This window comes from Melanerpes formicivorus, unplaced genomic scaffold, assembly GCF_026170545.1.
Source record: "Melanerpes formicivorus ecotype bairdi unplaced genomic scaffold, bMelFor1.0.p_v2 SCAF_94, whole genome shotgun sequence".
NCBI classification, from domain to species: domain Eukaryota; kingdom Metazoa; phylum Chordata; class Aves; order Piciformes; family Picidae; genus Melanerpes; species Melanerpes formicivorus.
The window spans coordinates 1001601-1125009 of record NW_027142446.1 but is presented as its reverse complement, the minus strand read 5'-3'; the positions used below and the strand labels follow the sequence as shown (position 1 = coordinate 1125009).

The 123409-nt window shown below is 51.4% G+C and overlaps 1 protein-coding gene across 2 annotated transcripts; it reads left to right on the top strand.

Moving 5' to 3' along the window:
- Positions 1 to 24574: 24574 nt before the first annotated feature.
- Positions 24575 to 111409, top strand: JPH1 (junctophilin 1). Of its 2 annotated transcripts, none has more exons than XM_068165864.1 (6): positions 24575 to 25054; positions 35443 to 36199; positions 85933 to 86051; positions 97678 to 98339; positions 108377 to 108472; positions 108723 to 111409. In XM_068165864.1, the coding sequence occupies exons 1-5, from the start codon at positions 24676 to 24678 to the stop codon at positions 108455 to 108457; spliced, it is 1998 nt and encodes a 665-aa protein (XP_068021965.1). In that variant the 5' UTR covers positions 24575 to 24675; the 3' UTR covers positions 108458 to 108472; positions 108723 to 111409. The 2 variants fall into 2 exon arrangements, with proteins under 2 accessions (XP_068021965.1, XP_068021967.1); XM_068165866.1 differs by having other exon boundaries at positions 108580 to 111409.
- The last annotated feature ends 12000 nt before the right edge of the window (positions 111410 to 123409 follow it).

Below are 123409 nucleotides of genomic sequence, written 5' to 3'. Positions count from 1 at the left end.
AAAAGGGGAGATATCCCAGGAAGAGTTTAAAGATGTTGCTAGGTCATGCAGGAAAAAACTTAGAGAGGCAAGAGCCCATTTGGATCTTTGGCCTCTGCTGTGAAGGAGAATAAAAATGTTTCTGTAAATATATTAATGGCAAAGGAAGAGGCAAGGAGAACCTCCACTCTTCATTGGGTGCAGAGGGGAATATGTAGTAACAAAAGATGAGGAAAAGGCAGAGGTACTTAATACCTTCTTTGTCTCAAGCTTCAATAGTGGGACAGGTTGTCTTCAGAAGTGGCCTCCTGAACTGGCAGATGGAGCCAGGGAGCAGTATAGTCCCCCTGTAATCCAGGAGGAAGCAGTAAGACACCTGCGGAGACCTGCTGACTCCATGGGACCAGATGGGATCCATCCTAGGGTGCTGAGAGAGCTGGCAGATGAGCTCCAAGCTGCTCTCCATCACTTTTCACCAGTCCTGGCTCACTGGAGAGGTCCCAGAGGACTGGAAGCTGCCAAGGTGATGCCCATCCACAAGCAGGGCAGGTTGGATGAGCCAGGGAATTCCAGACCTGTCAGCCTGACCTCAGTGCCAGGCAAGGTTATGGAGCAGATCATCCTGAGTGCAATCACACAGCACTCACAGGATGGCCAAGGGATCAGGCCCAGCCAGCATGGATTTAGGAAGGGCAGGTCCTGCCTGACCAACCTGATCTCCTTCTATGCCCAGGGCATTGCCTGGTGGATGTGGGGCAGGCTGTGGATGGAGTCTGCCTGGACTTCAGCAAGGCCTTTGACACCATCCCCCACAGCAAACTCCTGGCCAAGCTGTCAGCCCCTGGCTTGGACAGCAGCACTCTGAACTGGGTTAGGAACTGGCTGGAGGCTGAGCCCAGAGAGTGGTGGTGAATGGTGCCACATCCAGCTGGCAGCCAGGCACCAGTGGTGTGCCCCAGGGATCAGTGCTGGGCCCCATCCTGTTCAATATCTTCATTGATGATCTGGATGAGGGCATTGAGTCCATTATCTGTAAATTTGCAGATGACAGCAAGCTGGGGGCAGGAATTGATCTGTTAGAGGGTAGGAGAGCTCTGCAGAGGGACCTTGCCAGGCTGGGCAGATGGGCAGAGTCCAAGGGCAGGAGACTGAACACATCCAAGTGCCAGGTTCTGCACATTGGACACAACAACCCCAGGCAGTGCTACAGGCTGGGGTCAGAGTGGCTGAGAGCAGCCAGGCAGAGAGGGACCTGGGGGTGCTGGTCGATGGTAGGCTGAACATGAGCCAGCAGTGTGCCCAGGTGGCCAAGAAGGCCAATGGCATCCTGGCCTGCATCAGGAACAGTGTGGCCAGCAGGAGCAGGGAGGTCATTCTGCCCCTGTACTCTGCTTTGGTTAGGCCACAGCTTGAGTCCTGTGTCCAGTTCTGGGCTCCTCAATTTAAAGAAGGACATCGAGATACTTGAAGGTGTCCGGAGAAGGGCAATGAGGCTGGGGAGAGGCCTTGAGCACAGCCCTGTGAGGAGAGGCTGAGGGAGCTGGGGTTGCTTAGCCCGGAGAGGAGGAGGCTCAGGTGAGACCTTCTTGCTGTCTACAATAAGGTCTCTCCCTCCCTGAAGGGAGGTTGTAGCCAGGTGGGGGTTGGTCTCTTCTGCCAGGCAAGCAGCACCAGAACAAGAGGACACAGTCTCAAGCTGCACCAGGGGAGGTTCAGGCTGGAGGTGAGGAAGAAATTCTTCACAGAGATTTGCCATTAGAATGTGCTGCCCAGGGAGGTGGTGGAGTCGCTGTCCCTGGAGATCTTCAAGCAAAGCCTGGATGAGGCACTCAGTGCCATGGTCTGGTTGATTGGATAGGGCTGGCTGATAGGTTGGACTGGATGATCTTGGAGGTCTCTTCCAACCTGGTTGATTCTATGATTCTAAACCTCCCCTGGTGCAACTTGGAGCCATTTCCTCTCATCCTATCATTTATTCCTAGGGAGAAGAGACCAACACCCTCCTGGCTCCAGCTTCCCTTCTGGCAGTTGTAGAGAGCAATGAGGTCTCCCTCAGCCTCCTCTTCTCCAGGCTGAACACCCCCAGGTCCCTCAGCTGCTCCTTCCCAGCCCTGTTCTCCAGACCCCTCACCAGCTTTGTTGCTCTGCTCTGGACATGCTCCAGGACCTCAATGTCCTTGGAATGAGTGGCCCAGAAATGAATTCAGGGTTTGAGGTGCAGCCTCTCCAGTGCTGAGTACAGTAGGACTATCCCTGCCCTGTTCCTGCTGGCCACACCGTTGCTGATCCAGGCCAGGATGCTGGTGGTCTGCTTGGCCACCTGGCCACACACTGTCTCATCTTCGGCTGGTGTTAACAGCACCCCCAGGTCCTTTTCCCCCAGGCTGCTCTCAGTCACTGTGCCCCATTCCTGTAATGCTGCACGGGGTTGTTGTGACCCAAGGGCAGGACCTGGCCCAGGATCCTTGTTGAACCTATCTATCCTCTTCATCTTGACTGCTCAGTCAGTCACAATAAAGGCAACTGACAGCTCACTCCTGCATGCAATTCCGAGGCACCAGATGAGTCCCACTGCTAGTATCCTGGAGAAAGGAATCTGCTCTGTCTAGAGCTGCTCCCCAGTAACAAGCACACTCGGCTTCAAGGGTTCTCTGGCTAATGTTGCACAGAGGAATGGATTTAGGTCACTGGAAGGGACAAGGTGATGGACAAACGCCCCAAAGTGAAAGGGAAGGAACAAAGAGCCGGCTTCCAGCCCCTGCTCTTCAGGTGAGTGGGCAGAAGGGCATCCCCTTGCCTGCCCCAGGGACTGCTCCCTGCTAGGGACACAAACAAATAAGCTCTTCAGAAGGGTGTGCACTGTGAGATGCTTCTCACAAGTCCCACTTACTGACAGGAAATGCCTCATTTGGGGGAACTTCATTTCATCCCAGCTCCTCAGAGCTGGAGAATGTGCTTGGAGTTGGTGCTGGTTTGGTAATTGGCATGCTCTAGACCCTCTCTGGTATGATATTTTTTTCCCCTTAATTTTTGCCTTTGAATCCAGATGTTGTCACTTGGTCAGTTACCAGGCAGACCACTGCTCCATTTCCATTCCCTTGTTCAACTAATTAGTTCAATATCAAACATAGGCTTCTGAGTTGGAGTTGTTTGCTTGCCCAGTTCAGATGCCTAGAAAGGCAGTGAAAGTGGTGTCCACATCTAGCCCTTATCTGGGGCTAAACTCCAGCACTTCTTCTATCACCCAATGACCCCTCCCCAGCAGAGAAGGGGAATCAGGCAGAGGAGAGAAGGGTTGAAACAAAAGTGGATTTAAGAGAACAGACAGAGGGATTCCCAATGTCAGTATGAAGTACATAAAGCTAAACTCAGCCCAGCAGAGGTCCAGCAGGCACACCAAACAGGGAGGGAGGAGGAGGGTCAGGAGGAAGCAGAAATTGCCAAGCAGGAATCTCCTCTCCCCTGGCAAAGCTATCCCTCCACACTGAGTGTGCTGCTGATCTTCTGGGATACACCTGTAGGCAGCTGCAGTCAGCTGCTGATGGCCTGCAGCCCACGGTAGCCTCACCTTCTGCCCCAGCAGCACCTGGACAGCTACAAACCTGCCAACAGACCGAGAGAAACAGGGTCACTGAGAGCAGGGTCTGCTCCTCCAGCCCTGATCAATAGCAGAGCAGCTGCAGCCACACTCGGGTGTTTGACCTTCCTCTCCTCTAGCCAAGGGCATTGCTGGGACACAGAGAGCTCTGCCCAGGCTGCCCACCCGACCTCCATGGAGAGAGGAGCCTGCCCAGCAGAGAGGAAGAGCAGAGGCTGCTCCATGGGAAGGAGCCTGCCCAGCAGAGAGGAAGAGCAGAGGCTGCTCCATGGGAAGGAGCCTGCCCAGCAGAGAGGGAGAGCAGAGGCTGCTCCATGGGAAGGAGCCTGCCCAGCAGAGAGGGTGAGCAGAGGCTGCTCCATGGGAAGGAGCCTGCCCTGCAGAGAGGGAGAGCAGAGGCTGCTCCATGGGAAGGAGCCTGCCCAGCAGAGAGGGTGAGCAGAGGCTGCTCCATGGGAAGGAGCCTGCCCAGCAGAGAGGGAGAGCAGAGGCTGCTCCATGGGAAGGAGCCTGCCCAGCAGAGAGGGAGAGCAGAGGCTGCTCCATGGGAAGAAGCCTGCCCAGCAGAGAGGGTGAGCAGAGGCTGCTCCATGGGAAGGAGCCTGCCCAGCAGAGAGGGAGAGCAGAGGCTGCTCCATGGGAAGGAGCCTGCCCAGCAGAGAGGGAGAGCAGAGGCTGCTCCATGGGAAGGAGCCTGCCCAGCAGAGAGAGAGAGCAGAGGCTGCTCCATGGAGAGAGGAGCCTGCCCAGCAGAGAGAGAGAGCAGAGGCTGCTCCATGGGAAGGAGCCTGCCCAGCAGAGAGGGAGAGCAGAGGCTGCTCCATGGGAAGGAGCCTGCCCAGCAGAGAGAGAGAGAGCAGAGGCTGCTCCATGGGAAGGAGCCTGCCCAGCAGAGAGGGAGAGCAGAGGCTGCTCCATGGGAAGGAGCCTGCCCGGCAGAGGGAGAGCAGAGGCTGCTCCATGGGAAGGAGCCTGCCCAGCAGAGAGGGTGAGCAGAGGCTGCTCCATGGGAAGGAGCCTGCCCGGCAGAGGGAGAGCAGAGGCTGCTCCATGGGAAGGAGCCTGCCCAGCAGAGAGGGTGAGCAGAGGCTGCTCCATGGGAAGGAGCCTGCCCAGCAGAGAGGGTGAGCAGAGGCTGCTCCATGGGAAGGAGCCTGCCCAGCAGAGAGGGTGAGCAGAGGCTGCTCCATGGGAAGGAGCCTGCCCAGCAGAGAGGGTGAGCAGAGGCTGCTCCATGGGAAGGAGCCTGCCCGGCAGAGGGAGAGCAGAGGCTGCTCCATGGGAAGGAGCCTGCCCGGCAGAGGGAGAGCAGAGGCTGCTCCATGGGAAGGAGCCTGCCCGGCAGAGGGAGAGCAGAGGCTGCTCCATGGGAAGGAGCCTGCCGGGCAGGCAGCAGCAGGAGGCAGCAGTGGCTGCCGGCCGCCCCAAGCCTGCAGCCAGCTCTTCTCCACGCTGACCACAGGAGGCCTCCCTTTGCCGCAAATGCGATCACAACGCCTTCCCGTCCAGCGATGCTGAGGAAGAAAAGTGGCTGATGCCTTTTTCCTCAGGGCAGCACCTACCCATCCACCTCTCTTTGCTGCCAAGCCCTTCTGCGTTCTCACACCCGGGGATAAAAAGCAAGGCAAAGGGCCGACAAGGACACAGCTCAAGAGCATTGCTCCAAATGCATTTACGTGAAGCTTTTCACAGCTGAAGGGAAGGAGTGGTCTCTGTAAATACGGTCATGACCACTGGGCCCCTCACCACAAGGACATTGAGGGCTGGAGCAGGTCCAGAGCAGAGCAATAAAACTGGGGAAGGGTCTGGAGAACGTGGCTGGGGAGGAGCAGCCGAGGGAGCCTAGTCTGGATTAGCAGAGGCCAAGGGGAGACCTTCTGGTCCCGGAGAGCTCCCTGAAAGGAGGCTGGAGTGAGGTGGGGGTTGGTCTCTGCTCCCTAGTGTCAGGTGATAGAACATTGGGAAACGGCCCAAAATTGTGCCTGGAGATTTACGTTGGAGATCAGGGAATATTTTTTTGCTTCAAGAGTGGTCAGGCACTGGAAGAGGTGGAGTCACCATCCCTGGAAGTGTGGAAGCGACATGTGGACGTGGCACCTAGTGGGCATGGTGGTGTTGAGTTGGACTTGACAGTCTTAGAGGTCTTTTCCAACCAAAACAATTGTATGATTCTGTGATCCTATCACAAGGCATAAAGCTGAGAACCCTTGCAGTCAAGAAGCTTCTTGTAATGTCCAAAGCAAACCTCTCCTGGGGCAGCTTGAGGCCATTTGCACTCATCCTGTCACTTGATACAAGGGAGGAGAGACCAATCCCCACCTCACAACCACCTTTCAGGGAGTTGTAGAAAGCCAGAAAGTCTCCCCTCAGCCTCCTTAATGAGTCTTCCTCCGTGGCAGCCTTTTTTCCCCTTGTGGAAATGTTTGGAAGATTGTAGAAGATCCCCCTCTACAACACTCTCCCCAGTTCCCTAAGGAATTGCCTGAAACTAATAAACCAATGTTTTCTGTCTCACCTTATGACATCCAGGTTTGATAGAGATCAAGAGGTCCAAGTTAGACAGAAAGAGGGCAAAGTGCTTTCATAAGCTCAGGTCTGCCTCTGTTTCAGAGCACAGCAACAGGAGGAGAGGCTGTCCTGCCCTGTGCCACCCATGGGCTCCCCACCACCACCGGGAAACCAACAGGGCCAGGTGGGCAACTCAGCTCAGGACTGCTCCTGGAGAGGTGGGGAGCAGAAGCACAGGTAGAGCTTTTTCTCTGGGTAGCATTTATATTCCGTGATCTAAAAGACATGTGTCTAAAAGACAGCAGCACTGTGATGGTTTTTCAAATCACAGGAGTGCAGAGACAGAAAGGGAACTGCAGTGGCTGCTCAGGACTGATCAGCTCCTTATGGTTACTGAATTCTGAAAGCTGGAGACATTTCCATGAAGTTCCTCTTGGCACTACATCTGCATCAGCCAACTGGGATTTTCATTCCTGTTGTGTCCCAGAGGGAGGCCTTCCTCACACCAGCTCCCTTTTCTGCCCTTGAAGGAGGGTGCCTCAGAGTTCCCTCACACAGCTTCCACTCTTTTGTTAGGCCCTCAGACAGAGTTAAATGTCTACTCCTGTCTGCTTTAACAAAACTGCTGCTCCACTTTTGAATGATCGTTGCTCTTGGGGTTTTTCAGCCTCTTGGCTGATGAAAAAGCACAAAAGAATTGGCCTGTTAGTGGATACCAATTAGTAACCCCCATCCCTGGAGGTGTTTAAGACCAGGGTGGACGAGGCTGTGGCCAGCCTGATCTAGTGTGGGGTGTCCCTGCCCGTCGCAGGGGGGCTGGAACTGGATGATCCTTGTGGTCCCTTCCAACCCTGACTGATACTATGATACTATACTATGATACTAAATCCCAAACTAGAGTTTTGACCCAAACTGATTTGACTTTAAGCTATTATTTTAGTCTGTAGATGAGGCTTGTTTCTTAAACACAGTCCAAGTGTTTAGGAATCTGAAACACAGTTTAAGAGTTTAGGAATTGATATGAGGCCTTGAGCAATTGGTCTAGTGGAAGGTGTCCCTGCCCATGGCAAGAGGGTTGGAACTAGAGGATCCTCAAGGTCCCTTCCAACCTAAACCATTCCATGAGTCTCTGAATTCATGTTTTAGGTGTACTGAAGAGCAAGAAGCAGTTAACTTTCTTGCTGTGTAGACAAAGGAGTTTTGTGGCAGGCAGGTGTTGCCAGTGAACTCCAGTGTGAGCCGTGATCACTTTACAAACTGGGATTCTCTGCCTCCTTACAAACCATCTCACTTCAAATCTTACCTTTCCAATGCTTTGCAGAGCAGGAGCACAGAAAACCCGCCGGGCAAATTCATGATTAGCTTTGATAGCACACACAGCATTCACCTCACTCCTCCTGTAAGCAAGCCCCTTGTTTGTGCAAGTATAAATAAGCCAAGAGAGAGTTTTGGGCAGCAATAGATCTGGGCAGTGACACTGAATCGCTGTCTGTGTTCTTTTGGCACCAACTGAAACACGCTGGCATGGTTTTTCCCCGCTGCATGACGTCACTCACGGGTAGAGAACAAATACCAGAGCTGCTGCTCCCAGAACACACATCCCTCTTCACGCTAAGCTCCGGGAGGTTTTCCTAGCAAAAAGAGCTGGAGTAAGTACAGCAGTGCCAGCTGCAGGCAGCAGTCCTGGGGGGTTAACATTTAACTGAGTTATCTGACAGGAGAAACCAAAAGCAACCAAACAAACCAACCCCCCCCCCCCAAAAAAAAAGCTGCCGAGAGAAAGGGATGAATTTAAATCCTGTGTAACTGATCCAAATGAAAGCACGAAGCTGCCTCCGTGCCCTGGGCAGGGGCAGGGGTGAGCGCGGCAGGCGATGGTATGTGGCTGAAATAACAAACCCTTCCCACTAACACCCTGCCTAATGCAGCGGGCTGCAGAGGCAAAGCCAGGCCAGGGAGGCTGCAGAAGCTGAAGCCAGCTTTGCAGATTTTACAGGGACACATCAACTGGCACAGGGCTGGAGGAAGACTCAATGCCCCAGCTTCGTTCCTGTCGTCTGCTGGTGAGAGCAGGGGCCAGAAGGCAGAGGAATGGTGTGCTCCAGCCTCAGGGCAAAATGCAAACAATATCCAGAAGAGTCAGCAAGTCTCCACTGTAGAAGAGTCAACATGAAGAGAGCTGAGGGACAAGGAAGTGAGAACATCCTTTGGGCCCTGAGGGGATAATCTGTCTTTTGAAGATGAAGAAATTAACAAGGGCTTTTTCTTGACCCTGAATGATTAGTATTTCCCCTCCAGCATGCTAGATAGGCCACTGCCACAGACCTTCAGGGATGGCTGCCTGGAAAAGAGAAGGCTCTGGGGAGAGCTTGTAGTGGCCTTCCAGTACCTGAAGTGGGCCTACAAAAAGCTGGTGAGGGAGGTTTTACATGGCTCGTAGTGACAGCACAAGGGGTGATGGCTTTGAGCTGGAACAGGGGAGATTTAGAAAAACTCTTGAAAGTGAGACACTGGCACAGGCTGCCCAGGGAGGCTGTGAATGTCCCTTCCTTAGAGGTGTTCAAGGCCAGGCTGGATGAGACCTTGAGCAACCTGGGCTGGTGGGAGGTGCCCCTGCCCATGGCTGGGGGTTGGAAATAGATGAGCTTTAAGGACCCTTCCAATCCAAACCATTCTGTGAGTCTGTCTTCATTTCAACATGCTGCACAAAGTGAGAAACAACTGGCACTGGATACACACTTTTTAAGGGCACTCTGTGGCTTCCCTTTAGAATGGATTTTAGTTCCAGGTTTGCCATTGTACATGACCTAAGCTGAACAAAGAGCTATTTTTCTGTCTACCTTTCGTCCTCTACAAAAGCTTCGTGCCTTAGTGGTTCTAAGTGACTGGGACACATAACCAAGTGACCATGGAAAGGGAGTCTAACAAGAGCACAGTTTGTAGCTCAGAGCATGTTTTAATACTGTGATGAAATTTATATTCCCCCCTAAACTGTGTTTTACTTGAACTCTCTGACTTGTGACCTTGTTTCCTCTCTTTTTCTTGACATGAGCTTCTCCAGTGCCCGCAGAAGGTCCCTCCAAGTTGCAGCTGCATTTGTCAGTGTTTCCTCCAAGGCCCTGATCCTCTGGTAAGCAGCAGAGCCAGTGGGTGCCACGAAAGTGATCTGGGTCTGTATCTGGGCAGAGCAGCATGACCATATTTACTGCTGCTGCTATTCTGGGGGCTGTGACTTGCCTCTCCCCTCCAGCTGAGCAACGCTTGCCCGGTTGTCTTGTAACACTCCGAGCGTGACAGAGTGAAATAACCCCAAATTTACTGGCAGCAAGCTCACTTGCCTGGGGAAGCCTTCCCTTTTAACAATGCCATCACACACATAAATGCTTATTTAAACCATTGTGTTAAACATTTTGTACTACAAATGGTTTAGGTACTTTGGTTACACGATAAAAAAGAAACCAAACAACAACATAACAAAATAAACCGAAGCAAAACCCAAAGCAACAACAACCTAACCACCAACAACCAAACAGCACAAAACCAAACCAAACCAAACAACCCAAACAACACACCCAAATCCACTCTAAGAAGATAAAGCATTACTATAAAAAGTACTTAAAATGAGTGTGGGGGCACAAGCCTATTTATTCCCCTAAATTAGATCTTCAATCAGGTTGGGGGCAACCCACGTTGCCAGCTCCATAGATCCAGCTCCACACAGATCCAGCTCCATACACCTCCAAATATGGACAGCAGCTGTGTCTCCTAAAACCTGGGAAAACAGAAAGAAAAAAGTACTGCATTTCTTGAGGCAATCAGGTGAGTAGCATGGGTATACAAACCAAAACTCACTCAGTAGCCAGCAGAATAAATGAGGCACTTCCACTGACTGATTAAACTCAACCCAGCATAGGATCATCTTCATCCCTGGAGGGGCTTCAAAGAGGCAGAGATGTGGTGCTGGGGGACATGGTTTAGCACCAGCCTTGGAAGAGTTGGAGAATGGTTGGCCTTGATGATCTTACCAGTCTTTTCCAACCAAAATGATCCCATGGTTCTTCCCACAGTCCTCCATCTCTCTTAGGTTTTCTGTTTTCATGGCAGAAGCTCACAGGATCCGAACCACCACAGTGACCCATGGGTGAATTAACAATGATTTTGCAGTACTGTCACATGAAACTAATTAAATGGAAAAAATGATTTACTTCTTAAGTCAACTTTGTACCTGATGTGCAGGTTAAGGTCATTGCCAACTTAATAACCTCAATAAACTAAACCATGAATCAAGGTGATCTCTACCATGGACTTCACAGCAGAGCTGCTTTTAGGCAGTGAAAGATTTTGTGATAAATACAGGCCTGACTGGATACAGTTGGCTGTTCCACCAGTGTCAAGGTCCGGAGACATTAGATGTCTCGGTCCGGAGACACAGTTCTTTTAAATATTCCCGTGTTGTGAAATTAATGGCACAAACGAGGCCAAAGTATCAACAGCTAGACTATTTATTACATAAATAAAGTGGACATAAGAAAGGAAGAGGGAGAAAATAGAGAAAGTGGACATAAGAAAGGGAGAGGGAGAAAATAAAGAGAGAGAGAGAGGGACGAGAGATAGAAGAGGAAAGGAATTATATTACCACACCCCTCATCCCCCCCAGGACAGTTAAAGTCTGTGGAGGAAAGGTGCTGCAGGAGATGTTTGGTTTGTAGAGAAACCGTGGTGAGGCTTTTGCTGGAGAACAGCTGTGGTCCTCTGGGGAGATGTTGGGTTGATACAGGAACAGTGCTGAGGCTCCTCTGGGCAGCCTGGGTCTGTAGAGAAAGGATGCTGAGGCTTGGCTGGAGCTGTGGTCCTCCGGGCAGCTTCTTTTCTCCGGAGCAGCATTGTCCCGGCTTCTCAGCGGCCTGGCCCGTCTCCTGTGTTTTCCGTCATCTCCATTTTTCTCCCCGTTTTTCTCCTCTGTTTCTCTCCTGTGTTTCTCTCTACAAACCAGCAGTTGCTCAAGTCTTTTATACAGTTTTTTAGTCCTTAGGTATGTAGTCAAATATTGTCCCTCAGGAATTCCAGTGGCAGGAAATCTGTGTGTTTGGGCAAGACCCTGGCTGGAGGAGGGGGGAATCTCCGTCTACCCTGTCTCCATCCAGACAAAACTCAGGAAACAGGTGGTGATTATCTTGCCCTAAAGGTGTGATGGCTGGGTCCTTGGGTCCATTGTTGTAGTCCCGTGTTATCACGATGCAATCACAAGCTGATTTGCATCCAGGATTGGTGGACAGGATTCTTTCCACCTTCTTTCCAGTGGCTCTGCTATCACTTTTATCTTTGTTGACTCACATAGAGAGAGACAAACTTATTAGACTGTCACACCACCCCGTCAATCAAAGATAAAAGGAAGAAAGAAAGAAAAGAAAGGAAAGAAGTGGAAAAGAAAGGAAAGAAGTTTTAAACAATTTTTGCAATAGACATAAGTTTTGATTGGCTAACAGCACAAATCTGTTGTACACCATCATTAGACACAAACTGCATATTGGACACTACATGTTGAATCACTGTATGCAACAGGGATTTATACAAGATTGACAATTATAACAAAATTAAACCAGGTAATTACACAAGGTGAAAGCATCCTTGTTCCTCCTGGAAGGCAGGAGAACAAACAAACCCATACCCCCCCACCCCGTCAGTCCTTCAGTTTGGAATTGAAGTGAGAGCTTCAGTCCAGATCTGAATGTCTGCGGGGTTATGGAAAGTACAGTCCTTGAAGAGATGTCTTCTGTGATGCAAAACTTGAGAAGTCTTCCATATTGTAGCAAGACAAGTCCTTCTGACAATACATCAGGTAGTCTTCAGCATTAGAACTTAAATTTAGCATTAGAACTTAAATAAGAAACACAAATAAGAAACACAACCTTGAAACATACAAAACTGGTATTTCCAGGTTACCATTCAGAGCCACCCTCTCAGGTGATAATTACTTTGAATGGGCCTGTAAGTATCGTTGATTGTTTCAGGTTCTCTCAAAGCCAAGCTAAACACAAACAAAGGCCTTTTTCCAAACCAAGTACAATTTTTTGGTGATCTCCTGACTCATGCTTCACCCCCCAATTCACCGCTGGGAAGTGAAGCCCTTAGTTGCCCTGGGGGCCATATCCCTCCCCTCATCAAATGGTCCCACCAAGAGGGGAGCAGTGACCTCAGCCCTCTTTTTAGGCTCGGGCCAACATTGCACAATGATTCGTAATTGTCTCGTGGCTACCCCATCAACCACTTCTTTTGGAATACCTTTCTCCCGACCCACCCCCCACCAATATTGCCGGGTATTCAAGTGTTCCCTGCCCCCAGCCAGGTGCCTACTAGGAATACGGCGCATCTGGCCCTGGGGGCTTGGTGGGTGAGTCATTTTCACATGTCTCAAGCCTCTAGTTTGAGGTTTTTTCATTTCCTCAGGTACACTATACTGCCTAGCATAATCTAATAATTCCCTCCCCACATCTTGCCATGTCCTGGAAGAAAGTGGGGTATTAGCTATTTCTTTTTGAAGCTGGATACCTCTTATTTTAAGCAAGTCAGAGAGGCCCCTGATCAAAGGAGTCATTCTGTTTGCATCCACCAGGATAGAAAGAGGGGATTCAAAATGATGTTTTAGTTCCCTTTCATATATCATCTGCAGGCATGCAGCTTTTTGCACATTCTCCATTATCTGATTCATCCCTCCCCGCAGAATTAGGGGTTCACCCCTCTCTTTTGGATCAAACCCCCCTGCCCAATAGGCAGCTCTTTGCGTAAGACTCCAGGGTCCACTTCTGTTTTTTGTAGTTAGAAAAACATTATCACCCCAATAGCCCATGGCTTCAGCTTCTGTTAACAGAATCTGATCACCTCCAGTTTTTGAAACTCGCCAGACATATTCCACCTCAGATTCCTCAGCAGAGCGTGCAAATTCTTTACGAATTTTGGCCAATTCAGTTGAGGAGAAAGGCGTTTCTTTGGTTGTGATAGTGGGGGTAACCTCCCCATCCTCATATAAAACTTCAGTTTTAATGAGAGGTCTGATATGCGCAGCAGCTTCCTTAGCCACTGTCAGTTCTGCCCGAGGGCACATAGGGGCAGACTCCAAGTAATTCACACCCTCTTTTGAGTCCAAATACGAATTTTGCCTCCTCTCCTTTTCCAATTGAATTTTAAGATCTGCCACTACGTCTTTCAAAGTGGCAACATGGCTTTGTAGTGACGAAACTAAGTCCTGCAAAGAGGAAATAGTTATATTTTCCTGTTCATGCCATTCCTCTTTCTCCTTCACTGAGGCGGCTAAACAGGCACCTAAAACCGCACAAATAAAACCTTTGCCTTTCCCGGCTTTTGCTCGTGCATCTTTCTGCAGGGCCACAATTCTATCAGCCACACTCTGGAAATTATGCCAATTTTCACGGGCCCAGTCAAGTACCTGTACAGAGGGGCGGGCACCGTGAACTTCTAAAAGGTTAAAAAGCTTCTCACTCCCGGCCATCTCTTTTGTTTCAGAAAGCATTTCTTAATAGGGCACTAAGTTTCACGGGGAAGTCAGATCAAAACACTGTTTGTACCAGCAAAACCTTCCCTGGAAAAACGTACACTTTTAAAAGGCTTACTACAAAATAATCTTCTCCAGGAAAAATGCACAATAGATTTCTCAGGAGAGGTCACACACAAGAAAAAACAACAACAACTTGGGCTTCTCAAGGAAGTCACACTATTTCCCTGAGTGAACCCACACTTGCAAAAGCTTCTTAGCTTTTGTACCTCAATTTTTTTTTTGTTACACTAGGATAACAACCTTGTGATTCTTAGGGAAGAGTTACTCTGTTTCCCTGAGCGAACACACACCGGCAGAAGTTTCTCAACTTTTGCTGCAGTACTGGGCTTCTCGGGAAAGCCACACTTTACAAATATCACCAACACAGGGTTTCCTAAAAGAGGGTACTGAGAATTCTCGGGGAGGTCACACTATAAAGTCAACAGTTGTACCCCAGATAATCTTCCCCGGGAATGCACACACAAATTTAAAGCAGGGTACAGAGGATTCTCGAGGAGGTCACACTATAAAACCAACAGTTGTACCCCGGATAATCTTCCCCGAGAAAGCACACACATTTAAAGCTTTTGAGAACTCCCACACAGTCTCTCTGAAAATTTCGCTTCGTCCTTCTCCGGCCACTTCCCTCGCGGGCGAGTGGAAACGCGAATCTGGACTCCACTCTCGCTTCGTACTAAAAGTACGTCTCAGGCACACACACACATTTCGGGGTTCTCAGAAATGCAATAATTTTGCTGTGATACTTTTCACTGCACGGGAATCCTGCCGACTACGCCATTTAAATGTCAAGGTCCGGAGACATTAGATGTCTCGGTCCGGAGACACAGTTCTTTTAAATATTCCCGTGTTGTGAAATTAATGGCACAAACGAGGCCAAAGTATCAACAGCTAGACTATTTATTACATAAATAAAGTGGACATAAGAAAGGAAGAGGGAGAAAATAGAGAAAGTGGACATAAGAAAGGGAGAGGGAGAAAATAAAGAGAGAGAGAGAGGGACGAGAGATAGAAGAGGAAAGGAATTATATTACCACACCCCTCATCCCCCCCAGGACAGTTAAAGTCTGTGGAGGAAAGGTGCTGCAGGAGATGTTTGGTTTGTAGAGAAACCGTGGTGAGGCTTTTGCTGGAGAACAGCTGTGGTCCTCTGGGGAGATGTTGGGTTGATACAGGAACAGTGCTGAGGCTCCTCTGGGCAGCCTGGGTCTGTAGAGAAAGGATGCTGAGGCTTGGCTGGAGCTGTGGTCCTCCGGGCAGCTTCTTTTCTCCGGAGCAGCATTGTCCCGGCTTCTCAGCGGCCTGGCCCGTCTCCTGTGTTTTCCGTCATCTCCATTTTTCTCCCCGTTTTTCTCCTCTGTTTCTCTCCTGTGTTTCTCTCTACAAACCAGCAGTTGCTCAAGTCTTTTATACAGTTTTTTAGTCCTTAGGTATGTAGTCAAATATTGTCCCTCAGGAATTCCAGTGGCAGGAAATCTGTGTGTTTGGGCAAGACCCTGGCTGGAGGAGGGGGGAATCTCCGTCTACCCTGTCTCCATCCAGACAAAACTCAGGAAACAGGTGGTGATTATCTTGCCCTAAAGGTGTGATGGCTGGGTCCTTGGGTCCATTGTTGTAGTCCCGTGTTATCACGATGCAATCACAAGCTGATTTGCATCCAGGATTGGTGGACAGGATTCTTTCCACCTTCTTTCCAGTGGCTCTGCTATCACTTTTATCTTTGTTGACTCACATAGAGAGAGACAAACTTATTAGACTGTCACAACCAGTCAGTCACATATGTTATACCTTCAGACAGAACACAAGATCACAGAACATCAAGAAGTGTGACCAGCAGCATGAGGGAGGTGATTCTCCTCTCATGAGACCCCACTTGGAGCTCTGTGTCCAGTCCTGGGGCCTCCGGTATAAGAAGGACATGGAACTATTGGAGCAGGTCCAGAGAAGGCCACAAAGATGATCAGAGGGATGGAGATCCTCCCCTTTGGGGATGGGCTGGGAGAGTTGGGGCTGTTCAGCCTGAAGATGAGAAAGCTCCAGGGAGACCTTAGAGCAGCCTTCCAGAACCTGAAGGGGGCTACAGGAGAGCAGGGAAGGGACTCTTTACAAGGGCTTGGAGTGACAGGATGAGAGACAATGGCTTTGAGCAGGAAGAGGGGAGATTTAGACTGGAGATTAGGAACAAATTCTTTAGACTGGGGGTGGTGAGACACTGCAACAGGCTGCCCAGGGAGGTCATGGATGCCTCCTCCCTGGAGGTGTTCAAGGCCAGGTTGGATGAGGCCTTGATCTAGTGGAAGGTGTCCCTCCCCAAGGAAGGAGGGTTGCAACTAGATGACATTTAAGTCTGCTTCCAGCCTAAATCATTCTGTGATTCCACATGATTAGGAAGATAAATCTTCTGTGATCAGAGCAGGCATTGTCAGAGAAGGGATACTTTTATGTTCTGTCTGATGCTCAGCTTCCATCTCCTGGTACACACTGAATGCACAGCAGAGCTGGGTTACAAACTCTCCAGTAAGGGCTGCTTTGTCATAAAGGACCCATTGCAACAAGAGCATAAACTACAGCAAAGGATCTACTCCTTTGTGACAACTGCAGTTACTAAAGGAGGATGCTTTGATAAAGAACATTAGGAAATGTCTACAGGGTGATTGTGAGGAGGATGGAGCCAGGCTCTGCTCGGGAGGAGGGGCAATGGACACAAACTGGAACACAGGAGGTTCCATGGACACAAACTGGAACACAGGAGGTTCCATGGACACAAACTGGAACACAGGAGGTTCCATGGACACAAACTGGTTCCATGCAAACATAATGAAAATTTATTCACTGTGAGGGAGGCAGAGCCTTAGATGAGGCTGTCCAAAGAGGTTGTGAAGTCTCCTTCCACAGAGAGAGTCCAAACCCTCCAGGATTTGTTCCTGGGTGATTTGCTCTGGGTGATCCTGCTACAGCAGTGGGTTGGACTTGTTGGTCTTCAGAGGTTCCTTCAAACTCCTGCCATTCTGTGAATCTGGCTTAGACTCCGTATGTAGCATGAAGGAAAGAAGAATTCTTTTAAAGAAAGAAACAAACCCCACTAAAGCTCAAAAGTCTCCCAATCACAGTTTGTTTTGAGAGACAAAATAACACCAATGCTGATCTGTTCAACATCCACCTCCTGCCTGCCAGAAGCACAGATACCCATCCCATGTTCACATGCAGAGCCACAAAAAGGAGTCCATGGGACTTCACTAAAAGAAGAGCTTAAAACCTGAACTGCAGAATCCAGCAAGAGCTACCCAAACTTCTGCTTTGGCTGTAGAAACAGAGAAGTATTTTGCAGCAGTGTGTGCTAAGAAAGGCAGTTTCCAAGAGGCCAAAGGGACTAACAGTGTAATCCACATGGTGACCAGGCTTCTTCACCACGCAAAAACATCCCGGCATTATGTTACTAGCGTTTTTTAAAGCCAGTAGAACAGAAGCAAACCAAGAATAACTGAAATCTCATACCAGCTGGGAGTTTTAATTCATTGCTTAGGCTGATTATGATGCAGTAACCCTTCCTAGATTTTTTTCCCCCAGTGTAAAACTCGACATGGCAATACGCTTCGGTGTGGAGCTTGCACGTTAGCTGTGGGGAGAGCAATTTTCTCCCCTCAGGACAACTCTTCCTAGGTAGGTACAAGGAACTAATGGCTAGGGCACATTTATTAACTCTGACATAATAAGCATCTGTTTCTCTTTCCCTGTTTTATCAAAAATCAGTTAGGTTAAGCCGCATTATCCTCACCGATGCCTAAGCAGATTGAGGGAGTGGCTTCCTAGTCAAGGGCTTTGCAGTGCAGCCTGCTTAGTCCCATGGCACTGTCCCCTACTAGGGGATTTTGTTATTAGAAACAAGTTTCAAAAGAGACTACACCAGGCATAAGAATGTCCATGTCAGATGCATCAGCAAAGAGAAAAAAACCCTCTAGCAGCATTTGCCATCATAACCAGAACCAAGCAACCAACCAATCCCAGCCCCCCCATGACACAAAGCAAAGAAAACCCAACCCAAATAAAAAAAACCAAGCACAAAACCCAAACCAAACCAAACACCAACCAAAGGAAAAACACAAACCAAACCAAAACACCAACCCTAAGGACCTGCAAAGGGTCTTAGAGTCTTTCAATGGTCTGCTGCAAAAGACACCCCAAGGTTGTTGTTATTGTTTATTCATTTATTCTTATTGAGAATAGCAATGATTCCAATGCACTTCACAAACAACTCTCCCTCCCAGCTTGGTATCATCTGCAAACTTACTGAGGGTGCTCTCACCCGCCTTGATCATTGCTGAAGATACTAAAGAGAACTGGCCCCAGCGCTGAGCCCTGGGGAACACCACTGGTGGCTGGCGGCCAACTGGATTGGAAGTGCACTGTCCAGGGAGCAGCTGGAGAAGGATGATCCCCACAGAGGTTGGGGTAGGTGACTGCTCAAGGTGCACTCACCCTTGTAGAGGTAGCTAGGGCTGACTCAGAGCTCTGGTCTTCCCCCACCACCAGGAGAGGGGGATGGGCAATGACAAGGTGGCCTAAGGCATGGCAAAAGGCCTGGATCCTCTGCAAAGATGGAAGCAGCTCTCAACACGGGTGTTTAGAAACATGGCAGCTGATCAAGTGTTAAAGCATGTTACTGGAGTTCTTCCCCTCTAGTATTAAAGCAGTGTGTATGAAAGTGACTTCATTCATTAGCTAATTTACATGGAAATCACCTGAGGAATGCCAGGGAACTGGGGTTGTTTAGTCTGGAGCAGAGGAGGCTGAGGAGAGACCTCATTGCTCTCTACAACTCCCTGAAAGGAGGTTGGAGCAGGGTGGTTGTTGGTCTCTCTCCCTAGTATTAATAGAACAAGAGGAAACAACCTGAAATTGTGCCAGGAGAGGTTTAGGGTGGAGATTAGGAAAAATTTCTCTGCTGCAAGAGTGGTCAGGGATTGGAACAGACTGACCAGACAGATGGTGGAGTCATCGTCCTGAGAAGTGTTCAAGAAATGTGTGGCCATGGCACCTGGGGACATGGTTTAGTGGCCATGGTGGTGTGGGGTCAATGGTTTGGACTGGATGATCTCAGAGGGCTTTTCCAGCCCAAACAATTCTCTGATTCTATGATCTCAAAGGTATGACATTCTTACAATTCAAACCAAGGCAGAAGAGAGAGAGGTGAAAGATCAGTATGAAACACGAAACCTTCACCATTCTTACCTGACATGAGAGCTAACACAAACCTTCCAAACAAGCAGAAACGCTTCAATCAGCTCTTGGATCTGCTCAAGCACCTGGGAAATCTGTAGGACACAGCGGCACAGGACTCAAGAGCTTTGCTGAAAGCTGCTGCTGCTTCTTCAAAGCATAGAAGAGGGTGAAGATGAGGCACTTCACCAAACAAAGGATCTGCTGGGAAGCAATTCCAGCGTTGCAGGGAAAATCCAGCAGCTAAGAGACCTCTTTTCCTTTTAGCCAGCAGGGGTGAACTGAGTGAAAAATGCAAGACCATGGGCAACTTGGGTGAAAGATTATGGGAGAAAAGTGTTTGCAGTACCTAGGAAAACTGCAAACAGGGTGGTGAACTGTAAAGCCTCCAGCTTTTCTGGAAGCTTTCAATGTCACAAGGGCAAAAATGTTTGTGGAGATGCTCTGCAAAGAGAGCAAACAACTTGGCTTGAAGAGCCAAACAAAAATACAGCTTTTTGCTGGATTATTTTTAATCAGGATTGGTTCCCTGATCCAAATCACAGCTTGCTGAAGACACAGTCATGCTGGCAGCATGAAGGGCTGGGGGCATGCGAATATCTCAAGCCTCAGTGTTGGTGAAGACTGCATTGTAAACCCCACAAACTGAGATTTGCTCTCCAAGAGCTTTGCTTTTATTATAAACTCCAAAAAGAGCAACCTGTTTGCTTGAAGAAATAATGTGAAGGGCATAAACCACCCTGAGGTGAAGGGAAAATGAAATGAATATCACAAGACAAACTTGACTAAATTGAGAGCTCTTCAGTGATCCTGAAACACTAGAAGGAAGTCTACGCAAGTAGAAAGTAGGTCACACTGCTAAAGGAAGAATATGAGGGAAGAATGCAAGCATGTAGGGGCAGAATCAGAAAGGCCAAATCCCAGAGCGAGACCTGGCTAGGAAGGCACAGAAAAGGAAAAGAGATGGTCCCAGAGGAGGAAGCCGAAGGGAAGGGCTGTGCCGCTGCTCAGCAGGGAGGGAAAGCTTTCAGATGCACCACTGGGGTACAGCAACATGGAGAATGCTTTCTGCTCTCAGCCTTCACTAGAGGAGACATTATGGATGTTGACTTCATTGAAGCTGCTGATGGGCACTAAAAGTGATCTCTGGAAACACAGCTAAATGTTACTAAATAATGGTTATTAATCCCAAGCACAAATCCAGGTTGGGCAAAGAGTGGCACGAGAGCAGCCTTGAGGAGAAGGCCTGGGGGGTGTCACTTGATGACAAACTCCCCAGGAGCCAGCAATGGTCGCTGGCAGCCCAGCAGGCAGCTGTGTGCTGAGCTGCAGCCAGAGCAGGGAGAGCAGAAGCACAGGGATCCTGCTTAGAGTCCTGCACCTAGTTCTGGTGCCACCAGCATAAGAAGGGCATGGAACTACTGAAGCATATCCAGAGGAGGCCACCAAGATGAGCAGAGGGCTACAGCACTTCCTGTATGGGAACAGGCTGAGAAAGCTGGGGCTGTTCAGCCTGGGAAAGAGAAGGCTTAGGGGAGACCTCAGAGCAGCCTTCCACTAACTGAAGAGAGCTATGGGAGAGCTGGAGAGGGACTTTTAAAAGGCATGGAGTGACAACATGAGTGGTAGTGACTTCAAAGTGGAAGAAGCTCCATTTAGATGAGACATGAAGAAGCAATTCTTCCCCATGAGGGTGGTGAGGCACTGGAACAGGTTGCCCAGAGAATTTGTGAAGGTTCCAAGTTTGGAAGAGTTGAAAGCCAGGTTGGATGGGGCCTTGTGCAACCTGCTCTAGTGGGAAGTGTCCCTGACCATGGCAGGGGGGTTGGAACTAGATGATTGTTAAGGTCTCTTCCAATCCAAACCATTCTATGATTCCATGATAATTTAGACTCATAACAATTGGCTTCAAAGTTGTAGCTGTTCGTGTGGAGCCAGGAAAGACCTACTTGCCTTCAAAACTTCTGCTCTGTGGTTCTTGTCCTGCTTTACTTCTCTGCTCCTGCCTCCATCACAGCAGTCCTGTGTGTGACCACATCCCATGCAATGTGTGCAGCTCACCGAGCTCATCAGTTCAGCATCCTGCCTGCCTTCTGCAAAGCACTTGAGAACATTCTTCAGAGCCTTCCTTTATTTGAGCAGAGATATCTTGCAGATGTTTAATTTAAAGCTCATGTGTAGTCTCACTGAAGTAAATGGGATTACTAAAGTACTTAAAGTAATTCCCTGCTGAATCAGGCTTTTAAAGGGTAAGAATAAATGTGCCTAATTTTTATTCATGCATTGGGTATCTCTGCACTAATAGTTTCAGCTCAGCAGATTTGTATCTAGTTAATACTAAATCTCTGCAGCTTCATATCTTCACCTGCTGCACCAACCACCCCTGCAGCAAGCACCTTCCTAAAGCCAAGCCTGCACCCAGACAGTGTCAGCAGGCACTCATTTTTGCATGCAGGCAACGTCACCAGACCCAGGGCTGGCAGAAGTTACAGGGCAGCATAACCACTCAAGGCAAACTGTTCCTGGCCGGCCAATATACAAGAAGAATCCAACTCTTTTATCAGTCACACACAAGCTGCACCTGGACCTTGTATCCTCCAGACACTGCATCTATCAAAGACTTCAGAAAACACCCTTGTAAGGCAGATTTAAACAGTGGCAGCAATTACATTTATTCTGGACAAAAGAGGTGAACTTCACTCAGCTGGTTTAGCACCAGCCTTGGTAGAGTTAGAGAATGGTTGGATATTGAACTGCTGGAGCAGACCCAGAGGAGGCCAGGAAGCTGACTGGAGAGCTGAGGAACCTCTCCTACAAAGACAGGCTGAAAGAACTGGAACAGGAGAAGAGAAGGCTCCAGGGAGACCCTAGAACAGCCTTCCAGTACATGAAGTGGGCCACAAGAAAGCTGGGGAGTGATGTTTCACAAGGGCTTGTTGTGATAGGATGACAGACAATGGCTTTGAGCTGCAAGAGGGCAGATTTAGACTGGAGATTAGGAAGAAATTCTTACTAGTGGGGCTTTTGTGACTCAGCAATGGAAGGGGTGCATCTGATGAGAGAGTGTGGGATTCCCCCAGCTCCTCCATGGGTCTGAGCTGCTCTTCTGAAGAAGCAGCTGTGCCCCGCTGCCTGACAGCCCAACTGACAACTACGGTTGTGCAAGTCCTTGCCTGCCCAAGCCTTACCTTTGGCTCAGTACGGGTGAATTCCTGGATTTGCTGTTCTTTCTTCCTGGACATACTATACTAGGAGTAACTGGATTTGCTGTTGGAATGACCTGGGTAACTGCCCCACTGATGTCCCTGTGTTACTGTACTGCTACTCAGAGAGGAACTGTTGATCCCTAAAGCTGTTGGTCTAATGTCTGTCATTGTATAGCAAACCCACTAGTTGTGGCCACCTTAAGTTCTTACATCTGAACACTAGAAGATGGATAAAAGGAGACTGTAGGCAGTCCTTCACCCTCTCTACAACTCCTGAAAGGAGGCTGTAGTGATCTGGGTGTTGGTCTCCTCTCCTTAGGAACAAGTGATAGGAGGAGAGGAAGTGGCCTCAAGTTGCACCAGGGGAGGTTTAGGTTGGATATGAGAAGAAATTTCTTCACTGAAAGAGTTCTTCACCACTGAACAAGCACCCATGGGAAGTGGTTGAATCTCCATCCCTGGAGGTGTTTCAAAGAGGCAGAGATGTGGTGCTGAGGGCCATGGTTTATGCCCAGCCTTGGCAGAGTTGGAGAATGGTTGGACTCAATGAACTTAAAGGACTTTTCCAGCCCAGCCCATTCTGTGATTCTGTGCCAGCTCACATACTTATAAAATCTAACAGGCAATTAGAAACTGGAGACCCCAATTACTAATTTAATTGTACACTGGTATCATGCTGACTTCCAACAGGGAGTTCTCCCACAGCCAGACAAAGCATTCCACTCTTCCAGAGGTCTGTCAGAACATGACAGGGCTTTGTCTTGTGTCAGAGGACAGGGAAGGGTGACGGAGTGAAAACTCCTGACAGCACAGGTGCCATCACCACTACTGTTAATCTATGAAGAAGTACAAGGTGTGTGTAGCACAAAACTCGATGAGCTCAGGAAATACTCAAAGGCTGAACTGAATCTTCTTCAGCAATCCCACCAACGGCAAGCTTGGCAGACTTCTCCTCTGCTCTCCATAATGGCTTTCCACAAGAGTTCACCCTGCAGTGTAGGTCTCAGCCCTTTGCTTCAGCATGCTCTATAGCCTTCTCTAAAGATAAAGGCTGCATGATGTCTGCACTCTCATCTTCAACACTCCAAAACAATGGAACAAAGCTTCCACGTCAACTCATGGACTCATTTAGGTTTAAGTCAAAACTACTCACAACTGGGCTGAATTCAGCACACATTTCTGAGGCTCAACTATTTCAGCTTCTGATGGTTTGTGTTCGAATCTTTCCATTGCAATGTTCTGCTTTGACCTCCTGCTGCTACAGAGCCATTGCTATTTCCCAACTTTCCTAAGCCATCTGTGTCCAGCCAGTGCTCCCCACAATTAATAATCATGATTCATGCTTTGAGCAAAATCCCCATCTAGGAAGAACATTTGCTTTCAGATTTTCTTCCAGCCCTGATCTCTGCACCAGAACAAGAAGCTAGGATGCCCATGACAACCTTCACTTCCTTCTCCACCATTCTCTCTGCTGTTCCTCCTGTATGTTTTTATCTGATTATCAGATACCTGACAAAGGAACACTTGGCAGGATCTAGAGCTGTTCAGTCACCCAGCAACCCAGAGGCTGAAGGCATAATGAGAGATTCCTTGCAAAGCTCCCACCAGGGCTGTCCTTGAAAGGCCTGGCCACCACTCCATTCTTTGTGCCCAGCATTTATCCATCCCTGGGCCTGCTGGTTTGCCCCTTAGGGAAGGTGTGCTCAGCGGGGGGGCATTGGAAAAGGAACAACTAGGCTCTGCTCAAACTAGTCTTAAAGCTTGGAGAAAGTAAAAATCATAGAATCAAAGAACCGTTTGGGCTGGAAAAGACCTGTAAGATCCCGGAGTCCAACCATTCCCCAGCTCTGCCAAGGCTGTGGCTAAACCATGTCCCTCAGCACCACATCTCTGCCTCTTTGAAATACCTTCAGAGATGGGGTTTCAGCCACCTCTCTGGGCAGCCTGTGCCAGTGCTTCAGACAACAAGTTTATTCTACCATCCAACCTAAACCTCCCCTGGTGCAAGTTGAGGCCATTTCCTCTTGTCATGTCACTTGTTACTCGGGAGAAGAGACCGATCCCCACCTGGCTACAAAGCACAGGTGCCACCTGAAGGCTGTCTTTGACCACTTGTTGCTAGCTGTGCAGGACAGGCAGCGCTGTGAGTGGAGCACGGAGTATCCAGTTCGGTCGGGCCCCGCCACACCAAACCCCGCCACCCCCCGCAGCTCCCAGGCTTGCCGGGCACTCAGGCACAGAGAACTGCCCTAAGGGGCACCGACCTGCTCCCGGGGACCAAGCCCACCCCGCAGAGCGGCGACGGCGGCAGCGGGGAAAGCGCTCAGGCAGCCCGAGCGCCGCGCACCTGCGGCTTCCCGGCCGGGGGCGGTCCCGAGCGGGCGGGCGGCGGAGGGGCGGGCAGGGAGGAGCGGGGGGCGGGCGCCGCTTGCCGCCGGCGGGGCTGCGGCTGGGCTGGGCGCGGGCAGGCGGCCGCCGGAGCGCTCGCAGTCGCGGGGAGCGCCGGGGCGGTCGGGCGGGAAGGGAAAGCAGGGCAGGCGAAGGGAAGACGGGCGGGGGGAGGCGGCGGCGGCGCCGCGCTCGCCCCGCTGCCCTGGATGACGGGCGGCCGGTTCGACTTCGACGATGGCGGCACTTACTGCGGCGGCTGGGAGGACGGGAAAGCCCACGGGCACGGCATTTGCACCGGGCCCAAGGGGCAGGGCGAGTACGCCGGCTCCTGGTCCCACGGCTTCGAGGTGGCGGGCGGCTACACCTGGCCCAGCGGCAACACTTACCTGGGCTACTGGGCGCAGGGCAAGCGGCACGGGCTGGGCGTGGAGACGAAGGGCAGGTGGACGTACCGCGGCGAGTGGTCCCACGGCTTCAAGGGGCGCTACGGCGTGCGGCAGAGCCTCAGCACGCCAGCCCGCTACGAGGGCACCTGGAGCAACGGGCTGCAGGACGGATACGGCGTCGAGACCTACGGGGACGGAGGTGGGCGCCGGCGGGGGGCGCACCGTGCGCGGCGGGAGGGGGAGCAGCGGGGGCGCGCCTGCGTGAGCGCGCACGCCGGGGGCAGGGCCCTTCCCCCCGTCCCCAGCCGGGTGTCCAGCCGCCGCCCCTCGTACCGGGTCCGAGCTGGGGGCTGCTTCCTCGGCGCGGCCGGATCTTCCCTGTCTCCCCTGTCCGCCTCTGTGCGCCGTGCCCTCGGCGAGGAGCGGCGCTGTGCGGAGCGCTGGGCCTGGCTCCCCTCAGGCCCCCTCTACAGCCACTGCCGGGGAAGCGCCACAGGTGCCCAGCGCCCGGCCGGGCAGGGAACCTCCTGGAGCAGGCTGTGCAGCCGGGCTGGGCACTGCCTTCCCTCCGTCCGGGAGAGATTCGCATCCCGCCTGCTCCAGGCAGCTTCCCCTGCCGGGCGCTGAGGCGGCTGCCCGACCCCCCGCCCGCCATAACGATGGCCGTGGCTGGCCGGCGGTGGCCGGGGCTGGCGGCGGTGGCCGGGGCTGGCCGGCGGTGGCCGGGGCTGGCCGGCGGTGGCGGTGGCCGGGGCTGGCCGGCGGTGGCCGGGGCTGGCGGCGGTGGCCGTGGCTGGCCGGCGGTGGCCGGGGCTGGCCGGCGGTGGCCGGGGCTGGCGGCGGTGGCCGGGGCTGGCCGGCGGTGGCCGGGGCTGGCCGGCGGTGGCCGGGGCTGGCGGCGGTGGCCGGGGCTGGCGGCGGTGGCCGTGGCTGGCCGGCGGTGGCCGGGGCTGGCGGCGCCGCTCGGGGCGAGCGCGGGCCGGCGAGCTGCCGCCTCGCTCCCTGCGAGCCCTGCGAGGGCTCACAGCTGAGCCCTCGCGGCCGGTAACTTGGCTCGCAGGGGTGGCTCTGTACCCTGCGTGCACTCTGGCCAAGGGTTCGCGGGGGTGGTGAGGCGGGCGTGGAGCTGGCACACAGTCGGTGGAAGCCGGGCAGGCTCCCGTGCCCGGGCTCACGTTGTAGTGGAAGGCGGCGTGGGTTTCGCTCGCTGTGCCGAGCAGGAGCTGTGCTGTGGCATTACAGGGGCCTGGGTCGCGCACCTGTCACCGCCGAAACGCAGATGTGCCGGGGCTGGGCTCTGGGGGGTGTGCGGAGGGCGCTGGGCAGCCTGCCCTCTGCCTTGACTGGGCAGCAGTCACGAAGCCCGGGGGCAATGAGGTCACCCAGGACCGGGGCTTATTTGGATAGTGGCTTACAGTTCGTGTGCCTCTGTCATTTCATGGTCTGTGTGGATCAATGGGATGAGGTCAATGGGATGATGCTCAGCAAGGCCAAGTGCCGGGTCCTGCACTCGGGTCACAACAACCCCGTGAACGTTCCAGGCTTGGGGCAGTGTGGCTGGGAACTGCCTGGCAGAAAAGGACCCGGGGTACTTGTCAGCAGCTGGTTAAAGATGAGCCAGCAGTGTGCCCAGGTGGCCAAAATGGCCACTAGCACCTGGCCCAGACCAGCAACAATGTGGCCAGCAGGAGCAGGGAAGTGAATGTCCCCTGTGCTGGGCACTGGTGAGGCCACACCTGGGCTCAGTTTTGGAGCCCTCACTTCAAGAAGGACATTGAGGAGCTGGAGCATAATCCCAAGAAGGGCGACAAAGCTGGGGAAGGGTGTGGAGAACAGGGCTGGGGATGAGCAGCTGAGGGAGCTGGGCTTGCTTAGCCTGGAGAAGAGGAGACTGAGGGGAGACCTCATTGCTCTCTACAAGTCCCTGAAAGGAGGCTGGAGCCAGGTGGGGGTTGGTCTCTTCTCACTAGTAAGAAGTGATATGAAAGGAAATGTCCTCAGGCTGCACCAGGGGAGGTTTAGGTTGGATATAAGGAAAAACTTCTTCACTGAGAGGGTTCTCAAGCACTGACACAGGCTGCCCAGGGAGGTGGTTGAATCCCCATCCCTGGAACTGTTTCAGAGAGGCAGAGATGTGGTGCTGAGGGCCGTGGTTTAGAAACAAGACTTGGCAGGTTTAGAGCATGGTTGGAGTCAATGATCTTAATGGTCTTTTCCAACCAAAATGATTTGGTGATACTGTGACAGGTAAACCTGATTGAGCAGCAAAGGTGGAATCAAAGCAGTAATGTTACTGGCATCAGTAGTAGGAGTGGACCCTGCAACTTCTGTCTGCAGAGTTCTCTTCGGATTGTTTTGCCACACCCTTCGGGGGAAAAACTGATCTCAGCCCTGGGACTGGAATTGTTGGGTTTTCTTCACTTCAGCTTTGAGCAGCTCACCTAGGTGACGTGCAAGAATATGCCAGAGTCAGCGGTAAGGCGTAGGTGACACAGCTAAAGGACTAACCTGTGTGTTGGATCTCTCAGTTGATGCTGTTGCTTGTTTCCCCAAAGAGGTTTGTGCTCAGATTTTAAGAGTCATGTCAGAGAAGAGGGAGTTTTCTATTAAGCAGAAGAATCCTTGGCAGCTAGGGTCCATCTTTATTTTTTTCCTTTCCTTTCTGAAATACAAACTGTGGTGAGTTTGGGGAAGGTGAATGCACTCCAGGAAGCGAAAGGTGCTGTGCTTGAGCGCTTCTAATCTCCTTGCTTATCCATGTTTGTAGCTGAAAGCACAGGAGGACAGGTGAATGTGCAGTGGCCATCTTTTAGCCTTTCTTCTTTCCAGGAAACTGCCATTGCAGTAAACTTTCTAGGAGCAATTTCCTCAACCTGAAGTTCCTTTTATCTTCTTCTTTGCAGGCTTCTTGTGGAATTCTAAAAAATGTTAGTGTAATATTGATAACTGAATCCTCTGAATGTTAAGACTTAGACCCCATAAGAAAGGCTTTCTGGGCACCAGCATGTGAAGTGTGCAATTCACTGGGGCGTTTTCAGTCCTGGTAAATGAAATCTGTTTCCATGGCCTCAGTTTTTGACACGTTCCAGTTCCTGTAAGCAGAGGGTGTGAAGCCCCATTGATTTTCATTAAAGTGCTTATGAATGAAGCGGAGCAGCACGTCCTAGATGTTTGCAGATGTGCTTTTGTTTGCCTGCTCTGGGAACAATGGCTGTGTTTGTACACCAGAAGAATGCCTGAGATGTTTTCACAAGCAAACCAGATTTACATATGTGTCTTCACCATACTGTGAAATATCTGCAGGGAAGGTCTTCCTGTATTATGACCTGAGAATAGCAACACAGGGAAATAACTCTTTAGGCTATGCCAACTGCCACTTTGTTTTCAAGCTTGCTGTGATCCAGACCTGTTTGCTGCTATTTTATTTTCCCTTTCTTTCATAGATTCATAGAGTGGTTTGGGTTGGAAAAGACCTTGAAGATCATCCAGTTCCAACCCCCCTGTCACAGGCAGTGACACCTTCCACTACACCAGGTTGCTCAAGGCCTCATCCAGCCTGGCCTCGAACACCTCCAGGGAGGGGGCATCCACAACCTCCATGGGCAACCTGTTCCAGTGTCCCACCACCCTCACTGAAAAGAATTTCTTCCTTATCTCCCGTCTAAATCTCCCCTCTTCCAGCTCAAAGCCATTGCCCCTCGTCCTGTCACAACAAGGCCTTGTAAAACACGCCTCCGCAGCTTTCTCGTGGCCCACTTCAGGTGCTGGAAGGCTGCACTAAGGTCTCCTCAGACTCACAGATCATCTCTGTGGCCTCCTTTGGACATGATTCAGCAGTTCCATGTCCTTTTTATATTGGTGGCACCAGAACTAGGTGCAGGACTACAGGTGGGGTCTCAGCAGAGCAGAGGGGCAGAATCCCCTCCCTGTGCTGCTGCTCTCCCTGCTCTGGATGCAGCTCAGCACTCAGCTGCCTGCTGGGCTGCCAGGGACCACTGCTGACTCGTGAGGAGTTTGTCATCAACTGACACCCCCAAGGCCTTCCCCTCAAGGCTGCTCTCAAGCCTGCTCCTTGTCCAGCCTGGGTTTGTGCTTGGGATTGCTTTGACCATTGTTGAACTTCATGAGATTGCTTGGGCCCACTTCTCAAGCCTGTCCAGGTCCCTTTGGAGGGCATCCCTTCCTCCAGCATGTCAACTGGACCACACAGCTTGGTGCCACCCACAACCATGCTGAGGGTGCCCTCAGTTCCTGTGTCCATGTGTTGGTTTCACATGCATTGGTGGTATTAGATTACACTGAGGAAGGTAGAAGGAACATCAGCACTAGAAGTGCTCCTCAGTGTTCCTGCTTGCAGCACTTTGCACAACATGAGTAATATATGTCATGCTGTGTTTAAGTGCTCAGAATTGTCACTCAGTCAAGTCTCTGAGGAAAACTCTGCCAATTATAAACCCTGATCCTCCATTCTCTGCATGTGCTTATGCTGGGCCTTCAAGTGGCCTGCCAGATTTTTCCCTACAGCAGCCTGGGCTTCTCCACCTGCTTCCACCTGCCTAGATTTTGTTTGCTCTGTCTGGATCTGGGAGCCTACCTTCAGTGGTTTTCAGAGAGGGACTAAGGCCTAGCTTGGAGTTTCAGTATGTGTAAATAAATTAGCAATTGATGATCCTGCTAGCAGCAGTAAGAAGCATCTTGCTGTGAGATCATGTCTTGTTCTGCAGAGGTCAGCCAATGGCAAACAAATCCTTAAGCAATGTTCTTCAGTAGCATGTGTGTTTACTGGTGTCTGAGTAGCCCTCTGTCCAGATGCATGCTTCTCTAACACTGCAGTCTGGAAAGCATGCAGAAATCTTGATGGAACAACAAATCTGGTACGCAACAGAAGATGTAACTAAAGCCTGAGGAGGTCCTTGGCCTCAGCTTTTTCACCCAGCCTAGTTTTAACTTGTAGCTGTGAGCAAGCACTGGTGTTTACAGCTGTAAGATATACACCAAAGGGTAACGAGGAGGAATGGCACAGCCTAACTTGAAGGTGCCAGGTTCTGAAAGTAAACCTTACAGCAAGTTGGCAGCAAAAATGAGGAAAAAAATCTTTCTGATACCTCTCAGGCTCAATAGAACACAGTCACAGAATGTTAGGGATTGGAAGGGACCTTGAAAGAGCATCCAGTCCAACCCTGCTGCCAGAGCAGGATCACCCAGGGCAGGTCACACAGCAACACATACAGGTGGGTTTGGAATGTCTCCAGAGAAGGAGACCCCACAACCTCTCTGGGCAGCCTGCTCCAGGGCTCTGGCACCCTCACAGGGAAAAAGTTTTCTCTTATGTTCCATGGAACGTCCTCTGCTCCAGCTTGCACCCACTGCCCCTTGTCCTAGCATTGGACATCACTGAGCAGAGCCTGGCTCCATCCTCCTGACACTGCCCTGCACATCTTGATCAACATGAATGAGGTCACCCTCAGGCTCCTCTGCTCCAAGCTACAGAGCCCCAGCTCCCTCAGCCTTTCCTCAGCAGGCAGATGTTCCACTGCCTTCAGCATCTGTGGCTGTGTGCTGGACTCTCTCAAGCAGTTCCCTGAGGTCATTCTTGAACTGAGAGGCCCAGAACTGGAGACAATATTCCAGATGCAGGCTCACCAGGGCAGAGTAGAGGGGAAGGAGAACCTCTCTTGGCCTGCCAGCCACACCAGCTCCAAAATCCACCCATCCTTTCAGGGGGACTGATTGAACCAGCTGGATGGTCAGCTATGGTCATGGCTGAATCTTCAGTTACAAAGGATAGCAAGCCTAGCTCATGGGAAAGAAAGCTGAGCAGTGTTGTTATGGTCAAATACAGTTTTAAATTAACTTGGTAATTACAGTATTAATTAACATTTTAACAGCTGTCCCTTAGTGGAACTGCTTTGAGCAGTCAGTTGTAGCAGGCAAAGGTTTGCTTGTGGTACTGTCATTCATGTTTGTATCTGTAGATAGGCAAATCCTGCATCTGTTTGTCTCTTCACAGCTAGGAGAAGCTTCTTTTATCATGCCTTATATAAGATGCTGTAGTATTTAACTCTCATACCTTTTCTGACTCATTTCAAGTCTCCTAAAATTGCTTCTCTTGAAGATCCAGTTATAGTCTTATGTCACATTACTGTCCAGATCTCTTATATCTGCATTCTGGACATCATCCTTCATATTCCATTAACATATTTCACCTTTAAAATGTAAGATGAAGAAATCAAGGCAAGTGGCTCAGCTTTCTAGCACTGGCAGCCTTTCCCTTAATGGATTTGTAATGACAGTAGAGATGTTGTTAGCTGCAGGACTCTGCAAAATTCCAACTAAATGTCTTTGGTGTCTTCTAAGGACCAAGTCAGTGTGAATCTTCCATTTTCTCATTGACTGCTCTCTCTTTAGAAGCAGCTGGCATTGATTTTGTTTCCCCAGTAGAAGGCAAAACCAGGGAAGTTCTTGTTGGTTTAGTGCCCTTATGGGCCAGGGCGACTGCTTCACTCCTTGCTCTGGAGTGAGGCCAAGTGCACGTGCTAAATGAATTCGTGGTGTTTGAGCTGTCCGTTTTTGTAAACTAAGAAACCAGAGTGAGAAGAAAGGTGAACCTTTTGCACTCCTGTAAAATTCCATACTGAGAGAAGTTGCTTATACTTTGAGTAGCTGGAAACTGCCCAGCAGAGAAAGACCTGTGAGTGTTGATCGACAGCTGGCCTGAAGATGAGCCGCTGTGTTCCCAAGTGGCCAAGAAGGCCACCAGCATCCTGGCCTGGATCACCAATAGTGTGGCCAGCAGGAACAGGGAGGTGACCATTCCCCTGTGCTCAGCACTGGTGAGGCCACACCTTGAGGCATGGGCTCAGTTTTAGGCACCACAGTATAAGAAAGATATTGAGGGGCTGGAGTGTGTCTGGGGAAGGGCAATGAAGCTGGTGAAGGGTCTGGAGAACAGGGCTGGTGAGGAGCAACTGAGGAAGCTGGGGTGGTTTAGCCTGGAGAAAAGGAGGATGAGGAAGACCTCAGTGCTCTCTACAACTCCCTGAAAGAAGGTTGGAGTGAGGTGTGGGTTGGTCTCTTCTCCCAGGTAGCGAGTGATAGGATGAGAAGAAATGTCCTGAAGTTTCCCCAGGGGAGGTTCAGGTTGGGTATTAGAAGAGACTTCTTCACTGCAAGGGTTCTCAAGCACTGGCACAGGCTCTCCGGGGAGGTGGTGGAATCCCCATCCCTGGAGGTGTTTTGAAGCAGCAGAGATGTGGTGCTGAGGGCCATGGGTTAGCACCAAGTACAAGGTAGAGTTAGAGAATGGTTGGACTGGATGATCTTTCCCAATTCTGCAATTCAGTGCCACTCAACAGCACACGTGGAGCTATCCTGAGGAGCTGCTGCTCTAATGTAATGCTGTAATACAATGAAAATGAGCTGTAGGTTTAAATGATGTTAACCAGTGCAGAAAATTGGATTGCTGGGTGGAGCAGTGAGTGTTGCACAGCCAGCCCCTCAGCACCAGCAGGTCATTACAATTTGAGGGGGTCCCAGGTGCACTGCTGGACGATGTGCAGTGGTTTCTTCTCCGAAATTATCAGTGTGTGTCTGGAAAATGGCTGTTTAACAAGGAAAAGCCCCATGCAGCATGGCTGCTTTTTTGCAGTATTTACAGCAGAGGTCCCAGCAGTGCTTTGTGCTCCTGTTTCTATTTGTTCTTCTCCATATGCTGGGGGGTTTAAAATAATCATCTTCCTAGATTCAGCGCCCTTCCAACCAGTGCAGCAGTAGGTATCCAGGATACAGAGAGTGAGCAAGGAACTAAGGGAGCTGTTTGTGTCAGCAGCCATCTGTTAAAACAAAAACCTTCCCCTTTGGAGCATTTTCTACTGACACCCAAGAGTCGTGTTGTGGAACGTGTCTGCTCTCCTCTAAGGAAGCAAGCAGGCTCGGCACCGTTCCTGGCACGCTCTGAGGGGAGCAGTGGCACAGACCTCAGCAGCAGGGGGACTAAAGGAGTAATTAAGAGACAAGTGACAAGTTCAGGACCAAAATGGTGTGCTTGCACAAAGGAGGTCCAACAATCCTTGATGAGATCAGGAGCAGCCCTGCAGAAAAGGGCTTGGGGTATTGGTGGACAAGAATCTGGACATGAGCCAGAAATGGGCACTTGCAACCCAGAAGGCCAATGGCAACCTGGGCTGCATCAAGAGCAGCGTGGCCAGCAGGTCGAGAGAGGTGGTTCTGCCACTCTGCTCTTCTGAGACCCCACCCAGAGTATTGTGTCCACCTCTGGGGTCTCCAAGGCAGAAAGGATGTGGGCCTGCTGGAGTGGATCCAGAGGAGGCCACACAGATGATCAGGGGGCTGGAGAACCTCTCCCATGACGACAGGCTGAGGGAGCTGGGGCTGTCCAGCCTGGAGAAGGCTCCAGGGACATCTTAGAGCTGCATTTCAATATCTGAAAGGGACTTACAGGAAGGCTGGGGAAGAACTGTTTAGAAGGGTCTGTGGTGATAGGATGAGGGGCAAGGGTTGAAACTGGAGCAGGGGAGATTTATGTTGGACATCAGGAGGAAGTTCTGCACAGTGAGAGTGGTGAAATGTTGGAGCAGGTTGCCCAGGGATGTGGTTAAAGCCCCCAAAGTCAAATTGATGAGGCCCTGAGCAGCCTGGGGATCTGACTGCAGGGGTTTTGGACAAGATGACTTTCGAGGGTCCCTTCTAAGCCACTTGCATTCTGTGATTCTGTGAACCTCAGAGACAATGGAGCTTTGAGCTACACCTACACCTGCAGGTGTTTCACAGCTGTTTTCCCCACAGTGGAGTCAGGCACTGCATTCGATGCTGGGTGTTTAGCTCTCTGAAGAGCAGGCTGTAACAGGTGCTCTGGTTAAAGCAGATCAAACCCAAAGAAATATTTCAGAGACTGCTGCTTCATCCTTCTGGAAGAATATTCAGACTCAAAGTACCTTAGAAAAGAAAAAGGCAGCACTAGGTGGGCACGAGGCTGCATTTTGAGGAGCTGGAACAGTTTAATGGGATTAGAATGAAGTGATATTAGAAAGCAAATTCTTTTGTATTTGCCAGTTGTGGGAGTTCTGGCATCATCCTTTGGAGCATCTGGTGGGATGGCTCTCAGAAACCAGGCATTGCAGTATGGCTCTCATCAGAATGAAAATGTATTTCAACAATACAAGACCCAAAGTGTCTGCAGTAACAATCAGATGCTGCTGGGCTTGGGCTGGGATGCAGCTCCGTGTGGGTGTCTGTGGTTTCTCACATCAGCTCTTCCCCATGAAACAAAGAGTGGCACAAAGAGTCAGGATTGCCACGCTGAGATGTGTGCAGTGTGCCGTGTTCTCAGGGCCAAGGGATCCCTGTTTCCCATCTCTGTCACACAGAGTGCCCTGTTTGCTCTGCTGGGGATGCCAAAGCGTGGCAGGAGCTCCTGCAGAGCGAGGTGTGCTGAGGCTTGGTTCTCCCATTCAGAGACATGCACAAACTTCACAACCCTGAACTTTGCAACAGAGATTTCCAGCAGGCCTGGCTGAAGACCAAACACTTCAGTGGACTGTCCAGTACGTCCTGACAAGCAGAGGTCTGTGGTCACCTTAAACCCAAGAGGACAGTTTTAAAGTTCACTAATGCTGAGAGCAGCTGGAAGCAAGAGCCAGCAGTGTCAGGCTCCCTTGCCTGGCTCCCTCCTTCCTGCCTCCCTCCCCCACTGACTGCCTCTCCTGTGGCTCTGCTGCCCACCTTAAACAATTGTTGAGGAAGTTCTTTATCTGGAATTGCTGTCCCTGGAGGGATCCATTCATAAAATGCTTGTGATTACAGTTACTGTGTCTTGGTTGCCAAAGCAAATTCCTTCAGCTGGGAAAGTGAAGGATTTATTAAGTGGAAAAATGATTTGTAAGGAAAACAAGTAGCAGAAGTCCTTTATCTTCTGCACCACGTGCTGGGTTTCTGCATTTCTTTTTGCCAGAACCAGAGCTGCCAACACATCATGTCCTAGCTGGCTTCTCTCAGATTGTCACTTTAGGATGACCTAACAGTTCAGCACTTAAAACTCCAGAAGTACTGGAGAGTGTCCAGCAGGGAGCCAGTAAGGTGATGAGGGGACTGGAACAGCTACAATGTGAGGAAAGGCTGAGAGACCTGTGGCTGTTTAGCCTGGAGCAGTCTGGGGGGGGATCTCCTTAATGCTGATCAATAGCTAAAGGGTGAGTGTCAGGGGGACAGAGCCAGGCTCTTCTCAGTGGTGTCCAGTGGCAGGACAAAGGGCAATCAACACAAACTAGAACACAGGAGATTCCACATGAATATAAGTAAAAGATTATTTGCTGTGAGGGTGGCAAGGCCCTGGAGCAGGCTCCCAGAGAAGTTGTGGAGTCTCTGGAGACATTCCAAACCCACCTGGGCATTGTGATCCTGTGTGATTTCCTCTAGGTGACCCTGCTCTGGCAGGGGGGTTGGGTTCAATGATCTTCAGAGCTGCCTTCCAAGCCCTGCCAGTCCATGGTTGTTGCCTGTAGCATACCGGCTGCAGAGTGCCAGGTCTCTTATGGATTCCTAACTAGTTTCTCCTTGTTGCTCTGCCAGGTACCTACCAGGGGCAGTGGACAGGAGGGATGCGCCATGGCTACGGCGTGCGCCAGAGCGTGCCCTACGGCATGGCGACTGTGATCCGCTCCCCGCTCCGCACCTCGCTGGCTTCGCTGCGGAGCGAGCAGAGCAACGGCACCGTTCTGCACGACGCCGCCTCAGACAGTCCCGCTGGCACCAGGGGAGGCTTCGTGCTCAACTTCCACAGCGATGCAGAAGCCATGGGCATTAAGAAGAAGGGAGGCTTGTTCCGGAGAGGATCCCTCCTGGGCAGTATAAAACTTCGCAAGTCCGAGTCTCGGTCGTCGATATCTAGCAAAAGGAGCTCCGTCAGGAGCGATGCTGCTATGAGTAGGATTAGTTCCAGCGATGCCAACTCTACCATTAGCTTTGGAGATGGTGACTGTGATTATTGCTCTGTGGAAGACCACGTCGATGCCACCACTACGGAAGCCTACATGGGCGAGTGGAAGAACGACAAGCGCAGCGGGTTCGGCATCAGCGAGCGCTCCAATGGGATGAAGTACGAAGGGGAGTGGCTCAACAACCGGAGGCACGGCTATGGATGTACCATGTTCCCAGATGGCACCAAAGAAGAGGGGAAGTACAAAAACAACGTTCTGGTCCGCGGGATAAGGAAGCAGCTGATACCCATACGGAACACCAAAACGAGAGAAAAGGTGGACAGAGCAATAGAGGGAGCCCAGCGAGCCGCCGCCATGGCCAGAACCAAAGTGGAAATCGCCACTTCGAGGTAGGTTACCCCAGAACGTCCTGCACGTTCAGAACCAAAAGTGTGGTGCAATGTGTGGCCCATCCAAGACTCACAGGTGCAAATCTTGTCTTTAGGGAGTGCTTGCTGACCTTTGGTGCTCACCTGTCACTCCAGTGACTTCGGGGGTGCTGCACGTAGGGAACGTCAAACCTGGAGCGAAAGCGTTTGTGTCCCGTTACATACTGTGAAGGGCAGCTTCCATTCTCACCCCTTCCAGCTGCATTATGCCTTCAAACCTGCTTGGAAAAGAAAACTAGGGAGGAAATGTGGAGAGTGATTTGAGGGGTGTGGGGTGAGGAGTGAAACTCTTCCCATCAGCATTGTGTTTCTTGTGTTGATGTGGTTCTTGGGTAGCATCTAAGACTCGCTGAAGTGGCCCGTTTGATACTGAGATGCATCTGGTTATCTGAGACACTGTGGTATGAGAAAGGGCAAAATGGTCAGGGTTCCTCTGCTCAGAGGCTGTTGATTCAGTTCAGGGTAGTATCTGCTGAAAGAACACTTTCGAGTGTGCACCCTCTGCAGTCTCAACTGGTCTGGATCTTACGACCACTACTTCATGGCCATCTTCATCCCACCCTCTGCCAAGTGTTTGAAATGAGAGAAGTGAGCAAGAATCTGTAATGGGTGGGTCAAAAGAGAGTGTCATTTTCACCTTGAGCTCCTACCCAACAACCAAGCCAAGATGTCTGAGTTGAAACTGTTGCAAATTAAATCAGTTCAGACAATTTTGGTGGGTTTTGCTGTTAAACCTGAGGGCTCTTAAAAAGCTGTTTCATTTTTAATGCCTTCCAATAAGTTTGTGTGGCAGTTACTCTGCTGTTGGTTTTTACTTTGTTTCCTTAGGCAGGCTTCTCTTGAAATAGTCTAGAGACCAAAACAAGAGCCCAGAAGTGTGCATGAAAGAAAATCCTGGTTTAGAAAGAGGATGTCCCCTTACACTCAGAGCTGGACAACTGATTCCTGACTCAGGGTGGGAGCTGCAGAGAACTGCCCAAGTGGGAAAGCTTTGATACATGGATCGCTCATAGCAAAAAGGACCTGAGAGACAGACATGAAGAATTTAGCATGTTGTTAACCTTCCTGAGCACTGGAATGGCTGAGGGAACTGGGGCTGTTTAGACTGGAGAAAAGAAGACTGAGGGAAGACTTTCATGGCTCTCTGCAGCTCCCTGGAAGGAGGTTGGAGTGAGGAGGGGATTGGTCACTTCTCTATAGTATCAGGTGATAGAATGAGAAGAAGTGGCCTGAAATTGTGCCAGGGGAGGTTTAGGTTGGAGATTAGGAAAGATTTTTCTGCTGCAAGAGTGTCAGGGATTGGAGCAGGCTGCCCAGGGAGGTGGTGGAGTCACCAGCCCTGGAGGTGTTCAAGAAACCTGTGGCCATGGCACTTAGGGACATGGTTTAATGCCATGATGGTGTTGGGTTGGATGATCCTAGAGGTCTTTTCTAACTGAACCAATTCTATGTTCTGTGATCCTGAGTAACTAGAAGGTAGCTATACATGCATGCAAGGCAGCTGTGGTCTGGTCTGTTCAGGTTACAGTGCCTGCATTTCCTCTTTTAGAAGGGATGTGGCTCTGAAGTGCTTTGTTGGCTGCTCCTTCCCTTCAGTTTGAGGTGAATGACAGAGTTCAGCTTGGCTCTTCTGGAGCAGTCCATGAGAACAACATTCACTTCTTGGAAAGATGTGCTCGAGAGTGCAGCAGCAGAAGGCATCAGTTGTGCAGGTGTGACCATGGGTATTGGCTTTGGTTCTCCAGCTCAGAATCACTCTGAAACACTCCCATGACTACCAGCAAGGATAGCAAGAGGGCACATTTAGGTTTCACCTCTTTTAGCAGCCTTTGTACTGAGTGTGCTGGCACTGAGTCAAAGGCAAAGAGGCTTCAGGGCTTGTTCAGCAACAACAGGCATAGATGACATGAGCTGTGCTTCTGGAGGGGTGCTGGGCTCACCTCCTAAGGGGCCACTGCCCTGCTCTTCCCAGGCTTCAGAGCTGCCTTTGGCATGGAGCAGCAGCAAGGCTGTGGCACAGTGTGCACCAAGGAGCTTGTAGTGATAGGAGGAGAGAGAATGGATTGAAGCTTCAGTAAGGGAGATTTGGACTGGAGGTGAGGAAGAAGTTCTTTAGACTGAGGGTAGTGAGACACTGGAACAGGCTGCCCAGGGAGGCTGTGGATGCCCCCTCCCTGGAGGTGTTCAAGGCCAGACTGGATGAGGCCCTGAGCAGTCTGGTGTAGTGGAAGGTGTCCCTGCCTGTGACAGGGGGCTGGAACTGGATGATCTTCAGGGCCCCCTGCAACCTAAGCCATTCTATGCATCTCTGAGTATATCTCAGACAGCATGACTGCAATGTCTGAGATGAGAGTGAGGATTGTGGTCCACTGCCACACCAACAGGTCCAGGAGGATTGTTTGTCTTTGCTTCTCTGATGTCTCATACAGAGGTGGGTCTGCCTAGGTGACATAACCTCAAACCTCCTGTATGACATGTCCTCACCCCTGAAAACACTGAATGACCCTTCCAAAGAGCTGGAAACCTTGACTCTCAGCCTGATCCCTTCCTTTTACACACAGCTCTGAGTCGGATGCTGCTCTTCTTCCTGCATTGTTTATTCCCAATGTGTGTGCTCAGCCAACTGAAACCAGGCCATTCTCCCCTTCATAGCTCCCTGCTGGCCAGGGCAGGTTTGGCTGCTGGTTTGACTTGTGACAGATGTCTACACAGTCATCAACAAGACCCACCACTGTTTTGCTTTGTATTTCTGATGTCTTTTTATGTCTAAAAGTCCTCCTTAATAACCCACGTGGGCTTCTTTTATTTAAAGGAAAACCTGCCATTTGGGTTAAATGTTGCTCCTCTGAGCCTGAATGGAAGTTGGCTCTCCTGGCTCAGCCTTTGGGCTTTGGAGCCATTTGGGCTGAGGTGCTTTAGCTAAAATAACAGCAGTTCTCAGCAGCCAGCAGATCACAGAATCCTGTGAAGCTGCTCTACAGCTACCCAGGGCTATATCCAAAGCAGATTATAAATGAGCAGTGAATAAAAACTCTTGTAAAATGACAGCTCAGTTTAACAGCCTCCATTCAAGTGTGCCAGGACTTGGACTAGTTTTAAGGCAAAATATTAAGGCACAAATGGGAAAGCATGAGAATTTGAAGAGTCTCAGAAGTATGGTCTGTGTCTTTTCCCTTTTAAAAATATTAGAAAGCTTTTTGGTTTTTAAAACAAAAGAAAACCTCATTGTGACAGGCAGGGATTAAGTCAAAAGTTATCTTTCCTCCACTGGTGCTCCAAGCAGTCAGGTGGACTCCACACTCATTCTTGGGTGGCTAAAAGGAAAAGCTGCCCTCCAGAAATTCATAATCAATTCACAGAATGACTTAGGCTGGAAGGGACCTCAGAGATCATCTACTTCAACGTCCCCACCATGGGCAGGGACACCTCTCAACCCAAGGCCTCCTCCAATCTGGCACAGTCAAGGGGCAGAATCCTCTCCCTTGCCCTGCTGTCCACACTCCTCTCGATGCAGCCCAGGACACAGCTGCCTTCTGGCATGTGCTTATTCCAATCACATGTGAAATGCTTCCAAGGCTGGAAGATGACCATTTGTAAGAGCCCTTTGGAAGGTGTTAAAAAGCCCCTAGTGCCCATTCAGCCAAGAGTCAAACTTGTTTTGGGATACCAGATCATTCTCACTGGAGGCATTTTGGTTCCTTGTCCATGGCAGCCTTGTGTCTGGTGCAGAGGCAAGGTCCACGTGCAGTCTGGTGTGAACTGGAGTTGCACTGGCGCTCTTCATTCTTGCTATGAACATCACTGCCTCTCATTAGAGCATGTATGTTTCACTACTGTGTTTCATATCTGTTCAGTATTAACTTAGCCTCCCTCAGCACTTCAGAGGGCTCCATGTCCAGATGGAGGCAGGTGACAAGCGGTGTCCTTCAGGGCTCTGTGCCAGCAGCAGTGCTGTTCACTTTCTCCACCAGTGCTATAGACAGCAAGGCTGAGGCACCCTCAGCAACTTTGCAGATGATACCAAGCCAAGTGGTGTGGTTGATAAGACTGAAGGACTGAATGGGTGCCATCCAGAGGGCCCTGGGCAGGCTGGAGAGGTGGGCTGAGGAGAATTTTGTGAGGCTCAGTTTGTCAAAGTCCACAGTCCTGCACCTAGTCTGGGGTAACCTCTGCTGTGAAGACAGGCTGGAAGAATTGAGGCTGTTCAGCCTGGGGAAGAGAAGGCTCCAGGCAGACCTTAGAGCTTCATTTCAGTATCTGAAGGGGACCTACAGGAAGGCTGGGGAGGGACTGTTAGAAGAACCTGTGCTGACAGGATAAGGGGCAGTGGTTTGAAACTGGAGCAGAGTAGATTTACTTTGGACATCAGGAGGATGTCACAGCAGTGAGAGTGGTGAAATACTGTGACAGGCTGCTCACAGAGGTGGTTGAGGTCCTATCCCTGGAGACATTAAAGCTCTGACTTGCTGTGTCCCTGTGCAGCCTGCTCTAGTTGGAGGTGTCCCTGCTGACTACAGGAGGGTTGGACAAGATGCCTTTGAGGGTCCCAATGCAGTCTGTGCCAACCATCATGTGTTAGGAGCTCATGTTCAGGATTTGAACACAAACTCACCTTCTCATACTTGGTGTCTCTGGCTGTTGGAATGCCTTGGTCCCATCAGTAAACCTGCAGCACTGGGAGCAGAGGGAATGCTGTTTGTTTGCACACATCCATCACAGACCAGGTTCCTTCAGTAGAGCTTCAGACTTGAGCTCTGGGAGCCAGGCCTGTGGGGATTTTCCCTCCCTACAGGTGTTTTATAACTAATCCTCAACTACAAACTCTTTTAAGTGCTGAGTCTCCAAGCAGGAACACTATGCAAAGGGACAAGATCCAAAAGAGGTCTGGTGAGGAAGGGCTGAGGAAACTGAGGTTGTTCAGCCTGGAGAAAAAGGAGGCTGTGGGGGAGACACCATTGCTCCCTACAGCTCCCTGAAAGGAGGCTGGAGTGAGGTGGGGTTGGTCTCTTCTCCCTAGTAACAAGAGGAAATGGCCTCAAGTTGCACCAGGGGAGGTTAAGCTTTGGTCTGAGAAGAAACTTCTTGGTTGAAAGAGTTCTCAAGCACTGGCACAGGCTGCCCAGGGAGGTGGCTGAACCCCCATCCCTGGAGGTGTTTCAGAGAGGCAGAGCTGTGGTGCTGAGCACCATGGTTTAGCCCCAGCCTGGGCAGAGTTAGAGAGTGGTTGGCCTGGATGATCTTAAAGGGCTTTTCCAGAAATGTTTCTATGATTTTAAGATGAAAGTACTTTAAGAAACAGGACTCAGAAGATCATGTGTGGATGAAAGGGAGAACAAGAAGACCATTTCCTTGTTGCTGTTTTCCTGATGTGACAGTGAGCTTTCAGTCCATCAAACAGAACACTGATTCTTACCCCTGCCAATAGCTGACCACTTTTACTTACTGCAGAGCTCTGAGCTGTCAGTGAGGTGTGCAGGTGTAAGCCACTGTGAGGAGCTTTGACCACCTCACAAGCAATATTGGGATGGGCTCTCATTACCTGAGCACCTGAGGGCTGCTGAAGCATAATGCTGCCTTTGTGTCAGGAGCTGCACAAACAAAGTACCCTGCTGGAGACCTGGGAGGCTGGGAGAGTGGCAGTGCCCAGCAGAGAGAAGGACCTGGCAGCAGGCTGGGGAAAGAGCTGTCATCAAGGGAGCAGTGAAACGTCTTGTGAGTCCTGAGGCAGGGCAGCTCCTCCTTGTCAGTGCACTGCCTGTGCTCAGGGACTAGCTAGCTCCTGCTCAGGGAGACCTCTGAAGAGAGCACTGGGAAGGGATGAAGTGGTGCCTTTCCTGCAGGGATTTCTTTTTCAGAGCACCTTTGGGAGCCAGCTCAGTTTTGGTTTTGACATGTTTGTGTCCAAGGCCACAGTTGCTCTCTGTGGCTTAGTGGCAGCCTTTATTTCTTTAACTGAAGCAGATGAAATCCTTCTTGTGATCCTCTGCCATGAGCAGCCTGCTCTGCTCTGTGCAGCTGTGAAGATGTTGGTGGAGGGGCTCCAGGAGGAAGGGGCAGGAGTATTCATTTGGTATCAGATACCCAGGACAATGATTTGGGGTTTGTTTGGGCATGAGGTGCTACCATAGCCTGGACTTTCTTGGGTCCCTGCTCTCCCTTGCTGGCAGAGTGGCCTCCTGGAACCACAAGCTGGATTGTTTTATCTTTGATGATGAGGATGATTTAGAGAGCTGATTTATCCTGAGGTCAGGCCTGGTGTTGGCCCTGCCTCAGCCTGGGCACTGGGCTTCAAGTCACTGAGCAGCACCAGCTTCTGCCCCAGGATGGCTGCCCCCAGAGCACTGGCAGCAGATATGTGTGGTGCCAGTGCTTGGATTTGGGACAGCATTCATCAGGAGTAAGTTTGTGTATCCTGTGCTGCCCTTCTGGGGGTCTGTAAAGTGTGCAGAGCTGACAGGAAGGAGTACTGAGCAGTACTTTCAGTAGTAGCCTCCTGCTGCTACTAGTAGTAGCCAGTTGCATTGTTTCACTGGTAGGGCTTGGAAGGCACCTCTGAAGATCAGAGCCCAACCCCTCTGCCAGAGCAGGGTCACCTAGAGGAAATCACACAGGAACACATCCAGGAGGATTTGGCATCTCTCCAGAGACAAGGACTCCATAACCTCTCAGGGCAGCCTGCTCCAGGGCTCTGCCACCCTCACAGTGGAGGATTTGTTCCTTATGTTCACATGCAAACTCCTGTGCTCCAGTCTGTGCCCATCACCCTTTGTCCTGTCACGGGAGACCACTGAGCAGAGCCTGGCTCCATCCTCCTGACACTCACCCTTCAGATAATGATCAGCACTAATGAGATCCTCCCTCAGTCTCCTCCAGGGCAAGCAGCCCCAGGGCTCAGCCTCTCCTCATAATGTTCCAGTCCCCTCATCACCTCAGTGGCTCCCTGCTGGACACTCTCCAGTAGTTCCTTGTCCTTCTTGACCTGGAGAGCTGAGTTTATTGCCTTGTGTGACCAGTGCTCTCAGCTGGCCCTGGACACAGTGTGACTTCCAGGGCCAGCTGGCGCTCCCTGCACGTGGCGGCAGGGTTTGTGTCCGCACCGGTGGCAGCTGCCAGGCGCTTCCCGGCGGCACCCAGCGACCTGTGCCGCTCCCGGCCTGCCCAGCTGCCTGAGCTCCTCCTGCCAGCCTCACTTGACTCCAGAAGCTGGACTGGGCACTTGGAGACCAGGGCCTCACACGCCTCTGAGATGCTTTGCTTATTATAGCTGAGATATGAACATTGTGTTTGGAACAGGATCCACCGAAGCCTGAGGGCTTGTCCGGGGCTGCCCGCCGTGGCCCAAGGGGCTGCCCGCCGTGGCCCAAGGGGCTGCCCGCCGTGGCCCAAGGGGCTGCCCGCCGTGGCCCAAGGGGCTGCCTGCTGGGGTCCAAGGGGCTGCCCGCCGTGGTCCAAGGGGCTGCCCGCCGTGGTCCAAGGGGCTGCCCGCCGTGGCCCAAGGGGCTGCCCGCCGTGGCCCAAGGGGCTGCTTGCCGTGGCCCAAGGGGCTGCTTGCCGTGGCCCAAGGGGCTGCCCGCCGGGGCCCAAGGGGCTGCCTGCCGTGGCCCAAGGGGCTGCCTGCCGTGGCCCAAGGGGCTGCTTGCCGTGGCCCAAGGGGCTGCTTGCCGTGGCCCAAGGGGCTGCCTGCCGTGGCCCAAGGGGCTGCCTGCCGTGGTCCAAGGGGCTGCTTGCCGTGGTCCAAGGGGCTGCTTGCCGTGGTCCAAGGGGCTGCTTGCCGTGGTCCAAGGGGCTGCCCGCCGGGGTCCAAGGGGCTGCCCGCCGGGGCCCAAGGGGCTGCCTGCCGTGGCCCAAGGGGCTGCCTGCCGTGGTCCAAGGGGCTGCTTGCCGTGGTCCAAGGGGCTGCCCGCCGGGGTCCAAGGGGCTGCCCGCCGTGGTCCAAGGGGCTGCCCGCCGGGGCCCAAGGGGCTGCTTGCCGGGGCCCAAGGGGCTGCCTGGGCTTCGCAACCAAAGCACCTGGACCCATTCTCCTGCAGAGTCAGTTTGAAGAGAAGCAGTAACAGCTGGGGTAAAGTTTCAGGAGTCTTGAGCTACTATGGACAGTAATTTGGGTGTGAATTATGAATCCCTGTGTTCCTTGGGTCCTGTGGCAGTTGCACCACCGGCTTCAGCAGGGCAGGTCAGAGAATCGTGGAACTGTTGTGGTTGGACAAGCCCTCACAGACCATCGAGGCCATCCTTCAAGCCAGCACCATCATGGTGTCCCTCCCCAGCTGCCAGGTCATACAACGAATCACAGAATGGCTTCAGTTGGAAGGCACAGATCCAGCTCCCACCCCTCCGCCATGGCTAGGGACACCTCCCACTAGACCAGGTTGCTTGAAGCCTTATCCTGCCTGGTCTTGAACACTTCCAGGGATGAGGCATTCACAGGTTCTCTGGACAAGCCATTCCAGTGTCCACACATCTTGAATAGCTTGAGGAAGGGTGACTCCACCACCTCCCTGGGCAGCCTGTTCCAAGGCCTGACAATTCTTGCAGCAAAGAAATTTTTCCTCATCTCCAACCTGAGCCTCCCCTGGCACAGTTTCAGGCCATTTCCTCTCCTTCTATCACCTGCTACCAGGGAGCAGAGCCCCCCCCCCACCTCACTGCAACTCCTCTCAGGGAGCTGTAGAGAGCAATGAGGTCTCCCTCAGCCTCCTCTTCTCCAGACTCCTGGTTCCCTCAGCTGCTCCTCCCCAGCCCTATTCTCCAGACCCTTCCCCAGCTTCCTTGCCCTTCTCTGACCACACTCTAGCACCTCAATGTCTTTCACAACCAGCTGGTTGCTAAAAGGACATGGTCTAGGAGTGTTCCTCTGTCTCTGGCTGAGGAATGAATACTGCATTTGTTGGAGACAGCCAAACTGTAGGAGCATCATTACACAGATTTCTTTGCTCCATGTTTGATTACAGGGCTGAAAATCTGCAAAGTGACTCTGAGGTGTCCCTCAGGCAGAGATTCAGGAGAGCCTGAAGTATTTAACTTTCTGGTGAGATGACCTCCTGCCAGCTCTGAGAACAGGGATATATTTGGACTTTTCTGAAAGGCACTTCTGGAGCACAGCCAGCCTCACTCTGTGTTTGTATTAGCCAGGTCATCTTTTCACAGAGTTGCTCTAATTCTGTGTTTCCCAAATAGTAATTGATGAATTTCTGGCAGCTGGAGTGGCTCAGTGAGTGAAGCTGTTGGTGTGAGTGCTGACAGAGCAGGGGTCCATGGCACTTGTGCTCATTTTCCTGCCCATTCAGCCATTTCTCTATTCTATGACTGCTCAGTTTGTGCTGCTTTCTCTCTTCTGCTCCTCCTTTCCCCCAGGTCCCTGCTCTGGCTCTGTGACAGGGCAGAGCTGCAGTCTCTTTGTGGCCAGCAGAAATTTTTTCCTTATGAACTTCCCTCAAGCCCATGTAAATATTTGCATCTGAAACAACCTGTTGATGATTCTTGTCCTCCTTAGATTTTTTGCAGCTCTGCTCTACAGATGTAGGCTCCCAAGAGCTCATTCCTGAGATCCCCTCAAAGATACTTTGTTTATGGAGTCAGGGTTGTTCTGCCTTGCACGCTTTGAGTGGCAGCTGGCTGAAGATGAGCCAGTGTGTGCCCAGGGAGTCAAGAAGGCCACAGCATCTAGGCCTGGATCATAAACAGTGTGACCAGCAGGACCAACTCAGCACTGGTGAGGCCCCACCTTGAGTCATGGGTTCAGGCTTGGGGCTCTCACTACAAAAACCTTGAGGTGCTGTAGCAGGTCCAGAGAAGGGTGATGAAGGTGGGGAAGGATGTGAAGAACAGGTCTGGTGAGGAGCAGCTGAGGGAGCTGGGGTTGTTCAGCCTGGAGAAGAGAAGGCTCCAGTGTGACCTAACAGCAGCCTTCCAGTACCTGAAGGGGCTACAGGAAGGCTGCAGAGGGACTGTTCCCAAAGGCCTGCAGTTACAGGACAAGGGGCAATGGTTTGAAATCAAAGAGTGGGAGATTTAGCTTGGATGTTAGGAACAAGTTCTGCATCATGAGGCTGGTGGAACACTGGGACAGGTTGCCCAGGGAGCTGGTTGAGGCCTCATCCCTGGAGATATTCAAGGTGAGGCTCGACAAGACTCTGAGCAACTTGATCTAGTGGAAGATGTCCCTGCTGACTGCAAGGGAGTTGGACAAAATGACCTTTGGAGGTCCCTTCCAGCCCAAACCATTCTATGATTCTGTGATCTCAGTGAGGGCTGCCTCTTGGATTATCTGCTGTGGTGCACTCACTGTAAATGTACAGCCCTGAGACACCAGCAGCTTGAGTCTGAAACCCTTTATTGGCTTTGCCTTGCATATTGCATTTTGTCCTTTGACACTAAATTGTCTCATTTTGCAAGTAAAAAGCTTCAAGGGAGATGGAAATGTTACTTGCTTAGGTGCAAGTCAGCTGAGGAAATGAGCATTTTGTGCTCACCAGCTCCATCTGCTCATCCATGAAACTTTGCACAGGGTAAGGAGGACTCCTCCTCAGCAGTGAAGCCCACTGGGGTTGGTTCCAGGGTGCAGTCAGGGGGGGTTCAAGAGTTCTTTCTTTTGAGATTCTTCACTGTTCCAAGGAGTGGCTCTGGTGTGGTTTACTGCCCTGTTCCCATGTTGCTGAGATGTGCCACCAGGATGATCAGAGGGCTGGAGAAGCTCTCCTGTGAAGATGGGCTGAAGGAATTAGAGCTGTTCAATCTGGAGAAGAGAAGGCTCCAGGGAGACCTTAGAGCAGCATTTCAGCCTCTGAAGGGGATCTGCAGGAAGGCTGGGGAGGGCAACCTGCTGCAGTGCCTCACCACAGTATCACCCTGGTGAGGAAGAGTTTCTTCCTAGTGTCTCATCTAAATGGAGCTTCTTCCAGTGGAGCTTGAAGCCATTATCCCTTGTCCTGTTGCTCTGTGCAAATAGCCCCTCTCCAGCTCTCCTGTAGTCCCCTTCAGGTACTGGAAGGCTGCTCTAAGGTCATTCTGGAACCTTCTCCAGGTTGAGCAGCCCCAACTCTCTCAGGCTGCCTTCACAGGAGAGGTGCTCCAGCCCTCTGTTCATCTGTTGTGGTCTCCTCTGCACTCACGCTGCCATGTCCTTCCTGTGGTGGGGCTGCAGAGCTGGACCCAGCAGTGCAAGTGGGGTCTCATGAGAGTAGAGCAGAGGGGCAGAGTCCTCTCCTTTGACCTGCTGCCCATGCTGCTGGAGATGCAGCCCCAGCCAGGGTTGGTTTCTGGTCTGGCAGTGACCATTGCTGGCTCATGTTGAGCTTCTCACCTCCCAGCACCCCCATGTCCTTCTCCTCAGCACTGCTCTCTGTCCAGCCTGGATGTTTTGGCCCATTCCCCTAAAGCTGGTTGTTCTGTGGGGGTGGTGGTTTGGTTTGGGTTTTTGTTTGCTTGTTTGTTTTGTTGTGGGGTTTTGTTTGGTTTGGGTTTGTTGTTGTTGTTTTGGGGGTTTGTTTGTTCAGAACCACTAGAAATGGTTTCAGGATTCCCAGGTAGCACTGAGGAATGACCTGCACTCAAATCCCTCGGGGTGTCACCAGCTTGTTTCACGTCAGGAGATTGCTGCTTGAAGCATGTTGTGGAAGTTCTACCTCTTCACTTTAGCTCTTTTCAGTTGTTTCTACCCAAGTGTCTCCCGGTCCCTGCTCAGCCCTGCTGAGGATGGTTGCCATTAAGATGCACTTCAGGTACTTTGTACTTGTGAATTCCTTGTCAATCTCCCCCTGGTCTGCCCCTGTCAACCCAACTCTAAGCCTCCTGCATCCTCTTCTCTGGGAAAGAAATGCATTAGGTGGATTAGCAAAGCACTAAAAATATCTTTGCTTAACCACCAAATTATGTAACCAGCTGATTGCTGTTGGTGCCCAGTCTCCTGCTGTGGTCTGCTTCAGAGAGCTGCATTTCCCAGCACAGCAAGCAAAGAGAGATCAGCTGGCAGCTTTCAGATTCAGCTCCATTTTCCCTGGTTTGCCAAAACCCTTCTGATAACTGTTGGCTTTTGTAAGATGTCTTCCTGCTTTTGGACACTCTTGAGTGGTCTGGCTGAGGTTTCCTTTGGGTGTGTGGTGTGGTTTGGTGGGGCTGTGTTGTTTAATGAAGTGATTGAGATCAGATCCACTACTGAGAGCTGTGAAAGAAGAGAAGTCATCTTTTCTTGAAAGCTCTTTCCATATGCAAGAGAAGATTTGGTCCCAGTGGCCAGCTGCAGAGCTCTGTGTGGCCCTTTTGCTTTGTCCTTTGAGCTAAAAGATTTTCAAGAGTGAATCCAACAATGCTGGTGGAGGGTCTGGAGAACAGGTCTGGTGAGAAGCAGCTGAGGGAGCTGGGGGTGTTTAGCCTGGAGAAGAAGAGGCTGAGGGAGACCTCATTGCTCTCTACAACTCCCTGAAAGGAGGAGGCTGGAGCCAGGTGAGAGTTGGTCTCTTCTACCTAGTGACAGGTGATAGGATGAGAGGAAATGGCTTCAAGTTGCACCAGGGGAGGTTTAGATTGGACATTAGAAAAGTCTTAACTGCAAGGGTTCTCAAAGACTGGCACAGGCTCCCTGGGGAGGTGGTTGAATGCCTATCCCTGGAGGTGTTTCAAGGAGGCAGAGATGTGGTGCTGAGGGCCATGGCTCAGCCCCACCCTTGGTGGAGTTAGAGAATGGTTGGACTCAATGATCTTAAAAGGCTTTTCCAACTGAAAGCATTCTGTGGTTCTGTGGACTTCCTCGGGGTGTTGGACCAGGTGATCTTTCGAGGTCCCTTCCCACCCCTAATGGTCTGTGGTCCCTGGCTAGCTGCTTGTGGCACTTAGCTAGTGGCAGAGGGTGTTGGGTGGGTTATTGCTTGTGCAGAACAGAACCTTCCAAGGAGATGGGAGTGCTGGAGCCATTCAGACAGCTGGTTCCCTGCTGTGCTTGTTCCCAAAGGATCTCCAGGAGCAGGTGTGGAATGTGCTGTGAGATTGTGGTGGTGGCAGCCAGACAGCCCTGTGAGAGCAGGGGGCTGCTGGCACCTCCAGCAGAGGTCAGGCAGCACCCTGACTGACTGAGGCTGCTTCTCCCCAGGTCTTGCTCGAGCTGAGCCAGCCCTGGCTTTGGTGAGTTGGGCTGGGGAGCTGCCCATGCTCCCAGGCCACAGCCTGGGCTTTAGTCCAGGGGCTCTGGTGTGCAGCAGATCTTTGTTATCTGACTTTACTCCCCAGGCATGCCCCAAACTCCAGTGTGACCTTTCAGCAGCTGAATTCTGGGCAGGCACCACGTTAGAGAAGTGATGGCTGTGAGCACTCCATTAGGGCTGCAGGAGAGCAGGGCTGTGGTGAGTGTCCAGGCTCAGATTCTGTCTGAGGCTGTGACCACCTCACACTTTGACTGTGGTGTGGAAAAGCAGCCTTGCTTCTCACAGCTCTTACCTGCAGGAGCTAAGGAGCTCAGTGCTGGGCTGATCCAACTGCACAGCTTCTAGCTCTGGAGCAGACTTGTTGAGTGCTTCATGCTCTGCCTATCACATATGCTTCCTCTTCTACAAGAAGGCCATTCAGGTGCTGGAGCAGGTCCAGAAAAGGGCAACAAAGCTGGCAAAGGGTCCAGAGAACAGTTCTGGTGAGGAGCAGCTGAGGAAACTGGATTGTTTAGCCTGGGGGAGACTAAGGGGTGTCCTCCTCACTCTCCAGCTCCCTGAAGGAGGGTTGGAGTGAGGTGGGGGTTGGTCTAGTCTCCCTACTAAGAAGTGATAGAATGAGAGAGAATGGCCTCAAGTTGCACCATAGGAGGTTTAGGTTGGCCATTAGAAGAAACTCCTTGACTGCAAGGGTTCTCAAGCCCTGGCACAGGCTGCCCAGGAAGGTGGTTGAGTCCCCATCCCTGGCAGTGTTTCAAAGAGGCAGAGATGTGGTGCTGAGGGCTGTGGTTTAGCACCACCCTTGGTAGAGTGAAGGAATGGTTGGACTGGATGATCTCAAAGGGCTTTGCCAGCCTAACCAATTCTATCATTCTGTGGTGTTGAGCCCAGTCTGTGCAGCCTCTCCACACACAGGCAGGGAAGCACAGTCTGCCTGAGCTGGCCTGCTCTGAAGACCACATCTGATGAGTACTGGTGCACATCTGTGGCTGTGAAGCCCTTGTAGCCTCTACTAGAAGCAGCAGGATATGAAGGAGTGCTTTAGCTAACATGATTGATGGCACTGTGCAGTACAGAGCATATAACCACAGCTCTGAAGGGAGGTGAGTAGGTGACATTCAGTGTATCCTCTGTACTCAAGAGCTGCCCTTTCTGGCAGTAGCTGTGAAATAATATACAGCAGAACCTTGTTAATTCATGTTAATGACTTGAGACTCATCACAGCTTACTTGATTTTACAATTCAGTGAGTGAAACATGATGACAAAGCTTCAGAGATGCACGCTGCAGCAGCGTGAGCGCTGCTAATTTGTCCTGAGAGTGGCAGCTGAGTTGAAAACATATTTGCAATAGATGAGTTCATTAGCATCATTAGTGAAAGCAAGGAGGCTTTCCTGAACTGCCTCTGTGCTACAACAGCCTGCTGCCAAATACCTTCCAAAAACCAGGACCAGTCTCCTAATGCTGAGGGTATGAGACCTGTGAAGTAGTTCAGCAGGCAGCAGATGTTGGGTCTAGCCTTGGTGGAAAGCCTCCTTTCTCAGTCCTGCCTTAGCACAAAGTGGAGCTAAAGGTGCCTGGGAAAGGAGCTCTCCTGAATCAGAGTTGTTTAGGCTGGAAAAGGCCTTTAAGATCATCAAGTCCAGCCATTAATGTAACCCTGCCAAGGCTGGTACTAAGCCATGGCCCTCAGCACCACATCCAGATGTCTCTTAAATGCCTCCAGCCCTCTGATCTTCTTTGTGACCTTCTCTGGACCCGTTCCAGCAGGTTCATGTCCTTGTGTTGGGGGCACCAGAGCTGGATGCAGGAGCGAGGTGGAGTCTCAGTGGAACAAAGAGGAGAGGCAAAATCACCTCCCTCATCCTGCTGTGTGTTGTTGTTGTTGTCCTTCATTAAAACAAGCAGCCGAAGCCTCGCAGTTTCTGACTGGGAACCTCCCAGGCACTTGTTCCTGAGCCCTGGTGTGTCAGCAGAGGACTCTGCCTAAATAAGGCGATGCATGAGTGGAGCTTATCAAGGCCTGGCAGGAGCAGAGCCGCTGATACAGCCACCCAGCCTTGCTCTGCTATCATCGGCTCGCTGCGCCCCACAGGCTGCCTGCTGATTGTCTGCTCCGCTGCTGATTGTGCTCCAAACTCAGCCCTCCACCTCTGCTGTTCACTCAGCTGGTGCCAGCAGCTACACAAGTGAGCTGAAACCCTCAGCAAGCCCCATGGCTTCCTGTTGGGGTAGGAGTGTATGTGGGTCCTCAGCTTTCTGTCCCTCCTGTTGCCTCTGCCACCAAATAGTCTGGAGTGACGCAGTGCTGGGCACAGAAATAAACCAGAAACCACTTCTGAGGGGGGCTGCAGATAAGGAAGAAACTCTTGACAGTGTGGGGGGTAGAGAGACACTGGCACAGGTTGCCAGGGGAGATTGTGGATGTCCCCTCCCTGGAGGTGTTCAAGGCCAGGCTGGATGAGGCCTTGAGCAACCTGTGCTGGTGGGAGGTGTCCCTGCCCATGGCAGGGGGTTGGAGCTGGATGAGCTTTAAGGTCCCTTCCAACCCAACCCATTCTAGGATTCTATGAAATAAGACCCAGGAAACTTCCTCTGTAGGAGTGTCCTTACAGAGCTGCTGGGCAGTAAAAGTTGCTGCTAGAAACCATCCATAAAGTTGAGAGCAAACCCTGACTGCTCTTGCCTTCCTTGCTGAGGGGCTGATGGCACTCCAGTGAGCGGGTAAGCTCCCGTTTCTGGGAATGGGATCATCCCCTGCCTGTTCCCTGCAGTGCAGAGGGAAGTGCTCCCAGCTCTCATTGCTCAGTATTGCCTGTGAAACTGACTTTGGTTGTCAGACTTCTGTCCCTGTGTTGTGCAAGAGTTTGAACAAGTCATGAACAAAGTGGTGGAATTTCTATTCCCTAAACCCCACTACTAGGAGAACAGGTCTGGTGAGGAGCAGCTGAGGGATCTGAGGTTGTTTAGTCTGGAGAGAAGAAGGCTCAGGGGAGACCTTCCGGCTCTCTGCAGCTCCCTAGAAAAAGGATGGGGGCGAGATGGGGGTTGGCCTTCTCTCCCAGGAAGCGACAGGACAACAGGAAATGGCCTCAAGTTGCACCAGGGGAGGTTTAGGTTGGAGCTTGGGAAAAATTTCTTTGCTGCAGGAGTGGTCAGGCCTTGGCCCAGGCTGCCCAGGGAGGTGGTGGAGTCCCCATCCCTGGAGGTGTTCAAGAAATGTGTGGCCATGGCAACTGGGGGCATGGTTTAATGGCTATGGTGGTTTTGGGTTGATGGTTGGACTGGATGATCTTAAAGGTCTTTTCCAACTGAAACAGCTCTGTGATTCTGTGACCTGCAAGGCCAAGGATCTGGAATTATTGGCAGATGTCTGTGTTGCCCAACTTGATCAATACTGACTGCTAATGTAAGGCAGCAGCGAGAATTAGCCTGCCCTCCTCTGCAGCACATCTGGCACTTCTGCTTCTGCCTGACTGCTTTCCTCTGCTATCCTCTCAGGTCAGGCAGGGAGGGAGGGATGACAGCCATATTGCTTTTGTTTGTTGACTGAGTCCTTTCATAGGAATCCTTTCACATCTCTCCTGAGGTGTGCACCCCGAGCTGTTCTTCAGGCATGCAGGTGAAAGCACAGAGTTACTCTGCTGTTAGTGTAAATGCAAAGCAGACATTGCAAACCTCTTCATGCAAAACCAGATCCAGCCTACTTCTGCCTTCTCACTGTGGTGCTTCCTGCCACCCAATATGCCACTTTGGCAGGTCAGTGCCTTGGGTTTGTCATTCTTCCACGTCCCATCGTTCCTGTCTTCCTGTCCTCACAGCAGCAGTGCCAGTGTCGACCCCTCCCTTGTCAAGCTCTTCCACAGAGGAAGGTAGCTTCTGAGAGCATTTGGGAAGTTCAGAGGTTGTTAGATGGGAACCTCATATTTTGTGGAACTTTTCATTATACTGTATGCAAAAACATACACAGACTAGAACTCCTCTAGCAGTTCAGGGAGGAGTCTTCTGGTAACAGTGAGATCGGTCACAGCCCGAGGGAAAGGGAACAGGTAACTCTGCCACCAACAAGAGCAGTGGGAAGGCTTTGAGGTTTACTTTGGGTTTTTAGGGTTTTCTTCCTGCTATAAAATAGAATCATGGAATTGTTTTGGTTGGAAAAGACCACCAAGATCAAGTCCAACCTTCAACCCAGTACCACCATGGCCATTAAACCATGTCCCAAAGTGCTGTGGCCACACGTTTGTAGAACATCTCCAGGGATGGGGACTCCACAACCTCCCTGAGCAGCCTGTTCCAAGGCCAGACCACTCTTGCAGCAAAAGGACTTATCCTCATATCCAGCCTAACCCTCCCCTGGCACAAATTCAGGCCATTTCCTCTCTTCCTATCACCTGAGACTAGGGAGAAGAGCCCAACCCCCACCTGCCCCCATCTCCTTTCAGGGAGCTGTAGAGAGCAGCTCTCTTCAGCCTTCGCCCCAGTTCCCTCAGCCCCTCCTCACTAGACTTGTTCTATTCCTTAAGCTTGGACTGCAGAGTCAGGTTTCTTTCCTTCAAAAATGACTTTCCTGTTAGGACAAGGAGGGGACTTGCATCTCTGTGGTGGGAAGAATGCTTACCTGTGTGCACTCCTCACTGGGTATTGCTGAAGATGTTAGTTTCTTGTGCACCACTTGCTGTCACAAGAGAATACCACAGAGTGCTTCCCATAGCCCCATGCTGGTCCTGCAGGAGCTATTTGCTTTCTCCAAAGCCGCTTGTTTCTCTAAGTGCCTTTTCATCATACCCAGTGCAGTGCTTAAGAAAAACAGCCCTGCAATTTCAGTTTAGAGATCCATCTTCTTCAGCTCGGCAGCCTGGCTGCAGTGCCCTGCTGTGAATTCACAATCCAGTGACATCGGTGTATGCCGTGTGTTTAACAGAGCTGTCTTCCTGTCCTCCCAGTCCATCCCTGTTGATGAGACAGAAAGAGGAGCAGTTGATGGGGATGCCTGCCAGGAGAGCAGGTGTGAATAACCCCTTTGGTAGCTGTCTCTGTGCCAGCACTCTCAGCTTTTTCCAGGAGCTGGTTTCCTCAAGCCCATGCTGAAGTTTAAGAGCATTTTGTTGGGTGAGGGGCTGCACTTAGATACTAATTTTTCTATCCCGTGTCACCTTTCAAGGTGTTTCATGGCAGATGTTTGGTACATCAAGGACTGATAGAGACAAAACTTAACAGGGGTGTGATTTAGAGGTGTATTCAGTTTTTTGGGTTGAACACTAACTGAAAACTGAAGGTTCTGAGCAGGCAGCTCAGTCCTCTGAGGTGGCTCCACCCACGCTGCCGTGTTTGCTTTCTAATAATGGCTTCAGAACTAAACAGAAGTGTTTTGACTACAAAGCCAAGCAAGCAGATTTGGAAATATCTAAGACTGGTTTAATCTTAAAACTAAAGAAGAAAAACAAAACTCCAGGTTTCAGTCCTTTGCTGGGCAAAGTGGCGTTTGAGCTATTGGCAGAGTGTGATGCCCGCACTGATGGTAACAGCGCAGACTCACAGGGTGGGTTGAGTTCAACCCCCTGTGCCATTGACAAAGACACCTCCCACTAGAGAAGATAGATCAGGGCTCCAGCCAGCCCAGCCTTGAACACTTCCAGGTTTGAAGCCTCCACATCTCTGGGCAACTTGTTCCAGTGCCTTTCCACCCTCACAGGGAAGAATTTCTTCCTAATGTCTCATCTAAATCCAACTTCTTCCAGTCTGAAGCCATTGATCCTCATCTTGTCACTCCATGCCTTTGGTAAAAGTCCCTCCCCAGCTCTCCTGTAGCTCCCTTCAGGTACTGGAAGGCTGCTCTCCAGTCTTCCCAAAGCTTTCTTCTTCTGCAGGCTGAGCAGCCCCAACTCTCTCAGCCTGTCCTCATAGCAGAGGTTTTCCAGCCCTCCCATCATCTCTGTGGCCTCCTCTGGACCCCTGTGGGCACCCCAAGAGAGCACTGTTCTTGTCTCCTGTGCTGTGGAAGCTGTGTGAGGGTTGCCTGTGTGCACCAATGCTGAGGGTACTGCTTCTCTCCTCTGCTCAGGTTACAACATGCTAAGCAAATACTTAGCGGCAGACCTCTCCGCAGCAGTGCGGTGTCAGCAGCTGCGCTCCACGCAGCCTGGGCGGCTGAGCCGCTTCCTGCCCCTCTTGAAACACCTCCTCAGGTGCCTTCCTCCCTGTGAACACAGCACGCTGCTGCTTTGCTTTCATGCCCAACAAGTAAGCCGCTATTGAAGATATTGATGGTCCTGCTGAGTAGGAGCTACAGATTGGTAAACTGCTCCTCAGCTCTTAACTCTTTCAGTCTCTTGAGCTTTTTAGCACTTCTACCCCTGTGCTCGGCACTGGTGAGGCAGCACCGTGAGTACTGGCTTCAATTCACTCTAAGACGGACATTGAGGTGCTAGAGCAGGTCCAGAGAAGGGCAAGGAAGCTGGGGAAGGGTCTGGAGAACAGGGCTGGTGAGGAGCAGCTGAGGGAGCTGGGCTTGCTTAGCCTGGAGCAGAGGAGGCTGAGGGGAGACCACATAACGTTCTACAGCTCCCTGAAAAGTGGTTGGAACCGGGTGGGGCTGGTCTCTTCTCCCTAATAACAAATGACAGGATAGGAAGGAATGGCCTGAAATTGTGCCAGGAGAGGTTCAGGTTGGACACTAGGAAAGATTTCTTTGCTACAAGAGAGGGGTCAGGCTTTGGCACAGGCTGCCCAGGAAGGTGGTGGAGTCCCCATCCCTGGAGGTGTTCTGTAAACGTGTGGCCATGGCACTAAGGGACATGATGTAATGTTCATGGTGGTGTTAGGGTGATGGTTGGACTTGATGACCTTCCAGCCTTTATGATTCTCAGTTCTACTGTGTGGTTAAAACAAAGAGCTGCAGGACCACCTAGACAGCATTCTTCTCACTGTCTTGGTGCTGGGCCTCGTGAAATGTCTGACAAGTTATTGCAGGGTTTTGTTCCTCTATCCTGGCATGTCACATCAACACAAGTTTCTTGTGATCTCGCTGTGTTTAATCTGTTGCTTTTCCTAGAAAATAACATTTCTGGAGGTGAGATTTCTTTTGTGCAGCCCAACCTCCTCACCTGGCTGTTGTAGTTCCTCCCAGCCGTCACGAGTGGTGGATGACCTCCATTTGTAGAGGTTTGAAATAAGCAATGGAACTGGAGAGACACTGGCTTGGGCTCCCCTGAATGTACTCACTTTGCAAGACTGGGTGCACTGTCATTCTATGCTTCTCTCTTCATTTCTGTGAGCTGATTTGTAGAGCCTGGTGAGGTAGGGACCGTGGTGTGCACCTGTTTCTCTAAATCTTTCTGCTCTTTTGTATCTTGTCCTTTCGTGAAAATGCAGGGTGAGAAGGGGTGAGGGAAAGAAGATCTGCCAGAGGAATTTATCTTCCAGGCTTGTATTTCACTCTGGAGTTCTTACCTTTGTCACTGTAAGATCAAGTGCCAAAGTCTTGGCCCTGCAAAAGCTAGAAGTTGTTAAGAATATACTCAGGAGTGGGGGTGACCATTCAGCCCATCTGCAGCTGGCTCCTCGCTGTCCTTGAACAAGAGGGCTTGGCAGTGGGCTGGATGGATTGTCTTGCTGCCAGCAGCCCACTCCTGACTCCCAAGGATTCTCAGACACAGCTGAGAGTGGGTAGGGATTGACTGGGTGGAAATAAAACTGATGGGAAACGTCAGGGTGGGTGTGCTGTGGCTCATGCACCGACTGCCTCCGTGTGTCCAGTGGAGTATTGAGGTGAGGAGCCAGCACTGCCAGGTGTGCGGTGACGCAGTCCCCATCCTGGGATGGGGGTGTTCAGACAGCAGTACTCTGTGGCAGGAAGGTCACTTAGCAGCAGTAAGACAGCAAGAAAAGCATCTTCCTGTGCTGTTCTGTTCTCTGTCTTCCAAGTGTCCAGAGAAGGGCATCAAAGCTAGTGAAGGGTCTGGAGAACAGGTCAGTGAGGAACAGCTGAGGGAGCTGGGGGTGTTCAGGCTGGAGCAGAAGCCTGTGTTCATTGCTCTCTGCAGCTCCCTGAGAGGAGGTTGCAGTGAGGGGGGGGGTTGGTCTCTTCTTGCTAGTACCAGGGGATAGAATGAGAGGAAGTGGTCTCAGATTGTGCCAGGGGAGGTTTAGGTTGGAGATTAGGGGAAATTTCTTTTCTACAAGAGTGGTCAGGGTTTGAAAGAGGCTGCCCAGGGAGGTGGTGGAGTCCCCGTCCCTGGAAGGGTTCGGGAAATGTTTGTCCATGGCACTTTAGGATGCGGTTTAATGGCCATGGTGGTGTTAGGTCGATGGTTGGGCTTGATGATCTTGGAGGGCTTTTCCAACCCAAACAATTCAGTGATGAGTATGGAGAGGCAGGCAGCTGGCAGCAGGCTGTTGGCAGCAGGCAGGAAGCTTGCCTGCGGCACTGGGTGAGGCCCTGCCCTGTCCTGAGGCCAGGTGCGGTGCTGAGCCTCTGCTCTGCCTGCGCAGGAGAGGGGCTGCAGGCACTGACATCCTGGCTGTGTTTGTCGTGGGAGATCTCAGCTGCTGTGCTGCAGCCAGAGCCCTGTCTGTAGTGCTCTGGAGTCTGAGTGCCCTGACAGATGATGGCTTCCTTGGATGCAGCCTGGGCACCGCTGACCCTGCTGCCCCTGGGCTGCTGTCACACAGCCGTGCTGCTGCTGCTGGGGAGTGCTTTGTGCTGTCTCTGTCCTAGGCTGCTTTCCTGTAGCATTTTGTTGAGCTTTTGAAAGCCATTAAACCCTTTGCTTGTGGAAATCCTCTTTTATGTTCCTGTCATAGAACTGCTTGCTGGCTTTTTTTGTGCCTCCTTGAGGCACTTTGATCAGCAGCAGGACTAGTCTGGCACCTCCTTGCTTCGAGAACTCCTCCTTCCCTGTTTTGCTGTACTTGGGTGTAGCTCTCATGACTTTTCCGAAGCTGTCTCCAGAGTCATTAAACCAGGTCTGCACAGATTTGCATGCTCCTGGAAATGAATGTCAGGATGTGCTGCCTGTGTAGCATGGCTGATGTTAAAAGACTTTTCTGCTTGGGTTTGGATCCTTTTGAGGTACAGCTGTCCTGGATAACCTTCTGTCACAGCTGCACTCTTCTGTACTCTTCCTCTGAAACCTCTCTTTAGCTAAAACCACTCATTCTATCGTGGCACACAGTGCAGGCAATGTTTCTCCCACTGCCCTTAGTTTACTCACCTGTCTTGGATGAGTAAATGGATGAGTGGTGCAGTAAAAATACGCTGGGAAGCAAAAAGCTGAAGTGACCTCGCAGAGGAGTCGGTGTCCAGCAGCTCTGGGTTCGTGTGGAGCCTGGGTGTTTGTTCCAGCATTGGGCTGGATATTTTACTTCATTGAATCACAGAATGATTTGGGTTGGAAGAGACCTTAAAGATCGTCTAGTTCCACCCCCCCTGCCATGGGCAGTGACACTTTCCACCAGAGCAGGTTGCTCAAGGCCTCATCCAACCTGGCTTTCAACCCTTCCACGACTTCTCTGGGCAGCCCGTTCCAGTGCCTCACCAAGCTCTCAGGGAAGCATTTCTTCCTGATGTCCCATCTCAGTGGAGCTTCTTCCACTACCCCTTGTCCTGTCACTCCATGCCTACATCAAAAGTCCTTCCCCAGCAATCCTATAACCTCCTTCAGGTACTGGAAGCCTCCTCTAAGGTCTCTCTGGAGCCTTCTCCAGGCTGCATAACCCCAACTCTCTCAGCCTGTCTTCAGAGCAGAGGTGCTCCAGCCCTCTGCTCATCTTAGTGGCTTCCTCTGGACTTTGGGTTTTTTGTTTTCCCCCAGAGGAAAATGATATAAACTGGAGTCACATGCCCCTCTTCCTTCATTTTTTTTTGGACCGCTTGCTTTTATCATCCTGCCAGCAGAGTGGTCCACCTTCAACCAAAAGGGTGACACCTGATCTGCACAAAAGAGCTCCTCCCTTCAGCAGCTGCAGTTCTCCTGGAATGCTGTGAGTAGGTATTCACACTGGGAGCAGGCACCCACTGTCCAGGTCTCACACTTGGCCATTCAATGTCCTAATTAGCAACAGAGACACAAGGGATGTGTAGCGCTGCAGATTCTGCCCTCGGCAGTGTTTTCTGTCTGCTGACCGCAAGCCACTCACCCTTGTCTGAATGCATGAATTCAGAGCCTAAATTCTTGATAATTATGTCCTGAAGCTCATTATCCCAGAGTCAGCTCAGTCCAGGTGTGAGAATGTTTTTGGAACATGTCTCTGAGGGTTTCCTTTCGGAGGCTGAAGCTTCCTGCTGTAGCCAACGTGTCCATCAGCATCTCATTGTAAGCAGGAGGATTTTTCACTCCTCCTGTGTAAACACAGCACTGATGAGCTTTGTGCTGCTTTGCTCCTGCTGCCTGTGCGGTGTAACATGTGAGCACTTCCCCTGCCCCAGCTTCACCAAGGCGCTCTGAGGATAAAGTGTACGTGCTGCAGTGCCGGGGTGCAAATCCCTGCAGAAAACAACGAGTGGGTGGAGGAGCTTAGAGCCTGCCTCGAGGGCTGAGCACCCACACCAGCCAGGGAAGAAGCAGAGAATCATGGAATGGTCTGCACCTCCAAAGGTCATCCAGTCCAGCCCCCCTGCAGTCAGCAGAGGCAGCCTCAACTAGATCAGATTGCCCAGAGCCCTGGCAAGCCTCACCTTGAATATCTCCAGGGATGGAGCCTCAACCACCTCCCCGGGCAACCTGCTGCGGTGTTCCACCACTCTCATAGTGAAGAGCCTGTTCCTGACATCCAATCTAAATCTGCTCTTCTCTGGTTTGAAGCCATTGCCCCTCATCCTGTCCCTGCAGGCCTTTGTAAACAGTCTCTCTTCACCTTTCCTGTAGCCCCCTTCAGGTACTGGAAGGCTGCATTCAGGTCTCCCTGGAGCCTTCTCTTCTCCAAGCTGAACACCCCCAGCTCCCTCAGCCTGGCCTTGTAGCAGAGCTGCTCCAACCCCCTGAGCATTTTCATGGCCTCCTCTGGACCTGCTCCATCAGGTCCTTACTCTATTGAGGGCTCCAGACACAGTACTTCAGGACCCCAGTGCCATGCTGTTCAGCTTGGTGGCTGCTGAGCAGCGAGCTCCTCCCCGTGCTCTTTTCTTCCTCAGTGTACCTGAGCAGCATGGACAACACCATAGATGACTGAAGGAAGCTTGGAGGTTATGGAAGTTAGAGATGGTTTTGCTGCTGTGAGCAGGGAGATAGGTAAAAGTGTGTTTTAATTCTACAGATCCATGCTGTGACACACAGTAAATAACTCCCAAAGTATTAGGAGCTCCCATTTAAATCACATTTTTAACCTAGAGCAGTCATAGCTAAGGTGCTGGGCACAGCTGTAAGCTGAGCATACCCTGAGGCCTTTCTTTTAACCCCTGAGTTGCACTGCTCAAAACAAGCCCTGTCTGTTACCGAGCCGGCATCGCTTCCCTGGGATGTTTTATCCCTCGGCAAGACAAGCTTTTCCGTGCTGCCTCATGCTGCCAAGGAGGAATTTCAGTTAAAGTCATCATTATTTTCTTTTGCTGCTGCTGACTTCCTTGTTGCTGCCACCAGGGCTGGATGTGATGCTGAGGGCAGTGCTGTACAGCTAACTAAGAGGATTCTTTTCACGGCTTCTCTCGCTGCAAGAACACAATCCATGGGTGAACTTGAGAATTGTGAGCTAACCCTGTCGACATGTGCACGCAGAGAAGCCTGCTGCACCCTTCCCCCTTCATTGTTAAGTGGTAAATTGTTGCTATGGTGATGGCTCTTTCCATCTCATCAGCTATAACCTGGTTTTCCACATCAACTGAATAGCTGCGAGCAAAGCCTGATCTTTATTAATTTTTGTCTAACTAACTATATCTATCAGTTAATCCTGCTTTTGCTACATAGTGCTTGTCTTGGGAGTTAGCATCAGCACCCAGGTGCACTGAGTGCAGGCAGAGTCCTTCTGGTTTGGCAGCACTTCAGTCTGTGCGCTCATTACACCAATGTTCGGGTGGCTGCCCAGAACTTGAGGCGGATTTCTTACAGGAAGCTTGGGTTTGGTGTGTGCAGTTGATGTGCTTTGTTCCATTATTTGACAGACTCTAAGGTGTTGTAGTAAATATGTGACAAGAAGGTCTTTGTTGGTAGCTAAGGTGAGAAGAGGATAGATGTGGTAACATCAGAGTCATAGAAGGATAGAATGGTTTGGGTTAGAAGGGACCTCCAAAGGTCATCTAATCCAACCCCCTCTGTGCTCAGCAAGGGACATCCCCAACTAGATCAGGTTGCCCAGAACCCTGTTGAGCCTCACCTTGAATATCTCCAGGGATGGGGACTCAAGTACCTCCCTGGGCAGCCTGTTCCAGTGTCTCACCACCCTCACTGCAAAGAATTTCTTCCAAATCTCCAGTCTAAACCTGCCCTCTTGCAGCTGTAATCCGCTGTCCCTCATCCTGCACTACAAGCACTTGTAAGAAGTCCTTTCCTGGCTTTCTTGTAGGCCCCATTCCACAGGACAGCTTTCTCCTCCTGCCCTGTGCACAGGCACACACAGCTCAATCCCAAAGAGATTCACAGGATGGTTTGGGTTGGAAGGGATGTTAAAGATCAGCTAGTTCCAAGCCCCCTGCCGTGGGCAGGGACACCTTCCACCCTGGTAGGTCGTGGCTGCCTCCTCCCTGGAGGTGTTGAAGGCCAGGCTGGATGAGGCCTTGAGCAACCTGGGCTGGTGGGAGGTGTGGAGCCTCCGAGCCTGGAACTGTTGAAAGCCAGGCTGACTGGGGCCTTGAGGAACCTGGGCTGGTAGAAGATGTCCCTGCCCATGGCAGAGGATGGGAACTGACTGATTTCTAATGTCCCTTCCAACCCAAACCATCCTGTGACTGAGTGCAGGCATCCTGCTGATTACCATATGGGAGGATGTTATTTCCCATAAGAAATCAGCATTTTAGTTTGTTTGCACTCTTAGTCTCTGTACAAGAAATGGTCTTTTCCACGTCTCAAAATCCTCTGCTGCCAGAGGCAGGCTTCTCATGTGATGTTCCTGACCTATATTTGCAGTGAGGAGTATTTGCTAAACCATGTCAAAGATCATCTCTCAGTGGTGCAGCCTCTTTAGGGATGTTCATAGATGTGAAATTAATTATTCATAGACTGGTGAGGGTTGGAAGGGACCTTAAAGAGCATCCAGTTCCAGCCCTTCTGCCATGGGACACCTTCCAAAGGACCAGGGTGCTCAGGGCCTGTCATCCAGCGTGAGCTTGAACACCTCCAGGGAGTGGACATCCATAACCTCCCTGGGCAGCCTGTTCCAGTGTCTCACCACCCTCACTGCAAAGAATTTCTTCCTAATCTCCAGTCTAAACCTGCCCTCTTGCAGCTTCAATCCATTGTCCCTCATCCTGGCACTACAAACACTTGTAAAAAGTCCTTTATACACTTTATTGTAGCCCCTTTCAGGTACTGGAAGGCTGCTCTAAGGTCTGCCTGGAGCCTTCTCTTCTCCAGGCTGAACAGCCCCAATTCTCTCAGCTTATCCCCACAGGGGAGGTTCTCCAGCCCTCTGACCATCTTGGTGGCCTCCTCTGGACCTGCTCAAACAGTTCTATCTTCTTATGCTGTGGACACCAGAACTGGAGGCAGTGCTGCAGGTGGGGTCTCAACAGACGAGAGCAGAGGGGCAGAATCCCCTCCCTGTGCTGCGGCTCTCCCTGCTCTGGATGTAGCTCAGCACTCAGCTGCCTGCTGGGCTGCCTGGGACCAGTGCTGGCTCCTGGGGAGTTCATCATCAAGTGACAGCCCCAAAGCCTTCTCCTCAAGACTGCTCAAGTTGAGAGGTTAGAGTTCTGGTGAGAGTTGCAGTACAAACAGAAGTGCAGTAGCTTAGAGAGATGTGGTGTGTGCCTATAATTGGGGATTTCATTGACCCATGGGAGGCAAACTAGGACATGTGTTGGGATTTCAAGCAGGAGGGATATTGTTGTGCAATTTTCAGTGTAGCAGGAGATGTCCTGCAATACTGAATTGCTTTGATCCTTTGGAAGTTCTTACTGCATGAGTACCAAAGGATTGGTCCTTTGGGCCAGAACACAGCTCACTGAGCAGCCTGCAGGAAGTGCTCCATGAAACATGGTTTAGCAGCAGCCTTGGGACAGTTGCAGAATGCTTGGACTTGATCTTCAAGGGCTCTCCAATCCAAACTGATTGTGTGGTTTTCTGAAGTAAGCCATGCCATAGTTCCTTCCAGCTGCAGAGGACAAGAGGTTGCTGAGAAAGCAGCTGGTAGAGCTGCCTGAGCCAGAACAGCCATTGCAGTGCTCTCCTGGCATCTCTTTGCTTTCCCTGCCTCTATGGGGTGTGGCGTTTCAGCCAGGGAGCCTGCTCCTCTCACTTCCATGAGGTACCTCATTCTCTGGCTTTCCCTCTCCAAACCTTGCAAGCTGAGCACCTGCAGGAGATAGCAAAGTGTAGGAGGCAGGAAGCCTTGGCAGGTCTCTCCCAGGCAGAGCAGGTCACAGGAAGGTTCTGTTGTGGTGCTCCGATCCTGTTTTGTTGGGGGCGAGACACAAACAATTCCGGCACTGGGAGCACAGCCTGGTTGTGAAAGGCAAGCAGCTGCTCCCTGTTTTGCTGTCACTGTGTCCTGAGTTTCCTACAAAACCAGCAGTAATTCCTCACACAACAAGAGCAGAGTGACCCAAGGATCAGCAGCCCCAGTGCCAAATAAATCACTGAGTAGCCTTCATACCAAGCTCTTGATTCACTCAGCTGTCTCACTTCCATGCTCCTCTCCTGTAGTCAGTCCCTTCAAGTATGTTTTCAGCCTGGAATTCCTGCAGCAGGAGACAAGAACTGATCTGAGTGCAGGAAGGACTGGCCAAGATGGGACAAGAGAAGATGGTTCCTTTCATAGATCCATGGAATGGTTTGGGTTGCAAGGGACTACTCTGAACCCACCCTGCAGCCTGGATTTGTGCCTGGCATTGGCCTGACCCAGATGCAGGACTTCAACTTGTTGAAAACTTAAACCTTAGATACTGCCTACATAAAGCAAGCAGAATTTAGGCAGGTTGAAGCTGTGGGTGGTGAGGCACTGGAACAGGTTGCCCAGAGAAATTGTGGAGGCTCCAAGCCTGGAAGGGTTGGCTGGGGCCTTGAGCAAGCTGGTCTAGTGGAAAGTGTCCCTGTCTGTGGCAGGCAGGGGTGGAACAAGATGATCTTTAAGGTCCCTTCCAACTCAAACTGTTCTATTGTGAAAATCAACCCCAGCAATGACTGCCAAGGGAAGGCATATAGAAAGAAGTAGTAGAGCTTATGTGCACAGTGCTGCTGCTGAGAGGATTCTCTTCTCTGGCTGGCATTTTGCCCAAATACATTTTTTCCAGGTCATCAAATTCCTGATTACAGCCATACAGCATGGGAACACACCACATCTCTTCAAGGGACTTCAGAGGACACAGCGCCCAGGTAAAGCCAGGCTGCAGCTTCATGTGTGTTGAAATAGGAGGAAAAGTCAGCTGAAAGGATGGGGAAGGTGATTCTTCCTCTTTATTCTGCTCCCATGAGAACACCACCTGCAGCACTGCCTCCAGTTCTGGTGTCCACAGCATAAGAAGATAGAACTGTTTGAGCAGGTCCAGAGGAGGCCACCAAGATGGTCAGAGGGCTGGAGAACCTCACCATGAGGACAGGCTGAGAGAGTTGGGGCTGTTCAGTCTGGAGAATAGAAGGCTCCAAGGAGATCTTAGAGCTGTTTTCCAGCACCTGAAGGGAGATCTGGGAAGGGACTTTTGACAGGGCTTGTAGTGACAGGATGAGGATCAATGGTTTTGAGCTGGAAGAGGGGAGATTTAGACTGGAGATTGGGGAGAAATTCTTTGCAGTGAGGGTGGTGAGACACTGGCACAGGCTGCCCAGGGAGCTTATGGACGTCTCCTTCCTGCAGGTGTTCAAGGCCAGGTTGGATGAGGCCTTGAGCAACCTGGGCTGGGGGAAAGTGCCCCTGCCCATGGCAGGGGGGTTGAAACTGGCTGCTCTTCAAGGTCCCTTCCAACCCAACCATTCTGTGATTCTATTCTGGAAAATAATACCAAACCCAAAAAGCTATTAGATTGTTTTCACAGTGTCAGCATTCAACTCTTTGTCTTTTGGTTCCTCAGCTACAAAACAGTGTGGCTGGATGATGTTCTGAAGAGAGATTCAGCAAGGAGCTTGGTGCACTCTCTTGCTTTTGGGAGAATACCCTGAAAAAAAGGCAGTAAAAAAGGAGCAATATCAACAATGGTACAGCCAGGTTGTAGTTTGAGTGGCATGTCACACAGTCAGAGAAGGGTGCTCAGGGATTGTGGTGCAGCACAAACAGAGCTGGGGGGCAGCATCTGCTAGGTTTGTACACTTGCTTTTCAAGAGCAGAAAGGCATTTGACATTGGCATTTACAGTGAAATCCCCACACTTTGAAATCACAGAATCACAGAACATTAGGGGTGGAAGGGGCCTCCAGAGGTCATCCAGTCCAACCCTGCTGCCAGAGCAGGATCACCCAGGGCAGGTCACACAGCAACACATGCAGGTGGGTTTGGAATGTCTCCAGAGAAGGAGACTCCACAACCTCTCTGGGCAGCCTGCTCCAGGGCTCTGGCACCCTCACAGGGAAAAAGTTTTCTCTTATGTTCCATGGAACCTCCTCTGCTCCAGCTTGCACCCACTGCCCCTTGTCCTAGCATTGGACATCACTGAGCAGAGCCTGGCTCCATCCTCCTGACACTGCCCTGCACATCTTGATCAACATGAATGAGGTCACCCTCAGGTTCCTCTGCTCCAAGCTACAGAGCCCCAGCTCCCTCAGCCTTTCCTCAGCAGGGAGATGTTCCACTGCCTTCAGCATCTGTGGCTGTGTGCTGGCCTCCCTCAGGCAGTTCCCTGAGATCATTCTTGAACTGAGAGGCCCAGAACTGGAGACAATATTCCAGATGCAGGCTCACCAGGGCAGAGTAGAGGGGGAGGAGAACCTCTCTTGACCTACTAACCACAGCCCTTCTAATCCATCCCAGAATACCATTGGCCTTCTTGGCCACTAGGGCACAAGTCTAATTATGATAGCCACTGGAAAGCAGATTGGTTTGGTTGTGGATTTTCCCCTGAATTCCAAAAGTTAGTGCTAAATTCTCCTGCAGTTGTGGCAAATGGATTTTGTGGTCAGGATATGTAAAACCCCCAACAATTCCAACCTATTTCTTAGTGATCTTGAAGCAGATTGGAAAAGACAGCTACCATGGTAAACAGGTTCCATCTTTGAAGCAAAAAGAAGGCCACATTTGGTTTCAAAAATAGCCAGTTTTGAGCATTTTCAGGGTGCAGGTGCTGGCAAGGAGATGGAGTTCTCTGATAAGGAAGGATGGGTAAAGGACCTGGTGGTGCCTGCCAGAGAAGAGCTGTTGCAGTAGATGGAAATACACAGCATCAAAGCAGTTTAAGCTAGAAGTGATAAACAGTGCTTAAAAAAAGTAAAACAAAACAAGCCAGAAACCTTTCTTTCTGGATTCCTCTGGACCTGGTCAGGAACTGCATTTCTGGCTTCTATCATACGTGACAAAGGTGCAGGGAGGGAGTGAGCTCCCACCCTTGAATTCAGGAGATGTCCTTCAGGTTGTTCTTGCCTTCATTAGTCACTGGAAAAAGACAACAACGGCCCTTAGGAGAGCTCCTGCCCAGGGAGGTTTCTAACCTGCATTCTTTATTTGTTAGATTTATTCCTAATCTTTCTCTGGAGATGCATTTCTCCAATTTGTCATTCTCATTTGCTTCACCTTGCCTCAGTTTCTCTACAGCCACTCTCCTGGCTTGGATCAGCAATAGTGTGAGCAGCAGCACCAAGGAAGTGATTGTCCCCTTGTACGCGGCACTGGGGAGGACACACCTTGAGTCCTGGGTTCAGTTTTGGGGCCCTCACTCCAAGAAGGACATTGAGGTGCTGGAGTGAGTCTGGAGAAGGGCAGCACAGCTGCTGAAGGGGTCTGAAGGGCAGGGCAGGTGAGGAGCAGCTGAGGGAACCAGGGAGCTTTAGTCTGGAGAAAAGGAGGCTGAGGGGAGACCTCATTGCTCTCTGCAACTCCCTGAAAGGAGATTGGAGCAAGGTGGGGTTGGTCTCTTCCCCAAGTAGCAAGAGATGAGAGGAAATGGCCTCAAGTTGCACCATGGGTCATTTAGGTTGATTATGAGAAGAAACTTCTTAGTGCAAGGGCTCTCAAGCACTGGCACAGGCTGCCTGGGGAGGTGGTTGAATCCCTGGAGGTGTTTCAAAGTGGTGCTGAGGGCCATGGGTTAGCACCAAGTACAAGGTAGAGTTAGAGAATGGTTGGACTGGATGATCTTAAAGATCTTCTCCAACTGAACTGTGATTCCAAATACTTCTCTCTCTCCTGCCTTTCTAGTGTGTAGCTGCTTTCACAGCTTACTTGTGGCCTAGCATTTATGCTTTTTGCTTCTAACCTCTTTGCTTCCTTGCCTGTTCCAGTTCTGCTCTCTGATACAAGCCCCACACTAAGAGGAGCAGTTCAGGGAACTGCCTTAAACAAGATGGGCTTTGTTCCTTTGAAAAGCTGTCATCTGAAGGATAAGGGAGAGAAGGAAATGTCAGAGTTCCCATAAATGTTTTCTTCTGAGATGAGTGATACTGCTGCTGTGTCCCACAGCTTTTCAAACCAGCACGCTGTGAGAGAAACTTGCTTGCTTCATCCAAAAGACATGCTGATAAAGGAGAGAAAAAGATGTGTTTTCATTGAAAATAAAGAAATACCTGATTTGTAGTAAGCAATGCTCAGAATCACAGAGTATTAGGGCTTGGAAGGGACCTTGAAAGATCATCCAGTCCAATCCCCTGGCCAGAGCAGGGTCACCCAGGGCAGGTCACACAGGAACACATCCAGGCAGGTTTTGAATGTCTCCAGAGAAGGAGACTCCACAACTTCTCTGGGCAGCCTGCTCCAGGCTCTGCCACCCTCACAGTGAAAAAGTTTTTCCTTATGTTGACATGGAGCCTCCTCTGCTCCAGCTTGCTCCCAGCACTGCCCTTCAATTCTCATCTACATGAATGAGGCCACCCCTCATTTTCATGGGCAGGGAAAGGGACCACCCTAAAGGATGGATGGATAACATGAATGCTGTGGTTACCATGAAGAGCATTAGGCTGCAGGAGAGTTTGAGATGAGATGTTGACTTACTTGAAAGGATACAAAGAGACAGTCTAGAAATCCTGCTCAGAAAGCTTTGGGGGAGTTCTACTTCTGACAGTGCCAGCACTAAGAGGAAAGTAAAAACCCACCATGGTGAAGCCAAACCTTGAGTCCTGGGTTCAGTTTTGGGGCCCTCACTCCAAGAAAGCCATGGAGGGGCTGGAATATGTCCAGTGAAGGGTAACAAAGCTGGGGAAGGGTCTGGAGAATAGGGCTGGTGAGAAGCATCTGAGGGAACTTGGGGTGTTTAGCCTGGAGAAGAGGAGGCTGAGGGAGACCTCATTGCTCTCTACAGCTCCCCGAAAGGAGGTTCGAGTAAGATGGGGGTTGGTCTCTTCTCCCTGGTATCAGGTGATAATAGGAGAAGAAATGGTCTGAAATTGTGCCAGGGGAGGGTTAGGTTGGAGTGGCAAGAGTGGTCAGGGATTGGCACAGGCTGCCCAGGGAGGTGGTGGAGCCAACATCCCTGGGGGTGTTCTATAAACGTGTGGCCATAGCACTTTGGGGTGTGATTTGGTGGCCATGGTGGTGTTAGGTCGATGGTTGGAGTCAATGATCTTGGAGATCTTTTCCAACCCAAACAATTCTATCATTCTCCAGCTAGACATTGGGGCATATTAAGTGACCACATGAAAAGCCCTTTCTTCTTTAGTTCCCTTTAAGGACAGCTGGTACTGAACAGCTCTTTAAAACCAATTTCAAAAGTAAGGGGAGTTCAGTTTTGCAGTTCCATGCTTCACATTAGCCAAGGTTTGAAGGCTCCTGTTAGATGTAATTCATACACTTTAATGCAGAGAGATCGTAGGAGGAAAAGTAATTAGCTGGAGGTGGACTCTTCTTAGCTTAATTATCCCATCTCCAGCAGGGCTAAATTGGGCTGTGACATACTCTGGCAAGAATCTCATTCAGCCAGGAGCAGCACTCAGTGGCAGCCCTGCAGCACTTCCTGCCCCAGCCTCACCAGATGGTTTTGTTGCTTCCAGTTTGTGTCACTCAGGTGTCCCCATGCTTCAGGCAGATCAGATTGGGGGCTGGTTGGTCTGAGTTTATTAGCAGCAGACTTTCTGGGCCTGCACCAAGCTGAGCCTCCTCAGCATAGCATCAAGAAAGGTGGGGAAGGGCTTTCTGCAAGGGCTTGTAGGAACAGGATGAGGCGCAGTGGCTTTGAGCTGGAAGAGGGGAGAGTTAGACCTCAGACAAGGAAGAGATTCTTGACAGTGAGGTTGGTGAAACACTGGAACAGGTTGTGCAGGGAGTTGTGGATGCCCCCTCCTCTTGTCCTATCACTTGTTCTTAGGGAGAGGAGACTAACCCCTAGCTGGCTCCAACCTCCTTTCAGGAAGCTGTAGAGGGCCAGACCCTCAGCCTTCTCTTCTCCAGACTAAAGAACCCCAGTTCCCTCAGCTGTTCCTTTTACACAGAAGCCTCATACATAGATTCATAGATTTATAGAATGGGTTAGGTTGGAAGGGACCTTGAAGATCATCTAGATCCAACCCCTGCCATGGGCAGGGACACCTCCATCTAGACCAGATTGCTCATCCAACCTGGCTTTCAACACTTCTAGGCTTGGAACCTCCACAGTGTTTCTGGGCAGCCTTTTCCAGTGCCTCACCACCCTCATGGGGAAGAATTTCTTCCTAATGTCCCATCTAAATGGAGCTTCTTCCAATATGAAGCCATTGTCCTTATCCTGTCACTGCAGGGAGTGGGGCTGGAACTTGATTTTCAGCGTCCCTTCCAACTCAAACCATTCTGTGATTCTAAGCTAATTCATCCAGCCAGGGGTTTGCCCCAGCACGCTCCTTTCCCAGGGCTGTCAGCCCTCTCCCTGCCAAGGTGAGGATGCTGCCATGTTCTCAAGAGAAACAGCAGCTGCAAGCATTTCCCTGTGGCTGGTGTTCAGACCCATGGAGTTACCAGTGGCTGCCAGCTACTGTCATTGTCGTTGCAGCAGTCACTCTTAGAATGTTGTTTGGTGCAGAGATGAAGAGTGCAGAACTTAGCTGGGTGTGTTAGTAGGAATGCCCAGCACTGCTGTGCCTGCATGTGACAGTTTAGGCTGTGCCTTTAAGGTAGGAGCTGTAGCTGGGTGTAAAAAGGCAAACAAGAAAGGTAATTCTAAAGGAATGTCCTTGGTCAGATGAGTGGGGTGTAGCTTTATGATCTTCCATTCTGCTCTCACTCCATCTGTGGCTGCTGGCATGCTGCTCTCCTGGACAGAGAGAGGCCTCTTACCATCTAATGGCCTGGAGATAAGCAATGCTAGCTTCCTGACGATGCTTTCAGCTAACTGAAAATCCCTCTGACCTTTCTCTTCTTCTCTTTTCCTCTAATTAACTGGAGGGCAAAGGGCGAGAGAGGCCGGGGGTGCGGTGAGGTGGAATCCTCCTGCCCAAGGAGGATTTCTGTGCTGTTTGCTTTCTGTAAATACTTGTCTAACCTTGTACACACTGTAGAGTTTTGGACATACTGATTGCATCCCTTTATTGCTTGTAAATTCAGCTTTTCATTTGCTTCTCTGACTGGCTTCAGCCAAGCTTTTGTTTGATGTGGGTGGGTTAAACTATCACACTGCAGCACCAACAGCCAGTGCAGAGCAGACCAGGTACTTCTGGCAGGCTGTGGGAGAGGATATGGTGTGTAGCCCTTCTTGAGCCTCATAAAGCTCAGAGATCACAGAATGCTGGGGTTGGAAGGGACCTCCAGAGATCATCCAGTCCAACCCCACGGCCAGAGTGGGATCACCCAGGGAAGGTCACACAGGAACACATCCAGGCAGGTTTTGAATATCTCCAGGGAGACTCCACAACCTCTCTGGGTAGTCTGCTCCAGGGCTCTGTCACCCTTACAGCAAAGTGGTTCCTCATGTTGAGGTGGAACTTCCTGTGTTCCAGCTTGTGTCCATCACCCTTTATCCTGTCACAGGACACCACTGAAAAGATCCTGGCCCCTTCTTTTTGACACCCACCCTTCAAATGTTTGTAATAATAAATAAGATCTCCTCTTAGTCTTCTCCTGACTGGACAGCTTCAGGTTTCTCAGCCTTTCCTCATCAGACAAATATTCCAGTCCCTTCATCATCCTCATAGCCTCCACTGGACTCTCTCTGGTATGTCCCTATTCCTCTGCAAGTTAGGAAGGTAACTTATTTAAGAGACCTTACTTGGAGAGTGGTTTTGAGGCTCAAGAATATCCTGGCCATCATGGCAGCAGATCTCAATGCTGGGTGTTAGTAGGAACAGCTTTTGGGTAGGAGGGAGCACCTGGTATTGCCTAATAGGAGATCCTTTCCTCACCAGCTGCTCCAGCATCAGAGTCGTGGGGGACAGTACAACCCAGCAGCATTTGGACAGATCTGGGAGTTCTGTGTTTGTGTGACGAGAGGACAGGAGACATTAGGATGGATTAGTTGGGGATTTAATTCCTCCTTCCTGGCACAAGGTAGTGTTTACACAAAAATTCTGCTGAGTGACTCAGAAAAGAGAGCTATTGCTTTCTGGAAGAGGCTGGGGGAGGATGTCAGGGCTCCAGACCAGGCAAAAAAAGAGGCAGCTAGACCATAACTAGCTCTGTTCAGAGGGTCTCAAACCAGCAGGCTTGATGAGGCTGCAGGAAGCTGTTGCTCTCCCAAGTGCTTCTTGCTAAATATGTAAGAACACACCAAGGAATGCTCGACCTTACCCTGCAGATCTGCATGACTTCAGCTGGACAAAGGTGGCAAGGGCTGATCTGAGCAGGAATAAATAGGCTGCTGTGAACTCTTGCAGCACTCTCCAGATGCCACAAATGCCTTTTGGGCATCTAGGCAGGATCATCGGCCCTCTGGGAACCAGCAGGCAGCAACATTCCTTGGCCTGCAGTGTTTCTGGGAGCTGGTAGGACACACTGGGTGTCTGTTCAGGTCCTGGCCTGTGGGCAGTGCTGGGGGTAGCTGCAGAGGGTAGCTCTGAGCATGTCTGTGTGTTACATGGAGCTACTGAGAGGTTATTTAGAGTCACAGACTGCATTGGCTAGAAGGGACCCTCAAAAGGCATCTTGTCCAACCTCCCTGCACTCAGCAGGGACACCTCCAACTAGAGCAGGCTGCCCAGGGCCACACCAAGTCTGATCTTGAATGTCTTCAGGGACAGGACCTCAAGCACACCCCTGGGCAACCTGTTCCAGTATTTCACTACTCTCATTGTGCAGAACTTCCTCCTGATGTCCAACCTAAATCTGGCTTCAAACTACTGCCCCTCGTCCTATCCTTTATTAGAATAAACCTTTATTAGAATAAACCAAACCAGGTTGGAAGAGACCTTCAAGATCATCGTGTCCAACCCATCAACCAATCCAACCCACCCAAACAGCTAACCCATGGCACCAAGCACCCCGTCAAGTCTCCTTCGGAACACCTTCAATGACGGCGACTCCACCACCTCCCCAGGCAGCCCATTCCATAGCGCAATCACTCTTTCTGTATAGAACTTCTTCCTAACATCCAACCTGAACCTCCCCTGGTGCAGCTTGAGACTGTGTCCTCTTGTTCTGGTACTGGGTGCCTGGGAGAAGAGACTGGGTGCCTGGGAGAAGAGACTGGGTGCCTGGGAGAAGAGGCCCTTCTGAGCAGTCCCTTCTCAGGGTTGAACAGCCCCAGCTCTCTCAGCCTGCCCTCACAGGGGAGCTGCTCCAGTCCTCTGATCATCTTGGTGGCCTCCTCTGCCTTTCCTGGCAAGCTTAGGCCCTCTGCCCCTGAAGCTGGAGCGATCTCACGCAGCAGTGCTCTCTGTTGTTCAACTCTTTCTGTGCATTCTTTATCAGTTATCTTAATACATGTCAGAGACTTGGTAACAACTGAACATGGAAGAACTAATTCCAGAATGGTTTCCTAGACATTCTTCTGCTTTTACAGACATCTGACACCTGGTTAGGGAATAGAAGTGAACCATGCTAAAGAAGATGAGCCCAGTTCAGCTTTGATTGCCAGACTGCTAAAGATGGAAAGATGCAATTGAAACACATGCAGGGAGTGCCTTTAAAGGGATGGAAATGCTGCAGTTCTCTCTCCCCTCTGGATTTTAATGCCCAAAGGACTGTTAAAAAAACATCAACATTGCCACAGATTGAATAACCACCACACTGAGATGAGTTCAAACAAAGAGCTTAATGACACCACATTCTCTTTTCAGTTAGAGATGCATGAATTAGAATCACAGCATTGTAGAATGGGTTGGGAGGGACCTTCAACATCACCTAGCTCCAACCCCCTGCCATGGGCAGGGACACCTCCATCTAGAGCAGGTTGCTCAAGGCCCCATCCAACCTGGCTCTGAACACTTCCAGGCTTGGAGCTCCACAGCTTCTCTGAGCAACCTGTTGCAGTGCCTCACCACCCTCATGGGGAAGCATTGCTGCCTAATGTCTCATCTAAATCCAGCTTTGCAGAAAGTGCCACTCCAGCTGTCCTGAAGCACCCTGCAAACACAAATGGCAAAGGTATAAAGAATTATTTAGTTTGAGATTGTGTTCTAGATATTTTTCAAGATGAGGAAGTTGGGGCTGTCCAGCCTGCAGAAGAGGAGGCTCCAGAGAGACCTTAGAGCAGCCTTCCACTACCTGACAGGGCCCTACACAAAGGCTGCTGAGGGACTGTTTGCAAAGGCCTGCAGTGCCAGGATGAGGGGCAATGGTTTGAAACTAGAGCAGAGCAGATTTAGATTGGATGTTAGGAACAAGTTCTGCACCATGAGAGTGGTTGGAACACTGGGACAGGTTGCTCAGGGAGGTGGTTGAGTCCCCATCCCTGGAGATATTCAAGGTAAGGCTCAACAGGGCTCTGGGCAGCCTGATCTGGTGGAGGATGTCCCTGCTGAGTGCAGGGGGTTGGACTGGATGAGCTTTGGAGGTCCCTTCCAACCCAAACTATTCTGTACCTCTATGGTTGTATGATTTTAGATTCGGAATTCATTCCCTATCCCCTTCTGTTCTCATGTGATATGAAAATGTTCACTCCATACTATTCTTCTGAGAAAATGGCAGAAGTAAGTATGTGTGCTGCAGCTTTGGGAAGAGGCAGAGACAGATGAGCTCCAAGCCACAAAACCTGCAGTTGTGACTTTTTCCTTAGTATATTTTCTTCTGCTAAGCACAGTAATGAAATCTCTGGATTCAGACACTAGAACTATAATCCAGTGAGTTGCAGACTGCCAAAGTCACTAAGGAGAATCCTGAAGTGTATTCCGAGAAGGATTAGTGATGGAGGAGTTTATCTTACAAATCCCACCCATTTGTTTGTAAAGTTCCCATTTCTCTTTTCCTGTAATCCCATTCTCCTGCACCCAGGGCAGTGCCATTAGCTGATGATGGGGAGAGAGGCCAGGCACTGCTTTTATAGTCGGGATTTTTCTCTGCAAATACTTTGGCACTAGGGAAGCTGCACCTTGAGTCCTGGGTTCAGTTTTCGGGCCCTCACTCCAAGGAGGACAGTGAGGAGCTGGAGCAGGTCCAGAGAAGGGCAACCAAGCTGGGGAAGGGTTTGGAGAACAGGGCTGGGGAGGAGCAGCTGAGGGAGCTGGGAGTCTGGAGAAGAGGCAGCTGAGGGGAGACATCATTGCTCTCTACAGCTCCCTGAGAGGAGGCTGCAGGGAGGTGAGGACTGGTCTCTTCTCCCTGGTATCAGGTGATAGAATGAGAGGAAATGGCCTGGAATTGTGCCAGGGGAGGCTCAGGTTGGAGATGAGGAAGAATTTCTTTGCTGCAAGAGTGGTCAGGGGTTGGCACAGGCTGCCCAGGGAGGCGGTGGAGTCAGCACCCCTGCAGGTGTTCAAGAAATGTGTGGCCCTGGCACCTGGGGAGATGGTCTGATGGCCACGGTGGGGTTGGGCTGCTGCTTGGACTGGGTGATCCTAGAGGTCTCTTGCAGCTGACAGAATTCTGTGATTATGAAATTCTTTGCTAAAATGTATTTTCTAAAATTTAAAATTGGGTTTCCTGTTTTCTGATAGTTTGTGGTTAATTTTAGCAGAAATTGCAAATGGTGACAGTCAGCAGAACTCTGAAACAGGCAGCCTCAGAGGGTGCTGGAAGATCAGCTGGGACGGTGTGATCTCTGTCTGCCCCCCGAGCACCACTGCCATTACTATTTTTACTTGCTCTCCTCTTTTGTAGTTAACATTTTCCATGTCCATTAAGGGAGTATTTTAAATTGAAACCAGGAGTTATTGTGGTAGAAACCCAGCTGAGTCTCTCCCTCCACGCTGCTGTTGTCACCTGGCAGTGTCCCTGGGGGGATGGCTTGTTGTTGCTTTTCGTGCAGGCAGAGTGGAGAGCAGTGCCAGGCTTTGGTGCTGCTGATAGCTGTTGTCTCGCCTCCTGCTTTACTGCATTTGGCCCAGGTAGAGAACTTCAAAAGCAAATGTGTGGCAGTGCACTAAACACACCTCAGAAATTCTCTCAGCAATTATCCCAGTGGTCCCTGTCTTCCCATCTCCTTCTGCTTCTCCTTCCCTCTGTGGAATCTTTCTTCCCTGGCACTGTTTTTCCTTGGAGCTCATATTTTGTGGTGGAGATAAACATATTTTTCTGCTGGGTTGTTTTTCTTCATCTAAGTCTGTCACTGAGAGCACATGAAGCTCAAGTGTGCAGCTATTTTTTAGTGCTTCCAGCTAGATTCATCAGCTCCCTTCAGTCAGCCAGTGTAATTGGCTTTGGTCATGGGAAACAACAAATTGTTTGCAGATATTCCTTTACCCCTTCCCAAAAAAACTCCTGTCTGAAGGAGTTAACATCATGGGGCCAGGGAACTGGAAGAAAATAAGGGCAAGGAAGCTGGTGAAGGATCTGGAGAACAAGGCTTATGAGGAGCAGCTGAGGGAACTGAGGCTGTTTAGTCTGGAGAAGAGGAGGCTGAGGGGAGACCTCATTGCCCTGTGGAAGGAGCTCGGGGTGAGGTGGGGCTGGTCTCTTCTCCCTAGTGTGAGGTGATAGAATGAGAGGAAATGGCCTGAAATTATGCCAGGGGAGGCTCAGGTTGGAGATGAGGAAAAAATGTCTTTTCTGCCAGAGTGGTCAGGGATTGGCACAGGCTGCCCAGGGAGGTGGTGGAGTCACCATCCCTGGAGGTGTTCTGTAAACGTGTGGCTGTGGCACTTGGGGCCATGGTTTGATGGCCATGGGGGTGTGGAATTGATGTTTGGACTGGATGATCTTAGAGGACTTTTCCAACCCACACAATTCTGTGATTCTCTGAAAATACTTCTCACTTGGTAATAAAAATGGGTAGGATATGTTCTGTCCTGCACACATCACATAAATGCACATCAAGATTTCCACGTTGCCCTAGCGGGACCTGGCACTTAGGGAAATGAAATGATGCTGGCAGTGAATCACCATTGGCAAAAATGGGGGCAAAACCCTGTGAGCACACTATACAGAGGGATGTTTTGCCCAAAATGTGGATTTCCCCACAGGAAAACTTGCTTTGAGCTCGAGATGATGCTGAAATTAAAGACTTTGCCTTCTTCGAGATTTCTGTGCCAGTGCTAAGGCCAAGTGCAATCAATGTGAAACCAAACCTTCCTCCAGTTGAGCTCCTGGCAGAATGGTCTGTAAAGTGGAGTGCAGCAGATGAAGAGCCAGCTCCATTCTACAGGGGCAGGCTACAGACATCTCCATAAATAGAATCATAGACTGATTTGGGTTGGAAGGGACCTTAGAGATCGTCTACCCCAACCTCCCAGCCATGGGCAGGGATGCCTCTCAACTAGTCCTCCCTGGGGGAGCCTGTAGATCATGAGCAGAGTCAGGGACTCATTAAATGCAGTTACTGCTTCCAGCCATCTAATTTATCTCTATGCCTGGGAAGTGACTGGGAGGGGGAGCACTGAGGGCTGAAGTGCTTGAGCAGCATTCTCTAGCATTCTGCAGGAGCAGTGTCTGTGCAGATGGCCTGTGGCTGCAGGGCATCATGGCATGCTTAGCTACAGTTAAACCCCAGGCAGAGCTGTCCCTTACCCTCCAGATTATTTTGTATTTCCATGGTACCCTTCCATGTGCTTGCAATGCTGCCTCACTCTGGAGTCAACTAAGAGCAGATAAGCAACGTCTGATGGCTGAGTTTCCTTTTCCAGCTGTTGTTGAATGCAGTGAGGCCAGCACAAAGCTTTCCAGGAACTTGCTTTCTGTTCCTTCAAATGATGCAAATCATTTTCTGGTTTCTGTTTGCCAGAGATACAAAACACACTCAAATGGTCCTAAATTCATCAAACTGATTTCATAGATCACAGAATGATTTTGGTAGGGGTGAACCCTGCAGGGTGGGGTTACCTGTTGGACTTGGGGATCCTGAGGGTGTTTGCCAGCCTGAACCTTTCTGTGAAGCTCATCCCGTCCAACCATTCTCCAACTCTCCCAAGGCTGGGGCTAAACCATGGCCCTCAGCACCACATCTCTGCCTCTTTGAAACACCTCCAGGGATGGGGATTCAGCCTCCTCCCTGGGCAGCCTGCTCCAGTGGCTGAGAACCCTTTCAGTCAAAAAGTTTCTTCTTACATCCAACCTAAACCTCCCCTGGTGCAACTTGAGGCCATTTCCTATTGTCCTATCACTTGCTACCACTGAGAAGAAAACAACTCCTACCTGGCTCCAACCTCCTTTCAGGGAGTTGTAGGGAGTCAGAAGGTCTCCCCTGAGCCTCATTTTCTCCAGAAGAAGAGATTGCCAGCTGCTGCTGGCTGAAGGCTGGCCCAAAGAGTGGTGGGGAATGGAGTTAACTCCAGCTGGCTGCTGGCTGAAGGCTGGCCCAAAGAGTGGTGGGGAATGGAGTTAACTCCAGCTGGCTGCTGGCTGCCAGTGGTGTTCCCCAGGGCTGAGTGCTGGGGTCAGTTCTCTTTATTATCTGTATCAGTGATCTGGACAAGGTGATGAAGGCACCCTCATTATGTTTGCAGGTGACACCAAACTGGGTGGGAGCATGTGGTGGGTTGAAGTTTCCCCTCCAGCATTATCTTTGCCAGAGCAGCTCAGTCAGAAGCAAATGAAGCTGTGTTTACAAGCAGGAACTGCACTCTACAATGGCCTGCAATGAACGTGTGCAAAATACCCAGGAGTTACAATATCATACAGATATGTACAGTTAGCAAACAGCACAAAAATCCCCCTGGGCAGAACCAGGGAAGCTGCTCCACTGCCCCCCACCCCCCTGTCCCGAGAGAGCAAAGGAGAGGAGAGATAGCAGTGGTTAGACTTCACTGAACAGCTGAGCCAAGGCCAGCTGACCAGCAGGTTAATCTCTCCCGAGCGAAGCAAACCGCAGAGATCAGGAAAGAAGAGAGAGTTGTTGTGGTACAGCCCATCTTATTCTAGGTATTTATCCAATGAAGTTGTTTAGAATCATCTCTTGTCTTCCTTTTTACAGCCAAGAGTGATTTATTCATATTTTTCTACTTTTCTGCTCAAAATCTGTAACTATATTTTAAAGGCACAGCCTAAAGCCACCACAGTGTTGATTTGCTTGAGGCTAGGAAGGCTACCCAGAGGGACCTGACTGGGCTGGATTGATGGGCTGAGGCTGGTGGGAAGAGATTCAACAAGGCCATGGGCTGGGTCCTGCGCTTGGGTCACAACAGCCCCATGAACATCCCAGGCTTGGGGCACAGCAGCTGAAGGTGAGCCAGGGTGTGCCCAGGTGGCCAAGGCCAGCAGCATCCTGGCCTGGATCAGGAACAGTGTGGCCAGCAGGAGCAGGGCAGGGATTGTCCCTCTGTACTGAGCACTGGTGAGGTCACACCTTGAGTCCTGGGTTCAGCTTTGGGCACTGCAGTATGAGACAGACATTGAGGTGCTGCAGGGTGTCCAGAGAAGGGCAGGGAGGCTGGAGAAGGGTCTGGAGAACAGCGCTGGTGAGGAGCAGCTGTTTGATCAACAAAACTTCCAGGCTTCAGTGTGGCAGAATGACTCCAGGAACAACAGGTGAAGAAGGCTTCTCCAAATTGTGTGCAGCAGGAATGGAGCAAATTGGTTACATGTCAGTGGGGCTGCCCTGCTTTGCCAGCTCTGCCCTGGAGCAGCTGTCACTCAGCACAGTCCCTGATAAGAGGACTCAGAGCTGCGGCTCAGCGTGAGGCGGAACGGACAACGGGAGCCCAGGAGCTGTGAGCAGGGAAGCTGGGAGACACACAGGGAAAGCAAGTGTGGAAATCAGGATAAAGAGCCCAGGAAATTAAACAGCAACAGGAAAACTGTTTGAGTCTGACTCTTGTAACTCAGTGAGCGGGAAGAAATGCCTGAGTGTGCAGCTGCACCGTGAGATAATCAAGTACCCCTTGCTGGAGTGAGCTGGAAAAGCATCCAAATGCCAAGGTGAGAGCTGGCAAGTAAAGCAGGCTCCAAAGAGCCTCTGCTCTGCACTGGAGCACCAGCTCTGCCTGTTTTTCCTCTTCTCTTGGCATCACCAAATCACAGATTCACGAAATGCTGATTGGAAGTGGTGCCAGGGACTCTGGAGATCATCTAGTCCAACACCCCTGGTAACATGGGGTCATGCAGAGCAGGCAGCCCAGGATTGCATCCAGACAGCTCTTGAATGTCTCCAGGGAAGGAGATTCCATGACCTCTCTGGCAGCCTGCTCCAGGGCTTGAGTTGGGGCTGTTCAGTCTGGAGAAGAGAAGGCTCCCAGGAGACCTTCTTGTGGCCTTCCAGGATCTGCAGGGGGCTCCAAGAAAGCTGGGGAGGGACTTCTGAGGGTGTCAGGGAGTGATAGGACTGGGGGGAATGGAGCAAAACTAGAAGTGGGTAGAGTCAGATTGGATGTTAGGAAGAAGTTGTTCCCCATGAGGGTGGTGAGAGACTGGCACAGGTTGCCCAGGGCACAGGAACTGTTCCTCTGCCTTCCCTGCCTGTTGTGTTCCTCCAGCTGTGTTGTTGCTTAGTGACAGCACAGCCCAGAGGCCCTGGTCAGGTGTGTGGCTGAGACCTGCCTTGGCATTGCATACAGCTGAACAGGTGCTGCCCTTCTGCTCTGCTGGAGCTCCTGAGGGGAGTACCAGGAGGTCAGGAGAGCAGGGCTTGTGAGTTGCAATAAGGCAGCCAAGGAGAGCAGTGCTCAGTTCCCTTCTGTTCCCTGGCTTGGTGGTGCTCTGATGGAGCTGCACCCGAGGGAGCATTAAGTCCTTGACTCATTGACACTGTATCCTGGTCTGGATCAGGTGTGGTGTGGCCAGCAGGCCCAGAGCAGGGCTTGCCCCCTTGTACTCAGCACTGGGGAGAACAGTTCCAGTTTGGGACTCTCATTCCAAGAAGGGCATTGAGGGGCTGGTACAGTTCCAGAGGAGGGCAACAAAGCTGGGGAAGGGTCTGGAGAACAGGGCTGGGGAGGAGCAGCTGAGGGAGCTGGGTTGTTTAGTCTAGAGGAGGCTGAGGGGAGACCTCATTGCCCTCTACAGCTCCCTGAAAGGAGGCTGGAGCCAGGTGAGGGTTAGTCTCTTCTCCCAAGTAACAAGTCATGGGAGGAAATAGCCTCAAGTTGCACCAGGGGAGGTTTAGATTGGATATGAGAGGAAGCGTCTTCCCTTCAAGGTTCTCAAGCCCTGTAACAGGTTCCCCAGGCGTGTGGCTGAATCCCCATCCCTGAAAATGTTTCAAAGAGGCAGAGATGTGGGACATGGTTCAGCACCAGCCTGGGTGGAGTTGGGCAACAGTTGGACTCCATGATGTTAAAGCACATTTCCACCTGAAACCATTCTGTGGCTATGTAAGTTTGGGCAGAATGTGTGATTTGCTTCCTGGACATGATCACATGGGAGCAGGGAAGTCATTGTGCCCTGTACTCTGCACTGGTTAGGCCACAGCTTGAGTCCTGTGTCCAGTTCTGGGCCCCTCAGGTTAGGAAAGATGTTGAGATGCTGGAAGGTGTCCAGAGAAGGGCAACAAGGCTGGGGAGAGGCCTTGAGCACAGCCCTGTGAGAAGAGGCTGAGGGAGCTGGGGTTGCTTAGCCTGGAGAAGAGGAGGCTCAGGGGAGACCTTCTTGCTGTCTACAACTAGCTGAAGGGAGGTTGTAGCCAGGTGGGGGTTGGTCTCTTCTCTCTAGCAACCAGCACCAGAACAAGAGGACACAGTCTCAAGCTGCACCAGGGGAAGTTTAGGCTGGAGGTGAGGAGAAAGTTCTTCACTGAGAGAGTCATTCCCCATTGGAATGTGCTGCCCAGGGAGGTGGTGGAGTCCCCATCCCTGGAGGTGTTGAAGAGGGGATTGGATGTGGCACTTGGAGCCATGGTCTAGTCATGAGGTCTGCGGTGACAGGTTGGACTCGATGATCTTTGAGGTCTCTTCCAACCCTGGTGATACTGTGATTCACAGGCATCAGTCAGGAGCTGGTCTGTCATGGCAGACTGGTTTCCTGCTGCTGGGCCCTTTGTATCTCAGCTTGTGCAGTGCCTGCTGCAGCAGTGGCCATGACACCGGCCTGCTTTGCTGTGGGAACAGTCTGGTTGTCCTGTGCTCACAAAAGCATGCTCAGAGTCAGTTTATCTATGCACAGACTGCATTATTGTCTCACCAAACAATGTCTCAGCACTAGGATTGCTTCATTAGGTTCATGCTACCCAGACATCATTATGCAGGAGCTAAGAATAGCTCATTGAATCCAAACTAATGATTAGAGAGGAAGAGCAGCTCTGGTGGCTGCTCCTGAGCCAGCACACAGGATGCAGTCATTCAGGAGCACCCACATGTGGAGCCATGCAGTGTGCTGCTTCTGGTGGACAGGCTCCTTCCCCCACACTGAGTGCAAGTTCAAGGTGTCCCTGAATTATCCTATGATCATAGAATGGCAGGGGGTGGAAAGGACCTCCAGAGATCATCCAGTCCAACCCCTCTGCCAGAGCAGGATCACCTTGGGCAGGCCACACAGGGGCACATCCAGGCAGGTCTTGAAAGTCTCCAGAGCAGGAGACTCCACAACCTCTCTGGGCAGCCTGTCCAGGGCTCTGTCACCCTCACAGCAAAGACTTGTTTCCTCATGTTGAGGTGGAACTTCCTGTGTCCCAGCTTGCATCCATTGCCCCTTGTCTTTTCATAGGACACCAGTGAAGTGACTGGAACCTTCTTTTTGACACCTACCCTTCAGATATTTGTAAACATCAGTGAGATCTCCTCTCAGCCTTCTCTTCTCCAGACTGAACAGCCCCAGCCTTTCCCCAACAGACACATGCTCCAGTCCCTTCAGCAGCCTCATAGCCTCCATTGGACAGTCTCTAGTGTCTTGACCCTCTTGAACCGAGGAGCCCAGAACTGGACACAGTACTCCAGATGTGGCTCACCAGGGCTGAGTAGAGGGGGAGAAGAACCTCTCTTGACCTGCTGGCCAGAGCCTTCTTAATGCACCTCAGCATACCATTGGCCTTCTTGGCCACCTGAGCACATTGCTGTCCCATGGGTAACTCATTGTCACCCAGGACTCCAAGGTCCTTCTCTGCAAAGCTACTCTCCAGCAGGTCACCCCTAACCTCTACAGGTGCATGGTGGTGTTCCTTCCCAGCTGCTCTACACTGATCCTTGTTGAGCCTCCTGAGGTTCCCCTTTGCCCAGCTCTCAGCCTGCCCAGCTCTCACTGGATTATCTATCATTATCTTATCTATCATCTATCCATCCATCTGCCTGCCTTATCTATCATTACCTTTCTCCTCAGCCACCAGAAGGCCCTAGGAGCAGGCAGCAGCAGCTGACCCAGTACCCTCTGCCCAGCTCAGCTTGTCAGTAGTGCTCATCACACACTTCAGGGAAGATGGAACTCAAGGGAAGGCTTCTGCAGGCGGCTCAGATGAAGCTGCCCCTGTGGGGTTTTGCTGTCTGTGTCTGTCCTGGTCCCCCAGGGGATTGCACATCCTTTGGAAATGCAAAATCTGCCATACTGTTAGTCTCTTGCTGCTCACTAACATTTTCTCCTGCCTCTGTCTAAAACACACCCAACTCTTCTGCACTCCTTGAAGCTGGATGTTTGCAGCCAAAGTGGTGCAAGCTTTGATGCCTGTGATTGCTGATGGGTGTCACTAGGCCTATGGATCAATGCTGCTGCTGGCCTCTTCACTGGTTGTTCTGATCTTACTAAATGTGTTACTTTTCTGCTAGAACTTTAGAACAACCCTGAGATTATCCTCCTTAATAAATCTGGTTTAGAAATGTTATTAATATCTCTGGATGCTGAATAAACTCTGCTGGTTTGCCACACTGAGCTTCCCTCCCCTCTGCTGCACCCTTGGGTAGCTCCAGGCTACGTGCTGATGCTGCAGAGGCACAGAGGGATCCCTGCCACCAGGAGTTTTTAAGCAGATGAGTGTTGCACAGACCAGGTGGGGAGGGGGGCTGGGGCCGTGCTGCCATGCAGCAGAAGCACAGCCCTGCATCCACACCGCCGGCAGCCACAGGCCCTTGCACAAACTGTTCTCAGGGCTTCCTGAGGAACAGCAGGAGAAAAGGGGAAGCAGAGGGCAGGTTACTTTCCAAATGCCTTCCAAACTGTTGTCTTGACTTCAGACAAGATGCCTCTTCAGACTGCTGTGGATTTGACATTCAATGAGTTATAAGAATTTAAAACTAATGTTACCTTCTGCTAGGAGGCCAGGCTGAGGGAGCTGGGGGTGCTCAGCATGGGGAAGGGGAGGCCCAGGGACACCTAACAGCAGCCTGCCAGGACCTGGAGGGCGCTACAAGAAGGATGGAAAGAGACAGTTTGCAAAGGCCTGCAGTGATAGGATGATGGCTTCAAACTAGAGCAGAGCAGATTTAGATTGGATGTCAGGAACAAGTTCTGCACCGTGAGAGTGGTGGAGCACTGGAATGGATTACCCAGGGAGGTGCTTGAGGCCCCAGCCCTGGAGATATTTGAAGTGAGGCTGGACAGGGCTCTGGGCAACCTGATCTAGTTGGGGATGTCCCTGCTGAGTGCAGAGGGGTTGGACTGGATTTGCTTTGGAGGTCCCTTCCAGCCCAGCCCATTCTGTGACTCTATACAAATGTCCATTGAAGCATCAAAGACACTTTCCCTCCCCTTCCTTTCTAGCATGGCCTGACTGTGAAAGACATTTCTCTGATTTTGGGGCCAGCACAGCTCAGGTTTGCATGGCAGCCAGCCCCAAGCCTTCACTTTGAGATGTTATCCCAGAATGCCAGCTTGGAAGGAGCCCCAGAGATCAGCTGGTCCAACCTTTAGAGCTAAGGATGTTCTGCAGTCTCCCTGAACGCCACATGGCCTGGTCTAAGAGACCTGTGTTAGGAGTTGCTGTGGTGGCCCGGTCTGACCTCCTGCACACATGCTGCAACTGTATGAAAATCATCCTCCCAGGTTTGGGTCAGATACTGTTGCTGTTCTGTCTAGAAATATTCATTCTGAGTTTGGGCTGTAAGTTGTGTGCCTGCAATGGAGGTACAAGAATGAGCAGGACTGAAGAGCTGAGAGGAGTCCTGTGGTGGTGCCTGATGTTTGGTTGATGTCACCCAGGTGCTGGGTCCTATGCCTGGGTCATACCAATCCCATGCAATACTCCAGGTGTGGGGCAGAGTGGCTGGAGACTGCCCAGCAGAAAAGGAGCTGGGGCTGCTGGTTCACAGCCAGCTGAAGACGAGCCAGGGTGTGGCCGAGGCAGTCACCAGCAGCCTGGCCTGCATCAGGACTAGGGAAGCAATTGTGCCCCTGCACAGGCCACTGGGGAGGCCAAGCCTCTAATCCTGGGCTCAGTTTTGGGGCCCTCACTACAAGAAGGGCATTGAGGTGCTGGAGCGAGTCCAGAGAAAAACAATGAGGCTCATGAAGGGCCTGGAAAACAGGTCTGGGGAGGAGCAGCTGAGGGAACTGGGAGTCTGGAGAAGAGGAGGCTGAGGGAGACCTCATTGCTCTCTACAGCTCCCTGAGAGGAGGCTGCAGGGAGCTGGGGGTGGGCTCTGCTCCCTGGTATCAGGTGATAGAATGAGAGGAAATGGCCTGAAACTGTGCCAGGGGAGGCTCAGGTTGGATATGAGGAAGAATTTCTTTGCTGCAAGAGTGGTCAGGGGTTGGCACAGGCTGCCCAGGGAGGTGGTGGAGTCAGCACCCCTGCAGGTGTTCAAGCAATGTGTGGCCCTGGCACCTGGGGAGATGGTCTGATGGCCACGGTGGGGTTGGGCTGCTGCTTGGACTGGGTGATCCTAGAGGGCTTTTCCAGCCAAAACACTGCTATGATTCTATGCTTTGCCTCACTCCCAGCAGGCAGGCAGGCAGCAGGAGAGCGTGTGGCAGCTGAGGGCAGGAGCCCTGGGCTCTCACAGCTGAATGCTTCTCCCCAGAGCCCTCTGCATAAACCTCTTCTCTGCCCTCTCCAGAACCGCTCACGCAAGAGCTAAGGCCGATGCTGCGGACCAGGCCGCTCAGGCTGCTCGCCAGGAGTCTGACATTGCAAGAGCAGTTGCCAGAGAACTCTCACCAAACTTCTACCAACCAGGTAACTGGAGGCTGAGGTGGGGGGGGGTGGTTCTGGCGGGGGGAGGAGGGTTCCCCTGGTTCTCCTTGCCCTGGAAGGGTCCTGGGTTGAGTTGGCAAAGCCGAGCTCGGGGTGAATGTTGTCACTTCCACAGCAACAGCAGCCCTGGGCAGTCATGGGGGTCTGCATGGCTGGAGCTGGTGGTGGTGCAGTTTGGAAGTGTTTGATGGATTTTGCTTTGTATAAAACCAGCTGTGGTGAAAAGCCAGTACCAAGCCTACACCTCTTCCTCAAACCAGCCCCTTCTTCAGGAGAGTGTCACAGGCAGGCTTCAGAGAGCAGAGATCAACAGGAGCTGGGGCTGGTTCTGTCATGTTTTGAGGGAAAGAGCCTTAACTTTTCTGCTGTCCAAGGAAATTCCCACAGTCCTAGAGAATGCTTTACCATAACAGATGATGCTTCCCAGCATAGAGGGACAGAGCTGTTGCAGCAAGTCCAGAGGAGGGCCACAGGGATGATCCAAGGGCTGGAGCAGCTCTGCTGTGAGGATAGGCTGAGGGAGCTGGGGGTGCTCAGTCTAGAGAAGAGAAGACTCCAGGGGGAACTTAGAGCTGTCTGCCAGTACCTGAAGGGATCCTGCAGGAAGGCTGCAGAGAGACTTTTCCTGAGGGTGTCTAGAGACAGGACAAGGGGAATGGTTTGAAGCCAAGGGAGTGCAGGGTTAGACTGGAGCTTAGGAAGAAGTTCTGCAGTACAAGGGTGGTGAGACTCTGGAATAGGCTGCCCAGGGAGGCTGTGGATGCCTCCTGCCTGGGGGTGTTCAAGGCCAGATTGGAGGAGGCCTGCAGCAGCCTGGTGTAGTGGAAGGTGTTCCTGCCCATGGCCAGGTGATTGGAACTGGATGACCTTCAAGATCCCCTCCAACCTAAAGCATTCTGTGCTTCCATGAATCTCTGGTAAGTTTTGTAGCTCAGGCTCTGACAGAGAAAGCTTTCCACTTTGCTAAATTGTCCTGAAAATAGGTTCCTGGGGGGAAGCATCCTTTGTCTCTAATTGCTTGTGCTGCTCAGCAGTGTGTGCAGGTGTGCTGGCAGCAGCCAGGAAATGTCTGTGGTGCATTAGGAGGGCTCTTGAAAAAGAGGGGGGGAGAAGTCAAAACAGCTCTGTAAACAACAGTTAAGTTGCTTTATTTTCTGTCTCAGTGGCTGAGCTCCTCGTTACCTGTGGCTTAAATTCATGTAGAAAATCCAAGAAGGCCACCAGCATCCTGGCCTGGATCAGCAATAGTGTGACCTGCAGGTCCAGGGCAGGGATTGTTCCCCTGGCCTCAGTGCTGGTGAGGCCACGCCTTCAGGCCTGGGGTCAGTTCTGAGGTCCTCATGCCAAGAAGGACGTTGAGGAGCAGCTGAGGGAACTGAGGTTGCTCATCCTGGAGAAGAGGAGCCAGAGGGGAGACCTCATTGCCGTCTACAACTCCCTGAAAGGAGGCTGGAACAAGGCTGGGGGCTGGTCTCTTCTCCCAGGCTGGAAAGGGCCGCAGGAATGCTGGAAGATCCCAGTACCAAGTGAGAGAAGGAGAGGAAATGGCCTCAACTTACAGCAGGGGAGGTTTAAGTTGGACGTTAGAAACTTCTTCACTGAGAGGGTTCTCAAGCACTGGCACAGGCTGCCCAGGGAGGTGGTTAAATCCCCATCCCTGCAGGTGTTTCAAAGCTGCAGAGCTGTGGTGCTGAGGGCCATGGTTTAGCACCAGCCTTGGCAGTTAGTGAATGGGCTTTTCCAGCCCTAAGACTCTGTGGCTCCATGATTCTGTTCTGTGACTGACAGGCTTACAGGAGCAATTGTCCCTGAAGTTGTTCACACTGGTCTCAGGCAAAACCAGGCTTTTCCTTTGCTGTAGCAGGGATTTGTCTGGTGGTTCATAGCTGTGAGGATGGAAAATCCTTGCAGAGCCCTCCCCACAAGGCTCCACCTTTGGAGATGCAGCAAGTGTTGCAGTGTCTGGAGAGGCCATGTTTGCAGAGCCTTTCTGTCACCAAAGAGCAGGAGTTTGGAGAATTCCCAGCTCTTACCTCTTTGTTTCCCTCAGGCATCACTACACTTGCAGATGTGTCAGAAGGCGGCAACCAATGGAACCTGAGCCGTCCCCTCCACCCCAGGAGTCATCCAGGGACACTTTGAGGCTGTCTTTGCTTGGAGCAAAACAACCTCTGCTGTTCTGTGTCTCCAGCAAAGCAAGCACAGGGCAGGTGGCTCACAGGAGGGCTCTGCACACTGCAGCAGAAAAGAAAGGCTTTGGGCACCCAGTGAAAAGGGGGAGTGTTGCCCAAGCCTTCAGGGATGCTTTGCCTTACCTATTGCAGTCTCTATTCCACAGGCCATCTCTTGGAACTCCATTCTCAGGGGGTAGGCTGAAGACTGGACAGCAAAGCCATTTGCCCTTCTGCAGAGATGTCCTGCTCGTCAGAGACTGCTGCAGTGGCTTAGCTTGGAAGGGATCTCACAGATCATCTGCTGCCATGGGCAGGGACACCTCTCAACTAGCCTTGGGTGCTCGAGGCCTCATCCAGCCTGGCCAAGAACACCTCCAGGGAGGAGGCATCCACAGCCCCCCTGGGCAGCCTAGTTTCAGTGACTAACACTTGATTACAGGGAGGAGGGGCAAAACTGCTTTGCTGTAGGGTAATGGTGGTCCTGGCACTTTACCAGAGAGCATCTGCAGTGGTTCATGGCAGATGATCTGTCAGGCCAGCCAGCTGCCAGGAGAACATCCCTGGCTCACCAGAACAACTCTGTGAGCTCCTAAACAAGGCAGGAGAGAAATCAAGGAGCAGTTTATCAGTGCTCTCTAAAGAGAGGGGCAGAATTTCTTTAGGTGAAATACATGAGAAGAGAACAAAGATTTCCTGCTGAAAAGAGTAAGAATTGGTTGGATTGTGCCAGTGGCTTTCCCTGTGATGTTTGGTTGCTGGGACAGCATCAGTATAAAGGTGCTCAACGTCACAGGCTTCAGAAGGAAGTGTCTGCAGCTTACTAAGGCAGTTTCTGGGGGCTTCTGATGCCTGTAAAGAGCAGCTGTAGTTTGCATGCTCTGTGACCAGTGGTGTTTGTCCTCATCCCCAGGAGATAACAAATCCTCTACACATTCACAGATTGCATTGGCTTGGAAGGGACCCTCAAAGGTCATCTTGTCCAGCCCCCCTGCAGTCAGCAGGGACACTTCCAACTAGATGAGGCTGCCCATCCTTCCCATCTCCCTCCTCTCTGCCACCTCCACCTCCTCCAGTGCACAAAATGCAAGCTCCATATGGACAGGAAGGAGAGACTTCTGCCTGATACTAATTAACTGGAATGTCCTGGCTAAATGCATGTGGACCAGGCCAGATTTCTTTGTTTTAAAAGCCACTTGCAAGCAGCATTTTGCCTGATTGGAGTTAGCAGCCATGCCTTGAGCACCCAGACGCTCACAGGTTATTTTTAGTCACACAAGAGCCTGTTCATGTTCTGCAATGATTCGACATAGGCCTTCCCCATCCTCACACAGCTCCTGTCAGGATTCTTGCTGCAGCAGCTTTCCTCCACCACTTACTCTCTCTGTCCTCTTTCCACACAACTCTGCAGAAGCCACAGGCTAAAGAAGTGTCCTAGGGCACTGCTGCTGTATTTGCTGTATTAGGTGTGCTAAAGAGAGGTCAAAGGCCAGAAAGAGGTAAAAGGAGTGCTCCTGCCCTCCCCTGTCTTTTTATACCTCTTGGCATAACTCTTTTCACAACTTGACTTCCAAGTTTATCACCAGTCTCACCAAGCCCTAGGTAGAGAGGCTTCCATCCTTCCACAACATTCCCTTTGCCCAGTACAAGGCCCTTCCTGCTTTCTGGAAGCCTGCAGCCATCCTGCCCCACTGCCATGCACAACACTGGCTCAACCCACTCTGCAGACTGGAGATGAGGAAGAAGTTCTTCAGACTGAGGCTGGTGAGACACTGGAACAGGCTGCCCAAGGAGGTTGTGGATGCCTCCTCCCTGGAGGTGTTCAAGGCCTAGAGCAAGCTGATGTAGTGGAAGGTGTCCCTGCCCTTGGCAGGGGGGTTGGAACTTCCTATCTTTAGTGTCCCTTCCAACCCATTCTATGGATCACTGAATCTGCAACAAGGGCTTGCTTGGGAGGAGGAAAGAGGTGAGAGGTTGTGAAGAAGTAGCTTTAATTCCTCAGGATGCTTTCTCAATCTGTCCAACATACCTCTGAGTCATGCAATCAAATGATTTTCTTACCCAAAAAAGCATGTAATTAGTTTTAGGGAATTAACTTTGAAAACTAGTAAGAGAAGGTGAGACAGGTTCCTGCAGAGAGCTGAAGCTGCTGCCATCACTCTCATTTTCACAGGCTTCCAGTCAGTGCTGAGCTAGTTAATTAACATCCAGATATAACTTGTAGTTGCCTAGTAAAGGCCACAGAATCTGCCTACTAAGCAAGCTAGATAGAAGCATCCTGGACTGCTGTCTTAGCTGGGTGCCTGGCTTGAGGAAGCTTCTGGAGTTCTAGTCTAGGCAGAGCTGCCTGAGCAGCTACCATGAGGTCATTGGTTAGAGCAATATCTGAGAGAAAGAGTCATTGGTGGCTTAGTGTCTCCTTTCTCCTGTTCAGGATTCTTTGTTTGCTCCCAAATGAACCTTTCCTTCCAGTGGAGAGCCATGGAGGTGCTGAGGGGCCTAGAGCATGTCTGACAAAGAGAGGCTGCAAGAGCTGGGGTGCAGAGCAGCCCCAGAGGGGATCTTCTCAATGCTCAGCAAGAGCTAAAGGGTTGGGATCAAGAGGATGGGGCTGGGCTCTTGTCAGTGGCACCCAATGACAGGACAAGTGGCAGAAAGCACACACTGGAACCCTAGAGGTGCACTGGAACTTAAGGATAGACTTTGGTGTGAGGGGCAGGAGCCCTGGGGCGGGCTGCCCAGAGAGGTTGTGGAGTCTTCTCCTCTGGAGACTTTCAAACCTGCCTGGATGTGTTCCTGTGCAACCTGGCAGGGGGGTTGGACTGGATGATCTCCAGAGGTCTTTCCCAACCCCACCATCCTGTGAATCCGTGTGATGCTGTGGTTCCAGCACTGGGAAGCTGCCCCCTGCAGCCAGGTTCTGTAGTGGTGTGTCACAGCGTGCAGCAGCCAAGGGCACGAGGAAGGAGGCTCTATCACATGGGAGTATTATCACAGTGTCAACATTTCCATTGTAAATCCTATTTATATCTGTGGCAGAAATGTTTGTGCCATGGTCAAATCCAGCTAAGAAGGTCTGTGTGGTGAGAAGCTTCCTCACAGTGCTCACATTGTGGTGATTTATCTGGAAAGGACTTTATTATAGCAGGGAGAGATGAAAGCCTGCTGGAAAATGTGAACTTCCTCAGGTTATTTGATTTTTAACCTGTGATGTGGAGTAGGTGAACCTGCAGGGGCCTTGCACTAGATGAGCTCTAGAGGTCCCTTCCCACCCACAGCATGCTGGGATTCACCAAGGCCAAGTGCAGGGTCCTGGGCTGGAACAATCCTCGTTATCAGTCCAGGCTGGGGGATGATGAGCTTGGGAGCAGCCCTGCAGAGAAGGACTCGGGGTGCTGGTGGATGAGAAGCTGGGCAGGAGCCTGCAGTGGGCACTGGCAGCCAAGGGCAGCCTGGGCTGCATCAAAAGCAGCGTGGCCAGAGATGGAAAGAGGGGATCCTGCCACTGCTCTGCTCTGGGGAGCTGCAGTGCCATGTCCAGCCCTGGAGCCCTCAACACAGGCAGGAGATGGACCTGATGAGTGAGGGAGAGTGGTTGGAAATTAGAGCAGAGCTGCTGTAGCAGCTCGAGTCACAGAATCACTGCATGTCAGGGGTTGGAAGGGACCTCCAGAGATCACCCAGTCCAACCCCCAAGCAATGCAGGGCCACTTAGGGCAGGTCACACAGGAACATGTCCAGGTGGTGCTTGAAGATCTCCAGAGATGGAGACTCCACAACCTCTCTGGGCAGCCTGCTCCAGGGCTCCAGCACCCTCACACAGAGAAGTTTCTCCTCATGTTGAGATGAAACTTTCTGTAATGGAGTTTAGGTGCATTGCTCCTCATCCTGTCACTGGGTACCACTGAAGTGAGCCTGGCTGCATGCTCCTGACAGCCACCCCTCAGATAGTTGTAGATATTGATAAGGTCCCCTCTCAGCCTTCTCTTCCCTGGACTAAACAGCCCCAAGTCTCTCAGCTTTTCCTTCACAAGAGAGTTGCTGCAGACCCTTCATCATCTTTGTAGATCTCCACTGAACTCTCTCCAGCAGTTCCCTGTCCCTCTTGAACTGGACACAATGCTCCAGATGTGGTCTCACTTTGGGCTGAGCACAGGAGGAGGAGAACCTCTCTTGACCTGCTGGCCACACTCTCCTTAATGCACCTAATTTTACCCTTGGCCTTCTTAGCCATCAGGGCACATTGCTGTCCCATGGGTAACTCATCGTCACCCAGGACTCCAAGGTCCTCCTCTGCAAAGCTACTCTCCAGCAGGTCACCCCTAACCTCTACAGGTGCATGGTGGTGTTCCTTCCCAGCTGCTCTACACTGATCCTTGTTGAGCCTCCTGAGGTTCCCCTTTGCCCAGCTCTCAGCCTGCCCAGCTCTCACTGGGTGGCCACACAGCCTGACAGGGTATCAGCACTCCTTCCAGTGTGGTATCACCAGTCCCTGTGCTGCAGCAGATGCTTCCACCTTTGCAGGAACCACCCTGAGAGAGCACAGTGCCACAGAGCCTCCATCCCAAACCTGTGTGCGGTGCAGGCAGACTGCCAGTAGAGCAGGCAGGGCACAGCCCACCCCAGCAGGGCACAACCCACCCCATCAGCAGAGCACAGCCCACCCCAGCAGGGCACAACCCACCCCATCAGCAGAGCACAACCCACCCCAGCAGGGCACAGCCCACCCCAGCAGGGCACAACCCACCCCAGCAGGGCACAGCCCATCCCAGCAGCAGAGCACAGCCCACCCCAGCAGGGCACAACCCACCCCAGCAGGGCACAGCCCACCCCATCAGCAGAGCACAACCCACCCCAGCAGGGCACAACCCACCCCAGCAGGGCACAGCCCACCCCATCAGCAGGACACAACCCACCCCAGCAGCTCTCTTGTGCTGTGCAAAGCTGAGAACAGAGCAAACCCAGGGGTGTGAGAATCTGGCCTGGGTTTGGCCAGGTGTGTGCCTGGCTGTGCATGGTGAGCAGGAAATGTGTGCTGTGGGCAGTGCCCTTGGGCCTTGCCTGCTGTGTGAGAGGAGTGTTGGATGTGCCTTTAGCAAGGCCTCCTTGTTTCCATCCATGTCAAGGCCAGGAAGAAGCACTGGCAAACATTTGGCAGAGCTGCATGGGGAGAGGTGCAGCAGGAGCATGTTTCCCCTTCTCAATCCAGAAAAGGCTTTCCAGTTGGGAGCAAGTCCCTGCCCATGGCAAGGGGTTGCAGCAGGGCATCCTCAAAGGTCCCTTCCAACCATAAACCCTTTTATGATTCCATTTTATGAGTTAGGTGTTCTAGCAAAACTGGGTGAAAGTTGTTTGTGATACTGCACAAAACTGCTTCCAGAGGGCAGGAAAAGCAGCTGAAAGGACAGCCTTGGTCCACAGTTCTTTGTGTTCTGGGGTTCTGCACAGGACATTAAGCAATCTTTGCCAGTGACTGCCTGTTGTAGGGGCAAGGGCTTGAAACTGGAGCAGGGGAGATGTGGGTTGGACTTCAGGAGGAAGTTCTGCACAATGAGGGTGGTGAAATGTTGGAACAAGTTGCCCAGGGAGGTGTTTGAGGCTCTGTCCCTGAAGACATTCAAGACCAGACTTGGTGTGGCCCTGGGCAGCCTGCTCTAGTTGGAGGTGTCCCTTGCTGAGTGCAGGGGGTTGGACAAGATGCCCTTTGAGGTCCCTTTCCACCCAGTGCAGTCTGTGACTCTCTCCTTAGCAAGCAGGGACAGCTGCCTGCTTTCAAAGCTGTTCCTGCTCAGGGCCACCAGCTTTTCAAGTGCTCCTGGGTGGGAGGTTGGTGTAGTGCAGCTTCCAGATGGCTGAGTGCTGCTGTGCCTTGGTCAGGCTGTGGCAGCAGGCTGGTCACACAGGGGTGCTCTCTTGGTGCTGTGTTTTTAGGTCATGTCAGTAGCAGCTGGTTTGAAGGACAGCAGGCTGGCAGAGCAAATCAAACTGTGCCAGGGCATGCAGGCAGCACTCTCCATGACGTTCATGGGGCTGGGCAGTGAGGAACCATTGGCACATGCTGGCTCCTGTGTTGCCTCCAATGCAGCATGGGAGGAAAGGCTGCCAGGGGTACTGCTTGAGGAAGCAACAATGCTAGCATCAGAGAGAGAGCTCTGGCTGTGTCAGCTGGAGAATACTTCAGCAAAGCAAAGGAACTGTCAAGGCAAGGAGGAGGAGGAGGAAGTGAGGAGCAATAAAGCTGGGGAAGGGTCTGGGGAGGAATAGCTGAGGGAGCTGGGGTGTTCAGTCTGGAGAAGAGGAGGCTGAGGGAGACCTCTCTGCTCTCTGCAGCTCCCTGGAAGGATTGCAGTGAGGTGGGGGTTGGTCTTCTTTCCTTAGTATCAGGTGATAGAATGAGAGGAAATGGCCTGAAATTGTGCCAGGGGAGATTAAGAAAAATGTCTTTGCTGCCAGAGTGGTCAGGGACTGGCAGAGGCTGCCCAGGGAGGTGGTGGAGTGCCCATGCCTGGAGGGGTTCCAGAACCCTGTGGCCATGGCACCTGGGGATGTGGTTTAGTGGCCATGTGAGGTTGGGCTGATTGTTGGACTGGATGATCTTAGAGGCCTTTTCCAACCAAACAGTTCTATGATTCTGTGGTTACAAAAGATTCCAAGGAGTTTACCTTGTAGCCTGCTTTCCTGGGCAGCCCTGCTACTTCCTGCTAGTGGCATTAAGTCCGGGGGGAGAGAGCAAATTGTAAGATAGCCAGGAAAAACCCAGCAGCAAAGGCAAAGTAAAGCAGACACACGGGCTTTAAACATTAGTTCAGGCAACATTTTGCATTTGCCCTGTGCTAGGAAAGCTGCTCAGGAGTGCTGAAAATGTTGATCACTGACATGCAGCCAGAGGAGAGGAAGTGAAGCAGCCACCCAGAGCTCACTTTCTTTGGCACCTTACCAGTGCCACAGCCCCTTCCATCTCAGCTCTCTCTCCTGTGTGCCACTCTTGAATGTTAAACTCTAGCAGATGTAGGATTGTGGAGCTTCACTCTGCACAGTTCAGCAGAGCTCTTACTCCAGCTGCCATCACCAGCTCCAGGTGCAGCCAGAGCAGGGCACTGAGGGCCAGCACATGTCAGGGTGAATTCAGGAATTGCCATCCCTGTGCCTCCCTGGCAGTGAGGCATTGCTCTCTAGGGAAATCCCACCTCCCACCTGGAAGTCATCAGGTGCCCTCTTGCTGTCTGGGCACCAGAAGTCTGACACACCTTGCTGCCCACGGACCCAGCCACAGAGCAGCTGCACCATTCCATGCCCTGTTACTGGCCCCCTGTGTCCATCAGAAGGGTCCTGAAGACACAGAGGATGACAACCTCTCAAACTACCTCTTTCCTGCTCCCAGCACTTGGGACACAGCGCTGAAGCAGCCCCATGCAGCACTGTGGATGTCTGACTGGGCCATGTGGGAAAGCCTGAGGCTGGCACATCTCTAATAGTGCTATGGCAGAACCAGGGCACCCTTCTCTTCTCATGCTGCCTCATCACTCCCTGGAGCTCTTCCAGGAGTTCTGGGCTTCCCAGTGCAAGAGGGGCTGGGAACCACAGGATACATTCCAGGAGAGGACCACAAAGATACTGAGGGGCCTGGAGCATCTCTGTGAGGAAGAGAGGCTGAGAGCCTGGGGCTGCTGAGCCTGGAGAAGAGCAGCCTGAGAGGGGATCTGCTGAATGCTCAGCAAGAGCTAAAGGGCAGGAGGCATGAGGATGTGGCTGGGCTCATTTCAGTGGTGCCCTGTGACAGGACAAGGGGCAATGAGCACAAACTGGAAGCCAGGAGGTTTCACTGGAACTTAAGGAAGAACTTAGGAACACCACAAGAAATTCTAGGTTTAGAACATCTGTGAGTGTCTGCAGCCAAACCAAACCTTCCTTCACCCCCAGGCCATCAATGAACTGCTGTCCAAGCTGGCCAGTAGACAGCAGGAGAATCCACTTGTCTACATCACACACACCCACACAGTCCTTAGGCTTCCAGAGGCTCTTTCCCTCCTGCTGCCATCACAACACCTGTGTGAGCCAAGCCTCCCCGTGGCTGAGCCTCAGGCAGCAGTGTGGAGCTGAGGGCAGCAGGGCCAGCAGGTGGCTGTAAGAAAGCACACAGGTTTACCCACAGAGAAAGCTTCTCTTTAGCTGAGGAGAGGACATTTCTTAGTTCTGCTTCCCAGACCAGGTTCTCCTTGGGCACTCAGACATACAGTGTCTAGGAATGTATCTGCTAGTTGCTTGCACTGCCAAGTGGGGAAAAAACGTCTATGTTTATTTCCTAGACAGGCACTCCCATCTGACCTTCTCCCCACCCTCCAGTCCTGCTCTGTGCCTCACTGTGATAAGCCTGGTCTGTAGGATCTGATGTTAGTGACTCCCTTTTCAGACTCCCTTGGTCCTGATTGCTTTGGAGTGTTCCAGTGCTGAGGGAAAAAGGTTCTATTGCCCACATCTGTAGTGTTAGCTATTGCCTTTCACCCAGGGCACAAGGTAAGTCCTGACAAGTACTCTTGGTCCTCAGAAGGGAGCAGGAACTGTGCTCTTGTTCCTTGGAGCCAGCAGGTCAGACAGGATCTGATTGCACTGAAGGCACTGAACAGATGGAAAGTCAGTCCTTAGGCAGTCTCCAAAGGTAACCAGCACAGAGCCAAGAATTTGAGTATTGCAAAGACCTTCCTGGTGAGACTGAAGGCAAGGCTTGTATCTCTAATAGCCATATCTGCTGTAGTGCAGAGCTGGGAGGTTGGGCTGCTGTGCTATGTTAAGGTGATCCTGAATGTCTGGTCAGACAGCCAGAGACCTCACTTGGATGCAATAGCTACAGATCTCTCAGGTGGGGCTCAGTGTCACCTAGCATCAACTGTTGCCAGGCAGCCAGCAAACTGTGGCCTGGTTAGCCTGCTGACACTCAGCTTCTTTGGGAAGCTCCAGTTGAAGATGATGCTTCTGTTCTGGTTTTCATTCCCACCAGTCTCTCAGGAAGACACGGGCAAGCCAGACCCTGCTCCTTTCCTGTTGCACAAATTCCAGCACAGTGTGGAGGTCTCTGGAGGAGAGAGAAAGTCCCTCTGGCCAGCCTTGGGAGGCTTTTAGTTGGTCATAGGAAACACTGAAGAGGGTGACAGTTCTGAGGCCCAGGTGTGCTCCCTGTGAACATCTTCAGTCTGTCAGGTGTCACCAAATACCAGTAAACCTCTGGACATATGTTGGGCAGTGGAGAGCTGTCACAGGGTGGAAGTTTTCCAGATGGGCAAGGAACAGAGCAAGAGCAGCACTGTAAGGGTGGAGAGGTGGTGTTCCTGCTGGGGGGCATGCACTGCCCCTGCTGGTGTCTTGACACCCCAATGCAACAGTTCTGCCGTGAAGCCTTAGTTTTGTTTTAACGGTAATATTTCTGTTACTTTGTGTTCCAGGCCCTGATTATATCAAACAAAAATTACAAGAAGGCATGGAGGTAAAAGAGAAATCTGAAGAAAAGGTTCAGGAGAAGCCACCCAGCCCAAAAGAGTCTCCTCACTTCTATCGGAAAGGGACTACCCCCCCGCGGACCCCAGAGCCCAGTCCCAGGCACAGTCCTCCTCCGTCTGCGGAGTCCTCTCCTTCCAAACAGCAGAAAAGGCAAAGCTCCGCCGCTGGGGCAAGACTCAACCAAGACAAAAAGCTCTTAGTCACTGAGAATATAACCCCCACGGTTAACAAGCCTTTGTATTCAAAAGCATCAGCGAAGGAGGAAGTAGCTGCCAAGCAGCAGCCCAAGTTTTCAGCCCATCACAACCCCAGCAGCACAGAGAACGGGGAGCTGCACGGGCACTACCACGGCTACTATGTCAAAACCAATCCAGCAGTGCTTCCACAGATGCTCAGGGAAGAAGATGAATATATCAACCCCTCCCCGTCAGCACCTGCGCGGGTACCAGCCTCACAGAAGCCAAGCCCTGCCAGGGCTGGGGGTAAGCCAGATGCCAAAGAAAACAAACCCGACGCGAAACCCAAGAAGCCGGAGTTTGCTGCGCCAAAGAACCCAGCCCCCAGCCAGCCGCAGGCCGCGCTGGGCAAGCCAGCACACAGCAGCTCGGTGAGTACTGCATGCAGCCCTCCTGTCCAGCCCTGCTGCCCAGCCTCCTGCCCAGCCCTCCTGCCCAGCCCTGCTGCCCAGCCCTGCTGCCCAGCCCTTCTGCCCTGCCCTGCTGCCCAGCCCTCCTGCCCAGCCCTGCTGCCCAGCCCTGCTGCCCAGCCCTCCTGGCCTCAGCCCTCCTGCCCAGCTCTGCTGCCCAGCCCTGCTGCCCAGCCCTCCTGCCCAGCCCTGCTGCCCAGCCCTCCTGCCCAGCCCTCCCGGCCTCAGCCCTCCTGCCCAGCTCTGCTGCCCAGCCCTGCTGCCCAGCCCTCCTGCCCAGCCCTCCCGGCCTCAGCCCTCCTGCCCAGCTCTGCTGCCCAGCCCTGCTGCCCAGCCCTCCTGCCCAGCCCTGCTGCCCAGCCCTCCTGCCCAGCCCTCCTGCCCAGCCCTCCCGGCCTCAGCCCTCCTGCCCAGCTCTGCTGCCCAGCCCTGCTGCCCAGCCCTCCTGCCCAGCCCTGCTACCCAGCCCTCCTGCCCAGCCCTCCCGGCCTCAGCCCTCCTGCCCAGCTCTGCTGCCCAGCCCTCCTGCCCAGCCCTGCTGCCCAGCCCTGCTGCCCAGCCCTCCTGCCCAGCCCTCCTGCCTAGCCCTCCCGCCCCAGCCCTCCCACCGCAGCCCTTCCATATTAGTCTTCACAATATCACCAAGGTTGGAAGAGACCTCAAAGATCATCAAATCCAACCTGTCACCACAGACCTCATGACTAGACCATACTCGAACACCTCCAGGGACGGTGACTCCACCACCTCCCCGGGCAGCCCTCCCGCCCCAGCCCTCCCGCCCCAGCCCTCCTGCCCAGCCCTCCTGCCCAGCCCTCCTGCCTCCTCTGGGAGCTCCGCAGCCTGGAGACGGGCAGAGCTCACTCCCCTCAGCCTCACCTGCCGCAGCCCACCAGACACAGCCCGCTGCAGCAGGCTGCAGGGAGGAGCAGGTGCTCCAGGCCTCTGTGTTACCTTCCTAGAAACTGGGAGGGGACAGGTGGCAGCCAGGCTCTGACAGGCCCATTCCGGCCCCAAACAGCAGTGCTGCTCCCTGCAACTGCCTGGAAGGACGCTGTGGAGAGGCTGGTGCTGGTCTCTTCTCACAGGTGGTCAGCAATGCCCAGGAGGGAGCAGCCTCAGACTGCAACAGGGCAGGTTTAGACTGGACAGCAGGAAAGGTGTTTCCACAGCAGGAGTGGTCAGACACTGCAGTGAGCTGCCCAGGCAGGTGGTTGAGTCACCGACCCTGGGTGTGTTTAGAGGTCATTTAGATGTGCTGCTTGGGGATGTGGTTTAGGGGTGAACTGTGTAGAGCAGGGTGAATGGTTGGACTTGATGGTCCCAGGGGTCTTCTCCAACCTGAATGATTCTGTGGTTCTGGTATGCTGAATGTGTTTGTGCATTTTGGGTGCAGACACACAGCTGTGTTTTCCTCCCCCACAAAGCAACCTTCATTGTACTGCAGAGGCAGGACTGGGACTCCCACTTATTCTTATCCCCAAAGGTCTCATTTTGACTGCTGCTGGTGACAGGCTGCTGGCATGTGGTCTGACCCAGTCCAGACTCATCCCCATTTTCATTTCCTTCTCTGTGTTGAATGTAGGCCCTAAAACCAGGCAATCTGCACCGAAAGAGAAATGAGTTTACCATTGGTACACTGTCCTGTTACAGTGATGGGAAAATGACACTTGCCTCTTCCTCAGGAACTGGAGAAGGAGCTTTAAAGCTGTACATTGCTTGTTGTTCAGAACGAAGAGAGCTATCAATAGTTATGCAGAAAAGGAGAGCTGACTAATCATTTCTATTCCATGTCAGAAGAAAGAGCCAAGCTATCCAATGAAGAATGTCTGCTGATGAGAGGATGAGGGGGAGAATTCCTTCTGGGCCGTTAGAAACTTGGGGAAATGTGCAGTGTAGATGCTAAAGTGAACCTCTAGTGGATAAAGAAGCCTGGATGAATGTGCTGCCCAGGGAGGGGGTGGGGTCACCATCCCTGGAGGTCCCTGGCTGAGGCACTTAGTGCCATGGTCTGGTTGATTAGTTAGGGTTGGGTGGTCGGTTGGACTTGATGATCCTGGAGGTCTCTTTGACCCTGGCTGATTCTGTGATGCTGTGGTTACCATGTTGCCATGGGTTTTGTAGGCATTGGGGTTTTGGAATCATTTTGGCTACTTGAGTAAGATAAGAAAATTGCCAGTGTCATTATTGCTGGGCTGATAAACAGCATGACAAACCTCATGAGAGACAGAGAGCTTAACACTGATCTCAAGCAAAGCAGCTGAATAATTGACACCAGACTACATTGGTGAGGAACTGATAAAGAATGAAGTGCATCAGAAGCAGTGTGGCCAGCAGGTCGAGAGAGCTGAATCTGCCACTCTGCTCTGGTGAGACTCCACCTGGAGTCCTGTGTCCAGCACCGGGGCCCCCAGCACAAGAGAGGAATGGACCTGCTGGAGCGGGTCCAGAGGAGGCCACAAAGATGATAAAGGGCTGAGCAGGTTCTCTATGGAGACAGGCTGGGAGAGTTGGGGCTGTTCAGCTTGGAAAGGAGGAAGCTTAGAGCTGCATTTCAGTATCTGAAGGGGACCTACAGGAAGGCTGGGGAAGGGCTGCTTGAAGGGGCTTGTGGTGGCAGGGCGAGGGAAAATGGTTTGGAAGTGGAGCAGGGCAGAGTTAGGTTGGAGGAAGTTCTGCGCAGTGAGAGTGGTGAGACACTGGAACAGGTTGCCCAGGGAGGTGGTTGAGGCCCCTTCCCTGGAGCCATTCAAGCTCAGCCTGGATGTGTCCCTGGGCAGCCTGATCTAGTTAGAAGTGTCCCTGCTGCCTGCAGGGATTGGAGAAGATGAGCTTCGAGGTCCCTTTCAATCCAATGTAATCTGTGAATCTGTGTGAAAGAACCAACATGCATTGTAAAAGATCTCATCAGTATCCTTGACATCCTCAGGTTTGGCAGGCAGGGTGATCACTTGATTTGCTTTTACACAGTTCTGGATTCTGACAAGGGAGCCACGAGTAGTGCAAAGGATAAATGTCACACTAAAATAAACTGTACCAAACTGACTGATGGTTCCCAAAAGTCATTAGAAGAACATCAGCAAGTTGGTATTGTGCTGCTGAGGTCATGCCTAAAACAGTTCTGCTGCTCTGTTTTATTAACATCCTTATTAATGCCATGTAGAGGACATGGAAGCATCACCCAGGAACTGGACAGAGGGAAGACACAAAGACACAGAGAAGAAGACACAGAGACCAGGAAACGGATAAATGATGAAGGCAACAATTCAGCAATACAAGCTGATCCAAATCACCTGCTAAGGAAGATGCAAGTGTAGTTACTCATGAGCAGCACGGTGTAAGAGGAACATGGAGCTGTTGGAGCAGGGCCAGACGAGGCCATGAGGATGATCAGAGGGCTGGAGAACCTCCCCTGTGGGGACAGGCTGGGAGAACTGGGTTGTTCAGCCTGGAGAAGAGAAGGCCCCAGGGAGCTACATTTCAATATCTGAGGGTGACCTACATGAAGGCTGGAAAGGGACTGTTTAGAAGGGCCTGGGGTGATAGGACAAGGGGCAAAGGCTTTGAGCTGCAAGAGGCCAGATTTAGACTGGAGATATTAAAAAAAAGTCTTTCCAGTGAGGGTGGTGAGAGACTGGCACAGGCTGCCCAGGGAGGCTCTGGATGCCCCCTCCTTGGAGCTGTTGAAGGCCAGGATGGATAAGGCCTTCAGCAACCTGGTCTAGTGGCAGATGTCCCTGCCTGTGACAGAGGAGTTGGAAGTGGATGATCTTTAAGGTCTCTTTCAACCCAACCCATCCTGTGAACCTATGAATCACAGCAAAGTTTAAGATTGTTCATTGGAAGACATTTAATAGAGCCTGGCCTTGCAGGACTGGGACTGGGAAAGGTTTGGTGGGTCAGGAGCCAGAGAGGCAGCTGAGCATGAGCTCCCAGCCTGCTGCTGTTGTCCAGAGCTGTTCATATAATCCTTAGATTTATCAACAGGAAAGATTAAGCAAGAGTCCCCGGGAGCCTGTTTGATCTGGGTTTGGCACTGGTGCAGCCACTCTGGAATACAGCAGAGCACACATAAATCAGGGATTTAAAATGGAAAAACAGCCCTGAGGAAAGCCCCTTCAGGAGCTGCAAGAGTGATGAAAACCTATCTTAGAGACAAAGGTTGAAGGCAAAGCCCTGGCAAATGAACTCCCCTCCTGGGAGTACACTTTGTTAGAACAGCTGCCCAAGCTACCAGGAGAATGTGCGAGATCCCACAGCTGGGCAGATTTGGATTGGTCTGAGCTGCTTTTAATGGCCTTAGTTGCATGCCCCAGAAGCTTTCAGACAGTGAGGTTTGGGAGCTGTCACTGAAGGGTTTGCCAAGGAGCATTTCCCCAGGAGCTATCCTCTGGTCCTGCAGGCAGCTCCTGTCCTGCTTTGTGCAGATCAGAGCAGGCGGTCACGGCGGGTTTGTAATCTGCAGATCTGCATCACAGCTGATAGCAGCCCTTTGACCTCTCAGATCTCACAGACTGCACTCTAGCAAGGGTAACACAAAGCTCCCAGCTTGCTCAGTGCTGACTGAGCAGGCACAGCGCTGGGCAGAATCAGTGGCTAGACATAGTCCTCATTTTTCCTCTGTGCCATGGTCTTTGCTGTAAGAAACCAAGCAGGGCAGCTAAGCAGCAGCTGGTTGACCTTTTAGAGTCATCAGGGGGCTGCAAGCACACATAGCCTGTTACTAGGAAAGGTGAAAAGGGGATGAGATACTGGCCATTGGCTGCTGCTTGCTGACTGGTGCTCCAGAGCCTCTGGGAGCTGTCCCTCTGCTTCACTTGGAGCACCTCTGAAGGCATTATTCTTCTTAGCAGCATTTCAGGGAGGAGGAAATGTAGAGTTTAGGAACTTGGTTTGAACACAATGCCAGTCTAAGCTGCAGGCAGGTGTATGGCCTTGAGCACCCCCAGGGAGGGGGCATCCACAACCTCCCTGGGCAGCCTGTTCCAGTGTCTCACCGCCCTCACTGTCAAGAATTTCTTCCTGATCTCCAGTCTGAATCTGCCCTCTTGCAGCTCAAGGCTGTTGCCCTTCCCCCTGGCACTACAAGCCTCTGTAACAAGATCTTAACTAAAAGTTTACAAATGTGTTTGTTAAAGAATATAAAGGGAAAAGGACTCTCCAGCTCCTGAAAAGAGAGTGGGAAAGAGGGGTTTGGCATGCAACATTTCATCTGAGTCATTCCTTCAGCACTTCCACTGGAGTCTCCAGAGGTGCTGTATGGAATTGTGCTGTGCTTTCTCCATGTTCTCAGAGCCAATGCATTAGGAATATAGAGCCAGGGTGGCCCATTTTCAGTTCTTCCTTCCACCTCTCCAGACCCAAGCCATTTCTCACATGGGAATGAAAGACCAACCTTCCTTTGGATTGGGAACTTGGACCAACTTTATTTACAGGCAAGCCTGCAGCAGCTGTTGCAGCGATCAGGGTCATGTTTCATGTTTTCTGTGAATCTGTTACATCCTTGAGAACCTTGCTGGAGATCATCTGTGCAGTGAGTCACTTTCAGGAAGGGTTCTGACTCTCTAGATGTTCCCATTTCTGGCACTGGACTTGAACAGTATCATCACATACTTCTTCTGTCATGTATATGAATGTCCTTCTCCATCCACTCATTTTCCAGTGTTCAAAGTCTGAAATCATTTCAGAGCCTGCAAGAGTCATAACTTTAGCAAGGACTGGATAAAACAGGGACACAAAGTCACCTTTCATCACCTGCCTGTTTGCAGGCATTGACCCTACTACCTGAGGGGGCAATCAGCCTTTTTTCACTCTGACTTGAGCATCATCTTTTTGGAGTCATAGAAGCACAGAATCTCTACCAGCACTGGTGCCAGCCCATGTCCCTCAACACCACAGTCTCTGCTTCTTTCAGACACCTCCAGGCTGCTTTTTGCCCCAGGGGGAAGTGTGCACAGAGCCAGATGACCACAAAGCAGTGCTGACTTGTTTCTCATTGCTCCTTAGCAGCCTCTAGTTCCAGTATCAGCTGGCAGCCTGCTGTCCCATTTGAGTGTCACCTCGTTTGAGATTGGCTTGGACTGGGGGGAAAAGTAGGAGTGAATGGCAGGAAAATACAGTAGTAGAGCAGGATCATAGAATTGCTTGGCTTGGAGCAGCCCCCAGCAGCATTTCCTGATCCACTCAGGAAAATGATCAGTGTTTGTGGAGCCTGTGGTTACTGTGCAGGAAGCTACTGCCCCTTTAGTAGACACCTGTGATCAATACCATAAACAAGACTCTTGCGCCCTGCAAGGGCCTAAGATAGCAAAAGCTAAAATTAGTCTGAACAGCTCAGGAGTGACCAGAGCAGGTGCTCTAAGGAAACTGCAGTAGAAAAATTCCAGTCCTGCTTAAAAACTGCCTTTCAGCTTCTAGCAAGTGGGACATGTAGGTAGTTAGACACACAACCACACAATGTCTTCATTTAGGGAGGGAGAACCACAGCATGGTGACAGTTGGAAACGACCTCTGGCCATCATCTAGTCCAAGATCCCTGCTACAGCAGGGTCACCTGGAGCAGGTCATGCAGGAACACATCCAGGCAGGTCTTGAAAGTCTCCAGAGAAGGAGACTCCACAGCCTCTCTGGGCAGCCTGCTCCAGGGCTCCAGCACCCTCACAGGAGAGAAGCTCAGATGGAACCTCCTCAGTTCTGGTTTGTTCCTGCTGCCCCTTGTCTTCTCACTGGGTACTACTGAAAAGAGCCTGGCCCCATCCTCTTGACCTCTACCCTTCAGGTATTCATAAGCATTAAGAAATCCCCCTTTAGGCTGCTCTTCTCCAGTCTGAAGAGCCCCAGGCCTCTGCTCATAGGATAGATGCCTCTCAGGTCTGTTCTCTGTCCCCAGGTGTCTCCTACTCCCTGGGCCATGGTGGCTCACTTCCAGCAAGAAGGAAGGGGCATGGTGCCACTTCTGTTCTGTGACCCAGTGGTCAAAACCTCCCACTGGCCAGTGGGAGCTTGTTATTCCAAATCCCTTTGATGAAGGTGACCTTAAACCTAGCCCTCAGTGTCCCAGTGGCCATGTGAGGTGTCCTGCCACTCAGCACAGTGTGGCTGCTGCTGCCCACACCCTGTGGCAGCCTCCAGCTAACATCCCGGTGGTGCCCCTGGCTGTGTGCACTGAACGCCCAGCTACTCGGGGGCTGAGCAGCTGCCTCTGCAGAGGTGCAGGGGGAACTTTGTGGCCTTTATGGACAGAGGTGCAGACGGGCCTCAGATTCCCCAGAGGTTTCAGGAGCGTTTGGCAGAACATACTTTGGGACTTAGTCAAGAACTTAGCAGTCCATGTCTCACCTGCCATCCTAACTGCTGCCTGGAGGTGTGTGCTGCTTGAAGGTGTTTCATGAGACACTTTCAGGATGAGAGCATGTGAGTGCTTAGCTGCTGAGCCAGCAGTATGGCCAGGTGGCCAAGGACACCAGCATCCTGGCCCCAGTCAGCAGTAGTGTGGCCAGCAGGAGTAGGGCAGGGATTGTCCCCCTGTACTCAGCACTGGTGAGGTCACACCTCAAGTGCTGTGTCCATTGTGTAAGAAGGATATTTAGGTGCTGGAGCAGGGCCAGAGAAGGGTAAGGAAGCTGGTGAGGGGCTTGGAGAGCAGGTCTGGTGAGGAGAGGCTGAGGGAACTGGGATTGTTTAGCCTGGAGGAGAGTACTGAGAGGAGACCTCTTTGCTCTCTACAGCTCCCTGGAAGGAGGTGGGAGCAAGGCCAGTGTTGGCCTCTTCTTCCTAGTAACTAAGGACATAACAAGAGGAAATGGCCTCAAGCTGCACCTTAATGATCCTGATACAATCAGGACAGAAGTGCTGTTGAGCAGGTTCCCAGGTACACTGCTGCAGCAGATTCCCCATAGCAAGCTCTTCCACCTGAGCTTTCCAGCAGTCACACAGCTAATGCAAGCACTGTCTGGGAGCACCATGAGCTTCTGCAAGGCATGCCTCCTGTGGAAAGTGACCAGAGTGATGTTCTCCCTAATGAAATCTAGACCACCTTATGCAAGCCAGTGCTCCTTATGCAGCCCAGGGTTTTTAGTGGGCTTCTTTGGATTTAGGAAAGTATTCTCTGAGTGCAGAGTTTTCCTGCTTCTGCAGTAAAGGTGCAGCCTTAGAATATAAAACATACTAATTGTTGTCAGAGTCTGGGGGGTAAACCAAATACATTGAGGAGAACAGAAGAGTTGAGAGTTTCCACCTATTCAAGACATTATTTCAAGCTGCTCATTAGAAAGCCTCCATGATTAAAAAGTTTCTTCCCTGGAGTCCTGTGTCCAGCTCTGGGGCCTCCAACACAAGAAAGACTTGGATCTGCCGGAGTGGGTCCAGAGGAGGCCACAAAGATGCTCAGAGAGCCTGGGGCACCTCTGCTGTACAGACAGGCTGAAAGAATTGGGTCTGTTCAGCCTGGAGAAGAGAAGGCTCCAGGCAGGCCTTAGAGCTGCATTTCAGTGTCTGAAGGGGACTGCAGGAAGGCTGGGGAGGGACTGTCTAGAGGGGCCTGTGGGGATAGGGTGAGGGACGATGGTTTGAACCTGGAGCAGGGGAGGTTTTGGTTTGACACCAGGAGGAGGTTCTTTACAATGAGAGTGGTGAAATACAGGAACAGGCTGCCCAGAGAGATGGTGGAGGCCCCATCCCTGGAGACATTCAAGATTAGACTTAATGTGACCCTGTACAGCCTGTCCAGATGACCCTTGATGGTCCCTATGCAATCTGTGACACTGAAAGCTTTGCTCTCTTGCTTCACAGGCAGATCAAAATGATCTGATGGTTGTGTATTCTAACCAAGTTTTACTCTAGCTAGGAAGGGAGGGAGTATTAGAGGACACAGTCTCAAGCTGTGCCAGGGGAAGTTTAGGCTGGAGGTGAAGAGAAAGTTCTTCCCAGCAAGAGAGATTGGCCATTGGAATGTGCTGCCCAGGGAGGTGGTGGAGTCACCATCCCTGGAGGTGTTCAAGAGGGGATTGGATGTGGCACTTGGTGCCATGGTCTAGTCATGAGGTCTGTGGTGACAGGTTGGACTTGGTGATCTTTGAGGTCTCTTCCAGCCTTGGTGATACTGTGATAAGAATAGGAGTTTAGATTTAGGTTGGATATGAGAGGAAACTTACTCACTGCAAGGGTTCTTAACCACTGGAACAGCTGCCCCAGGGATGTGGTTGAATCCCTGTGCTTGGATGCATTTCAAAGAGGCAGAGGTGTGGTGCTGAGCCCTGGTAGAGTTAGAGAATGGTTGGATCGTCAATGATGATCTTCATGGCCTTTCCCAACCAAAATGACTTTGTGCTTCTCCTCTGACCTTTCATTTCCTCAGTGCACAGGTCGGGAAGACAAGTGTCAGAGTGAACCAAAGGCAGTTTGATTTTTGCAGGTGTAAAGTGGTTTTTAGTCTGTAATGGAAGCATTGCCAGGTGTGCTGGTGCAGCAGGATCTCCTCCTTTTCCCTTTGGCTCATCCATAAACCAGTCTGCTTTGCATAAAACACATTGTCCTGTCTGCTTTGAAAGGGGTTGGAACTGGAGGAGGACCATGCTGCCAGGATGAAGAGCAGCACTCCTGCTGTCCTACAGCAGCTCACATTCTTGGGTTTTATTTTCAGCTGATCCTGTTCCATGCTGCTGGGGCTGCTTTCACATCTCAGTTGGCTCAGGTCAGGGGGGTTAAGAACAGTGCCACACTCTGCTCTCACCTGCACTTACCCAGCTCCTTCTCACACAGGTGAGACCCAGCTCAGCTGAAATCCAGGGGCAGTGGCTGTGTTTCAGGACTGCAGTCTATAGGTAGCCCTTCAGAGCAAGGTGTAAGCTGGCAGGGACGGTGGTGCAAGCTGGCAGGGATGGTGGTGCAAGCTGGCAGGGACGGTGGTGCAAGCTGGCAGGGACGGTGGTGCCAGGTCACGCTCACTGCTGCGCAGCCTGTGGGAGGCTGCATCCACTCTGACATCTCTGTTTTGTTTGCAGGGCCCTAACTCAGTCCTGATCGCCCTGGTGATGCTGTTGAACATTGGCTTAGCCATTCTGTTTGTCCACTTTCTGACTTGATTGGCATTAGGAAAGGTAAGAAAGGTCTCTTTTTCCTCTCAAACCACCAGCTCCACCCCACCTCACACCGTAAAAGGTTTCATTTCCTCCCATCCTGTTAACCTTCCCTCCTTTAATTGTAGCTGTGGCTGAAGGTGGCTGAAGGCAGTTGTTTAACGGTGTAACTGTTCTGACCCTTCAGTGAAGTCATCACAGCTAGTGGTGTTAGCCCACAGTTCTCTGCAGTTGTGTCATCAGCCTTTTAAATGGCTCCTGTCTTGCTCAGCCACAGGCAAGGAGGCTTGGAATCGGGATGGGATGCGAGAGAGAGCAAACTTGGAAACTTCAGCCAGGGGCCCGGCTCAGTTTCTCTGCTTTGGGGTCCTCTGCGAGCTGAAGCAAGCAGCCGTGCTGGAAGGCAACCAAAGCAACCTGCTGAAGCGGCCCCGCCAGCGGCGCGCCTTGGCTCCTCCATCTGTCCCTGCAGGGTGACCAGGGTGGAAACGCACGGAGCTGCACTTTTGGTTGATGGAAGCTAACAGCTGCCTTACTATTTTACTGTCTGATGTGTGTGGTGGGGAGATGGGAGGAGGACTGCCAGAGGAATGTGCTCAGAGGACCCTGTTGCTGTGGAAGCGATTCCAGCGCCCGCTCCGATCTCGTTAGAAGAAATAGCAGCAGCAGTCACCAGGCTGATCCCATTACCTTCTGCTTTTAACATCCTGCGGTGCTCGGGGAGCTCGAGTTTCATTTGCCTGTGCATGATTCTGTTTGGTCCTTGTTGATGACATTTGATGTATAGCCATAACGTAGTGTCTAGGCCAGCCTGGAGAGAGCCACCGCTTCTGCCTAGCCGCAGGAGCAGAGAGCAGGATGAAATTCTTCACCTGGTGCTCCTGAACCTGCACAGCCATTTTGCTTCGAGGCTCAGTGAGTGCCATGCCATGACTGTGGTGCCCTCCTGCAAGTGCTCAGATGCCAATAGCCAGCACAAGTTCCCATGAGAAAGGAGTCAGAATCTTCAGTTGGTATCAGCACATCCTAAGTGAGAGGTGGGATATCAGAACAAGCCAAGGGAGATGAGAGACAGGCTTTGCATGAGGATGTTTGCTCTTTTTCCCCCTTCCTTCTTTGATTTATTTTCTTTTTCTTATTTTTTCCTTTTCCTTTTCCTTTTCCTTTTCCTTTTCCTTTTCCTTTTCCTTTTCCTTTTCCTTTTCCTTTTCCTTTTCCTTTTCCTTTTCCTTTTCCTTTTCCTTTTCCTTTTCCTTTTCCTTTTCCTTTTCCTTTTTCTTTTTTCTCTTTCTCTTTCTCTTTCTCTTTCTCTTTCTCTTTCTCTTTCTCTTTCTCTTTCTCTCTTCTCTTTCTCTTTCTCTTTCTCTTTCCCTTTCCCTTTCCCTTTCCCTTTCCCTTTCCCTTTCCCTTTCTCTTTCTTTTTCCCTCTTTTATTTTTCTCCTTTTTTACTTTCATGTTTTTCTTTTTGTCATCTTTCTTTCTTTTTTCCCCATTTTTTCTTTATTTTTCCTCCTTCCCCCCCTCCCTTTTATTTCTTTTTGAAGTCTGGTGCTGTGGTAATTTGTGATTTGAGTTTCAGCACTGAGGTACTTTGCAGCCAAGCGCTGCCTGGGAGCTCCTGGACGCCACTGGCAGTGAAGCTGCTGCTCACCAGCAAGGCTCCCCCGCTGGAGGTACTAGATCTGCGCTGCATCCGTTCAGGCACAGCGTTCAGAGCCCTTCGTGGCTGGTTATTGGTTCGATGCCTCCAGTGTCTTTAAAGCCCATTTATCATTTTGCCTCAGCATTAAAGGAAAGCCTCAGTTTTTTATTTTTGGGGAGTTGTTTTGTTGGTTGTTTTTCCCTCTGGGAAGTTTCCCTGAATCGTTCCCCAGCCCTTGGCCCCAGCGGTGTGCCCTGGTTCCTTCCCCGTGCCGCTGCGCCGCAGCTCTTGCCCTCTCTATTAACCCAGAGCATGCTTTCTTGACTGAGAAACACGTGGTGTGGCCGTTTGGCAAGTGAATACTTTCAAGCTGCATCAAGCAAAGGGCTTGTGTTACGGTTTCTTTTATCTCTGTTAGACAAATCTTTCATACAGTAGAGTTTTTTGAACCTGTTTGTGACCTTTCTCTGTGTTTGCATGGTTTACTGGGCAGCGCTTCTCCGGCGGCCCAGGAGCTACCTTTTGCTGCAGCACCTTCACGCTAAGGTAGGGTCTGAGCTGAGCAGCTCCCGGCAGGGCAGTGACACCCGTGGTGGGTTTTACAGGAGCGTGTGGAGAATCCTGTGTGTGGAGGAAGAAGGAAGCAGGAGGAGAGCAGAGGAAAAAGGACACTTGTGTATTTATTTTTAATACGAAATAAAAGGTTTAAAAAAAAAAAAGTTTCAAAACCCCACAAAGTTGCAGTGGTGTTTTACATGTAGGAACAGGCATTTCTAAAGAAGAACTGAACTTTTAAAAGTTGCTGTGTGAGCCTTGATGCCGTGGACAAAAGAGTCCAGCAGTGGAAATCGTCCCCCCCCCTCCCGCCCCCCTCCTGGTCTCCCTCCCCGGAGCGGTGATTTTGTACCTGGCACCTATTGAGTTCCTGTCAATGTTTATTTAAACACTCTGGAGAGAATGGGTAACAAAAGCTTCTGAAGATGTTTCTAAATCTCAGCCTGTTAGTACCATTTCTAAAGATGTCTGATTTCTAAGCTTTTTTAAGAGGAAGCTCATACAAAATGTGGGTATTTTTCTAACCTGTGCACAGAGGCTATTTATACCTGGTTGTTCTACTGTACACTACATTTTGGACAGCACAACCCAGGCCTGCCGAGGCTCTTCGACATCGTCACTTTGTCTATTGGAAGTTCCTTGCTGTCAAAGAATGAATGAACTCTTTCTCTATCAGTCTCTCTCTTTATAACCCAAAATGTACAAGGTACAGTTTGCACAACTGTATTGCTCTAATAAAAATGAGTTCGTTATTACCGGAGGTGCAGCCTCGTTTCTCGCTCTTCGAGGATCCCTTTGGTCGCTCTCTGCAAGTTCTGTTTCTAAGGAATTCAATAAACAGGGAGCAAAGCAGGAACATGGGTGAAGTCCTGGCCCCTTTGAAAGCCTTGTGAATCACTGAATTGTTTGGGTTGGAACTGAGCACCAAGATCAACCATCAGCCCAACTCCACCCTGGCCATCAAACCATGTCCCCAGGTGCCATGGCCACACCTTTCTTCAACACCTCCAGGGGTGAGGACTCCGACACCTCCTGGGCAGCCTGTGCCAATCCCTGACCACTCTTGCAGCAAAGACATTCTTCCTACTCTCCAACCTAACCCTCCCCTGACACAATTTCAGGCCATTTCTCTCCTTCTATTACTTGATGCTATGGAGGAGAGACCAACCCCCTCCTGGCTCCAACTTCCTTTCAGGGAGCTGTAGAGCGCAATGAGGTCTCCCCTCAGCCTCCCCTTCCCCAGACTAAACAACCTGAGTTCCCTCAGCTGCTCCTCCCCAGCCCTGCTCTCCAGACCCTTCACCAGCTTGGTTGCCTTTCTCTTGACACGCTGCAGCACCTCAATGTCCTTCTTGAAGTGAGGGCAATGCAACTTACTTCTCCTGTATTTGCTCCAGCCTAGACACTGATAACTGCACTTTAGTGCAGTGAGGTTTTTTTCCTCAGGCAAAGTCCTTCTATTAAAAGGTTTCCTATGAAAAGCTCTTTTAAGACACAGTTGTGCACTATGAACAGGTTCCGACGATAACCTGGATGCAGAGTAAAAGTTGGCAGGAATGCTCTGCACATTGAGCTACACCAACACTCTGAGTTACTAAGAGAGTAGCTTCCCTATTATTAACAAAACGTGGGTGCTGGTAGCAGCTGAATGGCTTTACTCGTAGCTCATTTGAGCCTTTTCGTCAGGGAGCAAGTTCTACGTAAGGTTGTCCTGTGGAAATGGAATTCACTGAACAAAGCCAATGAGGGGAAGGGAGATGAAATGTGCCTGTCAGATGGAGTCAGCTGCCCATGTTCTCATTTAATATTCACAGAAATGGAGAAAAATGGAAATTCTGTGAAGTCTGAGCAGGAATCTGCTCAGGTAGACTCGAGGTGAGGAGGAAGTTCTTCACCGAGCGAGTCGTTCGTCATTGGAACGGGTTGCCCAGGGAGGTGGTGGAGTCGCCATCCCTGGAGGTGTTCAAGAGGAGATTGGATGTGGCACTTGGTGCCATGGTCTAGTCATGGGGTCTGTGTTGATAGGTTGGACTCGATGATCCTCGAGGTCCTCTCCAACCTAAGTGATACTGTGATACTGTGATCTGTGTACGGCAACATGCCAGACCCTCTGCAGGCCCCAGGCAGCCTGGTCCAGTGCCTCAACACCCTTTATGGGGAGGAATTTCTTCCTCACATCTAAATCCAGCTTCTTCCAGTCTGAAGCCATCACCCCTCAGCCTTTGTCAAAAGTTCCTCTCCAGCTCTCCTGTAACCTCCTTCAAATACTGAAAGGCTGCTAGAAGGTCTCTTTGGAGCCTTCTCTTCTCCAGGCTGAACAACTCTCTCAGTCTGTCCCCTTAGGGGAGATTCTCCAGCCCTCTGATCATCCTCATGGCCTTCTCTGCACCCAATCCAACAGTTCCATGGTTTTCTTGCATTGGGGGCTCCAGAGATGGCCACAGGACTCCAGGTGGGGTCTCAGCAGAGGGGCAGAATCCCCTCCCTCCACCTGCTGCCCACACTGCTGGGGGCACAGCCCAGGACAGGGTTGATTTCTGGGCTGACAGCAACCTTTGCTGGCTCATGTTGAACTTCTCATCACCCAGCACCCCCAAGTCCTTGTCCTCAGCACTGCTCTCTATCCATTCTCTGCCCACCTTGGATTTGTGCTTGGGATCGTCCTGACCCAGCTGCAGGACCTTGCACCTGGCCTTGTTGAGCTCCATGAGGCTGGCTTGGGCCCAGCTCTGCATCCTGTCCAGCTCCCTCTGGATGGCATCCCCTCCCTTCACACAGCATGGTATACAGTCAAAGACTAGAATTCCAAGGGTTGCCTTTCACCATAATAATTGTGCCTGTCAGTCCATGGCAGCAGCTGAGTTCCTCTGAGTTGCACAGATGAATCTGAGAGAGGAGAGGTGTCCTCCTGGAACTTCCAAATTGGATTCACTGAGCAGCAGCTTGTCAGAGCCACTGTGTTAGACCACAGAAGACAGACTCAGGGTGCTCAAGAATGGCTGCCCATATTTAAACTTCTTATTCTACACAAGACCTGAGTTTAAACACTTCCCAGCTCCTGAACAGCTCACATTTGCTATTCAAAGCTGCTGACAGGGAGGGGCAGGAGGAAGACAAGTGTTAGGCTGGACACTGCCACCTGTGGAGATGCTTTGTCTGGCCTACAAATATGCCAGGGGTTGGAATTGGGATCAGTTGTTTGGGGGATTTCAGACAGAACCCAACCGCAGGTCTGATCCCCAGAGCACAGAGCTTGGACTGGGAGTGCTGCTGAGGAAGGAGGGGGAGGGCTTGGTTCGTCAGGCTGCAGGAGCTGTGGGTTAATTAAACCATTACATTCTGTACCCCTGGAGCAGTGTCACTGCTGCACTGAGCACTGCAGTTTCACTGCATTCAGGCCATGTTCCACAGCATACCTCTGGAATGCCATCCTCTAAGATAATGGTGCTTAATTGCTTACTCATTTTTAGCTGCAAAGAGCTTTGAGCAGGTTTCAGCGAGTCTGTAGCTGCCTTCCCTTCGCACAGTGACAGGCCTAGATTTTGTTTAGGCCACTGGTGAGGAAGTCAGGGAAGGATGGGATCAGCTGCCATGGAAACAATGAGAGCACTAGCAGCAGTTCATAGGGGCTGGGACTGAAAAAGACATTCTGCAAAGGGAAGGTAACTGGTGAGATGCTGACAACCCAGCAGATGGCTTCTGTGCATCCCCGCCATGGCAAGGCAGCACATTCTGGGCAAGGACTGCAGCAAGGCCATGCTCCCTGATACCCAGCAGCACAGGCACGGCCAACAGGGCTGGAAAAGGAGCAAGGACATAGAGGTGTGCTGAAATCAAACCCAAGAGAGTAGGAAAGTCAATGAGGCTGGTGAAGGGTGTGGAGAACAGGGCTTATGAGGAGCAGCTGAGGGAACTGGGGGTGTTTAGCCTGGAGGGCAGGAGGCTGAGGAGAGACCTCATTGCTCTCAACAATGTTATGGTCTCCCACTGACAGATTTACAGTCCTCACCAGAAAGAATAGGAAATGTAAGCTTTTCTAACATCAGAGTATGATGGGGGAATCTAATAAAAAGATAGATGTTCATTGATTACATTAATTCAATTGCATTAAGGATGTAATTGACATCTACTTAATCACAGTGTTACTGCCACAGCTGAATAAGCAAACATCCAAAGGCAGGGATGCTCTCTTTGGGGAGGGAGGGAAGGAGGGAGAGACTCAGGGCTTTTTCAGCGCTTTGCTAAAAGGTTTTGTCTAAATCAACATCAGACAATGGCAGAGCCACAGAACCACAGAATCTTCGGGGTTAGAGGGGGCCTCGAAAGAGCATCCAGTCCAACCCCCCTGCCAGAGCAGGATCACCCAGGGCAGGTCACACAGCAACACATCCAGGAGGGGTTTGAATGTCTCCATGGCTCCTGAGTGTGGCTGGTTGCTGTAAGCTGCTCGCTGTGCTGGGTTAGTCCTTGGACTTGATGATCTTAAAGGTCACTTCCAGTGGAAATGACTCTGTAGAGGGACTTTCATGGAGTGTGTAGCAGTAGGACAAGAGGGAATGGTTTGAAGCAGAGAAGAGACTCCACAACCTCTCTGGGCAGGGCTCTGGCACCCTCACAGTGAGAAAGTTTTTCCTTATGTTCATGTGGAATCTCCTCTGCTCCAGCTTGCTCCCCTTGCCCCTTGCCCCATCACTGGCTCTGTCCTCCTGACACTGCCCTGCACATCTTGATCAACATGAATGAGGTCACCCTCAGGCTCCTCTGCTCCAAGCTACAGAGCCCCAGCTCCCTCAGCCTTTCCTCAGCAGGGAGATGTTCCACTGCCTTCATCACCTTTGTGGCTCTGTGCTGGACTCTCTCAAGCAGTTCCCTGTCTTTCTTTAATTTAAAGAAGTTTCCCAGGCTTTGGTATTCACTAACTTTGGCAAATAAATCCCAATAAACCTGCCCCTAACCCTACAGCAGAATTCAGGAAGGGCTCTGCAGGATCCATGAGTGACTCCAGGCAGACACAGAGCTAAAGGGGCCATGACCTTTATGACCTTTCACCTCTCTGTGTCATTTGAAAGTGTGTGATACTGCTGAGACTTCAGTTCCTGAGTGGGCACTTTGGCACATCCTACCCTTTGAGGTGGCAGGGTCTGTGGCAGGGTCTGTGCAGTCACACATGAAACTTCAAAGCAGTATCTTGAGTTTCTAACAGTATGGCTGCTGCTGCTGCTGCTGCTGCTGCTGCTGCCTGCAAGCCTTCGTTTCTAGACAGTGCCTATGGAGACAGTCCTGCCCAACAGGATTCCTTCACACACTCCCTCCATCCAAAGCTTGCAACACAGCATTTAAGGAAAGCAAAATGCAACCCAAATGGGCACAGTCACCACCTGAACCTCAAACAAAACCACTGCCAGAGCAAGCAGGAAATGTTATCACAGGGAGCTGTGCCAGAGGTTTCAAACAGGACCCTGATGTAAAAAGGGAGAAATACCTTCCTGATTCTTGTGGTCACTTGTGTGTATGGGGTGTCTGCAGTGGCAGGAGAGTGCTCAGCAGCCCTGTGAATGCTCACTTTAATCACACCCTTGCTGCAGCAAGGGTTCAGATGCCCCCCAAAGCCTGTGTCTCCTCTCCCTATCTTTCTGTATGCCAGATAGCTCAGCCTAATGCTGCCAGCAATAGACGTCTGTCACCTCAGCCTGTGATGTGGGGAGCACTCCAGCCACGTGCCTGGCCACACCTGATGGCTGGCTTCACACACTGACACAGAGGAGTGGAGCTGCCTAACATTTCAGGTGAGTAATTTCAGGTGCCAGACATTTCACTGATCCACAGGCAGCAGATAAAGTCCCCAGAATGCAGTCCTCAAATCACTTGTCTTGCCACATCCCCTTCACCTGCCCAGCCACTACCACTGGGCAAAAATACTCTAAAGTAGCAATTAATCAGAGAGTCTGGGATGGAAACCTAAGCATGCCTCACCCCAGAACTGCACAACACCCCTGCCTAGAAGGTCCTGTGCTACCCCAGCTGCTGCCCTCTGCCTCCATCCTACTCAGGATTGCCTCTGCCACCCATGGCAGTGGGCAGGAGACTCCATTCCACACTCCCACTGTACTTCAGCCTTCAGATGGAGAATTCAGGCTGAGGCTCCCTCCAGCTGACAGAAGCTGAAGCTGCTGAAAGCAAACTTTCCTGCAGTTAGACAGGGGATCTGCTGACCAGTGCCTCCCACCAGCACAAAGGAGGGTTCTGGGCAGGTCTGCTCTGTGCTGCTGAGACCTGCACATTTAGTCCACGTAGCCAGCACCCATCTACTTCCCACAGCATTCTGAAACTGTCCACCATCCAAATCCTTACTATTTATAGTTTTACATGCAACCCATGATTTATTTCAGCCTTATGAGAAATGTCAGTGGATTATTTACCAGAAAATCAATTAGTGACATAATCATTCTCTTTTTAGGCAGGAGGGACTGGTAATACTTGCTGGATTACTTGAGCATTATGATGCTTTGAAGTTCTTTAACATTTTGGGGTCTTCAGTTCAGTGCCAGGAATAGCCCAGAGCTCAGGCACAGGGAGCATTCCTCGGATGAACTCAGGTATTAGCAGTACTTGAGCTGAAATGAACACCTCAGATGTGCTAAATTACAGCAAATTCCAGCTGAAACACACCAGATGGGAGCATCTCAGAGCGGGATGTGATGGATATTACTGCTCTGGCTATCTGCTCCATTAATACAGACTCATCACAGCATCACAGGATCACAGAATCACCAAGGCTGGAAGAGACCTCAAAGATCATCAAGTCCAACCTGTCACCACAGACCTCATGACTAGACCATGGCACCAAGTGCCACATCCAATCCCCTCTTGAGCACCTCCAGGGATGGTGACTCCACCACCTCCCTGGGCAGCACATCCCAATGATGAATGACTCTCTCAGTGAAGAACTTTCTCCTCACCTCCAGCCTAAACTTCCCCTGGTGCAGCTTGAGACTGTGTCCTCTTGTTCTGGTGCTGCTTGCCTGGGAGAAGAGACCAACCCCTTCCTGGCTACAACCACCTTTAAGGTAGTTGCAGAGAGCAACCCCTGAGAGAGAACCCCTGAGCCTCCTCTTCTCCAGGCTAAACAACCCCAGCTCCCTCAGCCTCTCCTCACAGGGCTGTGCTCAAGGCCTCTCCCCAGCCTTGTTGCCCTTCTCTGGACACCTTCAAGTCTCTCAATGTCCTTCTGAAACTAAGGGGCCCAGAACTGGACACAGGACTCAAGCTGTGGCCTAACCAGTGCAGAGTACAGGGGCACAATGACTTCCCTGCTCCTGCTGGCCACACTGTTCCTGATGCAGGCCAGGATGCCATTGGCCTTCTTGGCCACCTGGGCACACTGCTGGCTCATGTTCAGGCAGCTGTCAATCAGCACCCCCAGGTCCCTCTCTGTTTGGCAGCTCTCAGCCACTCTGACCCCAGCCTGTAGCTCTGCATGGGGTTGCTGTGGCCAAAGTGCAGCACCTGGCACTTGGATTTGTTGAAAGCCATCCTGCTGGCCTCTGCCCATCTGTGCAGTTGGTTGAGGTCCCTCTGCAGAGCCCTTCTGTCCTCTAACTGACCAACATCTGCCCCCAGCTTGCTGTCATCTGCAAATGACATCTCAATGCCCTCCTCCAGATCATCAATGAAGATATTGAACAGGATGGGGCCCAGCACTGATCCCTGGGGGACACCACTGGTGCCTGGCTGCCAGCTGGCTGTGGCACCATTCACCACCACTCTCTGGGCTCAGCCTCCAGCCAGTTCCTAACCCAGCTCAGAGTGCTGCTGTCCAAGCCAGGGGCTGACAGCTTGGCCAGGAGTTTGCTGTGGGGGATGGTGGCAAAGGCCTTGCTGAGGTCCAGGCAGACTCCATCCACAGCCTGCCCCACACCCACCAGGCAGGATAGAACATAGAACAGGTTGGGTTGGAAGGGACCTTAAAGATCACCTAGTTCACCTCCTGCCAAGGGCAGGGACACCTTCCACACAGAAATATGAAGATCTCTAAGACCATGAAGTCCAGCCTTCTACCCAGCACCTCCATGACCACTAGACCATGTCCCAGGGTGCCACATCTACTCATTTCTTGAACACCTCCAGGGATGGTGACTCCACCACCACCCTGGGTAGACTGTTCCAATGCCTGACCACGCTTGTAGCAAAGATAGTCTTCCTAACATCCAATGTAAACCCCCCCTGGTGCAGGATGAAACCATTTCCTCTTGTCCTGTCATTAGTTACCTGGGAGAAGAGGCCAACACCAGCATCACTACAACCTCCTTCCAGGTACCTCTGGCTGTAGAGAGCCACAGTACCATCAGCTGTTGCTAACCAGCTAAACAACAACAGTCAACTTATGCCCTAAGATCAACATTGAAAGGAGAAATATGAACACTAAAAGATGGAAATTCACATTTGTACTTAGCTGCTCCCTGAGCTGGCAAAGAGCACACACAAATGGACTCAGCACAGGGTGGGAGGCTCAGGGAGCACTGGGTTCAGGTTTGGGGCCCTCACTACAAAGACATTGAGGGCTGGAGCAGGTCCAGAGAAAGGTAACAAAGCTGGGGAAGGGTCTGGAGAACTGGGCTGGGGAGGAGCAGCTGAGGGAGCTGGGGGGGTTGGTCTGGAGATGATGAGGCTGAGGGGAGACCTCATTGCTCTCTGCAGCTCCCTGACAGGAGCTTGCAGTGAGGTGGGGGTTGGGCTCTGCTCCCTACTATCAATTGGTAAGATGAGAGAACATGGCCTCAGGTTGGCCCAGGGGAGGCTTAGGTGGGATATGAGAAGAGACTTCTTCACTGCAAGGGTTCTCAAGCGCTGGCACAGGCTGCCCAGGGAGGTGGTGGAATCCCCATCCCTGGAGGTGTTTCAAAGCAGCAGAGGTGTGGTGCTGAGGGCCATGGTTCAGCACCAAGTACAAGGTAGAGTTAGAGAATGGTTGGACTCAGTGGTCTCAGAGGGCTTTCCCAACCAAGATGACTTTGTTATTGCATGATTTGTAGGTGCAGAGTGCTGGGGTTTATGTGTGGCAATCAGGAGGCCATACTGGCACATGTGTCATCACTGGAGGCCCTGCTGAGCAGCCAGACATGAAGAGCAGGAGTGGAGGTAGGTTCTCTGGGAATGGGATTAGTTGGGGCTGGCTTCATATTTCCCTTTGTCTGGCATATGCTTCACTGGTAGCACTTCCAAGTCAATGCCTACTTGGTTCTTGCCAATGAGAGACTATTTGGAGCTGCAGTTTTTCATTTCCAGTGTAATTTTACTTTGCTCCTTCCCAGATGAGGAACAAAGGATTGATGCTTTTGTTAGCAGACTTTGTCATTCCACCCTCAAGAGCAAATATGATGGGAAGAGGTCAGGATATGGCTCCAAAACCTGTACTGCTGCAAAGTGAGGCCAAGCTAGAGAAAACAGGTCTGAAGGAGATCTCCCCTGCAAGGCTGGCTGGGAAGGTCTAATGATCTGCCCTGCAGAACACACAAGCAGGAAATCAGGGAAACAGATGGAGCTGTGAGACAGTGAGAGGGGCAAGGGTAAAGCTGGTGAGCTCAGCAAATGGGCACCATTGTTTCCAAAGCCCAGAAGTCCTTCCACAGGAAAGACCACAGATTGCAATTAGCAGCTGACTTTGGTGTCCTGAAATCTCCACACTCAGGGGTCCTACTGAGGGATCTGGAGTAACAGCTTCCCATAAGATTCATCTGTCCTGGAAATTGTGTTTAGCATGCCCAAAACACTGTGTGGGAGCTCCTAGCTGGGAGCAGACTTGAGTCATGGAATTACCCAGGTTGGAAGGGGCCTCCAGAGCTTATCGTGTCCAGCCCCCCTGCAGTCATCAGGGACATCCTCACAAGGTCAGGTGGCCAAGAGCCCTATCCAGCCTCACCTTGAATATCTCCAGGGATGGAGCCTAACTCCCTCTCTGAGCAACCTGTTGCAGTCCTTGGCAGGTTCCTCCTGCACTGCTTTGTTGGCACTGTGTGGTGGTGGGCACCCTGCTCCGAGAGAGCCTCTGCTCCCGTTTGGCAGCCTCTTTAACTGAATTCAATTCTTCTGCAGGCAGGGTGGGAACATGGAAAGTGTCTGCCACCTCAGGCCCTGCAGCATGGCAGGACACCCATACCAGAGTTGTATGTTCTGAGCATTGCTTCTGCTTGCTGATTATCCTGGCTCAGAGTTACACTGGCACCAACACAGCTGCAGTAGGAGGGAAAGAAGGGTTGGTGCTGTCTGATTGTATTCTGGTTCACATATAGGCATAGAACCATAGGTTGGCTCAGGGTGGAAGAGACCTCAGAGATCATCTACTCCAACTTACCCACCAGGGGCAGGGACACCTCTCAGTTAGACTCAGCTGCTCAAGGCCTTATCAAGTCTGGCCCTGAACACTGCCAAGGAGGAGGCACCCACAGGCTCCCTGGGCAGCAAAATAGCTATCTGGTACTGGGAGTGATTAGTCCATGCCCATCACTATTACCTGTCCTTAGCACTGACACTGCTTGGTACCTTCAAGCCATCCTGAGGCTCTGGGCAGCCCAGCACTCTTCAGGCTGGTTCTGGTAAGCCAATTTTTCAGCTCACAGCTATTAAGGACTCCTGAGAAATTGCATCCCCATTACTGAGATGAGAAATTGGATCACCAGCTGATCTGGTTGATGTGATTGGCCACGGTCTCCTCTTCTCATAGCAAGTCTCCCTCTAAGCTGTGAGGGGAGAATCCTGATGGCTATGAAAAGGCCCAGCTGCAAATTAACAACAAAAGCTTTCAGGCTGCAAAGATAGTGTAAGTGCTTAGACTAATGCAAACAGAAAGGGCCAAGGCTGTAATTCACAGACCAAATTCTGTGTTCTGGGTTTACACCTGAGGAGCTCTGGGATGCTCTGCCAATGGCTACAGAACTGACTGCTGGGATCTCTCTATTGTCTATTTCCAGCATGTAAGAATAATTCCAGATGGGCTATGTACCAACCATTCCAGACATCCATTGAGCAGGAACGAAGCATGCCACTCAGCTCTGCCCTCAGCACTGAGCAGAGCAGCCCATTTGTCAAATGATATTTAGCAAGTTATGCCACAAAAGCCAAAATTGCAAAGAATTGCACTGTAGCAGCTGCTGCCACCTCCAGCCCCTTCCCAACCTACCAAACCTTTCCTTAGTGCTTGGCTGTTGGCTGCAATGTAAATCCTAAGACTAGGTGAATTCCCCCAGTGACCATCTCATCACATGATGTGCTACCTCCTGAGTGCCAAAAGGTTCTACAGAGGTATTTGGAGAGGTTGGATCCACGGGCTGCAGTCAGTGTCACAAGATTCAACAAGGCCAGTGCTGCACTTGGGTCACAACACCCCCAGGAATGCTCCAGGCTTAGGGGCAGAAAGGCTGGCAACTGCCCAGCAGAAAAACACCTGGGGGTGCTGGCTGACAGATGGCTGAAGGTGAGCCAGGGTGTGCCCAGGTGGCCAAGGCCAGCAGCATCCTGGCCTGGATCAGGAGCAGTGTGGCCAGCAGGAGCAGGGCAGGGATTGTCCCTCTGTACTGAGCACTGGTGAGGCCACACCTTGAGTCTTGGGTTCAGTTTTGGGCACCACAGTGTGAGAAGGACATTGAGGTGCTGGAGTGTGTCCAGGGAAGGATAAGGAAGCTGGGGAAGGGTGGGTAGGACAGGGCTGGTGAGGAGCAGCTGAGGGAGCTGGGGGTCTTTAGTCTGAAGAAAAGGAGGCTCAGGGGAGACCTCATTGCTCTCTGCAACTCCCTGGAGGGAGGTCAGAGTGAGGTGGGGGTTGGTCTCTTCTCCCTAGTAAAGAGTGATAGAAATGGCCTCAAGTTGCACCATGGGAGGTTTAGGTTGGCCATTAGAAGAAAACTCTTCACTGCAAGGGCTCTCAAGCACTGGCACAGGCTGCCCAGGGAGGTGGTTGGATGCCTATCCCTGGAGGTGTTTCAAAGAAGCAGAGATGTGGTGCTGAGGGCCATGGTTTAGCCCCAGCCTTAGAGAATGGTTGGACTCAATGATCTGAAAGGGCTTTCCCAGCTAAGATGATTCTATTATTGTATGGAACATATATTCATGTCTAAGCTAACACCTCTGATCTCCTCAGTGAGAGTCAGCCAACCAATCTGAACATATTTTAGGGTGTTCTTCAGTCTCAGCTCAACAATCACAGCCTGTCTCCACTGTAAGAAGCCATATGTGCAGCCCTGCAGTACATGCAAGCAGCACTGTGTGAATGAAATGATAGCTTTTAGTTCTAGCTACAGAGATAGCAGGTCCTGCCTAGGCAAACTCTTCCTGATGCTGTGGTCCATCCATGGCAGATGGCATTAGCTCAAGGGATTCTGGGTTTTGCAGTTTGCACTCTCTTGCAAGCCATCTAGGATGGAATGTAATTGGGCCTCCAGCCAGCACAAGTGCCTTTTCCCTCCACTCCCACATGCCAACATGGAGACTCCTGACAGCAGTCCAGGATAGGCTCAGCTGAAATCTACTGTTCCTTAGCTCACCAGAGTCCTACCAGCTGGATGCCTACCAAAAGCCAGTTTTTCAAGCTCAAGACAGGTTTATGGCCCTGTCTTGCAGCTACAGCTCCACTGCACCTGCAGCTCCTACACTGCTCTCAGCCAGGCTGCTCAGACAGATCCCAAACCTCTCCAGGGACAAAAATTCCCCTGCCTCATTAGGCAGCCTGCTCAGAAAGTCCTGTGTGGGAAAAACCTGTTTATAATGT

Coding starts and splice junctions, on each gene's coding strand:
- JPH1 (XM_068165864.1), top strand. CDS start 24,676: ATGACGGGCGGCCGGTTCGACTTCGACGATGGCGGCACTTACTGCGGC. Junction 25,055..35,442: donor CGAGACCTACGGGGACGGAG/GTGGGCGCCGGC, acceptor TTGCTCTGCCAG/GTACCTACCAGGGGCAGTGG. Junction 98,340..108,376: donor AGCCAGCACACAGCAGCTCG/GTGAGTACTGCA, acceptor TTTTGTTTGCAG/GGCCCTAACTCAGTCCTGAT.